A 103323-nucleotide genomic window follows, 5' to 3' on the forward strand; every position below is an offset into this window, starting at 1 on the left:
GGGGCCCGACCGTGGGAATATAGTGCTCAACCCCATGCTTCGTTACCGTGCTAGAGAAATTAGGGACAGACAGCGATGGAAACTCTAAAAGCAAACGCTGAAAAGCATCCCCGGAGGACTCTACATTAGCCCGAATCAGGGGCTCGGTGGCCCGAGTAAAACAGGGTAGCGAAGAAAACGAGAGAGCATCAATTAAATGTCTGTTAGCAACATCGAAAAGCAGTCCATGAGCACACAGAAAATCAAAACCTAAAATAGGTACAGAGCTAGCGGCAACAACAACCCGCTGGCGGGTCCGTTTCCCTGGACCGTGAAAGCGCAAGGTGGCAGGCAGCGCCAAAGCGCTGATGGTAGAAACAGATGCTCTTTCTGCGGTGCCAGCGTGTAGCAATCCCTGCCATCAGCAAGCAGGCGGATGCTCCGGGGGAGGCAGGGGGAGGCGTGGAAGGTGCTGCCGGCGGGTCCATAGCCAGGGCGTGAACGTCGAAAGTGCGGCTAGCCAGGAGAATGCGATCCGCTTCTTTAGCCAGGGAGCGATAATCCTTCGGAGGCAGAAGCGGGGAGTTTGCGAGGTGGGCGAAGAGGAATCCCCCGTCATCCAGCCCGAGCAACGATAGCATGTTCTCCATGAGCTCAAGAGCAGTACCGCCACCCAAGCCTGACAGGTTGAGGAGCTTTTCGGCTCCTTCAGCGTCGGAGAGGGCATAGCGCCAAAGAAGCAGCTCTTTAAGGGCAGCGTATTTCCCTTTGGCAGGTGGGTCCCGGAGGAGCGTCATCGCGTGACGGGTGGCCAGCGGGTCAAGCGAGGTCACCACATGGTGATACTTCGTATCGTCTGCCGAGATTCCGCGAAGGGCGAACTGAGCCTCCACGTGTACGAACCATGACGGGGGGTCATGGAGCCAAAAGTCTGGCAGTTTCAGTGCCAAAGCAAACGTAGCTGCAACAGGAGGCGGAGGTCCGGCGGCCGCTGATGCATCCATAGCGGAGTCTGCGTTATCTTCGACCCGTAGCATGCTCGAGTCAGGGTCACCAATGTGGAGGTAAGCATCAACGACACAGAGCTCTCAGTTCTCACTCCTTCTTTATTCCTCTCCAACATCAACTGCACATATCGCGCCACAAAACACAGGAACACACTTCGTTAACACTGGGTGTGAGTGGAGCCCTCTAGTGGTCCACCACAATGTTATGCTTTGTATGTTGTTCAGTATTTTTCTATGCAAAACAAGAGGAATTTCAATAAACAGCAGTATATTCACAGTTGAAACCAGATATTTACATACACTTTAGGGAAAAAACATAAAAACTTTTTTTCTGTTAAACATCAATTTAGAGTAAACCTGTTTGTTTTAGATAAATAAATATTGAAAGATCTTTTGAATTAGTTAAATGTCAGAATAAAGAGAGAGAGAGCTGTCTCTTTTTTATCACTTTCATCAAATTTAGGAGTACATATACACTAAGTTTATTGTTAATTAATAAGATAACTCCAGACGATTCCATTCTGAGCTTCTGATAGGTTAGTAGAGTCCATGGGAGTAAATTGGTGACACACCTGTGGATGCATATAAGGCACACCCAAAACACAGAGCCTGTTTCTTTGTCATGGGAAAATGAAGAGATATCAACCAAAACACCAGGAAAAGAATTGTGGACCTCCATAAGTGTGGCTCAATTTTGAATACAATTTGGGTGCCATTTGCAATTAAGAAATACATACAATTTCTCTCTTTACTTTTAAATTTAACAAATATGTTTTTTTATATTTATCAATCTAAAAAAATAAACATTTAGTCCGATTTGATGTTTTACAATTAAAAAAGTGTTTGTGTTTTTATCTGAAGAGTATGTAAATATTAGGGGTGCAACAATACACAAAATTCACGGTTCGGTTCGGTTCGATAATTTGGTCACATGGTTCGATATTTTTTCAATACAAAAAAAATGTTCATGTCTTTTTAATTTATCATTTATTAAAATTATAAATATATATTTTAACTCAAAAGTACAGTTTTTAAATTTAATGTTGCTGAAACAACAAAATAAAAATCTTTCTGATCTTTGGAAAATCACTCATCTTTGGAAAAGAGAGTTTATTTCAGAGAAATAGCTCTTTCCAAAATAAAAGCTATACTATACGCTTCTTCTGGGCTATATTCTCAGCAGCATATTAAACATATCAGGTCCCCATAAGCAGACTAATGTGCTAACGGCTGTCTAAATGACTCGGGTAAAGTTTGTAGCATGCTTGCTTGTTGTTTTTGTCTGCTTCCACTTGTCTTTGCGCTAGGATGATGTCGGCGTAAATGTGCTGTCATATTCGTTGTGTTCCCACTAGTGCTGTCAGCGTTAATCTCATTAAAATGACAAATCTCCGTTAACAAGTTACCGAGGATCGCCCCGTGCATGGGGCTGGACGGCGCCAATGCGTTAACAAGCTAACTGCGCTAACGCACTAGTTCCCACAAATTGACCGTTGCGTGGCACATCCGACATACTGTTTTACTTTTGTCCATGACAAACTTTTTTTTTTTTTTGTGTCCATGACGCACTTACTATCGGGGTCATGCTTCACATGAAAACCAAGATAGTTCCAAATGCCTGACCTGAATGAGGGTGGGGGAGATTCAGTTTCGGGTAGCGTTGAGGGAGTTGCCATGTTGCAATGAGCTTAGCTTCTGTCTTGCTAGCTTGCGCTGCACTCAGTGGATCTACACTCGACAGTGCAGCCTAGGCGGAGTACTCGAACGCAGATCCACTGAGCGATCAACACAGACAGCATCGTCAGAAGAAAAGTTGACAAAACAAATAAAAAATGTTGTATTGTTCAATACATATGCGTACCAAACCGAAAGCACTGTATCGAACGGTTCAATATCGATACGAGTATCGTTGCACCCCTAGTAAATATCCGGTTTCAACTGTATATTTGATGATGTTGGTGTTTGGCTTGATTGTCAGCACAAAGAGGGAGAGAGAGGAACAGAGAGGGAGATGGAGAGGAGAATGAGGACAGAACAGAGATGGAACAAGAGCCAGGTGAAACAGACCTTTTACTCAAAAGGTTGTTTGCCAAAACTCATCAGAACATGTATTTAGTACCTTTCTGAATCTAAATAGTGTACTTTGGTAGAATTAAAAAATAAGTGTAGTGCAGGTCTATAATGATTTTTAGTGCTACTATCATCTAGTTTTGATTCTGGTTCTGTCTTGGTTAAGTCCTAAGTAGTCCTGATTTTGAACTGTTGTAGTCCTGTTTTACTTCCAGATCAGTTCTGGGTTCTGGTTGAATTGGGGTTTAGTCCTCGTGTTTTGATACAGCCCTGATTTTGTTCTGTCTTGCTGCTTAATTAAAAAAACTAGTTTAAGGTGTCCTGCATATGTGATATATATATTTTTCCTATATGAGGTCATTCTTTTTTGAACAAAACTCAAAACACAGCCTAATAAATCTTTCAGTCAGCCCCAACCCCCACATGCATACTACCCTTTAGGGCTAAGCCCCTGGTGTATAAAATGTCTGGCTCTGCCTCTGGAGTCAACAGTATCCATGACACACAACGTAACGTTCTATAATGTGTCATGCGCAAAAGCGTCAGCTCTAAGAGCCGTGCTTAGAGAGTGCTTTGTAGTGAATCAGAGTCGACTCCCATTGAGCGAGAGCCGGCTCCTCACTTAATTTCCTTTCGCTGTTCAGCTCTCACACAGTGGCTCAGCTATGCTCCAATCCCTCCATATTGTGGCTAATCACATGCGAGGATATAGGATAATATCATTATGTGAAAAACAGAGAGGGTGAGAGATGCGACAGTCGAGTGGAGCGTGCGTCTGTCCTCTCAGTAAGTGAGTGAGACAGTAGACAGCAGTGAGGAGGGCTGTGCGAGTGCTTCGCAAAAACACATATATATGGCTGACACCCGTAAACGAAGCAGCATCTGACTGCAGTTTAAAGACTTTTTTTGTCTCAGTCTTGGTGTTGGTTTTGGTCTCGCCTGGACTTGGTCTTGGTCTTGTCTTGGTCTCGATACCCTCTGGTCTTGGTATTGTCTTGGTCTCAGTTTAGGCAGTCTTGACTACAAGTCTAGTAAATATGCTTCCTGTTTCTGTGACTGCTGCTGTTCAGCTTGGCGGGTTTAGAGTAGGAAGTATGACGTGAGTGTCTCAAGTTTCTCAGGAAGCAAGCTGGCACAGCTGTAAGCAGGTGTTTTTATGACACTCCAATCAGCAGCAGGTGACTGACTCGTCATCAGCGTGGTTCCAGCAGATCTAACCAGGTGTGCCCAACCTCTGACTTTATCCCAGCTGTGACAGGCTCCATGTTGCTCAGAGAAATTGGTTTGTGGGGCAACAATCATGTCAAAGGGTATGTCTGGAAGTAGTCAGGGTGTGGCATTGAGACTGAACTCAGCTTTTCACAATATGTGTTTAATTCATGATTTACCAGCTCTGCATGGGAGGACCAAGGAGAGCTGTCTCCCTCTCTCTGCTGTCCGAATGTAGCCTAACGTAGCTCAGTGTTTCATCTCTGCCCAGAATCTGCATTTCCTTCTGTTCCTCATCGTGATCTCCCTCGTCCCTCTGTGCGTTCGTCTTTTTAGTGTTTCCCTACTTTCGCTGCTCATCCTGTGAATCCAGGATTAAAGCTATTTGTGTTTAGTTCTGCCTGAGAGTCCTGCATTTGGGTCCCACCCTAACTTGCTTCACGCAGCGTTTTATGACAATATATGAAAATTAGTAACAAAACAGAACTTTTTCATGATATTGAGATTTATTGAGATTATCTAGTGTATGTGAGTTCTGTTTGTACTCTTTGCATGATAACTGTGAGGTCTTTGTACTGCAGACTGAACCTGGGCCAGGAGACTAAGAATCAGGCCAAAAGCTTCTCAGCTGAAGGACGCAGAGAGGACACTTTTGTATAGGAATTTCTTTTATTTATGTATTAATCACATTATTTTATTGTATGATGCCTTGGTGCTACTGGATTTAAACATGTTTCACACTCATACTGTAAGACAAATGGTGGGGCTATAGTAAGGAAGTTGGGGGAAGCAGACAGCTCCACAGGTAGAGTCTTTTGTCTCTTCAAGGACTCTGGGAGGTAGCAAGGGAGTGTAAACCTTAAGGTGTGAAACAGCTGTGTACTGCCTTTTGTTCCTGGAGAAGGTATTTAACTGAGAGCCATGTTAGGCTCGGGTGAGACTCTGCTGACCGTTTGCCCCGCGATCATGCAGGCTCTCCACCAAGCTTCGGTTTTCTGTTCTTTGTTTGTGATTAAAGAATGTTAGCTATCGCTCACCGCTCGTCAGCAGGCTTTATTTAATGGAAAACTTCCACAGCACTTTCCATCATAATAAATCAGGATCAAAGTTCACAGTCACATGACAGTTATTCAGAGCTCTGACTTGGATCACAAAGACCTCAAGATGATCTACCTGCCACATACCAAACCAGAGTTGTTGTTACAGAGCACCAAGCAGGAAAATACATTATTTCAAGAAAAAACAGAAATGGTATTAAATGAAGACATTTTCCTCCTGGGAGACTGTACCATTGACTGAATCAAAGAAAAAAAAAGGACAGGACAAATTTTGTCTCTGATTTTTTGTTTTTGTGGTCTGACCCAGATCAGAGAGGAAAATAAAGTGTGATAATCCACATCAATGTACATCGATCACATCTGCACAAATAATCCAGAGCTCTGCTCCAAAACAAGCCCGGTCAATCAGTCAGTGATCACAAGCTCATCACTGCCACTGTACGAACAAGATTCCTCAGAGGCAGGAACACACAAACAGATCCCCGATGTGAATGCTTCCTGTTCACTCATCATCACAGTCTTGGGCTACGTTCACACTGCAGGTCTTAATGCTCAATTCCGATTTTTTGATCAAATCCGATTTTTTTGTCTGCTTGTTCACACTACAGATAAAATGCGACAGCAAACGCGCTCTAGTGTGCACCCTCAAAGCGGCCCGCATGCGCAAAAGAAGATGTCACACACAACGCGCTCTGTTTAGACCCAGACCAAACAGTATTGTTTGACTGATGGCCCTTAATATAAAGACTTCGGACTTTACGTTTCCCAATTTTTGCTTTAAGTTATTTTGTTATTTACATAATAATGTAAATAACCTAATAATTATCCTTATTGCTGTTTTAGAGAGGAGCGGCGCTTCAAAGGATAGTTGCAGATTTCTGTCAGAATCTGCAGATTATACAGTACACATAAAATGTTCAAGTTGTCTTCCCAACAGTTTCACTAACATCTACACGGGATGTCTTCTCGGGTGCTTCTCCGGCGCTGATAATTGGCGTCTGTCTTGTGTCAGTGACGTAAAAGACAGATTTAATGCGACATGACCATTCAAACAGCAGTCGCTTTCTAAAACATCGGATATATATTGGATACTGTATATACCACATACGAAAGTGACCCAGATTGGATTTGAAAATATCAGATTTGTGCCGTTCACACTGTCATACCATGATCGGATATGGGTTGCATGGGGTAAAAAAAAAATCGGATTTGATGCACTTTCGCCTGCAGTGTGAACGTAGCCTTAGTGACATGACCAATCAGTGCTGAGAGATGAATCACACAATAACCTCAACAAGGATCAGATCCAAGATGCAGGAAATACAAGAGTACCTCAGACCCACGCTGAAGAGCTACAAATGCAGTTTTCTGTTTTGGTAAAATATTCATCAAGGCTTATTTTTATTGTTATTAGTATTATTATTATTGTTGCACGAAGAGAGGATGCCCCGTGTTTATGACCCCTGTCAAATGATTTATGACAGATGAAGTAACAAAAGTTTATGAATGTCATAAAATCACGAAATTCATAACTCTGTAATAATGAATAATCATATCCCCCAAAAATTATGATAATGAAAACATAGCAATGGAACAGCATGATGAATAAGATGTTTGAGATATAAATGAAAACTATGGAATAATAATTCAGAACGGGGTGCAGCTGTCATTTAAAAAAAAAAAGAGGTCTTATGAAACTTTATTCTTATCCTTTCAAACTATGTCAAATTTCCATGTTATGCTTTTTTTTTTTTTGTTGTGTGTGTGTTATTTTCTATAGAAACTCTGTGTGTATAATCATGTATATTTGATACATAAAATATTTAATCTTGTATTTGTCTATTTTGTGGTTATTGAATATAAATTCGTCACGTCTTCCTGATAGACAGATGGCTGAAACAAAAGCCACCAACGTTTAAATAAGAAAACTCCAAGAGGAGACAAGCAGCACTGAGTCTGCATGCAAAACAAGAAAACCCAACAGCATTCATATTTGCTCTTTCACAGGTGGATTTCTAAAGCCAAGGTCAGTGCTGCTGTATACACTCTCAGATGGAAACACAGATGAATCTACAGATTCACAGATTTCATTAGACCATCTAAGTCTTTAGATTTTGTTGTTTTTTTGTTTTACATAAAAAATGTCAACATTTTATATTTTCCAGTGAAAGCATAGTGCAGGAACTCCAGCAACACTTAAGGGAAGATGAACAACTTTAATAATTGACCAATGCGTTTCAGCTTGTGGCCTTCATCAGGGTCATCACATTCGGCCACAAGCCGAAATGCGTTGGTCAGTTATTAAAGTTGTTCATCTTCCCCTAAGTGTTGCTGGAGTTCCTGCATTGTGAATTATTTCATCCTCTCCGTGCACCTTGGAACTAGGTGAAGTTGTGCCAGAAATTTTTGCAGTGAAAGCACAGTGACATGGGAAGATATTTTTCTTTAGTGATGTTACTGCAACAATCTCAAATACTTCTGAGATTTTATGGTCAAACTATTTGATTTTGTGGCCTTTCTCTGATGATGCAAATGTCAGGACCAAGAATCATTCAGGGTTAACAACACAGGAGAAAACAGTTGATGTAACTGTCCCTGAGACAGTTAAATAAAGGTGTTTGTTTTATATGTTTCTGTGATAAATTCATGTTTAATTTAGTTCATTTATTTGTTGGAAAGTGTTAAACATGTCTTAGATAAGATAATAAAAAGGATAACATTAATTAAAAACTTAAAATGAACTTAAAACTTAAAATACGTGATTACAAAATAAGCACTTTGTTAAAGCTGTAAAGTTTGTTTGAGGTAGAGTTTGTAATTGTCTCATGACCAGAGTTTAGCTGAGAGCACAACCATGGCATTGTAGGTCAGAACTAACATGGGTACAGAGCTACAGATGCAATGATATGCTGAAAGCGTTGCTGCTGAGTGTAGTTCACACCTTCTTACACATACTGATGTCGCAGAGTTTTGCTCAAATGGTCTGATCACATCATTACAAACGTGTGTGTTCAGTATTGAGTTGCTGTGTGTGAAAGGTGACAGCTGTGTTGGAGTTGTGTTCACATTTTTCCAGTGCAAGTGTGAAATGTATTTAGTGACTGAGTTTCAATTCAATTTTATTTATATAGCGCCAAATCACAACAACAGTCGCCTCAATGCGCTTTATATTGTACCGTAGATCGTACAATAATAGATACAGAGAAAAACCCAACAATCACATGACCCCCTATGAGCAAGCACTTTGGCGAGAGTGGGGAGGAAAAACTCCCTTTTAACAGGAAGAAACCTCCGGTAGAACCAGGCTCAAGGAGGGGCGGCCATCTGCTGCGACCAGTTGGGGTGAGAGAAGGAAGACAGGATAGAAGACATGCTGTGGAAGAGAGACAGAGATTAATAACAGGTATGATTCAATGCAGAGAGGTCTATTAACACATAGTGAGTAAGAAAGGTGACTGGAAAGGAAAAACCCAGTGCATCATGGGAATCCCCGGCAGCCTACGTCTATTGCAGCATAACTAAGGGAGGATTCAGGGTCACCTGGTCCAGCCCTAACTATATGCTTTAGCAAAAAGGAAAGTTTTAAGCCTAATCTTGAAAGTAGAGATAGTGTTTGTCTCCCAAATCCAAACTGGAAGCTGGTTCCACAGAAGAGGGGCCTGAAAAATGAAGGCTCTCCCTCCCATTCTAATTTTAAATACTCTCGGAACAACAAGTAAGTCTGCAGTGCGAGAGCAAAGTGCTCTAATAGGGTGATATGGTACTACAAGGTCATTAAGATAAGATGTGATCTGATTATTTAAGACCTTGTATGTGAGGAGCAGGATTTTGAATTCAATTCTGGATTTAACAGGAAGCCAATGAAGGGAAGCCAATACAGGAGAAATATGCTCTCTCTTTCTAGTCCTTGTCAGTACTCTTGCTGCAGCATTTTGGATTAGTTGAAGGCTTTTCAGCGAGTTTTTTGGACATCCTGATAATAATGAATTACACTAGTCCAGCCTGGAAGTAATAAATGCATGAACTAGTTTTTCAGCATCACACTGAGACAGGATATTTCTGATTTTACAGATGTTGCGCAAATGGAAGAAAGCAGTCTTACATGTTTGTATAATATGTGCATTGAAGGACATTGAACGGTTCAGAAATACTAATGCGGACCTCCGGCCCTTCACCGCTGAAGGCCTCCGTAAACACTCCAGCAACAACAAACGCCGCCGCTCGGCTAACCAATCCTTTCGCACGCTGTCTGTAACGTCACATCCCGTCAGCGCGCTGGGCTGGGTTAGTCCTCCATCTTGGCTAGCGTAGCGGCTAACGGTGAGGCTGCCGTAGAGGATGAGTAGACCCTGACTGAACCGAACCGGTACCGTGTCCCCGAGCCAGAAGCCACCACACGCCACCGGACAGGCTCCGCGTACGCGCACACCCGGTAGTGCCGGGCTGCTAGCAGCTAGCCGCCAGCAAAGAGGAACTGGTGCTCCGGTTCCGTTCGGGTCGATGCCGGTTACAGAAAGCCGGACAAGAAGCCGAGACGAGCCAAGCCGGGACAGATAACCCGCCCGGCGTGCAGCCAGGACCGGGGCCGGTGATGCTGCGTGGGAACCTGCTTAGGTAAACTCAGGCTGACGTCACGCAGGTGTTCCGGAGCGGAGCGGGGGCTTCATGACCGAAACTAACGACCCTGGCTCACTGTGACCCTGGAACATGTCCGCCAGGACCCCGCTGCCCACCGTGAACGAGCGGGACCCCGAGCACGTGAGTGCGCGTATGTTTTTCGTTTGGAAAAGTTAGACAACAACAAACAAACAGATCAGTGAGTTACTTAGTTTCTAGTTCAGTTTCTATTTAATAAAACTGTTTGTTTACTGATAAATGTAAATAACATACTCGTGACTGCAGAAATCTGACCGCTGACCTTTGACCACTGCTAATATTACCTATATATGGTTTGCATCACGGGGTTACCTGAAGCTCAGACTTCATCATTAAATAGGTGAACATCCTCCTGAGTGAGCAGCTCCAGTGTTTCTAATGCCAAGAGACATAATAAAAACATCCCAATAAAGCGCAGATGTAGGTGCTGCGATGCGATATGGCAACCTTGCTTCTGTCAGTCTGCCCCAGGGCAGCTGTGGCTACAACTGTGGTTTGCCTGCACCAGTGAGTGAATGTGAGAGTGAACGAATAGTGGAATTGTAAAGCGTTTTGGGTGCCTAGAAAAGCGCTATAGAAATGCAATCCATTGTTATTATTGTTATTATTATTATTATCATCATCATCATGATCACTGATGTCATGTCAGTGAGCATGACGTTATGTCACTGGGCGCTGCGATGTCATGTTAGTGAGCGTTGATGTTATATCAGTGAGTACTGTGATGTTCTTTATTCTTCATCATTTTGACCTATGATTTTGGGATATGTCCACAATCCACTGCTACCAGGTGCTTGCTGGATAAAAGGGTTGGAACATGAACAGATACTTTGAGCTGGGACCATGCTCCATGCTGACTGTGTGTTTATTTCCCAGCATGCCTCGGTGGACGACGGGCGCAGCGAGGTGCCATCCCGCTCTGTCCGTTCCGCCCGCTGTAAAAACTCGTCGGCGTCTGGCACAGACGAGTCACCGCATGTGGGAAACTACCGGCTGCTGAAAACCATCGGGAAGGGAAACTTTGCCAAAGTGAAGCTGGCTCGACATATCCCAACAGGATGGGAGGTGAGATGAGTCCCGGGGACTGCTGGGAAATATCCCAGACCCCCTACAGAGCACTGATCACCTGTGTGTGTCTGACAGGTCGCCATCAAGATCATCGATAAGACCCAGCTGAACCCCAGCAGCCTGCAGAAGGTGAGCACTGTCACCTGACAGGAAGTAATGTGCTCACAAGTGTCGCAGCAGAAATTACACTGAAATGGTTCAAATTATTATTATTTAGAAAGAGTCAGGCTGAAGCAGAGAACGGTGTTTTTAGGTTTACCTGAGCAGGAAACATGAAAACACTCATCTGGAGCTGGTTTACTGACTCGCTGCTGAAGTTCAAGGAAAAACGTGTTTTTAATATGTGATTCTGCCATCAAATCTCAGCCTGTGCTTTGTGCAGACTACCAAACCTGTGGTCACAGATCATACATGCGTCCTTAGTCTGAGCTCACCGCTCAGAATTCACCCTAAAAAAATAAAGCTAGACTAACGTCTGACAGTAGCCCGACTCTGTGTTCTTAATGGCGCAGGGAGCTGACGTTCATCATAATTCACATCAAGATGATGACCTTTCACCTGGATGTTTTCAGGCTGGTCTGAAACAGTCAGGTGTTATAGGTGAGTTGACCTGATGTACCTTCAGTTGCAAGTGTCTGCGTGCTGCTGGGATGATTTTAATCAGGAATGGTTTTTACAGGAGCCGTGCTGAGGCATTGATGTGATTTTTAACGTTATAATTATTGATCATTGTTCCGTAATCACACAGCTCACTTTGAAAGAAATGGTTAGAGCGCTGCGTCATCTCTCACACGCAGCTGACCTCTGAAAGACAGGAACTTTGTTTCGTACCAAACTGTTCCCATCGTTCTTGATGACGTCTGTGATTCATCCTGGCGTTCCTGACGCTGTCTGTTTCCTGTCTGTGTCTCAGCTCTACAGGGAGGTCCGAATAATGAAGATCTTAAATCACCCGAATATCGGTGAGTACCTCCTCACGTCATCACTGCACCTGTGTGACCGACCAGAGTTGCTCAGATGCCATATTTGTAATTTTCCTGGGGTTAAACAGGTGAGGGGCAGAACCTCGTCACACGGCTGTTTCATATCACCTCGCTGCTTCTATCAGGTGGTTCATGACTTTGTTTTTCTTTGCTGCGATCAGTTTGGTTTCTGTTTCTGCTCTAAGAGCCTCAGTACAAGGGAAGTTCTCTGCACTGAGCCTGAGTTCAGTGCAGAGAACTCCCCTTGTACTTCATGGAAGTACAGCCTAATGGCTTCACGCAGGGTTCAGATAATGTAAGAGAGCGAGCTGAGCTCTCTTACATTATCTGAACCCTGTCTGTCTGTGTGTGTATACACATGTACGTGTTTGCAGTGAAGCTGTTCGAGGTGATTGAGACGGAGAAGACTCTGTACCTAGTGATGGAGTACGCCAGCGGAGGTTAGTTCTTCATATATTTTAAACCAATCGGAGGCTGGGACAGGTGTGACCTTTGAACCCTGTGTGTGTGTGTGTGTGTGCGTGTGTGCGCGCAGGTGAAGTATTCGACTACCTCGTAGCTCATGGTAGGATGAAGGAGAAGGAGGCCAGAGCTAAATTTAGACAGGTAACATGTACACATGCACACACTGCCGTTACCATGGTAACACATTGGCAGTACTATCCATCGCATAATACCCAAGTGTTTCAGGTCCGTGTGTGTCTCCACAGATTGTGTCTGCAGTCCAGTACTGCCATCAGAAGCACATCGTTCACCGAGACCTCAAGGTAACGCCCCGGGCGGTTATTCTGAAGCCCCACCTAAACTTTATATGAGAGGTCTGCAGGTGTGGAATCACCTTCACATCTGAAATTTAACGTTTTCAGGTGTTTTCGATTTCCTCTTCTGAAGTTATCAAACTGTATGTAAAAATGGAAGCAGCTCCCTAAAAGCTGCATTCTCTCTGATGTCTAGCATCGGGGGTGATTCTTCTGGTTGTGGAAAAGTGAGAAATTGAGCGTCCTGCTTGGTGATCCGTTTCCTGTCAGGTCCTGTTAAAGACGGATAAGAGCAGGAAGGAGGGAGGGTTCAGAGCGGGGCTAACATCGGACGCCCCTACAGTCATCGCATAAATTTAAAAACAGCAGGAGGATGAAAACGCTCGAGGCGTCAGACTAACTGCAGTATTTTTATTTTCTCTCTGGTTTTATTTTTCGTTTATTAGTGTAGGAATAGGTTAGCACTTAGCATTAGCTGCTCACCTATTTCCATGTTTTGATATACAGGCTACAGTCATGTACAGTGAGCCAACCACTCTGACTCTCCATGTTAGCTCCTACAACTGTATTACTACAGAGTGTAGTTACACACACACAAACACACACAGGCTGACTTTGAAGCATTGAGGTTTTCCTCTGTTTTAGAGAGCTGAATCCAGCTTATGTCTGCATTGTGCTTACTGTCACAATGCAGACTTCACTCCAGCTATAAACAGGCTTCCATGTGTTCCTAACAAATGGTCTCTGCTACTCTGCAGGCGGAGAACCTCCTCTTGGACGCCGACATGAACATAAAGATCGCAGACTTTGGATTCAGCAACGAGTTCACCGTTGGAGGAAAACTGGACACCTTCTGTGGGTCTCCTCCATATGCTGCACCTGAGCTCTTCCAGGTACGCACAAAGGTGTCTGTGGTGTGTGTGGTTTTCTGTGAAGCTGCAGAGTATAGAGTGTGTGTGTATTTGTGACGTATGCTTGTGCGTGTTTGTTTCAGGGTAAGAAGTATGACGGTCCAGAGGTGGATGTGTGGAGTCTCGGGGTGATCCTTTACACGCTGGTCAGTGGCTCTCTGCCGTTTGACGGGCAGAACCTGAAGGTGAGGAGCAGGGAGGTCTGAGGATGTCCTGCAGCATCAGGACATGACAGTGATTGGTGTGTGTGCAGGAGCTGAGGGAGCGCGTGCTGCGAGGGAAATATCGAATCCCCTTCTACATGTCGACGGACTGTGAGAACCTGCTGAAACGCTTCCTGGTGCTGAACCCGGGCAAGAGAGGAACACTGGAGGTGAACCACTACATCAGCAATATAATCAATACATCATCTGTACATAATCAATACATCATATATGCATAATTCAGTTCAATTCAGAGTGAAGGATAAACAGATGAAAACAAAAACATGAACTAAAAACCTATCGACTTGGACGAGGGTGCAGGAAGTAGGGCTGTGCGATATGACCAAAATCTCATATCCCGATATAAGAATTCTATCGTCCCAATAACGATATAAATCACAAAAATGTAACGTTTTCTGTAAATTCTGTGAATCTCGGGCAGCTCAATTTGCGTGAAGTGTTTCCAGCTGCGTGTCATGTAGCTGGAGTCGAGTGTTTTAACCGATGCATGAAACGATACATTTTTAGACACAAGTTGTAACGGCCACCGTTTTCTTTGTGAGTATTTATTACACGGCGTGCTGCGGGGAAAAGCCTGTTCTAACGTTTGAGTCTAAGGTCTATTTTTTAGCACCTGGCGGCTCTTTTTTACTTCTCATCCGTAAATAATCTGCTCTTTCACGTGATTCAGTTTATTTTGAAAAGTCTCAACAGGATCTTGAGCTTTATTGTGAAAGGTTTATGTGGAACATAAACAAGCGGACACGCGATGGTGTTACCGTCGTTGTTGCTAACCATAACGCATAAAAACAGGCGCTTGTCCGTCCGTAGTGTGGTTATATTAAATATAAGAGAAATAGCGAACTTTAAGAAATTAATATAGCCAAAACAGTGACCATCAAAACGATGAAAAAATATTGCCGTAAACAATTTATTTTGCGACACCACGAAACAAACGATTGTGTAAAATGAAACGATAGACATTTTTATATCGTCATCCGATATATATCGTTATATCGAACAGCCCTAGCAGGAAGTGCACAACGCTGACTCGTTTCAGGTTTTTACTTTAAGTCTCTGAAGCCACCTGTGCATCTTTCATGTTTCAGTTCAATTAAATTTTATTTATACAGCGCCAAATCACAACAACAGTCGCCTCAAGGTGCTTGTAGACCCTACAATAATACATACAGAGAAAACCCAACAATCATATGACCCACAATGTGCAAGCACTTTGGTAACAGTGAGAAGGAAAACCCCCTTTTAACAGGAAGAAACCTCCAACAGAACCAGGCTCAGGGAGGGATGGGTGGAGGAAGACAGGACAAAGACATGCTGTGGAAAAGAGCCAGAGATTAATAACAAGTATGATTCCGTGCAGAGGGGTCTATTAGCACATAGTGAGTGAAGAAGAAACACCCAGTGCATCATGGGATTCCCCCAGCAGCCTACACCTATTGCGGCATAACTAAACAAAGATTCAGGGTCACCTGATCCACCCCTAACTATATGCTTTAGCAAAAAGGAAAGTTTGAAACCTAATTTTAAAAGTAGAGATAGTGTCTGTGTCCTGAATCCCAACAGAAAGCTGGTTCCACTGAATAAGGGCCTGAAAACTGAAGGCTCTGCCTTCCATTCTACTTTTAAATACTCTAAGAGTAAGTGTGAGAGCAAAGTGCTCTAATGGGGTGACATGGTACTACAAGGTCATTAAGATAAGATGGGGCTTGATTATTCAAGACCTATGTGAGGAGCAGGATTTTAAATTCTGGATTTAACAGGGAGCCAATGAAGGGAAGCCATTATAGGAGAAATATGCTCTCTCTTTCTAGTCCCTGTCAGTACTCTTGCTGCAGCATTTTAAATCAACTGGAGGCTTTTCAAGGAGTCTTTAGGATATCCTGATAGTCTATACATCTCTGTCCTCTGTCATGTGCTGCTTAATGTTGAAGAATCTGTCTTGAGGTGCGACTCGGTATAGATAGAACGGCACCTTCCTGTGGTTCGTGTGCTTGTCAGAAACCTGATTACCTAATTATGCATTGGTGTCATGAGCTGCTGGTTACTGTGGCAGCTTGGTCTGTTTTCATGTTTCCACTCAGTTTGAACTGAACAACGCGCACAGCTGACTGAACTTTAGCCTGATTACAGGAATCAGCTAATCGTGTGTGTGTGTGTGTGTGTGTGTGTGTGTGTGTGTGTGTGTGTGTGTGTGTGTGTGTGTGTGTGTGTGTGTGTGTGTGTGTGTTTCCCATTCTTACATATGATGAATGGTGTGTGTGTGATCACGGTTCCGTGAGCCTCCTTGAATGCTGGTTTGACACAGTTTGATCTTTAGCATCAGAAACATGATATCTGTAAAAATATTGGCTCCTTTGTTGCCATGAAATGTTTACTCTGTTGGTCCTGTGACATTAGCACAGAGTGAGATGACATCATTACACCACAGCTCAGGTCCCTCACACAGGACAACAATTACTGGGTCCTAGTCAATATAGCCATGATAAATAATCAGTACAGCAGTGATAGTGAGGGTACTAATTATGTAATTATCTGTTTATAATGACTAACCCTCACCGGGTAACACGTTACCTGAACGTTACGTTGTTTCTTTTATCAGCAAATCATGAAGGATCGGTGGATCAACAGCAGCTCTGATGAAGACGAGATGAAACCCTTCATCGAACCAGAGCTGAACATCAGAGACGAGCAGAGGATCGGTACACACACAGACACAGACGCACACACATAGACGCAGACAGACACACACTGACTGTCAGTATTGATCTGTCAGACCTGATGGTGGGGATGGGCTACTCCAGAGATGCAATCACTGATTCGCTCTCCAAGATGAAGTACGATGACATTACGGCCACCTACCTGCTGCTGGGACGCAAGACTGTGGAGGTAAGTGGTTACAGTGTTGACAGCAGGTAACGTTGGCAGGTGTAACAGGTGTAGCTGTGTCTGTGTTTCAGGTGGAGGCCAGCGACTCCTCCCTGCTCAAACCGCGGCCGTCTAGCAGCAGCCAGTCTCCGGCGCACGTCGCTGCCCCACGTAGCTCCTCCTCCAAACAAAGGCGATACAGCGACCAAGGTAAACGCCCACTCCTACACTGGGACCTGGCTCCAACCCATGGCACACTAACACCTCCTTCTTCCTCTCCTCCTCAGTGTGTTCTGTCATGGCTCCTCCCACCAGGAGTCAGGCCACCACGTCAGCAGAGTGTGAGGTGAAGCTGGAGGGCAGAAGTCAGAACACGAAGTCCAGTCCTGTGGAAACAGGAAGTCCTCTGCTGGGGAGCGCCAACAACCCCAATGTGGCCGATATCCCAGAGAGGAAGAAGAGCTTAGCTACACCCCCTGTAAGTGACACTGCAGCTTGCAGATGAGCTTGTGTTGTGCTTTTCAAAGCTCATTTCCACCTACTGCGTCTCAGTTATTGGTTGATTATTGTCTATGGTCTTCACACTTTTCATTGGCTGTGTGTCACAGGGCGGGTCCTCCAGCATGACGAGAAGGAACACGTACGTGTGCAGCTCTGCGGAACGCCATGCTGCGGTCCATAACGGCAGAGACGGCAGGTACAGTTGCCAGGTGAGTCATGCCTGCTGATCCATACGCTTTGTATCTAACTTTTGCCATCCTCCACGCAGCGCAGTGACCACGCCCCCCCAGCGATCAGGGGGTGGAGCTTCCACTCACAGCGTCAGCAGCGGAACAACTCCTCCCGACAGGCTTCATTTCCCTCGGGGGACAGCAAGTCGCAGCACATTTCACGGTGGTCAGCTCCGAGAGAGACGCACTGCCACCTACAATGGCCCCCCTGCTTCCCCCACCTTGTCACATGACGCTGCACCACTTGCCCAATCACGGGCCAGAGGCTCCACCAACCTCTTCTCCAAGCTCACCTCCAAATTCACACGCAGGTATGTAACAGCGAGGCATCATGGGAGGTTTACCGGGCAGCTGACAGGGGGCGCTGTAACGACCAGCACCAGACCCTCCAGTGTTTTCTTCTTCTGCTACAACCAACTCTGCTTTCTTCCTCCCTTGCTTCCTTCTGCCTTTCCTTCTTCCTTTCCTGCTGCATCCATGTCACCCTTTTGCTCTTGCTTCCTGTGTCCTTGCTGTCAGAGGGATCTCAGAGCTTGAGAGGAATGGCAGAGCTGAGGGCTCCAGGTGAGTCAGATGATGTCATCATCTCTTTATTGTGATTGGTTTGGAGTGTTGACGGTAAACACAGAGACTTTCCAATCAGAGAGCAGCATGTTTGTCAGCTGATACTCTTCTGTCCATCTGCAGCCGTAACATGTCGTCGGAGCAGAAAGAGGAGCCTGCGTCCCCCGCTGCTCCTCTGCTGAAGGATGCCAAGCCTCGCTCGCTGAGGTTCACGTGGAGCATGAAGACCACATCCTCTATGGAGCCACTAGACATGATGCGCGAGATCAGGAAAGTCCTTGATGCCAACAACTGCGACTACGAGCAGCCCGAGCACTTTCTGTTGCTCTGTGTCCATGGAGATGGCCACGCCGACAGTCTTGTCCAATGGGAGATGGAGGTGTGCAAGCTGCCCCGCCTCTCACTCAACGGCGTCCGCTTCAAACGGATTTCAGGAACGTCCATCGCCTTCAAGAACGTTGCTTCCAAGATCGCCAACGAGCTCAAACTGTAGCCGCGCAGGTACGTGCGACCTCATTGGCTACTCAGGGCTTGCAAAATCGCTAGCCCGCGTGTTTGCATACATAAGATTTTCTGGAGGAGGACAGACATTTGTTTAGAACTCTTAAAGATGTCGAAGAAGCTCCCTTAAGCAATTACTTTGGTGTTCCTCCACCTCCAAACAAATGTCAGAAGGAGTCCGAACAACAAAAGAAGCGCGTATTCTCAGAAAAGTGGTTGCAGGAGGTGAGCTGGCTTCAAACAAATGATGAACGCACAGAGATGTGGTGCGGAATGTGCCGTGAAAATCCCACTCTAGCGGACAAAAACAGTGCTTTTTATATGGACGCAAACGCGCGTTTCAACTTCTTATCTGGTGCGCATCTTTTATTTTGACAGTGAATGCGCACATGCGGACCACTTATGTGCACCCGTGTAAATAACATAATGTTCTGCCGGGTGTGTTGTTGGTTTTCTCTCGATTTCTGAGTCGACAAGTGCCTTTGTTACTGGGACCAGTCATTTTAAGAAAGGCCCCCATTAGAACCCATGAGAAATGCAAGAAATGCATTGCTCAGTCTGCAATATCTTTCCCAGAACAAACACCAATTGCAAATAACATACTAAAAATAAACCTGAAAAATCTGTTTAGAACAGCGTACTAAGAGGGAACTACCACTGGCAAAATTTAGCAGTCTTTGCAAACTTCAAAAAGCAAATGGCCTAGATCTTGGTTCCACTTGTCTCTTACCCGTGACTTCAGTGGAAATTTCAAATTCAGGATCTGACACAGACGGATTCATGTCCTACACAGTTCTTACAAGTTCATAGAAATTTCTGTTCAATTAGAACCAAGTATTTGAGTTGATGATTGTAATTTTTATACAATGTTGTAATTTGTTTTTCAACAATTTTTTGATTAATGTTTTGTTTCCTTTACAATATTATACATTAAAGTATAATATTGTAAAGGAAACAAAACATCAATCAAAAAATTGCTCTCTTTTTTATTCGGGCTACTTAAATTTATTTTGGGCTACCAAAAACTGAAGAGTCCCTGCCTGAAGGGCTACCAGGGATTTTGAAATTTTGAGAGCCCTGCTACTGATTACTGGATGCTGATGTCACAGGTTGCTCTGATGATGATGACCTCTTTCTATGCACAGGGTTTCCTGACATCCTGTCAACAGCAGGGTCAGCAGTTTGTCACTGCTCCGGATCAACAGACTTGACAGCTGCAAAGCATCCTGGGAAGACATAGGAACTGTACTGCTGTTTTATTTTTGAAAGAGCCTAGCCTGACCCCTGGAGCCTGGCAGAGAGGGCGGGGCTTGTGGACAGTTCAGTGTTTGTGAATGTAGATATTTTCATTAGTTTTGTACGTGTGAGCGGTCAGCTGGTTCACCTGTGTCTCATTAAACACCTTGAACGCAGCTCAACTTCCTGTGTGGCGTCTCTGTGGAGCTAGAGGAACCTAGAGGGGCCACACCCCTGTCTCACTGTAAGCTGAGATCACATGACAGGCCTGTGTTTCGATTTAAAGGAGCCTTTGTTTCCTGCTGGTTTCCAAAATAAAAGCTGCTGAAAACCCTAAGAGTAAGTCCAGTCCTGTGGAAACAGGAAACCCTGGGAGTGTTTCAAACGGGTGTTGGCGCTGATGGAGGCTGGTGGGCGGGTCAGGATTCATAGCCAGTTCATGGTCAGAGTGAACATTTTTCTTTAACTGAGATGGAAAGGTTCACATCCTGGTTAGAGCAACGCATGTCATGCACATCTATGTGACAGCGCAGCCACAGCTCTGACCTGTACGTCCAGGTGTGTCATGACATCTAGGTCACAGCTCACTTCCTGTAACCACAGGAAGCCCGCCTTGTGGTTTTTAGCCCACGTGATGTTCAGGGGGGCATAAGGGGCGGGCGGAGCCAGATGAAGTCCAGATGTGCCTGCAGACTGAGCTCAGTCGTGTTTTCAGGTCGTTTTCGAGCACCTGGAGTTCACTGTTGGTCTCCATAGAAATGTGAATATAATCTCACCTGGATAACCTCAGCAGGAGTCGAAGATAACGGTACGTGCACGCTTTGTACGCACGACTGAGTTAAATAAAGATCCAGCTGTTGGGTGGTGCTGGGCGAGTGGGGGTGTTGTTATGCCGTACCACAGCGTACCTGTTACATCATCTCAAAGGTGGAATGTTACAGGTTAAAATCTCGGTTTGTGTTTGAAGTGCGTCTGAAACGAACTGCCACCGCTGCTTGATTAGCTGCATTAATCCTACCGACTGGGGCAGGAACACACATGCATTTCCTGCTTCAGTACCACTGGTCGGCTTGCGGTGAGGGGGTGGAGTCCTGTGACTCTGTGGAGGGTCAGCTGGATGTATTTGGTGACCGTCAGAGAGATGGAGGTGCTGCTCAGGACTTAAAAGCAGATGCCAATCAGGGAGCAGATTAGGCATAAAGTGTGCGTGCAGGGTGAAAACTGTGAACTCAGACATGCACAGCAGATTCTTGCTTCACAAACACTGGAAGGGTTACAATGACAACAGGGTTACCCACACCCTGCTTACTGGGGGAAAAATACTGTGTGTATCTGACACGGGGGAGGGGATGTTATGGCGTGGGCTTTGGCGTCTCAGCAGTATGAAGTATAGAATAGAATAATCCTTTAATTGTCCCACAAGAGGAAATTTGTTTGTAACAGCAGCCAGAAAGACACATATACAACAAACAGTACACAGAACAGAAACATACACAATTTTTCTTTCATATTTACATCAAGGACAATGGTTACTATAAACAGAGTACTGTAAATTAAATCAAATTAACTACAGATAAGAGGCAAACCAGGTTGTAGTGCGAATCGGTTGATTAAATTATTGCAGTTACAGTGCAGATGTAAACATCTATGATTGTTGGGAGCAGTTTTGATTGTACAGTCTGGCAGCTGCAGGGAGAAAGGACCTGCGGAAACGCTCCTTCATGCATCTAGGACAGGGGTGTCGAACTCCAGGCCTCGAGGGCCGGTGTCCTGCAGGTTTTAGATATTATCCTGTTTCAACACACCTGAATCAAATGATCCAGCAGTGAGCCTGTGCTGTCCTGTAATTTAGCCATTTGAATCAGCTGTGTTGGATTAAGGACACATCTAAAACGTGCAGGACAACGGCCTTCGAAGCCTGGAGTTCGACACCTGTAATCTAGGATGCAGCAGTCTGTCACCGAAGGAGCTCTGCAGTTCAGCAACATTTACATGCATGGGGTGGGAGACTCTGTCCATCAGAGATGTTATTTTGGCCAGAGTCCTTCTGTCTCCAACCACCTGCACTGGGTCCAGGGTGCATCCCAGAACAGAGCTGGCCGGTACAGAGCGGGGTACAGAGCGGGGTACAGAGCTGTACTCTCTCACACTGAGCTCCACAGAGCAGATGATGGTGAGCAAAGCAAACTGTAGCAGCAGCCCAAGAAATGAGATTTTCATAAAGTCAGTGAGCTGATCTCAGGCCAGCGGAGCAGCTTTTCACTGATTAAATCCAAACAGGAGCAAAGAGCCTCAAACCAGCAGCAGCTGAAACACAGCATGTGGTCCTCAGGAACTCACTGAGTGCAGAGGATTTTCATCCAAGTATTGAAAACTTTACATTAAAGTGTTTATATTTAAAACGTGTTGTCTGTCCAGTTACTTTAGAGCCTGTAAAAGTAGAGAACTGAGTGTAAAAAATAAAAAATTCTGAACAGTTGGTGCAAAACTTTATTAAAGCTGAGAGTCTGAAGTTCACTTACAGACGAGACGGCAGAGTGAAGGCCTTACCTTTACTCCAGGGAGAAAACGGTTCCTTCATCAAGTCCAAAATTCCTCCATCCGCACAGTCACACACCTCCTGACACCATCAGGAATGCCCAGCTGATTAGTGGGTGTAACAAAGGTCCCCACGACTCCAAGGGTGGTGTCAATGTGGCGAGTCTTATTTTTTTTCACAATGTGCAACTCTGCTGTCCATCTCTTTGGGCCCCGAAGGCAAATATCACACTTTTCTACTCCCGGAGCTCCCGGAGCTCTCAAAGCACTTTATACAGCATGTGAGGGCAAAGGCAGGAAGTGAACTGACAACACAGTAGAGCCCTCCACATTCCCAACCCACGACATCATCTCAGGTTGGATCTCTCGCTGTGTCACCATCACTACGGACCCATACAGGTGGGGCAAAAAGGCCACTTTAAAGTCTTGAAGAAATGCTGGAAATATGAACATTTTAAGGTACACTACCTGTCAGTCAAAGAGGCCATGCCCCTGATAATAGAAACAGTGGATGTGTAAAAACATTCTCCCCTCGTGCAGCTGTTATGGGGCAAATTATTTTGGTATCAGGCTGTAAATATGTTTAGCACGGGAGTCTCTGAGGTCTGATTCAATGCTGCCTCTGCTGAATGCTAGAGGAACTGCAGGTTTAGAACTTCAGCTTCATGCTTAAGCAGAGGTTAGCTTGGCCTAAACTTGAACCATTGTTGTATTTAATGTTGAATAAAAGCCACGGGAGGTCAGGGGATCTGAGGAGAAGCTGCCCAGGTGTACGTACTGCAGCGTCAGCCACACGTTGCACAACCCGAGGTTACACTTTGGGTTTCTTGTAGAACATTCAGCTGGACTCTAACCAGGATTCAGCTCTCAAGGTTAGGAGCACATTTGGAGATTAAAACCTCTCCACTCTGTTTAAATAAGGGCACAGGAAGTCAGAGGAGGCTCACCAAGAACAAGAAGCTGCCTTCAGTCGTTCTAGGTCTGTTACTGTTTCCTGATCACAGATACTCCTCCTGTGGTACACAGCGATGTTAAACGAGGGGAATTCATGACACAGACTTTACATATAGCTTCAGGTTATTTTAAAGAATGAATCCATCCAGAATAGTCAGAACAGACAATGTTTCTTTAATGAGCTATAAAGTGGTTTAATGTGATGCCCTGAGTCTCGTCCTTCAGCTGAAAATGCCCTCTGACTTTTTACAGAGATGGAAAAACCTGTAGAGGAGCAGCTGCTGCACATGTTGCGGGAATTGGATGAGGAGGATCTACGATATTTCCAGTGGATCCTGCAGAATGTGCCTGTAGCTAGTTTCCAGGCCAGAAAAAAGATCCGTCTGGAGAAAGCAGACATAATGGGAACAGTGGAATTGATGTTCCACACGTATGCTTCCAAAGATGCTGTGAGGGTGACAAGAATAATAATGAAGAAGATCAAGAAGAATAAAGGTCAGTGAGAGGAAGGAGAAACGTATCTGGACCACTGATCATTGATCAATGGCCATGAGTACCATTAACAGAGTTGGGGAATGGCTGCAATCACAGCATTGTAACATGGTGTCTTACACCTACCAGGCCAGTCATTTTCCAATGATGTGAGAATGTACACATTCTCTGCTGGTTTGAGCAGGGAATCAAGGAGGCCATTTACATGAAAAGGGAAAGACTATCTCTGAATCGAGGAGGGGGCCTAAGGGTACTGAACTGAAATGAATTAGGTGATACCTGAACCCTACAGAGGTTGCACAGGTAGTCCAACTCCTCCAATGGTGTGAATCTTTCTGGCCAAAAGATTCATGAGGGCGTCCTGAGGGCCAGGCTTCCTCTAGTGGGTTTGTGGGGCCTTATTGGGATTTTCCATAGAATACCAGATTTGGTAGATCCACCACTGGCACCCTGTGTTTCTCATGGATTAGGGCAAGTTCACCCTTAGCACATGTGACAGACTTGAAAGGGTCTGTAGAAAAAGGAGAGTATTATGCGCCATCATTAAGACACATACAATGGCACATACAATTCAAGACACATATACAAACCTCCATCTGAAGTGATAATTCCAATTATTGGACTTTCACTACACACACACAGCCAGTTGCTGTTTACAAGCAGCTGAACATCTGCTTTCATTAAAACCAGAAAGGAAGTGACGAGGTCAGAGTGCATGTTTGTGAAGTCTCCGTTAATAAGAGTCTGGTATTTGGCCTCTTTTCTTTAATTACAGCTTGTGCACTACGTCATTAATAACACTGTGTAGATATACGGAGGTATCACTTATATTACCTTTCAGGCTTTCAGCATAGAAACTGGAGCATCAGGCTAAAAACACCTCTTTAATATCTAAACATAAACAGATCTTTATTATGTGCATAGCCCTAAATCACTACAACTGTCAATCCAGAGTGTCAACAAATGTTGTTGACACTTTTTTAAACATGGGTAACACCGTTTGAATAATCAGCGCTGTTAAAGATTTACAATGAGCAGGCTACAATAAACATGCTTACAATTTGAAAGGATCACAGGATGTTGTGGGGCAAAAAACAGTCACAACGCTGAGCATTGACGAAATCTTTCTGCAGGGTATCTGATACACATTTACCTGCAAAGACATGGGCATGCTCCGTTTCACAAACTAACATGGCAACAGTAAATAAAGTGGCCTCCACGTTCAGACCTCCATCTTGCCCACATCAGTCTATGTTCACATAATAGAACCAAATACTTGTCATATACTTGGAGTAACAAACATCAGAGAATTAGAACTGAATAATAAACATCAGGACACCAGTGTGGGACACACATGAACAAGCTCACCCACCCGGTCATGGAACATTTGCATCTAACCTAATTTAAAGAACTGATTTCTGCTAGCTAGCTTCATAGATAAAAATAAAACGGGTCTCTTTTACATAACAATGAAAATGCACCAGCATACACTGAGAAGCTCATACTTCCCTTGTTACGGTGACTTCCTTAAGTTTATCTAGTGGAACAACAGCCAGCCACCTCTCCCATGTGTCCTCACTCTCCTCCAGATTCTCCTCTCTGTGGCCCAAAACACCTCACCTAGGGGGAAGTCCAGGAGGCATCCTAGTTAGAGGCCTGAACCACCCCAACCAAGGACCAGTAGTGGCTCTACTCTGAGTTCCTCCCAAAGGACCATCAAACACCCTCAGAGGAAACCAATTTCGGCCGCTTGTATCCATAATCTTATTCTCATGCTCAGAAAACTGGTTCATGCATTTATTACTACGAGGCTGGAGTATTGTAATTCATTATTATCAGGCTGTCTAAAAGTTTCTGAAAAGCCTTAAGTTGATCCCAAAGACAGCTGGCTTACTTGTTGTTCCTAGAGTATTAAACCCATTAAAACTAATGGGAGTGTGGACGCTCGTGTCGGTTTTAGGTCATACTATCTCTTCAAACTTTAGAGTAACTCTTATACCAACTAAGAGTCCAACGGTTCCTGAAAGCATCCGCTCTGTGCTTTTTCAGTAATATTATGATTGTTACGGTAATCCCAGGCATGACGCCACATTCAAATCTTGGTAAATAACACAGAAAAAAGAAGCCAAATGAAATGTCTGTTTTCCATAGAGCTCCATTAAACAATCACGGTCTTCTCTTAACCAAATTTCATCTTTGTGGGGCTGCTGCAACCTAGGATTACCGTAATGACCCTAATGTCACTGAAATGCTGCACCTGACAGCAGTGACAGGTTACGCTTTAGAGGGTTAAAAGAAAATGGGAGGCAGAGCCTTCGGGTTTGTTGTCTAAGGTGATTGTTGTGATTTGGCAATATAAAAATAAAACTGAATTCTCTCGATCACTAGCCACAGGTCGTTACCATAGGTGAGGTTACGTACGTAGATAAACCAGAAAATCAACAGTTTCACTTTTACGCTTAGCTCTTTCTATACTACCATAGACTGGAGCAGCATCTGCAATGATGCAGATACTGCAATCCATCTCTTAATCTTGTGCTCCTGTCACATTAACAAAACCCCAAGATACTTAAACTCCTCCTCTTAAGGTAGCAACTTGTCCCTGACCTGGAGTGGGCGTTCCAAGTGTTAATCCTTTATATTCATCAATCAACAAAATGCAGTGAATGAACAAAAGAGAAATCTAAATAAAAACAATATTTGGTATGACCACCTTTGCCTTCTTCTAGGTATACTTGCACACAGTTTTTGAAACATCTTGGAGAACTAGCCACAGATCTTCTGTGGATGTAGGTTTCCTCACATCCTTCTGTGTCTTCATGAATCCCAGATACACTCGATGATGTTGAGATTGATTGATCCCTCGGGATAATTTATTTATCTGAGGGAAATTGTTTTAAAGACTGCCAGACGATCTGGCACCATCATGAGCACCAATGTTCCCCCTAAGCTGCGCGTGTGCACAATCGCACAGAAAATCTGCGTTGTGCACAAAAAAAAATCTAACCTGAGTTGAAATTAAAATAAATACGTTAAAAATCATTCTGTTTTGCAGTGTGAGTCAGTAAGTGACCGGTGACTGGCTACTCCAACCAATGATGCGATTCACATTTATATATACGCAGCTAATCAACGTCAATGACAGGCTATGACAGCGTCCTTATGGGCAGACACCGGTGTTTTAGCTAGCAAAGCGGCGTGGCTGATGTGGAGTGAAGCCACATCAGCACTCGAAAGCACTCTCTACCTGTGAGCAAAAACAAAACCAAAAAACCCCCCACCCTTTCCTATTGGTGGAAAAATGTACCATGTCAACCAATCAAAAAATGATATGGCAACATGGCATTTAGTTTTTTAGCAAGGAGGGAAGTTTTAGGAGTGACAGCGGCGTTTTAAGATGTGTGAGATTCGCGACATTTAGCGTGTTTGGAGTCTAAAATGAGTGTGTTGTCTTGTGTAGTTAGTGTGTAGTGTAGTTAATAGTTTTGTTGTGTGTGTCAAAACAATGAGGCGACTGCTGAATGTTACAGGTGTTAACAGGAGTGATATATCTCCTGTTGTCAGACCTACAGGTATCAGGCTTGTGATGTTCTCTTTTATCTCATAGTCGACAGAAATTACTTTTTGGAGAGGCACAAATAATTTGTGTGGCATTAAATTTGATGCAGAAAACCTGATTGTTCTGTAAATAGTTTGAAATGTTTATTTAGAAAAACCGCCTTGGCTGCATTTTTAGGTAAATAGCTGCAAAAAACTTTGTTGTTTGCAAAACTCAGTTACTTTGTTTGAAGTAGTAACTATGTAATTAATTGCCCAACATTGGTCATTATATACTGTATTTTGCAGACAGAGAGTTACAGGACTCTCTCCCAGAACACGGACTCATACTCATAATGCAAGTCAGAGCTTTATTTTTTTTATTTTTTAAAAAAGAACAGCAAGTTGTGTTTTCAAAATTCGAGTTCAAGTTATTTTTACTTCCAATAGTGTTTACATACACAGGTCATGAACAAGTTGTTTTTTTTTAAATTTTCATTGTAAGTGGGCTAAAGCAGTCAATTAAAAGTAGTGTAACATAAATGTAAATGCTGTAATTTGATTTTTTTTTTTTTTTTTTTTTTTGTGTGTGTCCCATTTGGAGCTTTAGCCATCAGAATTGTTGTCTTAAGGCCAAGAAAGATGCCAAGCGGATTTATTTTACCAAGTGGATCATCATGGCCTTGCCATATTTGATTGACCTTTATTATAATTATGTATTTATTTTATTTTCGGTTGCTACAAACGGGACAGACATGACTTGGGGATAGGACAGGGAGAAAGAATGAAAGAAAGAGAGGGAGAGAAAGAAAAACAGAGGGGAGAAGAGACGGTGAGAAAGGGGAGAAGAAAGAAAGAAAAACAAACAAAACACCTGGATCACCTGTATGGAGAAAAAAAAACAGAAGAGAAAGCAAACAAAAAAAGAGCAACATAATAAATACAGCACCATCACAATAAACTAGCTAGCAGTAGATAACAGAAGATACTAAATATTAAACGCTATTGTGCAGCACTCAAGATAGACAGCGCACAATGTGCTTTGAGGCAGCAGCCAAGAAAGGTGTAGTCCGCGTCTGTGAACACCCGTGTGTACACCTGTGTGGATCAGCATGCTTGTATTCCAAAGGTTTCTCCATGTAACGATCTGCTAGGGAGTGTGGGGAGCCATAGCCCCGTCCCCCAGGGCATGAAGCAGGTATGGAGGAGATCCAGGCCCCAGACATCCAGAGGCCCCAGAGTACGAGGACCCGAGGAGGACCACCAAAAAGGGGTGGAACCGTGCCACCCTCCTGGGAAGAGCTGAGTAGCGCCCCAAACGAGAGGTCACCCAGCAGCTACGGAGCAGAGGCCAGAGGGGGTTGCAGTGGCGTGCCCGCGGGCTCTGCCGGCAGCCAGCTGTGCCAGAGAGGACCGAGCTTCAGGCCCAGAGGCCTGAGGGCACCCCACCCCCCGGAAGGGGCCCAGCCGGGCCACAGGCGCCAGGCCCCGCCAATCGGCCACTAGGAGTGAGCCGGTACATACATGAGTGCCCAGCCCCAGTCGACAAGAACCACCAACACACCAACGTCTGAGGGCATCAGCCACCGGCAGGGAGTGTGGTGAGGGGAGATAGGCCTCCATACTTTGGAGGGCCTGAGATGTACCCAGAGAGGTTGAGTCTAAGACCCCACCTGACATATAGACACAGACGAACAGGCGCACGCGGACACAAACGTGCATTCCCACCCCCATATACACAACCAAATACTCGGCACTCACCCAACGTGTAGACAGACACAAATAGACACTGCACAGACAGTCACACTCCCCAAACATACTCTATATCCCAGGTCCGGGTAACCCCGCCCCCAGAGGGGCAAGCCGCACCTAGACCCAGGAGATGTAACCCTTATCTCTGGGGTGGAGGCAAGCGGACCACCTCCTTATCTGCAGTAGCAGGGAGGCCCCGCATCCCAGACCCCAATCTGACGGCCAGCACCTCCTCCCAGCCCCCCAGCCCTGACGGCTAACAGAACCGGGGTGAGTGAAGACCCCAAACCTCCCTACGCCCGCTCATATGTAGTGTTGCTGTGTGCTGTTCTAAAGTACATTTAAAACACAGGAGAGCACGGCTCCTCCTGAAAACCCTTAGTGTCTATATGCATTTAAAATTGAGGGTAGGGCACCAGCGCCAGAGGTGGGTTGGAAAACACCGACCATCCTCTGGATGTTGTAAAACGTGCCCACCCCCAAGGCCCTATATGTATGTGTTATGTGAGAGTGTGAGTAATGTGGATGTCTAGGTTGCAGAATAAAATTGAGGCACAGGCGGCCAGAAGGGGACAGAGGGGACAGTGCCTTCCCTGCACCCTGGTGACATACCTGCACCCCAAGTCCTGTGTGTGTGGGTGGGTGTGGTAGAGCGGGAATAGGGAGGCAGCTGAGGATGGGGAGGGAAGAAAGGGAGGGGCAAGTGTGCCCCTCCCTGGGGCCAGCTCCCCCGCTGACCCCAGTAGGAACCCCCACACTCTGGAACCCACCAGGGCAAGGGGGCCCAGGCCCATCCAGACCGGGGCCCGCAGCAGCAGTACCGCCCAGCCCCACAGAGTCCGGGGCAGCCCACCCGACTCCACCCCAGAGAAAACTGCACCCACCCCATCATCCAATCATCTCCCAAACTACACAAGACAATAGACACCCAGGTTGAGTTCGTTCTCTACCTCTCCTATATCTCTCCCCCACCTGCAGAGTGAGCTCCTGTAGAGAGGAGACCACCTGCAATGATATATCAACCTCCCCACCAGTTAGAGAGCCCCCTAGTTGGGCCGATGCACCAGAGGTCCCCTGCACTGGGGCTGAGCCCCCCTGCACCCACCTACCCACAGCTCTGGCAACACAACAGCCAGGATCCAAGCCCCCAAGGCCCAGCCAGCACCCCAGACTGGGGGCAGAGCACCCCCAGACCCCCAAGCCTCCACGCCCATCCCGGACCCACCCATGGGCAGCCAGACTACCAGGCCAGTAACCAACATCCGCCAGCACAAACCCTCCCCCATCTCCGCTGTACGTAGCCACAAGGAAAACACCATCTAAGAGCCACCAGAGCCCCTAACCAGGTCATGGCCACATCCCCCGGGTTAGGCCCTCCAGGGAAAACATTCCTAGGGACTCCCCAGATGCCCTGAGGCCTTCCCTACCCCCATATCAACCACAATAGCGAAGGCAGGACCAAACCATGACCCCCCACCCCCACTAGGTGATGAAGCCGATCAAAGGAGCCTAAAGGGATTGATCAAATGTGATGGCAGAGGCTGTATCAAGACTAATGTGATCTATTAGATGGTTTTTATATTGGTTAGAATTAAGATTATTTTTTATTTTTCCAGTTAATGAGGACCATTTTCTTGGCAATGCATAGGGCCGTAAAAACAATGTGGGCTGTGTTTATTTCTGCAGTGACCTCATCCAAGTTGCCCAGCAAGCATACTAAAGGGGAGGCTGGAATCTTACATTTCAGACACTTTGATAAGTCTTCACATATCTCACGCCAAAACTTCTGAACTGGTGGACAGAACCAAAGAGCTTGGATGTAATTGTCCGGTGTATTTGGTCGTGTTTGTAATTCAGCTTCACTGGGATTAAATTTCTTTTTTACTAAGGATTTAATTTGTTGATATTCCAAAAATCGTTTCTTGTTGATCCCATATTGTGTAACTAGTCTGTCAAGTGAAATAAAGTCTGTTCCTTCCAATATATGTTCCAAGTATTTAATTCATTTGCAACTCCAATCTGGAAAGTTTATCATATTATTGTTTTGTAATATGTCCGGATTGTTCCAGATAGGTGTACGTTTGCATGGGATTAATGAAGACTCTGTCATTTTTAGAAACTCCCACCATGCTGTCAGAGAAGAGCTGATGTTGATGCTTTTAAAGCATTCATGTCGTTTAATGTTTGAGCTGATAAATGGTAGGTCTGAAATTTCTAGGTTATTACATAGTGCCTGTTCTACATCTATCCAAGGTTTGTCTAAGAGGGTGTGTTTAAACCATCTAGAGATGAACTGAAGCCTGTTGGCTAAAAAATAGTGATTAAAGTTAGGCAGATCTAATCCTCCTTTATCCTTGGTCTTTTGTAGTGTTTTTAAGCTGATACACAAAATTCACGGTTCGGTTCGGTTCGATACTTTGGTGTCACTGTTCGATATTTTTTCGATACAAAAAAAAATGTTCATGCCTTTTTAATTTGTCATTTATTAAAATTATAAATATATATTTTAACTCAAAAGTACAGTTTTTAAATTTAACCCTAACCCTTGTGCGTGTTTTTTATTTTGACAGCGAATGCGCACCTGCGGACCACTTATGTGCAGCCCTGGTTATTTAGCTCGTCATATTGCAGCCACAGAAATTCTTTTGTCCATGAAACCATAAAGCTGCACTTTCTTTTTGCCTTATAGTCTGATTTGTCATAACTTCTCCGTTTTGCGGTAAGCTTTTCTTTGGCTGTCACTTCTTCACCCTGACCTGTCTTATTTGGCTCAGCAGAACTGAAATATATATCCTGCTGCTTTTACACATGCACTCACATAAGCTCAGCGATTCTCTGCGCGATGTTAAAGTTCATTCGATTTGGGTAAGAGAAGAAAGCAGGCTGAGTCCGGGGTAGGTGTCAAAAATAGTGATCTTTATTTTACACACTTTGCGCAGTCAGTGTGGGAAGACAATTTGCAATACAATCCTTCCGCGAATGGACCGTCCCGCATCCTTATATTGCCATGATGACATCACAGTTAGATCTTTACTGGAAATGATAACAATTCCCCACCTCTCAAAAAGTTCTCCTTATATGGACATCAACTGCTACTTTTAGAGAAAAACAAGTGTGTATTATATTGTGCATTTTGTGAAAGTATATCTATCAGAAAAACTGTCCTCAGACAACCCTCCTATTTTACTCAGTGTGTGTGTGAACGTGCGTGTCTTACATAAGGGTGTGCATGTTGTTACAGGCCTGAGTACGTGCCGTACTGCCTGTACACAGGCCTGGGTCCAACAGGACCCACCGGTCCGAGCGGTTAACTGCTTAAGCAAATAGAAAGAATAATACAGAACAGCAATGGACTGACTAGAGTACTGATAATCTGTGTGCATTAATATTTGCTCAGAGTAACATAGATGTGATTCAAAGATTATTCTGTCAACTGATTCAACAATGGTAAATGATTAATCAATGATAATTCTGATTATAACTGTGGTCATAAGAATACAAAATAAAATATCTCCTGGGCACAGCGATCAACCTCTCACATGTTTAAGCTTGCTGCGGGAGATTTCACTTGTCATGTTTGCATAGTAAGCTAACGATTAATAAGACGATGTCAGAGGAATTGGTGCACAAATTATCATCACTCACAGATCAGTGCTGTCGCTCTCTATACACAGTTCGCACGATTGCAAAGTGAAAGCAAAAAAACAAGCGCAAATTCAAACGCGATTTCAATATGTCACATATTGACAGTGGCTCACCGATGCCAATGACATAATTACCCAGCTACATTTCTGAAAGAATGCAAAAGCATTGACATATATTTTTCCTTCCTACAATAGCCCGACGGGCAGGGAAGAGATAGATTTTGGTAGCCCGACTGAAAAAATCGCTAGCCCCAGGACGTCGGGCTAGCGATATTGCAAGCCCTGTATCTGATTGAGGAATCACTCATCTTTGGAAAAGAGAGTTTATTACAGAGAAATGTCTCTTTCCAAAATAAAAGCTATACTATCCGCTTCTTCTGGGCTATATTCTCAGCAGCATAAGGAGAATCATGTGCTAACAGCTGTCTAAATGACTCGGCTAAAGTTAGTAGCATGCTTGTTGTTTTTGTGTAATGGGTAAAGATTTCCATCTAGCCAGATCGCCTTCTACTGTCTTTAAAAGTGGGATGTGGTTTAATGTAGTTAATTCTGAAAGCTTAGGAGAGACATTAATACCTAAATATTTTATATTTCCAGATTGCAGTGGGGAAGGAGAAGAATTATGGAAGGAGCAATTAATCAGAAGAACTGTAGATTTTGACCAGTTAATTGAATAATCTGAGACACTTGAGAAAGAATTTATCAATGCAATTACCCCAGAGAGATTGGTTTGTGAATTTTGGAGAAAAAGTAACACATCATCCACATAAAGGCTGATTTTATGTTCTACATTCTTACATTTTATGCCCTTAATTGTTGTAGCCTGTCTAATTGCTGCTGCTAGTGGCTCAATAAAAATTGCAAACAGTGAAGGGGAGAGTGGGCATCCCTGTCTGGTGCCCCTCAGGAGAGAGAAGCTGGAGGATGTTTGGTCATTTGTTCTGACACAAGCTGTTGGGGAGTTATATAATATTTTTAACCAGTTTATGAAAGAGGATCCAAAACCAAATTTGTGTAAAGTTGCAAATAGAAATTTCCAGTTAACTCTGTCAAATGCTTTTTCCGCATCTAAAGAAAATATTATGGTTTCAATGTTTTTACTGCATGAGTAGTCTATTAAATTAAGTAATCTACGTGTATTTGTTGATGAGTGCCTACCTTTTATGAAACCAGTTTGGTCAGGATGAATTAAAAGGGGGTTATTTTCTCTAATCTTTTTGAGAGAGCTTTGCAGATTATTTTAAGGTCTAGATTAATAAGGGATATTGGACGATAGCTTGAGGGAAATACAGGGTCTTTCCCTGGTTTTAGTAAGAGACTGATATTTGCAGAGTTCATATTTGGTGGTAGTCTACCATTTTCTTTGATTTCCTGCAACATCCTGTGAAAAACTGGTGCCAGAATCGTCCAGAATTCTTTATAAAAATCTGTTGGAAAACCGTCTGCACCTGGAGCCTTATTATTGGGCATACTTATCAGAGCTTCCTGGAGTTCACCTGGCGTTAGTGGCGAATCCAGTGCCATTCCTTGGGTGTCTAATAATTTTGGAAGAGTTATGTTGTCGAGAAATTGATCAATTTCATTTTTAGATGGGTTTATTTGTTGTGTATATAAAGTTTCATAGAAATCACTAAAAAATTTGTTTATTTTCTTAAGATCATATATTATATTCCCAGATAAATCTTTAACAGCACATATAGTTGTTTTTTCTTTATTGATTTTTAACTGGTTAGCAAGAAATTTTCCGGATTTGTTACCATGTTCATAATTTTGCACGCAAAGTCTTTGTACTAAGAATTTAGTTTTTTTATTAATAATTTCATTTAATTCTAGTTTTGTCTTACGTATTTTGTTTAATATTTCTTGATCTTGGTGTGACACATAGGCTTTTTCTAAGAATTTGATGTTTTTTTCTATTTCCTGAATATTTTTGTTTTCTTCTTTCTTCTTATGTGATGAGAAAGAGAATATTTTACCTCTAATCACGGCTTTCCGTGCTGATGCTGTTCCAGGAATGTCATTAAAGCCTAAATATAAAGTCCATTCTTTTTTAAAGTATTTGATAAACTCTTCATCTTTAAGTAGTGATGTATTAAATCTCCAGTTTTTACTTGGTGTAGTATTATTCTTCTGTATTAGTGTTAAAGATACAGGAGCATGATTGCTGACAGCTATAGGATGAATCTCAGTGTCTGAAATGTTACTCAGCAGTGAGCTGCTGACCAGACAATAATCCAGACGAGAGTAAGAGTGATGAACATGTGAGAAGAAAGAATATTCCTTACTGTTGGGGTGAAGGGAGCGCCATGCATCACAAAGACCAAAGTCGCTCATATACTGTTTGATTATATTTGTGGACTGCCAATTACGCTGAGTTCCTGCTGTATTGAGCCTATCCATTTCTTCATTTAGTCCCAGGTTGAGGTCTCCCCCAAGAACAATTGTGCAATCTAGGTGTTCGGAGAGTGTACTAAAAAAACCGTGAAAGAATGAGGGGTCATCAACATTTGGACCATATATACTTACGATACATAGCTTTTGGTTAAGTATAGATAGTTTGACAATTAGGAATCTGCTCTCTGGATCTACAGTGGGGCAAAAAAGTATTTAGTCAGCCACCGATTGTGCAAGTTCCCCCACTTAAAATGATGACAGAGGTCAGTAATTTGCACCAGAGGTACACTTCAACTGTGAGAGACAGAATGTGAAAAAAAAATCCATGAATTCACATGGTAGGATTTGTAAAGAATTTATTCGTAAATCAGGGTGGAAAATAAGTATTTGGTCACCTCAAACAAGGAAAATCTCTGGTTCTCACAGACCTGTAACGTCTTCTGTAAGAAGCTTTTCTGTCCCCCACTCGTTACCTGTATGAATGGCACCTGTTTGAACTCATCATCTGTATAAAAGACACCTGTCCACAGCCTCAAACAGTCAGACTCCAAACTCCGCCATGGCCAAGACCAAAGAGCTTTCGAAGGACACCAGGAAAAGTATTGTAGACATGCACCAGACTGGGAAGAGTGAATCTACAATAGGCAAGCAGCTTGGTGTGAAAAAATCAACTGTGGGAGCAATCATCAGAAAATGGAAGACATAAAAGACCACTGATAATCTCCCTCGATGTGGGGCTCCACGCAAGATCTCATCCCGTGGGGTCAAAATGATCATGAGAACGGTGAGCAAAGATCCCAGAACCACACGGGGGGACCTGGTGAATGACCTGCAGAGAGCTGGGACCAAAGTAACAAAGGTCACCATCAGTAACACACTACAACGGCAGGGAATCAAATCCCGCAGTGCCAGACGTGTTCCGCTGCTGAAGCCAGTGCATGTCCAGGCCCGTCTGAAGTTTGCCAGAGAGCACATGGATGATACAGCAGAGGATTGGGAGAATGTCATGTGGTCAGATGAAACCAAAGTAGAACTTTTTGGTATAAACTCAACTCGTCGTGTTTGGAGGAAGAAGAATACTGAGTTGCATCCCAAGAACACCATACCTACTGTGAAGCATGGGGGTGGAAACATCATGCTATGGGGCTGTTTTTCTGCCAAGGGGACAGGACGACTGATCCGTGTTAAGGACAGAATGAATGGGGCCATGTATCGTGAGATTTTGAGCCAAAACCTCCTTCCATCAGTGAGAACTTTGAAGATGAAACGAGGCTGGGTCTTCCAACATGACAATGATCCAAAACACACCGCCCGGGCAACAAAGGAGTGGCTCCGTAAGAAGCAAGCGTCAGGGTGGGCATGACCAAGATAACAAAAAAAGGCTCTAGAATCTGAAATGGAACTAACTTACCTTACCTTCAACTAATGGTCAGTGTCTACCTGGAACTTACATAAGCACAAACAGCAAAGAAAACGAACAACGCCACCCTCAGGTGTGACCAGTGTTGGGAAGAAATGGAATACATGTACTGCCGTTACGTATTTAAAATACAAAATATGACTAACTGTATTCCGTCACAGTTAACACCATTACACCTTTAAAAAGGTGGTATTCAGAATACAGCTACTTTGTTAAAATAAATGGATTACACAGCGGTCTTTTGCTGTTTCATATATTAGTCTACGCCCTCTCTATTTTTGGTAATTCCACGCCAGTGGAAGCCCAAACAAATTATGATTATGACACCTGTTTATTTTACGTGTAGTTGTTTTTTTCCCTGTGTAATAATATTCAACATTGCTATCAATACATTTTTCAAAAAATGCCTCTCAGTGCAAAATGGGTTCAAAGACATAAACAACTGTAGGATACTGTTTGTCCGTGATTTAGACAGGGGGAACAAATCGTGGCAGGATCAGCCTGATATTATTTGTATCCCACTATAACTTTACTGTATAAAGAACTAACATCTCCAAAATGTCAGCAGTAGTTTGTCATTACAACAAGTGTTTGGGAACTAAAAATCAAGAAGGTGGGATACTGTTTGTCCCTGATTTAAACAGCCCAGCGCTGCTCCAGATGAAGGGAAAACCAATTATGCAGGGGAGACCTACCCTGGCACTTGTGCAGGTGAAGCCAAAGGGAACGACATGCTTCACCATATTTTCTAGTCTTTGACTTAGAATGAAGTTGGTTTGGAAACATATTCAGCTATGCTTCATCTCCTGCTTTGCGTTTGTGTGGGCGCCCCGTGCTAGCAGTGTCCAAGCGTTGTTGTTTTTTTTTCCTTTTCATACCGTGTTCCCCCTTCAATGGCTCTGTGCCCCCCCTAGGGGGCGGACCCCACACTTTGGGAAGCTCTGCTTTACTCTCATTGAGTAACGTAACGGAATACGTTACAAAATACACTTTGGAGCATGTATTCTGTAATCTGTACTGGAATACATTTTAAAAGTAACCTTCCCAACACTGGGTGTGACGACCAAAGACAACACACAAAATCATGACCTGGGACATAACACTTAATGAACTTACACATAAGCTTCATATTATCTAAATATGTGTTGTTATTTTACTCAGAGTTTCTTCTAAAGTGTCAGCCTAACCTGAAGAAGAAGATCCAGTTTGTGTTTGGAGGAATCGCTAAAGCAGGAAACCCAACCCTTCTGAATCAGATCTACATAGAGCCCTACATCACAGAGGGAGGGACTGCAGGGGTCAGTGATGAACATGAGGTCAGACAGATTGAAACAGCATCCAGGAAACCAGACAGACCAGAAACAACAATCAGACAAGAAGATATCTTTAAAGCCTCATCTGTTAAAGATAAACCAATCAGAACAGTGCTGACAAAGGGAGTGGCTGGCATTGGGAAAACAGTCCTAACACAGAAGTTCACTCTGGACTGGGCTGAAGACAAAGCCAACCAGGACATCCAGTTCATGTTTCCATTCACTTTCAGAGAGCTGAATGTGCTGAAAGAGAAAAAGTTCAGCTTGGTAGAACTTATTCATCACTTGTTTCCTGAAACCAAACAAGCAGGAATCTGCAGCTTTGAAGACTTCCAGGTTGTATTCATCTTTGATGGTCTGGATGAGTGTCGACTTACTCTTGACTTCCACAAAACTACAATTCTGACTGATGTTACAGAGTCCACCTCAGTGGATGTGCTGCTGATAAACCTCATCAGGGGGAAATTGCTTCCTTCTGCTCGCCTCTGGATAACCACACGACCTGCAGCAGTCAATCAGATCCCTCCTGAGTATGTTGGCATGGTGACAGAGCTCAATGGATTCACTGACCCACAAAAGGAGGAGTACTTCAAGAAGAGATTCAGTGATAAGAACCAGGTAACCAAGATCTTCTCCCACATCAAGACATCACGAAGCCTCCACATCATGTGCCACATTCCAGTCTTCTGCTGGATCACTGCTACAGTGCTTGAGGATGTACTGAAAACCAGAGAGGGGGGAGAGCTGCCCAAAACCCTGACTGAGATGTGCATCCACTTCCTGGTGGTTCAGGCCAAAGTGAAGAAAGTCAAGTATGATGGAGGAGCTGAGACAGATCCACATTGGAGTCCAGAGAGTAGGAAAATGATCGAGTCTCTGGGAAAACTGGCTTTTGATCAGCTGCAGAAAGGAAACCTGATCTTCTATGAATCAGACCTGACAGAGTGTGGCATCGATGTCAGAGCAGCCTTGGTGTACTCAGGAGTGTTCACACAGATCTTTAAAGAGGAGAGAGGGCTATACCAGGACAAGATGTTCTGCTTCATCCATTTGAGTGTTCAGGAGTTTCTAGCTGCTCTATATGTCCATCTGACCTTCATCAACTCTGGAGTCAACCTGCTAGAAAAACAGCAAACATCCTGGTGGTCTAAACTTTTGCAAAATAAACCTAAAAGGAAAAATCTCCACCAGAGTGCTGTGGATAAGGCCTTACAGAGTCCACATGCACACCTGGATTTGTTCCTTCGCTTCCTCTTGGGTCTTTCACTTCATACCAATCAGATTCTTCTACAGGATCTACTGACACAGACAGGAAATAGCTCACTGAACAGTCAGGAAACAGTCCAGTACATCAAGAAGAAGCTCAGTGAGAATCTGTCTGCAGAAAGAAGCATTAATCTGTTCCACTGTCTGAATGAAATTAATGATTGTTCTCTATGGAAGGAGATCCAAACGTCTTTGAGTTCAGGAAGTCTTTCAAAACAAAAACTGTCTCCTGCTCAGTGGTCAGCTCTGGTCTTCATCTTACTGTCATCAGAAGGTCTGGATGTTTTTGACCTAAGGAAATACTCTGCTTCAGAGGAGGCTCTTCTGAGGCTGCTGCCAGTGGTCAAAGTAACTAGGAAAGCACTGTAAGTGTTTAGAGATCCTGTTTAGTCCTGGTGATTCAAATGTGCTGGTACTGACTGAAACTTAATTTCTTCTTTCTTTTTCTTTTTCTTGTCATTTTCTATTCAGTCTGAGCTTTTGTAAGTTTACAGAGAGAAGCTGTAAAACTCTGTCCTTAGTTCTCAGCTCCCAGTCTTCTAGCTTGAGAGAGCTGGACCTGAGTAACAATGACCTGCAGGACCCTGGCGTGAAGCTTCTGTCCGCAGGACTCAAGAATCCACAATGCAAACTGGAAACTCTGAGGTCAAGTAACATTAAAAAGATAACTGAAAGCTAATTTTCATAATTTAAAAAACTTCTACCTTGGTTAGGATTGTCTTTTCTAATGTCAATTGTCAAATGACGGTTTACTAAACTTCATCACTAATTTCTGGATTTATTTCCATTATTTTTATTTTGTAATTAATCTATCCATCCATTTTCTTCATTACCTGTTTAACTTAAGTGATTAAAATAAAAGATGGAGGGATTATCTTGTGAGGTACAAGTACCAAGCACTCCCACTTATTGTTTTTTTTTTTTTCCAATTTAATGCTTAATTCTTTATTGAGGAAGTGGTATATGTTTGGCCAAACAAATCTGCCAAGCTTAGTGTCGGGACTTAAAAAATATTTTTATATAACTGAGTCACCTTGTTTTTTTATTTTATTTTTATTTTTTATTTAAGAAGTATTCAGAAAGGACTCTGAAGTTTTTCTCTGCTTAGTATTTATTTTGATGGAATCAACCTGTTTGATCGAATGAGAAGAAAAGTGAATTAAAGTATTTTCTTTTGCTTGTGTTCGAGGAGTGAACAAGAGTCTTGTGTTGTTTTGTTTGCCTCCAGTCTTTCAGGTTGTCTTATCACAAAGGACAGCTGTGCTTCTCTGGCCTCAGCTCTGAGATCTAACCCTTCCCATCTGAGAGACCTTGACCTGAGTTATAATCATCCAGGAGACTCAGGAGTGGCTCTGCTGTCAGCTAGACTAGAGGACCAACAATCGAAACTGAAAAACCTTAGGTATGGGAGGTCTGGTACAGCCACAGACAGTGTGTGATAGTCAATCCCTTTCCTTTACTCAGCCTGTCCATCATGCTGAACAAACGTGTTACATGAACAATCACACAAGTAGCAAACGTTTTTCTTTTCATGACAGTAAAAGTACTAATTGGATATGAATGTATGTGTGTAGCATGTCTTCAAGCAACTCCAAGAACAAAAATTGGCTTACTCAGTTTGGGGTGATCCATATATGCTAAAAGAAGACTGCAGGCTGAAGAATACCTCTTTTGTATTTTCACTTCCTGCAACTTTTATTAGTGTTATTGATTAGGATATAATTATTTCAAAAGGTCATTTAATTTGTCATTATTTGTTAGATTTATTTTTATAACGTTGCCTAATGGTTTGCCAGAACCTCTTCAAGGCAGATCAAAAGTCTTTTTCCTCTGCGTCACCAAAATCGTCTTGCTACTTTGCTTCAGCTACTGCCGAATCTGCATTCCATTTGGCCTCCTTGTACCTGTTACCTGCCTCTGAAGTCCCACAGCAGAATATGGTCCATTCCCTGCCAGCTGTTCCCATCACACCCTCACTATACATTTAGGAGGGCGAGGTCTGTCCAGCATCCTCCCTTGCCACCTAATCCAACTCACTACCAAGTGGTGATCAATTGACAGCTTGGCACCTCTCTTCACCAGAATCTGATAATACGATTATTTTTGTTGTTGACGGTCAGCGTTTGTTATGGATAAAGTGTAATTTGCACAGAAGTCCAATAACAGAACACCACTCGAGGTCGGATTGGATTAGGCAGGCCTTTCCCAACAGTGACTGTTGGGAAAGGCCTGTATCGGGCATCCCTGCCGACTGAGGGCTACTCCAGACTGGAGCAGAGTTCAACCCCTTCCCAGGAGATTAATTCCAGAGCCCAAGCCATGCACTGCAGTGAGCCTGACTATATCTAACTAGTATCTCTCAACCTCATGCAGCAGCTCAAGTTCCATTCAAGTCAGCCTTAGTAGCTGGGTACAAAACCACAGGGCCCCGCCACTGACTGTCACCCTACACACATTTCACCTGACCCCTCAAGTATATAGTCCAGAGTAGAAGTAATAAATGCACAAACTAGTTTTTTAGCTTCACTCTGAGTGAAGATGGTTCTAATGTTAGAGATACTGATCAAATGTAAGACTAGCACAGTCTTACATTTGCATGATCGTGGCTCAAGAGTTGGGAGTTCGCCTTGTAATCTGAAGGTTGCCGGTTCGAGCCCTGGCTCCGACGGTCTCAGTCGTTGTGTCCTTGGGCAAGACACTTCACCCATTGCCTACTGGTGGTGGTCAGAGTGCCCGGTGGTGCCAGTGTCCGGCAGCCTCACCTCTGTCAGTGCGCCCCAGGGTGGCTGTAGGCTACAATGTAGCTTGCCATCACCAGTGTGTGAATGGGTGGATGACTGGATATGTAAAGCGCTTTGGGGTCCTTAGGGACTAGTAAAGCGCTATATAAATACAGGCCATTTACCATTTTAGCACAGTCCTAGCATGGAACCCTGAACTCCATAATTACCTTAGTGTAATTTCCCTCTGATTGTGAAAAAGAATCCCCATTTACATGAACACAATAGAGTCTATTAGACAACCATTATTGCATTGTATTACAAATACATGTAATGTTGATGTGTGAAATACACTGAGGTGGTCTGACCCCCCTCCTACCTTTAGGTTGAGGCCTGCTGGAGTCCGATGGTTGAGACCAGGTCTGAGGAAGTGTAAGCGTGTTTTTGATGTGATTCATGAATACAAAGCAGCACACATTCAACCATCTTTAAACTGTCACATCACTCATTCACATCTGTGATGTCAGTAGTCATTATCAAAGAGTCAATCAATGAACAGATGATGGATGAGTAACTGCAGCTGTATTGTGTTTGTTCTCCTTAGATATCTGTGAACCCACACCCAGCGCAAACACAATACATACAAAGATCAAGCTGTCTGACAACAACAGGAAAATGACATTGGTGAAGGAGGATCAGTCATATCCTGACCATCATGACAGATTTGAGCTTCCTCAGCTGCTCTGTAGAAATGGTCTGACTGGTCGATGTTACTGGGAGGTGGAGTGGAGAGGGAAGGTTGATTTATCAGTGAGTTACCGAGGAATAAAAAAGAAAGGAAACAGTAATGGATGCAGGTTTGGAAGCAATGATCAGTCCTGGAGTCTGAGGTGCTCTGATGACGCCTGTTACCATGTCTGGCACAATGATGAAACAGCATTCATCTCCTCCACCTCCTCCTCGGTCTCTCACAGAGTAGGGGTGTATGTGGACTGTCCTGGTGGCACTCTGTCCTTCTACAGAGTCTCCTCCGACACTCTGATCCACCTCCACACCTTCAGCACCACATTCACTGAGCTTCTGTACCCTGGATTTGGGTTCTGGTCACCTGGTTCTTCAGTGTCTCTGTGTGCAGTTGAGTATGAGTAGCCTCATCCATTAGAAAGGCCGTAGAGCAGATAATTCTGTCTGCACATGGGTCTCTTTCACTCAGAAACACGTTTTCTAATTCACAAATACATAGACTATCCACATCATTAAAGTCCCTTTATTTTATCTTCCTCTTTATTTAGAAATTAAAAATGCATTAATTAAAAATCTCTGTTAAAATATAACTACTCTCAATGCAGTCACAGAAAGGAATTTGAAGGGCAAACTGTTTTGGTGTGCAGTCTAATAGGTTAGAGGAAAGGAGCAAGACCACAAGTTTATGCACGGAGAGAGAGGATATGCAGATGACTGGAGTGGCAGGGAAGGATGCTAGGGATAGTGTGAGATGGAGGCAGATGATCCACTGTGTCAACCATAAAGGGAGCAGCCAAGATTAGAAGAAAAGAAAAAAACAGCTTTGGTGTGCAGTCATCCTGCTAGCACCTTTGGCAGCCATACCCTGGGAGGGTTGATGGGCAGTATTAGTAGTATCCTATGGGCACCGTATTGTTAATATTTGATCTAATGCTTAATATTTTTGCTACAGACAAAGAGTATTTACATTATGTACTAAATCATTCTGTCTGCCTCTGTGTCTATGAGAACAAAGTTGAGTAATTCTTCTTCCCATCTTATATCCTGATACTAATGTTGTGCCTTTATCCTTTTCAGGATGCAAGAGGTAAACTGACTTGGGATAGAAAACTTTCAGACAGGTAATCAAATAAATAAAAATTCAACTGGGTTATGCTTGTTAAACTGAAGCATAGCTTATCCATACACTTTCATTCAGACTTCATTGAACAGAGGAGCAGTTTGCTCAACACCTGTTGATCTAACTCATACTTTGTGGGTATATTGCTGGAGACCTGATAGAGGGCAGTAAAGACAGTGAAGTTATTTTGATGACCAGTTGGCACACTCTACATCAACAGTCCATTCAGGTTTTACTTTGAGTGGGCATTGTGGATTCTTGTTTGTGTGTTGTTTCTATATTTTCTGTGTATTGTACCTTGTTCTACATCGGTGGGCAAAGTGGTGATGCTCCATTGGCTGATGGAGGGAGAGGAACTGGCTGAAGGAGGGAGAGGACCCCAGGCCTTCCTGGAAGTTTTTCAGGCCACTGTAGAGGTTTGCTTCCAAACTGGAAGCTGGTTCCACAGAAGAGGGGCCTGAAAACTGAAGGCTCTCCCTCCCATTCTACTTTTAAATACTCAAGGAACAACAAGTAGGCCTGCAGAGCGGGAGCGAAGTGCTCTAATAGGGTGATATGGTACTACAAGGTCATTAAGATATGATGGGGCCTGATTATTTAAGACCTTGTATGTGAGGAGCAGGATTTTGAATTCAATTCTGGATTTAACAGGAAGCCAATGAAGGGAAGCCAAAACAGGAGAAATATGCTCTCTCTTTCTAGTCCCTGTCAGCACTCTTGCTGCAGCATTTTGGATTAGCTGAAGGCTTTTCATATAGTAAAGACTGCAGTCAGCTTGTGCCTGAGGCATCCCTTAATTCTGGGGACAGATTTAATAACCTGTTGGGGCAGTGTGTGGGGATGCGTTCACGACCTTTGGTGGTGTGTAGTGTTTGTGCTGTGCTCAGTGGTGACATGTGGTCGCCCGACACTGACTCTAGGGAGGAGGAGACAGCAGGGCATTCTTGTGAGGCCCGCTGCCACCGGTGATTCACTCCATGGAAGAGTTTCCACTAGAGCACTCTCATGATGACACCCAAACAAATCCTATGACCAAGTGATAAAACCAGTTGTCATGCTACATCAATAGTCCATTCAGATTTTACCTCCTGGACCAGTTAGGCACTGCTTGCCACAAAAGTGCAATAGAAAAGGGCAACAAATCATTTGGAGTTACGCTCCACAGAAAACTCCATGTATAGGCGAATCCATAAATACTGAACCACGAATAGGCGGTGGTTGACTGCACTGGTTATTTGAGATCCTCATTGGAAGATTTAATAAAGTTAATTCAAACGAAATTGTAAACATACACGGCAGACCCAGTGGCATTTTGATGCTTTTTATTAAAGCTTTGACGGTTGCTGTCCACAATACACACAGAGCTGCAGCTCTTCCGCTGCCTGCTCAACACTATCACAACAACAACGCCAACCACAGGACCCAGTACAATATTTAATTCGGCGGGGCGTGATTGCAGATGCCGTGCAGGTGCGTCCGCCTCCTCTGCACGGCACCGCAGGCCACACCCCACCACAAAAATGTAGTCAGTTTTCACTTGAGCCTTTACCTGTTAGTGTGCTTGTGTCTGCAGTGTCCCAGAGAGGTCGAGTACAACTTCCAGAGACACACGTGAGTACTGAAACTAGTACTGAGTTCTGTCATCAATAAATCTAGTTAAAAAGTGTGTTTTTGTATTTAGTTTAAAGCTCTGGAAAACACATTCTCCTCACATGTTTAAGATCGAAAACCATGAGAATACAGTCACGTTAAGAACAGTCAAGGTTAGTCCGATAATCTGAATGTGTGTATTTCATGTGTTCTTTTTTACGATGATCGTGGCTCAAGAGTTGGGAGTTTGCCTTGTGATTGGAAGGTTGCCGGTTCGAGCCCCAACTTGGACAGTCTCGGTCGTTGTGTCTTTGGGCAAGACACTTCACCCATTGCCTACTGGTGGTGGTCAGAGGGCCCGGTGGCGCCAATGTCCGGCAGCCTCGCCTCTGTCAGTGCGCCCCAGGGTGGCTGTGGCTACAATGTAGCTTGCCATCACCAGTGTGTGAATGTGTATGGGTGGATGACTGAATGTGTAAAGCGCTTTGTGGTCCTTAGGGACTAGTAAGGCGCTATACAAATACAGGCCATTTACCATGATTTACTTGATGGTTCAGCTTTGATCTTAATGAGTGAAATGTATTTTCAAGTAGAAGGAAATGATGCATAAAAAGCTGCAAAACCTTTGTGATGCCAGCTTTTTGTCTTCTAACCTCAGTGGACTCGGGATTCGAGCTGGATCATACCACAGCAGAAACAGATCAAGAGGACGTGATGGAGGTGTGAGAACAATGACCAGGTCCTGACGTTCCTGATCATAGATTTGTAAAATACCTGCTGCAGCTTGGTGACAAAGAGGCCATCAGCAATGAAAATTCACTCACAGTAGAAGTTGGTTTTATTCCATCACTGCGCAGATGTTTGTGTTACCAAGCTGCTTTTAGCTCTGCACCTGTTCCAACTTGAATGTGTAATTCCAGTCCTGTATCCTTGTGAACAGCATGCTAGAGTTAAGTTTGTTTCTTCACTCAACACTCAGTCAGGTTATTGGTCCTAAAAGTCCTGATCATGTTCCTTTCTGAATTCTAGTCTCCAACAAGCTTCCAACATGCAGTTCAAACTGAGTCTGCACGAATCTTCTACAGGTAATGACAAGAAATCCACACCTCCACCTTTTTACAGCCCATCAGGTAATGTTTTCTTTAAATTAGACTAACTTCAGCACCCTGATGTGCCATTATGTTCCTGTTAGACGATCATGCAAACAAAAAGTTGAGTGGACAGTTCCTGCCATAACACGATTGCATTGTATAAACGTGGTCATTTTTCTCCCCACAGAATGAACACAAACAACACCTGAGTGTGTCAGGACCTTAATCTCAGCACTGACTCTTCAGTGTTGCTGTGACGTAATGCATGTTGCTAGAGTTATTTGAATTTTCAGCTACACAGTTGCTCACAGTTTTTCTGATGTTTGGCAGCTTGTTACAAGCTCAAAGAAGTCCTGCCATTAATTAATTATTAATTAATTATTAATTCTTAAATATGATCAAATCATCTCTAATAATTGGCTATGTACCACAGGCCTTCAAGCTGGCTGTAGTTAAACCTTTACTCAAAAAGCCATCTCTAGACCCAGCAGTCTTAGCTAATTATAGCCCAATCTCCAACCTTCCTTTCATATCAAAAATCCTTGAAAGAGTAGTTGTCAAACAGCTAACAGATCATCTGCAGAGGAATGGCTTATTTGAAGAGTTTCAGTCAGGTTTCAGAGCTCATCACAGCACAGAAACAGCTTTAGTGAAGGTTACAAATGATCTTCTTGTGGCCTCTGACAGTGGACTCATCTCTGTGCTTGTCCTGCTAGACCTTAGTGCAGCATTCGATGCTGTTGACCATAATATCCTATTAGAGCGATTAGAACATGCTCCAGGTATTACAGGTACTGTGCTGCAGTGGTTTGTATCATATCTATCTAATAGACTCCAATTTGTACATGTACATGGAGAGTCCTCTTCACACACTGAGGTTAATTATAGAGTTCCACAGGTTTCGGTGCTAGGACCAAATTCTGTTTACACTATACATGCTTCCCTTAGGCAGCATCATTAGAAGACATAGCATAAATTTTCACTGCTATGCAGGCTGTAGTTAAACCTTCATGGACAGCTCTATCTGTCCATGAAGCCAGATAACACACACCAATTAGTTAAACTGCAGGAATGTCTTAAAGACATAAAGACCTGGATGGCCGCTAACTTTCTGCTTCTTAATTCAGATAAAACTGAGGTTATTGTACTCGGCCCTGAAATTCTTAGAAATATGGTATCTAACCAGATTCTTACTCTGGATGGCATTACCTTGGCCTCCAGCAACACTGTGAGGAACCTTGGAGTCATTTTTGACCAGGATATGTAAATATGTAAGACAAATTGTTTATGTTTCTGTTCTGTGTCCTGTGTACTGTTTGTTTGTATATGTGTCTTTCTGGCTGCTGTTACAACCAAATTTCCCCTTGTGGGACACTTAAAGGATTATTCTATTCTATTCTATTCTATTCTTCCATTCGATATGTCCTTCAACGCACATATTAAACAAACATGTAAGACTGCGTTCTTCCATTTGCACAACATCTCTAAAGTTAGAAATATCCTGTCTCAGGGTGACGCTGAAAAACTAGTTCATGCATTTATTACTTCCAGGCTGGACTACTGTAATCTTATTATCAGGAAGTCCTAACAACTCCCTGAAAAGCCTTCAGCTAATCCAAAATGCTGCAGCAAGAGTACTGACAAGGAGAAAGAGAGAGCATATTTCTCCTGTTTTGGCTTCCCTTCATTGGCTTCCTGTTAAATCCAGAATTGAATTCAAAATCCTGCTCCTCACATACAAGGTCTTAAATAATCAGGCCCCATCTTATCTTAATGACCTTGTAGTACCATATCACCCCATTAGAGCACTTTGCTCTCACACTGCAGGCTTATTTGTTGTTCCTAGAGTATTTAAAAATAGAATGGGAAGGAGAGCCTTCAGTTTTCAGGCCCCTCTTCTGTGGAACCAGCTTCCAGTTTGGATTTGGGAGACAGACACTATCTCTACTTATAAGATTAGGCTTAAAACTTTCCTTTTTGCTAAAGCATATAGTTAGGGCTGGACCAGGTGACCCTGAATCCTCCCTTAGTTATGCTGCAATAGACGTAGGCTGCTGGGGGATTCCCATGATGCATTGAGTTTTTTATTTCCAGTCACCTTTCTCACTCACTATGTGTTAATAGACCTCTCTGCAGTGAATCATACCTGTTATTAATCTCTGTCTCTCTTCCACAGCATGTCTTTATCCTGTCTTCTTTCTCTCAACCCAACCGGTCGCAGCAGATGGCCGCCCCTCCCTGAGCCTGGTTCTGCTGGAGGTTTCTTCCTGTTAAAAGGGAGTTTTTCCTTGCCGCTGTCGTCAAAGTGCTTGCTCATAGGGGGTCATATGATTGTTGGGTTTTTCTCTGTATCTATGAAGCGCCTTGAGGCGACTTTTGGTGTGATTTGGCGTTATATAAATAAAATTTAATATATAAATAAATTGAATTGACAGCAGTGGTTTCCACACATTTGGAGGTCGGTTGTTTATACATTTTGAAATGAGCCTTTATAATTAAAGCCACCACCATCCATGTGCTGACTGACATCTGCATAATATGCAAATACTATTTAAAAAAACAAGTCATAAAAATCATTATTTCATCTCTCCAGTTCCCTCTCTAGTTATTATATCTATCAAACCTAAAAGACGGCACCTTGGAAGAAACGAGAAACGAGCTTTAGTGGTCACATACATATTCATAAAGAGTACAACATGCAGTGAAATGTGTTGTGTCCGAGCTGCAGACAGGCTGCAGATGTAGCCGTGCCATTCCAGGCCATGGTGTTTGGCGTGGGGGGCCTAGTCAGGACCCTTACTGGATACTGGGAGGGAATCAAACTTGCAACTTCCGCTCCAAAGGTGTGTGGTCTTACCACTACACTATCCAGCTGCCCTTGTAGTAAAGTGTGCAGTCAGTTTGATCAGTATTTTGGAAATGTTTTGTGATTCCGTACACCAAATACCAATATTCCTGGTTAAAGACCAGGAAGAGAGGCTGTATCCCAATTCAGGGTCTGCAGCCTTAAAGTACGTAGCCTCAACGATCCTCAAGGGCCACGTACTCAAAGACCGCTAAGGCCAGAAGTGCGAGGCTTGTGAAATGGGACGCTCTAGCCTCCGTTGCGCTGCCCAGTGCCCAGGTTGCCTAGCAACCATGATACTAACAGCTGGAAACGTGTCATACAGCTTTGTTTGACAGAAATGAAGGAGAAATCTTTTGTTCATTTGTTTGTTTCTTTCTACATGAGCTTTGATCATTCTCTGTAGGATTAAGCTCAGCTATTGAACGGCGTATATTTTAAAGTAAAGGCTTTAAAACCAAGTTAGTACAAACGTCACTAATGTCACATAACTTTGCCGACATGTGGCCAACAGTAATGTTTTAATGTTCTTCATCATTAAACATTTGCACATAAATAAGTGACATAATATTCAGTACTTACTTAAAGTTTACTCTTCGGGCGCCCCTCATCCGCCGTTTTTTTTTTCCGGCAAAATTATCCACACCCACCGCCGCGCTATGCATTCTGGGATATGTTGGGCCACGAAGTCTACACTGCCACAGCCTTAAAATTCAGGGAAATGAAGGACGCATTTCAGGGCCGCATTTCGAGCAGCCTTTGAATTGGGACAGCCTTCGGCGCGCCGCTGTGACGTAATCGGCCTTGAAATGCGTACTTTAAGGCTGCAGACCCTGAATTGGGATACAGCCAGAGACAAGTCCCTGGATGGGAGGAGTTAGAAAGTTCATCCAACAAAAATATCTGTTGCAAATTAGACATGTGGATTGTCCACTATCGAATAAGGGAGCAACTGAAAGAAGAAGATTCGTTTTATGTGAGTCATGCACAGTTTAAAATGTGAAGGGGGTAAAACTGACCCCTTTGCAGTTTAGTTCCAGTTTGGTTACTGTGGCGCTGCAATCCAGGGCAGAGATAAGAGACAATAGTTATTTGGGATTCTCATGGGTAGCATTAATAAAGTTAGTTCAAACTTAATCGTTCTCTTAACCTGGCTGTAGCTCAGGTGGCAGAGCAGGTCAGCCACTAATTAGAAGGTCGGTGGTTCGATCCCAGGCTGCCCCCTGGGTGCATGCCAAATATCCTTGGGCAAGATATTAACCCCATGATTACCTGCTGGTGGTGGTCAGAGGGCCCGGTGGCGCCAGTGTCAGCCAGCCTCGCCTCTGTCAGTGCGCCCCAGGGCAGCTGTGGCTACAGTGTAGCTTGCCATTGCCAGTGTGTGAATGGGTGAATGACTGAATGTAGTGTAAAGTGCTTTGGGGTCCTTAGGGACTAAGTAAAGCGCTATACAAATGCAGGCCATTTACCATTTAACTCTTTAACTGTGGGTGTTGTGCTTGTGTCTGCAGTTTGCAGGAGAAAACAATGAGATCCACAGACACCTGTGAGTACTGAAACTCAGTTATCAAGAACGTATTAAATGATTATAAATGTTTGTGTCCTAAACTCACCACAGAAATATTTATAAGAGATTTAGTTTAAAGCTCTGGAAAAGACATTCTACTCACATGTTTAAGATCTAAAACCATGAGAAGACAGTCACGTTCAGAACAGTCGAGGTTAATCTGATAATTTGATAATCTAAATGTGTGTATTTCATGTTTTACGATGATTTACTTGGAAGGTCACGGTTCAGCTTTGATCTTAATGAATGAAATGTATTTTCAAGTAGAAGGAAATGATGCATAAAAAGCTGCAAAACCTTTGTGATGTCAGCTTTTTGTCTTCTAACCTTAGTGGACTCTGGTTTCGAACTGGATCATACCACAGCAGAAACAGATCAGGAGGACGTGATGGAGGTGAGAGAACAATGACCAGGTCCTGACGTTCCTGATATACAGGTTGGGCCATTTATATGGATACGCCGTAATAAAATGGGAATGGTTGGTGATATTAAAGTCCTGTTTGTGGAACATTAGTATATGTGAGGGGGCAAACTCCTCAAGATGGGTGGTGACCATGGTGGCCATTTAGAAGTCGGCCATCTTGGATACAACTTTTGTTTTTTCAATAGGAAGAGGGCCATGTGACACATCAAACTTATTGGTAATGTCACAAGAAAAACAATGGTGTGCTTGGTTTCAACGTAACTTTATTCTTTCATGAGTTATTTACAAGTTTCTGATATGTGTTCAGTGTAGAGATGGACCGATCCGATATTACGTATCGGTATCGGTCCGATACTGACCTAAATTACTGGATCGGATATCGGAGAAAAATAAAAAATGTAATCCGATCCATTAAATATCACGAAAGCACTTCACAAAACTTGCAACACGCCGTAACTCACCTCAGAACGTTAGCACGTCGGAGCAGTATGCATCACGTGATAGAGCGGCTGTGGCATGCGGGACCTGTCGGTGGATAGCATGTGGAGCTTCGCTAGCAACCCGGCATTTCATCTCCGACAAAGTTATCCCCGAGAGAAGTAAAGCAAGTGTGTAAGTCCATCTCTGAATGTTTGTAAAGCATTCCTGCGTTAAGCTTACCAAACGATATATGGAGCGACTGCCTCTTCTGGCTGCTACTTCAATCATGAAACTGCTTAATGATCAGCTGATCGGCTTTTCTGTCGCGAGTCCGTCTCTCTGGTTTGTTTTTGGCCCACTTTGCACCAGAAAGAGGAAACCAGCGGCTGAACAACAGCAGCACGTTTAAGCTTGATCAGCTGTTGTTAGAATTTATTTATTATTACTTTCTACTCGAGGATCTTTTTCTACGTAGCTGACGGCTGGTAACTGCAGGGGCGGATCTAGCAAAGTTTAGCCAGGGGGGCCGATAGGGCATTAACAGGGAAAAGGGGGCACAAAGACATATTTTTCTTTCTTATTCTCATTTAAAATGTCTAGCTTTTAATAAATAATTATCCGAATCTTACACCCAAAGTTTTAATTTGATGTAAAATGAATAGAAGTCAATTACTGTATATAGTGACTATTAAGTCTAATATATATACCCTAGTAAGCTATAGTACTTTTTCCTTTGGGAAGGTACCATCTGTGCAGTCTGCAATTTTGTTGAAGAAAGATGTTGAATCTATTTAATATTTCTTGAAAAATAATTGATTTCTGTGCATTTATTTTTTCACACTGCATCAAATTAAGGTTGATTACGTCGATTAAGCATCATGAGGTGGAGCGTGAGGGGTGGTTCCCTATTTTTTATTTATTTATTTTTGTTGTTGCTGGGAGTTGGAACCCTATTAGTTAGGTTGCTTAATATTTACGCTAAGTACTCTTTAAAATACCAGAATAGGGAGGATGGTGTAGGTTTAAGTTTGTTAGATTGATCAGTATTGCTGAACTATGAAATGTATTTTTTTTTTGCATACAGGTATAACAGAATAGCTTTAGTGTAGTTGTTGTTTTAAACTTGAGTATGAACTTATACAAAATGCAGCAAGATATTTAAAAAAAACAGTTTTGTTGATTAAAAAACACTATATCGGATTCATATCGGTATCGGCAGATATCCAAATTTATGATATCGGTATCGGTATCGGACATAAAAAAGTGGTATCGTGCCATCTCTAGTTCAGTGTGCTGCCCATTGTGTTGGACTGTCAATGCAACCCTCTTCTCCCACTCTTCACACACTGATAGCAACACCGCAGGAGAAATGCCAGCACAGGCATCCAGTATCTGTAGTTTCAGGTGCTGCACATCTCGTATCTTCACACCATAGACAATTGCCTTCAGATCGGGAGACCTTGGGGGCCATTCAACTGGCTCACGATGACCAATCCACTTTCCAGAAAACTGTTCATCTAGGAATGCTCGGACCTGGCACCCATATTGTGGTGGTGCACCATCTTGCTGGAAAAACTCAGGGAACGTGCCAGCTTCAGTGCATAAAGAGGGAAACACATCATCATGTAGCAATTTCAAATATCCAGTGGCCTTGAGGTTTCTATTGATGAAGAATGGACCCACTAGCGTTGTACCCCATATACCACACCAAACCATCACTTTTGTTGTTCCAACAGTCTTGGAGGGATCCATCCAATGTGAGTTAGTGTCAGACCAATAGCGGTGGTTTTGTTAACTTCACCATTCACATAAAAGTTTGCCTCATCACTGAACAAAATCTTCTGTGTGAACCGAGGGTCCTGTTCCAATATTTGTTTTGCCCATTCTGCAAATTCTGTGCGCCGATCTGGGTCATCCTTACTGCAGTAGCTGGAGTTTGTAAGGGTGCCATTTGTGAGTAGCTAATATCTGCCGAAGGGATGTTCGACTAATGCCACTCTCCAGTGACATGCGGCGAGTGCTACGCTGTGGGCTCTTGCTGAATGAAGCTAGGACAGCCACTGATGTTTCTTCATTAGTGACAGTTTTCTTGCAAATCCAACACTGAACCAGTTTCACGAAACTTAGCAAGCAGCTTGCTAACTGTAGCATGGGAGATGGGTGGTCTCGTAGGGTGTCTTACATTGAAATCTGCTACAATGACCTGGTTACTGCGTTCACCAGATATCAACACAATTTCGGTCTGCTCCTCACATGTTAACCTCTTCGACATGTCAATGGCTGTGAACAAAGAGAAACTTGTAAATAACTCATGAAAGAATAAAGTTACGTTGAAACCAAGCACACCATTGTTTTTCTTGTGACATTACCAATAAGTTTGATGTGTCACATGGCCCTCTTCCTATTGAAAAAACAAAAGTTGTATCCAAGATGGCCGACTTCTAAATGGCCACCATGGTCACCACCCATCTTGAGGAGTTTGCCCCCTCACATATACTAATGTGCCACAAACAGCACAGACAACCATTCCCATTTTATTACGGTGTATCCATATAAATGGCCCACCTGCAAAGTTCCTGACTTGGTTAGATGTTGTGAAATTGTTTTTCTAACTGTGGTAATAAAGCAGTCATCATGACCTTTAGCTGTCTTCTGTGGTCATTCAGGTGTTTTGTGTGAGTTGCTTAGCTGCTCAGTGCAGTCCTTCCTTTAATAATAAATGAGATAGTAGGTTTGAGGTTCTTGCTCTCTCTGACTGGTTTATTTGGGTTTTTTCTATTACGATTTTCATGCAGTTTTCCTATAATTCACAGCGTGTACATCAGCTAAATTTGTTTCTTCACTGAACACTCAGTCAGGTTATTGGTCTAGCTAGCTGATGATGTTGCTTTCTGAATTCTAGTCTCCAACAAGCTTCATGCCTGCAGTTCAAACAGAGTCTGCACGAATCTGTTACAGGTAATGAAAAGAAATCCACATCTCCCCTGTTTACAGCCTCTCTGGTAACGTCTTCTTTTCATTAGACTAACAACCACATGACTAGTATCACAATAAAGTAATCTCTGCTTGTAGCAGTTGTTGTATGTTTAATATAAAGCCAACCAGTTATAGAACGTACGCATGTGATATGACGCGAGGTAACAGCTCTAATTTACAGATCCATTTTCAGATATTTGGGTTTAACAGGTTTGCAGTGGTCATTCAGATCCTCTGTGTCACATAGTTTCAGGTGTCCTAGTCCAGGTGTGTTCCTGTGTACTCTGACTGGAGTCATGTTTAATATAAGTCAGGAAGCAGAGCTGCTGTACAGGATTGTCCAATGGGATGAGGACCTCCTCCATCCAGCCAATAAAAAGGCTGCAAGCCCGCTTTTCAATATTGAGAGTTCAAAGGATGCAATCCGTCAGCTTCACCTCCCACACTGTGAACCACAGGAAGGTGAGCAAAGCACTGCTCATGACATGACACAACTGTTAATCCATAGTTCTGATGGCGTCCCCTACTGGCTATAGAATTTGGTATTTTTCTGCTGACTGACCATTGCTGATGTTTGCCTGACAAACATTTTAATCCAGACATCCTGCAGATCTCACTAATATTTTTATTTCACATCCACTCAGCCACCACTGTTAAGCAGAATGTAGAGAAGCAGGACCTCTACTAAGAGCAGCCATAAATGATCCTCCAACTTTCCCATTGTGGACAGTTAAAATGTCTGCCTAATTATGAACCACACTGTACAATTACAGTAACAATTAGGTGGTAGCACAGACCTTAGGATGGGAGGGATGTAAGGAGAAACATCTGTGCCATTGCAAGAAACAAACTTAATTTTTCAGAATAACTGAAGAAGATTTATTCATTTTTAATAAGAAGTTTCGGCTGCTCACTTATTTCCTGAGCAGTCGGTGCTGTTGATGAATCCACGCTTGATACAAACCTGATTGGAAACCTTTGAGTGGTCTTTTTAAGACCTCTGTAATAAACAATGTGCAGAAGCCAAGGAAACCCAACGACTGATTTCTAAGCAGTGTTTGATTCTTTATCTGACCGTGGACACCATATCAAGGCTTTATATCTAAAATCAGATTCACTGTCACTGTAAGGAGGTTTTGGGAGTCAAACAGATGTCTGATGGCTTTGTGTTTTCACAGCTCTGCTTTCCGACTGTCTGTCTGTAGTCCACATCTCTGCTGGTAAAATGAAGGTCCTCAAGCCTCGAAAGATCACAGACACTCACGTGATCGTGGAAGTTACTCACCTCTCTTCCTTTGGCCTCGTCTGGAACATAAAGAGGTTTTGGAACAAGGAGAAACCAGTTTCGGGTCAGGTTTTGCTGTTCCTTGAACCAATAAACTTTAGAACACAGAGACAAAACCTCAATGTGCTTCTCCTGACAAGCAACATCCCAATGGAAGAGGTAAAGATCTATGAAAAGCTTCTCACTCAGTCCTAACGTTTGACAGAGCTGCTGAGATATGTAGTAAACGGTTTTGTACTGATGATGAATAGGTAACACTGATCTATTTTGGATAAGCCTTCTAATTAAAATGGTCTTTTAAAGGTCAGGGTGAAATACAGAGATGCTAACTTCATCCAAGCGCCTTCCAAATGTAAACTCATCAAAGATCACAGATACACTGTTCTCTGTCCAGTTGCCTATAAAGTCCAGCCTCCAGTAAGTACTTCTGTTAATTAAACTACTCCTTGTGGTTATGAAACTCATGCTGTGGTCCTGCTTTGTAGGAAGAAGATTTTGACCTGGACTTTGGAACAAACTACCCTCCAACATTTCAGATCCGCCTTCCTGCAGACACTGAAGAAGTCACAATAACAATCCAAGGCCAAACAAACACAGATGTCTGGAAATGCACTATTGATCTACCAGGTAAAACCTATATCTACATCACTCCACCTGACATTCAATTAGAAATTATGAGTGATATATGAGTGTGCCTTTTTAGTATGCCTTATTTCCTTCATTCGTGATTTACTCCCATTTAAAACATGCTGTGATGTTCTTTTATCAACTCTCATTCTGGCATCATTTGCACTGTCCAGGCCCAAAGGCTCCTTTAGATTCTAAATGCCAAGAGTAAGGCACAGCTGAGGGTCCAGAACAGTCCAAATTCCAGAAATTGATCAGTATGGCTGTTAAACCAGAGTGTCTAGGCTCACCAAATAGGGAGTCAGCAGATGACATGCCAAGTTCTGACTGCGATGGTTTTGCAAAAATACAATGAAGAGCACTGCTTTAACTGTAGACGTAAATTAAATATCAGTTAGGTTTTGGAGGGAGGGTGAAGTTTGCAAATGTAACTCTAAGATTATTGTCTAAAATTGTACACTCAAGCTAGTAAAACAGAACAGGACTGGCAGCAGGTTTAAAGTGAAAAGCTAAACTTCATGCACTGGTGGGAATCCTGGACACAAGCGCAGTAAAGTACAGCCTCCATTCTAAATAGGACACCGATAATGAGGCCATCAGCGGTCAGGTGAGTAATCAGCAATATCTCACAGGTGTGCAGCAAAAGAGCAGGAAGTCGGGTGAGCTCTGCCCCTGAAACAAACAGACCACCCACACACACACACACACACACACACACACACACACACACACAGATAGAGGAAACAAGAGAAATAGGTGAGGCAAAGTACATAAACAGTGTCAGTCAGTGAGATGTCCACCCGGGTGCCTGATCAACAACTGACTGTCAGAAGGCACCGAAAACAAGAAAACCTAAAGCGCAGAAAACATCTGTTAGTTATCGATGTGTTCCTGTTCACCTGAATCATTTTACTACCAAAAATGAACGCTGTCAGGGCAAACTCCATTATATTGTCCTCTGGAAGTTTTTAGAAGACTAGTCTAATAGTGTGCTGGACATACACAAAAAACCCCAAACATCAAATGTGTTTTTAATACACAAGACACAAGCCGCACAACAGTGTCAGTATGTCACCACTTAACAGCACCAGATGTTTAGCAGGTGTGTATCTGCAGGTTACTCTGTGCACAAAGCAGTATCACATACTCACAAGCTCTGTCACACCTTCACTTCAAGTTACTGAACATAGTTTTCCTGCTTCCTGCCCCCAGAAAGAACACGCAGTCAGTCAACTCCCCAGATCCTCCCACCAGACAAGCATCTGTTTGCAGTTCGGAAGCAGTTTGTGGATCAAGTGTCAGATTCGACTGTGAACCAGCTGCTGGACAGCCTGCTCCAACAGGGAATTATAAATAAGGAAGAAATGGATTCAGCCAGAATCAAACCCAGAGCTGACCGAGCTCGAGATGTGATAGATGTGGTGCGAAACAAAGGAGAAGAAGCCAGCTCATCCCTGATTGATGGCCTCCGTGAGTTGGATCCATACCTTTCTGAAACCCTGCACCTGAGCTAAGATGAGCTGCGACTGTTCTTTAATGAAGTTATTGTAAAGCTGTACTGCTGTCTGCGTTTGGTAAATTTAAAATGAAGGCCTAATTTTTGTTGTTTGTTTCTTGGTTTTGTATATTTTTGTCATCTGTTTTCCTTGTGAGCGTGCTCAGAGAGATAATAAATCAGAGCTCTAATTATTCAGTTGTCTGTCTCTGATATATTTTTATGGTTTCTTTTTGTTGTTTTTTCCTGAACCTGAAATAAAACCACTACCATCATCAGTGTGTGACCTCAAACCATCAGGCACCTCAGAATGAGATGCCATTGAGGCTAACGGATGTGATTGGTCGGTGACCGTCACATAGGTGTGGACTGTGAGAAGGTGTGTGCGTGAATGAAGACAGGTGAGCAGCAGCTGTGATAGTTTGGGCCACAGAGACTTTATTAGAGATTTCAGGTGTTAGGTGAGTCCAACAGGTGAGACAGGAAGTAGAAAACCCTTCACATGTTGGAAGACTGAGGTCTAACTGAACGGCTCTAAACGTCCCACAGCATCAGGACGGTTTCTGATTGGTTATAGTGAATGGAAGGGGTGGTAGGTGAGGATGAGGGGGTGGGGCTAGAGGTTACAGTGAAACAGGTCACTTCTGTTCAGGCATCATGTCATCGATGCTCTCTCCGGCCTCCAGCCGCTTCTCCATCTCCACCAGCAGGTTAATGCCATCCACCACCATTTGCACCAGCTCCACCTCTGAGAAACCCAGGCGGTCCGCGTTGGAGATGTCAAAGACTCCACCCACTGCTGCAGTGTCCACACCACCTTAGACACAGACAGGAAGTGATGAATGAGACAGCGAGGACAGGTGTTCCTTCCCGTCTGCTGTGCGTGCTCCTACCTGTTCCTCGCTTCTGCAGCCGCAGCCTCTTCAAGATCTCGCCGAACTTCTCGTGCTTGCTCACGTTTGGCAGCTTGACGTGGACGCCAGCTCGCAGGCCGGTGCCCAGGTTGGACGGGCAGGTGAGGATGTAGCCCAGGTGCTCATTCCACATGAATTCATGACCTCGCTCCTTAAACAGTTCCTCGATCTGCCAGAGAGAGAGGTGAGACAGGTTAGACGGCTTCAGGTGTGACACTATGGGGTGAGGGAAATAGGAAGTGGCGTGCTGACCTTGGTGAGGCCAGTGCAGAAGCGGGTGAACACCTCCCTCATGTTTCCTCCTTTCTGCATGCTGATGACACGCAGATGATCCTCCTCGTTCACCCAAACCAGGAATGTCTTATTGTCATTGTGCCTGCAGGTGAGTAAGGGGTTATTCTTCCATCCTTGAAAACTGCTTCTTTCACTCCAATTCTCAAAAAGCCTGGTGCAGATCCCAATAATTTTGATAATCTCTGCCCTGTATCAAACCTCGCCTTTATTTTGAAAATCCTTGAGAAAGTTGTTGCCTTCCAGCTTCACTCATACCTCAATGACCATAATCTCTATGAAAAATTTCAGTCTGGTTTCTGCCCAAATCATGATACAGAAACGGCTTTGTTAAGGATTACTAATGACCTTCTGATGGCAGCTGACTCTGGTCTTTTAACCATCCTCATCCTTCTCGATCTTAGTCCGGCATTTGACACCGTTTCTCATAATATCCTCCTGAGCATAATTAGCATCCATTGGCATTAGTCACACCTCACTTGCCTGGTGCATCATATCTCTCAGTTTATCCAATTTAAATCACACTCTTCAAGTTTCTTTCCTGTTTCTGCTGGTGTGCCCCAGGATTCAGTATTAGGGCCCTTTTTCATTATCTACATGCTCTCTCTTGGCCAAATATTCCGAAAATATAATATCAATTTTCATTGTTATGCTGATGACACCCAGCTCTACATTTCCTCCAAACCTAATTCATCCCTTCCACCTAACTCGCTCTCGAACTGGAGATCAGATCATGGTTCTCCTTCAATTATCTCAAACTTAACAGTAATAAAACAGAAGTTTTACTTGTTGGTAAAGCATCTATCTTAACCAAATCTCACACAGTTTCTCCATTAATATTGAAAATTCCCCCATCCTTCCTTCCCCACAGGTAAAAAGTTTGGGTTTCATACTCGACAGTACTCTCTCATTTCAGTCTCACATTAATGACATAACCTGGTCTGCATACTTTCACTTACATAACATTAATTGACTTCATCCCTTACTCCCCATGCAGATGCCATCCTTGTCCGTAGTCTTATTACTTCCCAGGTCAATTATTCCAACTCCCTTTTATTTGGTCTCCCCAACAAGTCCCTCCATAAACTTCAACTTTTTCAGAATACTCCAGCTCCAGGTCATAACTCATACTCCCATATTACCCCAATTCTTTAACAGCTTCACTGGTTGCCCAGGATAAATTTCAAAATCTTAGTTCTCACGTTTAAGTTTATTTATAACCTTGCCCCTCCTTATTTCTGTGATCTGCTTCATATCACCACTGTGCTGGTGTAGTTCTTCTTCCCACCAGCAAGAGTCGCTACAGTTCTTTCATGCCAAGATTTGTTTGTTATTAGCTGTAGAGTTAGTAATGCAGCACACTTTGAGAAAAGACTGACTCAGCATGTTGTTCAGATAAACATCTGCATCCATCCTCTTCGTTGTTTTACAGAAAGCATCGCTTGTGAGTATTTAAGTTGAACAAGAGTTAATGCAACTATATTTGCTATTATTTATGCACTTTTATGGTTAAAGGTGTACTGTATTCAGATTTACTTTCTTTCCAATGTTAGCTAGTTTAGCCAACTGATTTGCATTATCGTGTGAATATATAGACTGAATATTGCTTATTCCTTCTGTTTGTAGTTTCACTCTGTTGATAATTGAAGGCAGCGTCAATAAAAGGGACGATACACCTGTCAGTTGTCGAGGAGTTTATCTATCTGCATAACTGTATCCAGTGTAGCAGTGAGGGCAGAATAGTGAAAAAGCGTCCTTCTACAAGACAACCTTTGGATGTTACGTCAACTCAGCTACATCAACCATGTCTGAAGCAAGACAAGATAAAGCATCATCTGTCCGTTCAGAGAAATCATATGGGTCAAAAGGTACAAGTAGGTCATCTGCCAGTATGGCCGCCCTAAACGCTCGAGCCAAAGCTGAAGCAGCACGCAAAAGAGCTGAATATGCTAAAAAGGAAATCGAAATGCAAGTTAAGAAAGCAGAGCTTAAAGTAGAGGAAACACGTCTACAGGCCACATTACAAGCCCTCCAACAAGAACGTGACGCGGAAGCGGCACACGCCGAAGCAATAGTTTTTGAAACAGCAGTCAATGATCTTGAAGAAGAACACGTGCATGTACCTCAAAGGGTTGACACTTTGGAACGCACCTTTAACTATGTGAAAGACCAGCTCATCATCAAAGACAGCACAAGCCCAATTGGCCATACCGAGTATAATTCAATGCCTGCACCAAATGTCACATTCCTCACGCCAAAACAAGAGCCAACCAGGTCGGACACCTTAAAGGAATATGTCCTTCAACCTCTGAGTACTGACAAAGGAGAAAATGTTTCCCAGTATCCGAAATTAATGCAGAAAACGTCACCAGGTACTTCACCGAGATTTGAACATAAGGTGAGCATGCAACAAGGAAACATTTCTGACATAGCCAGGTTTCTTGCAAGACGCGACTTACTCACCGGTGGCCTCCGAAGGTTCAGTGACAAGGCAGGAGATTACTGGGGATGGAAATCTTCGTTTGAGAATGCAATTTGTGACTTAAACCTAACGGCCAGTGAGGAACTGGATTTGCTGATTAAATGGCTCGGCACAGAATCAGTGCAATATGCATATCGTTTAAGAGCTGTGCATATTAACAATCCCTCTGAAGGACTTGCTAAGGTGTGGGAAAGATTAAATGAGTGCTACGGCTCCCCCGAAGCTATAGAGAACGCACTGCTCGACAGATTGGACCGTTTCCCAAAAATCTCATACAAAGATCCACAACTGTTGAGAGAACTACAGGACCTGCTCCTAGAAATAGGGGGACATTGGAAGGGACGTTATTCAAGCACACAAAGTTCTCGACCAGCGCAATGGACCTCCAAATGCGCCATTTGCACAGAAGCTAGCTCTTGGATGGGTGATCATTGGCAACGTTTGCCTGGGTGGAGCTCACAAACCCGTGCGTGCTAACATTTTCAAAACGAACATCTTAGACAATGGTCGTCCAAGTCACTTCCTTCCATGCAAAAATGCCATTCAGGTAAAGGAAAGTTTCAACTCGCAAGGCTACAACAAGGTCAACACCCCAATGCGAAGAAAGCACTCTTCGATTGGAGAAACAGTTTTCAAACAAACAAGTTTGGACGAGAGCCTCGGCTACTCACAGGAGGAAAGGGCCTTTTTACAGATAATGGATAAGGAAGTCTACCAGGACAGTGCTAACAGTTGGGTCGCGCCACTACCTTTTCGTTCACCCAGGCCACGGCTGCCGAACAATAAGCGGCAGGCTATGCAACGCCTTACATCGGTACGCCACATGCTGAACAAACGCCCTCAGGTAAAAGGTCAGTTTACAGACTTTATGCAAACTTTGTTTGACAATGGCCACGCTGAGATAGCGCCACCACTCACTAAAGAAGAAGAGTGCTGGTACCTCCCCTTCTTCGGCGTGTACCACCCGCGCAAACCGGAACAAATACGCATTGTCTTCGACTCAAGTGCACAACACAATGGAGTATCCCTCAACGATGTTCTTCTTACTGGGCCCAACCTCAACAATAGCTTGTTGGGTGTGTTGATGCAACTCCGTGAAGAAAAGGTGGCAGTCACAGCCGATATCAAACAAATGTTCCATTGCTTCGTGGTCAGGGAGGACCACCGGAACTTTTTGAGATTCCTCTGGCACCAAAACAATGACATGGATCAACCGATCGTGGAATACAGAATGACTGTACATGTCTTTGGCAACAGCCCGTCGCCCGTGGTTGCAACTTACGGACTCAGAAGGGCATCAGAGGACCGAGACAAGCAAGACATCACTACACAACATCTGGTGGAACGACATTTTTACGTAGATGATTGTCTTGCCTCCTTCCAATCAAGTACTGATGCCATTGTTGTTATGCAAAACGCTCAAGACACTATGGCTTCATCTAATCTGAGGCTACACAAGATTGCATCCAATGACGTGGACGTAATGAAGGCATTCCACAAAAACGATCTAGCCAAAGGTCTAAAAGACCTCGACCTAGGAGCTGACATTCCACCTATGCAAAGAAGCCTTGGAATAAGCTGGGACATTGCAACAGACAAATTCACGTTTCAAGTGTCCACTGCTGAGAAGCCCTATACCCGCAGAGGGGTACTTTCAGTTGTCAACAGTCTGTTTGACCCTCTCGGGTTTGCAGCTCCGGTCAGCATCAAAGGCAGAGCTCTCCTTAGAGAACTTTCCACAGACATATGTCAATGGGATGATCCACTCCCAGAAAAGTTGCTCCAAGAGTGGAGTGCATGGAAAGAGTCCCTGAAACTTCTCGAAGAAGTCAGAATACCGAGAATGTACACCTCTATATCCTTCAATGGTGCAGAAAAAAGGGAGCTCTGTATATTCTGTGACGCGTCTACAAAAGCTATCGCTGCAGTAGCCTATGTCAAGCTAACAGACTCAGAAGGCAACAATGAACTGGGATTCATGTTTGGCAAAGCAAAACTCGCATCGCAGCAAGAAATAACAATCCCCAGGCTCGAGCTATGTGCAGCTGTTCTTGCTGTCGAGATTGCTGACATTATCACAGAGGAAATTGATGTTCCCTTCCATTCTACAAGATTTTTCACAGACAGCAGAGTGGTACTTGGATACATACAGAATGAACCCAGACGATTCTACGTCTATGTATGCAATCGCGTACAGAGGATTCGAAAATCGTCCAACCCAGAGCAGTGGAACTACGTTCCAACAGAGCTTAACCCGGCCGACATAGCTTCAAGATCAATCCCAGCTAGTGCACTCTCATCAAGCACATGGCTCAAAGGACCAGATTACCTACTGAGATCAACTCCTGAAGTGACTAAACATACCTTTGAACTAGTCAATCCTGAATCAGATCCTGAGATCCGTCCAACAGTGACATCACTTTCAACCAATGTCGTGGCTTCTTTCCTCGAAACGAGACGATTTGCGTCTTTCTCTACTTGGGGGTCACTGTTGAGAGCAATAGCAAGGCTCATTCATATTGCAAGGTGTTACAGGAACAGCACTCCCCCAAAAAGGTGTCATGGCTGGCATATCTGCAAAAGTCTTAGTCCAGAAGATTACAGTAAGGCAAAGAGCGTTGTTCTGAGTGGTCTTCAACACGAGGTTTACCCTGACATCTTCACATGTCTTCAAGCCCAAAAAGACATTCCAAAACAGAGCCTTCTCAGAAAACTCTCTCCTTTCAAAGACAATGCAGACTGTCTCAGGGTTGGTGGTCGCCTTTCACAAGCCAGCATGGAAAGCGACGAAGCACACCCCATTATCATCCCAGGCAACCACCATTTAACTACTTTACTAATCCGACACTACCACCAACAGGTGCAGCACCAGGGGCGCCATTTCACAGAGGGAGCCATGAGATCCGCTGGATTCTGGATTGTTGGTGGGAAACGGAGCATCAGTTCAGTCATCCACCACTGTGTAATTTGCCGCAAGCTCAGGTGGAACACAGAAACGCAAAAAATGTCAGACTTACCCATCGATCGTGTGACAGTCTGCCCCCCGTTCACTTACGTCGGAGTTGACGTCTTCGGACCGTGGACAATAAGCTCTCGGAGAACAAGAGGAGGCCTTGCTAGCAGCAAACGCTGGGCCGTCATCTTCACCTGCTTGGGCATCAGGGCCATTCATGTTGAGGTCATCGAGACGATGGAGTCGTCTAGTTTTCTCAATGCTCTGAGACGATTCATCTCTATCCGAGGACCAGTAAAGCAGCTGAGGTCCGACTGTGGGACCAACTTTCTGGGAGCGTGCAAGGAGCTCGGAATAACTTCAAAACACTGCGACAATCAGGAAATTCAAGACTTTTTATCCAAGAATGAATGCACATGGATCTTCAACCCTCCTCATAGTTCTCATATGGGAGGAAGTTGGGAGCGCATGATTGGCATCGTGAAGCGCATACTGGACTCTATGCTAACTGTCAACTCAGTTCGCCTGTTGACCCATGAGGTTCTCGTTACCCTTCTAGCAGAGGTAACCGCTATTGTAAACTCTCGACCGCTACTACCAGTCTCATCAGATCCAGATTGCCCCTTTCTTCTTACGCCTGCTACCCTCCTTACGCAGAAAACTGGATTACCACCTACACCACCCGGACACTTTGACAATAAAGATATGTTCGGACGCCAATGGAGACAAGTGCAACATCTTTCAAATGTCTTCTGGCACCGTTGGAAAACACAGTACCTGCCGACACTCCAAGAGCGAAGAAAATGGCAATCTGTGAGTCAAAACCTTCAAAAGGGAGATCTACTTCTTCTAAAGGACAGTCGAGCTAAAAGAAACCACTGGCCCATGGGGGTGGTTGTTGAGACCTTTCCTAGCCAAGACGGACATGTCAGAAAGACTGAGGTAAAGGTCACTTCTGGAGGAATATCTAAAACCTTCTTAAGACCAGTGACAGAGACTGTACTCCTGCTGCGAAATACTAATAGAGACATTGATCCTTAAAGATGGTGATGACATCCAATAGATGTCAGACGGGGAGTGTGCTGGTGTAGTTCTTCTTCCCACCAGCAAGAGTTGCTACAGTTCTTTCATGCCAAGATTTGTTTGTTATTAGCTGTAGAGTTAGTAATGCAGCACACTTTGAGAAAAGACTGACTCAGCATGTTGTTCAGATAAACATCTGCATCCATCCTCTTCGTTGTTTTACAGAAAGCATCGCTTGTGAGTATTTAAGTTGAACAAGAGTTAATGCAACTATATTTGCTATTATTTATGCACTTTTATGGTTAAAGGTGTACTGTATTCAGATTTACTTTCTTTCCAATGTTAGCTAGTTTAGCCAACTGATTTGCATTATCGTGTGAATATATAGACTGAATATTGCTTATTCCTTCTGTTTGTAGTTTCACTCTGTTGATAATTGAAGGCAGCGTCAATAAAAGGGACGATACACCTGTCAGTTGTCGAGGAGTTTATCTACCTGCATAACTGTATCCAGTGTAGCAGTGAGGGCAGAATAACCACTGTTTCCCGCTCTCTGACATCTTCATCTGCCACTCATCTTGTTGTTCCTTCTGCTCGCCTTATCACTATGGGGCACAGAGCTTTCAGTCACTCTGCTCCTCGGCTCTGGAACTCACTTCCTTCAGCCTTCAGAAATATAGATTCCCTTCCCTTATTTAAGTCACAACTCAAAACCTACTTGTTTAAACTGGCTTACTCGCTTTAATACAGATTTTACTTGCTGTCAAATATTGTTGTTTTTTTTTGTTTGTTTTTATTTGTTGTTTTTTGTAATTTAATTTATTAGAATCTATTTGAATCTACTGTTTTATTGGTAACTTTTTCTCTTTGACCTTGGGTTTTAGAAAGGCGCCCTCAAATAAAATGTATTATTTTTTTTTTTTTTAAATTTTATTATTATAATGACAGGAAGTCCAAAGGCCAATGGGAAGTTGGCTTCAAGTTTTCTACACGTCTTGCCAAAACAAAAGCTTTTCTCTTGGAAACATCATGATTTAATTTCATTTTAACTCAGAGTCTCATCTTGGAATGATTTGGAATGTAACTCACAGAACCTGTCGACTTGGATGAGATTGCAGGAAGTGCACAATGCTGACTCGTTTTACGACTTTAAGTCTCTGAAGCCACTTTGGCATCGTTTAAAACCAGAGTTGGCAAAAGTACATTCTGTACTTAAGTAGAAGTATAGATACTTGTTCAATTCAATTCAATTCAGTTTTATTTATACAGCACCAAATCACAACAGTTGCCTCAAGGTGCTTTATATTGTAAGGTAGACCCTACAAAAATACATACAGAGACAAACCCAACAATCTTATGACCCCCTATGAGCAAGCACTTTGGCGGCAGTGGGAAGGAAAAACTTCCTTTTAGCATGAAGAAACCTCTGGCAGAACCAGGCTGAGGGAGGGGCAGCTATCTGCCGTGACCGGTTGGGGTGAGAGAAGGAAAGCAGGATAAAAGACATGCTGTGAAAGAGAGCCAGAGATTAATAATGACTAATAATTAATTGCAGAGTGTGAACTGAAGAAGACTGAAGAAGAAATACTCAATGCATCATGGGAATCCCCCAGCAGCCTACGTCTATTGCAACATAACTAAGGGAGGATTCAGGGTCACCTGATCCAGCCCTAACTATATGCTTTAGCAAAAAGGAAAGTTTTAAGCCTAATCTTAAAAGTAGAGATAGTCTATGTCTCTTGAATCTAATCTGGAAGCTGGTTCCACAGAAGAGGGGCCTGAAAACTGGAGGCTATGCCTCCCGGTCTACTTTTAAATACTCTAGGAACAACAAATAAGCCTGCAGTGTGAGAGCAAAGTGCTCTAATGGGGTGATATGGTACTATAAGGTCATTAAGATAAGATGGGGCCTGATTATTCAAGACCTTTTATGCAAGGAGCATGATTTTAAATCCAATTCTGGATTTAAGAGGGAGCCAATGAAGGGAAGCCAAAACAGGAGAAATATGCTCTCTCTTTCTAGTCCTTGTCAGTACTCTTGCTGCAGCATTTTGGATTAACTGAAGGCTTTTCAGGGTTTTTAGGACATCCTGATAATAATGAATTACAGTAGTCCAGCCTGGAAGTAATAAATGCATGAACTAGTTTTTCAGCGTCACTCTGAGACAGGATATTTCTAATTTTAGAGATATTTCGCAAATGGAAGAAAGCAGTCTTACATATTTGTTTAATATGTGCATTGAAGGACATGTCCTGGTCAAAGATTACTACAATGACAAGGTAATGAATACAGAGTAAGAATCTGGTTAGATACCATATTTCTAAGATTTTCAAGGCCATATATAATAACCTCAGTTTTATCTGAATTTAGAAGTAGAAAGTTAGAGGCCATCAAGGTCTTAACATTCCTGTAGTTTAACTAATTGGTGTGTGTTATCTGGCTTCATAGATAGATAAAGTTGGGTGTCATCTGCATAGCAGTGAAAATGTATGCTATGCTTTCTGATGATACAGCCTAGCACTGAACCCTGTGGAACTCCATAATTGACCATTTACACGAACAAATTGAAGTTTATTAGATAGATATAATACAAACCACTGCAAACCAGCGCAGTACCTGTAATACCTACAGCATGGTCGACAGTATCGAATGCTGCACTAAGGTCTAGCAGGACAAGCACAGAGATGAGTCCACTGTCAGAGGCCACAAGAAGATCATTTGTAAACTTCACTAAAGCTGTTTCTGTGCTGTGATGAGCTCTGAAACCTGACTGAAACTCTTCGAATAAGCCATTCCTCTGCAGATGATCAAGTAGCTGTTTGACAACTACTCTTTCAAGAATTTTTTATATGAAAGGAAGGTTGGAGATTGGCCTATAATTAGCTAAGACAGCTGGGTCTAGAGATGGTGTTTTAAGTAAAAGGTTTAACTACTGCCAGCTTGAAGGCCTGTGGTACATAGCCGATTATTAGGGATAGCTTGATCATATTTAATATTGAAGCATTAATTAATGGCAGGACTTCTTTGAGCAGGCTTGGGGTCTAAAAGGACACATTGATGGTTTTGAGGAAGTAATTACTGAAGTTAACTCGGAAAGAACAATTAGAGAAAAAGGCTCTAAATGAATATCAATGGTACTGTACGGTAGCTGTAGATAATGTTACATCTGTGAGATGATTATGAGTAATTTTTTCTCTAATGGCTAAAATTTTATTTGTGAAGAAGTTCATGAAGTCATTACTAGTTAACGTTAAAGGAATGGTTGTCACAAACAAGGATGCGGTGGACTCAAAAGCAGACTCAATTACTCGAACTATGTATAATTTATTAGAAGGAACAAAAACGTGAACAGAACTGGGTTTAACAGAAACCATTCGCAGAAACTAAGGGAAATCCGTGGGCGGGGAAACAGGCGTAGAGCACAGGGAGAACTCGAACGGGAACTTTCTGTAAACACAGGAGAAGGGTGTTACTGAGTGACAAACGAGTAAGGGACAGAGGTATGGAGTGCCAGTGGATAGTCTTGGGCTTACTTGGAGACCCTGGTTATTAAGCGGGGGAAAAGGCTGCCATGGGAGCATTCCAGAGAGGATCGAGAGTGTGGAGAGTCCGGTCCAGATTCCAAGGAGGTGGAGAGTATGGACTGAAGGGCAGGCTGAGGAGAAGTTGTGTATGTGGTCCTTGGGTTCCGAGGAGACGGAAAAACAGGATGGAGACGGAACCAGCACTACTGGTGAGTGCGACGGGTGATGAATCACAGATGGTAGCAGGACGAACTGGCGAGGAGTGGCAGGCAGTGCTGGCTTAAAAACCTTCTAGGTGGAGCCCCGGAGATTGAAAACAGGTGATGAGCTGGCCAACTCCACCCCAAAGGACGGATGACAGGAACCTGGACCATGCCCGACCAGACACTCCCACAGCATATGACAGTACCTCCCCCTCAAGGGTCACCACCCGGCGACCCCCTGGACCGGGCCCTGCGAGGGGAGGAGCGAAACGCAGCAATCAGGGACGGGTCCAGAATGAGCGACCGAGGAACCCAAGAACGCTCCTCAGGCCCATACCCCTCCCAGTCCACCAGGTACTGGACACCACGACCGCGGCGAAGACGTGAGAGAATTATGGGCGTATTCCACCCAAGGCAACTGAGACGACCAGGCAGCCGGGTTCTGAGATGAGACGCAGCGAAGAGCGGATTCCAACTCCTGGTTCAAACGTTCAGTCTGGCCATTGGTCTGCGGATGGAAACCAGAACTCAAGTTGGCTTTGGCACCCAGGGCCGTACAGAAGGCCCTCCACACTCCGGAGACAAACTGAGGCCCCCTGTCAGACACAATTTCCGAGGGTATGCCATGAAGTCGGAATACATGGTCCGTAAGGATCTGGGTGGTCTCAGCAGCGGTCGGCAGCTTGTCTAGGGCTACGAAATGAGCCGCTTTGGAAAACCGATCGACTATGGACAGAACCACCGTCTTCCCCGAAGAAGCCGGGAGGCCGGTAACAAAATCCAAGGCGATATGAGACCAAGGCCTATGCGGAGTACTAAGCGGTCGGAGTAAGCCAGACGGGGGCCGATTGGAGGACTTATTACGGGCACAAAAAGAACAGGCAGCCACATAAGCCTTCACATCCTTGTCCATGGAACGCCACCAGAAATACCTCTTCAACAGAGCCGTGGTCCTACTCACTCCCGGGTGGCAAGTAAACCGGGCTGTATGGACCCAATGGATCACAGCCGACCGGGCGGCAGAGGGTACAAAACGCCGACCGGGTGGGCCAGTTCCTGGATCGGTGTCTTCTCGTAGTCCTTGGCGTATGGCCTCCTCCATATCCCAGGTGAGGGAGCCAATTCTGCAGGTGGAAGGGAGAATGAGCTCAGGGTCCCGGGAGTCCAAGTCCGAGGAGTACTGGCGAGACAGGGCATCGGGTTTAAGATTTCTGGAACCCGGGCGATAGGAAATGTCAAAATTAAATCGGGCAAAGAAAAGGGACAACCGAGCCTGGCGGGAGTTCAGTCTTTTAGCCGATCTGAGATAAGTCAGATTCTTGTGATCTGTCCAGATGATAAACGGATGTTCCGTCCCCTCCAGCCAGTGGCGCCACTCCTCCAAAGCCAAATTAATGGCCAGGAGCTCCCTATCCCCAACGTCATAATTCCGTTCGGCAGGAGAAAGGCGCCGAGAAAAGTAGGCGCAGGGTTGGAGCTTGCCACGAGGACCAGAACGCTGAGACAGCACAGCCCCCACCCCCACGCTCGAAGCATCAACCTCCACCACGAACTGCTTACTTGTGTCAGGATGGACCAAAACAGGAGCCGAAGAAAAAAGCCGTTTGAGCGTGGCGAAGGCCGAGTGAGCCTCGGGAGACCAAACGAAGGGGACCCGGGAGAAAGTAAGGCGGGTGAGAGACGCAGCCACCCGTCTGTAGTCCCTGACAAAGCGCCTGTAGAAATTCGCAAAGCCAAGGAACTGCTGCAGCTGTCTGCGTGAATCAGGAACGAGCCACTCCACCACTGCCTTAACCTTTACAGGGTCCGTCTTCACCTGCCCTTCCGCCAGTAGGTAGCCCAGAAATGAGATAGACGAGACGTGAAAGTCACACTTCTCGGCCTTCACATAAAGGAGTCTGCGCTGCGGGACTGTTTTGATCACGCGGACTGAGAAATGTTTCACGTGGCCGCCAGAGACATTGATGAATACACAGACTCAGTCTGTGGATTTATCAGGAAATGCGTGGAAGATGTCGTCCCATCCAGAACAGTCAAATCCTTCCCAAATCAAAAACCCTGGATTAACGGAGATGTTCGCGCGGCACGGAACACCGCCTTTGCCTCCGCGAACACATCGGACTACAAACACGCACATTACCAACTCCGGAAGACGATCAAAGCAGCCAAACGTGAGTACAGGGACAGGGTGGAGCAACAGTTTGACAACCCTCGGAGTATGTGGCAGGGACTAAACACGATCACAGACTTTAGAGGGAAAACCAGCACACCGCAGACCACGGCCTCTCTGTGTGAGGATCTAAACGTATTCTACGCTAGATTCGACACAGCGAACACCATGAGACCGGACAGTGTGCGCACCGCGGATGACGTCAGTGCGCACACTGTGTCTGAGGAGGATGTGCGGAAGTGCTTCAGTCAAGTCAAGTCAAGTCAAGTCAACTTTATTTGTCAATTCTGCCACATGTACAGGACATACACAGAATAGAAATTGCATTACTCTCAAACCCTAGTGATTAGAAAAATGCAAATAAAATAATTAAAAAGTAAAAATTTAAATAAATACAATACAATTTTACATATAACAAAAAAAAAAAAAAAAGCTATGCAATATACAATATACAATATTCAAGTAAGAAGGCATAGTGGTGCAAAATAGGCAAATAGTGCAAATGGAGATTTAGTAGTGTACGGTAAGAGATAGTGTAACAGCAAAGTCTTATGAGGTAATGGCAGTCCAATGCTCCACAAAGTGACTGGAGCAGGCCAGTGAGTGCGTCAGAGAGTGAGTGTGTGTGTGTGTGTGTGTGTGTGTGTGTGTGTGTGTGTGTGTGTGTGTGTGTGACAGAGTTCAGTGAGACCGTGGTGGAGAAGAGGGGAGAGGGGGGCAGAATCGGGAGGGAGTTTAGCTTCCTGACAGCCTGATGGATGAAGCTGTCCTTCAGTCTGCTGGTCCTGGCCTGGAGACTCCGCAGTCTCCTCCCTGACGGCAGCAGCTTGAAGAAGCTTTGCATTGGGTGCGTGGGATCAGCCGCTATGCAAAGGGCTTTTTTAGTGAGACGGGTGCTGTAAATGTCCTGGAGGGAGGGGAGAGAGACACCAATGATCCTCTCTGCAGCTCTCACTATGCGTTGGAGGGTTCTATGGCAGGACGCATTGCAGGCTCCAAACCACACAGTGATGCAGCTCGACAGGATGCTCTCGATGGTGCCTCTGTAGAAAGTGTACATGATGGGGGCTGGTGCTCCTGCTCTTCTTAGTTTGCAGAGAAAGAAGAGACGCTGCTGTGATTTCTTGGCCAGTGCTGTGGTGTTGTACGTCCAGGAGAGATCCTCTGTGATGTGCACACCCAAGAACTTGGTGCTGCTCACTCTCTCCACAGACGCTCCGTCAATGGTCAGAGGAGCATGTTGGGTGTGCATTCTCCTGAAGTCCACAACAATCTCCTTCGTCTTCTCCACATTCAGAGAGAGATTGTTGTCAGCACACCACGTGGCCAGGCGTCTCACCTCACTTCTGTAGTCGGTCTCATCCCTGTTGCTAATGAGACCCACCACCGTTGTGTCGTCCGCAAACTTGATGAAGAGGTTGGAGCTGTGTGATGGAGTGCAGTCATGGGTCAGCAGAGTGAAGAGGAGGGGGCTCAGCACACATCCCTGCGGGGCCCCCGTGTTTAAAATGATGGTGCTGGATGTATTACTGCCGACCCGTACTGCTTGAGGTCTTCCGGTGAGGAAATCCAACAGCCAGTTGCACAGTGAGGTGTTGAGCCCCAGCTGGACCAGTTTTTGAGTGAGCTGTTGGGGGATTATAGTGTTGAATGCTGAACTGAAGTCTATGAACAGCATTCGAACATATGAATCTTTTTTGTCCAGGTGTGTGAGTGCTGAGTGGAGTGCAGTGGAGATGGCATCATCGGTTGAGCGATTGGGCCGATACGCAAACTGGAAGGGGTCCAGGGAGGGGGGCAGGACAGTCTTGATGTGCTGCATGACTAGTCGTTCGAAGCACTTCATCAGGATGGGAGTAAGTGCAACAGGACGGTAGTCATTAAAGCAGGAGGGAGATGACTTTTTTGGGACCGGAATGATTGTGGTGGCTTTAAAACATGTGGGGACGACAGCCTGGATGAGTGATATGTTGAAGATGTCTGTGAAGACATCAGTGAGTTCCACTGCACAGTCTCTCAGTGCACGACCAGGAATGTTGTCAGGACCCGGAGCTTTACGTGCATTGATCCTGCTGAGGGATCTCCTCACGCTGTCCGGGGATCAGGAAGGTGAACGCACGCAAAGCTACTGGTCCGGACGGGATTCCCGGCCGCGTCCTCAGGTCATGCGCGGCTCAGCTGGCTGGAGTGTTCACGCACATCTTCAACCTTTCCCTCTCTCTGTCTGTAGTCCCAGCCTGCTTCAAAATGGCCACCATCGTCCCTGTACCCAAATCCTCCACCATCTCCTCATTGAACGACTGGCGACCTGTAGCCCTGACCCCCATCGTAAGCAAATGCTTCGAGAAGCTGGTCAGGGACTTCATCTGCTCTGCACTACCCGACTCACTGGACCCTCTACAGTTTGCATACCGCCACAACAGGTCCACTGATGATGCCATAGTCCTGACACTACACACTGCCCTGTCACACCTGGAGAAGAGAGACACGTATGTGAGGATGCTGTTTGTAGATTACAGTTCAGCATTCAATACCATCGTTCCCTCGAAGCTGGACAGGAAACTGCAGGATCTAGGACTGAGCAGCTCCCTCTGCAGCTGGATCCTTAACTTCCTGTCTGACAGACGCCAGGTGGTCAGACTGGGCAGCATCACCTCATCCCCCATCACACTGAACACTGGTGCTCCACAGGGGTGTGTACTGAGCCCTCTCCTGTACTCACTCTACACCTACGACTGCACAGCCACTAACAGCTCCAACATCATTGTGAAGTTTGCGGACGACACTACAGTGGTGGGTCTTATCACCAACGGTGATGAGACGGCTTACAGGGAGGAGGTCAGCGCCCTGACCCACTGGTGTCAAGACAACCATCTCACCCTCAACGTCGCAAAGACAAAGGAGTTGATAGTGGACTTCCGGAGGTGCAGAGAAGTACACACCCCCATCACCATCAACGGCGCTGCTGTGGAGAGAGTGAGCAGCTTCCGGTTCCTTGGAGTACGTCTGGCTGAGGATCTTACGTGGTCAGTACACACAAACAAAACAGTGAAGAAGGCGCAGCAGCGCCTCTTCTTTCTCAGGAGACTGAAAAGATTCGGCATGAGCCCCCGCATCCTCAGGACCTTCTATCACTGTGCCATTGAGAGCATCCTCACTGGATGCATCACCACCTGGTATGGCAACAGCACCGCCTACAACTGCAAAGCTCTCCAGCGAGTAGTGCGGTGCTCTGAACGGATAATTGGAGGTGAACTTCCCTCCCTCCAAGACATCTACAGGAAGCGCTGCCTGAGGAAAGCGGGGAGGATCATCAAGGACTCCAGTCACCCCAGCCATAAACTGTTCAGACTGCTTCCATCAGGAAGGAGGTTCTGCAGCATCCGGTCCCGTACCAGCAGACTGAGAGACAGCTTTTTCCATCAGGCCATCAGACTGCTGAACACGTCATAGACACCTCAGCTTCACTACTGGAACTTCAACATTATGCACTCCACACTGTATATAAATGCCACTTGCTTTGCACATATTCAACTCTGTATATTTTATATATTTTATTATTATTATTTTTTTTTTTTTTTTACTATTTAATTTGTAAAAATGTGTGTATACACACACACACACACACACACACACACACACACACACACACACACACACACACACACACACACACACAGGAAAATATTTAGTATACACATCCAGAAATGCATACACTATTATATATTGTACATATATTTATTAGTTTCAGATTGGCCATTCTTGTATTTTGCTCGTTTGTGTTGTTGTGTTTGCACATCTCTGTTGCTTGTGGGGCTCGCACACAAGAATTTCACTCGCATGTGCTGTGCCAGTGTGCCTGCACATGTGATGTGACAATAAAAGTGATTTGATTTGATTTGATTGATTTGATTAAAGGCGGTTCTCCAACAGTCGCTGCAGCACACTCCGGACATGCACCTGATGCTCCTCGAGGGATCGAGAAAAGATCAAAATATCATCCAGGTAAACAAACACGAAAACATTCAGGAAATCCCGGAGCACGTCATTCACTAGTGCCTGGAAGACTGCAGGGGCATTGGTGAGGCCAAACGGCATTACCAGGTATTCAAAATGCCCCAGAGGAGTGTTAAAAGCAGTCTTCCACTCGTCACCCTCCCTTATGCGGACAAGGTGGTATGCGTTCCTCAAGTCCAGCTTGGAGAAGACAGTGGCACCGCGGAGGGGTTCGAAAGCAGAGTTGATCAAAGGTAGGGGATACTTGTTCTTAATTGTGATCGCATTAAGTCCCCTGTAATCGATGCACGGCCGGAGCGATGAATCCTTCTTAGACACAAAAAAGAAACCGGCGGCCACCGGTGAGGAAGAAGGACGAATGAGACCGGCTGCTAGCGAGTCCTGGATGTACTTCTCCATAGCCCCCCTCTCCGGACGGGACAGGTTATAAAGACGGCTGGAGGGCAAAAGAGCACCAGGGAGAAGATCAATGGCACAATCATAAGGTCGATGAGGAGGCAGCGACTGAGCCCTGTCCTTACTGAACACCTCTCGTAGATCATGATATTCAGGAGGGACAGAGGTAAGGTCAGGGGGGGAGACAACCAATGGAGGAGAAACAGAAGCCCCCGAGGGCAAGGCTGACTTTAAACAGTTGGCGAGACAAAACAGACTCCAACTCGCCACTCTCTTCCCTGTCCAGTCAATGTGTGGATTGTGCTTCTGCAACCACGGAAAACCAAGGATCACTGGCACGTCAAGGGAAGAGGTGGTAAAAAAGAGTTATGTCCTCCTGATGGTTACCTGACGTGACTAACTTGACAGGTGATCATCGCGAATACCTCATTATTCAAAGCGGCGGCCGGGATCGGAGGCTCGAGCTGAATGAGGGGCAAATTCAATGATTTAGCAACCGCAGCGTCTATCAAATTTTGCTCTGACCCGGAGTCAACGAGAGCACGAAAAGAATGAGCCTTAGTACCGGACATCAACGAAACCGAAAGCAAAAAACGGGGTTTATCACTCTTAAAAACATTGCCCACCCGTAACCCCGGACTTACCGGCGGGCCACGCCTTTTGGCCGGACCGGGCAAACAGTGAGGCGATGGCCGCTTCCTCCGCAGTAGAAGCACTCTCCGGCTCGGAAACGCCGCTCCCGCTCCTCAGGAGTGAGCCGAGCGCGGCCGATCTGCATAGGCTCAGGGGAAGGAGAGCGAGGACGGACGGATGATGTCACCGGAAGCGACGGGGGTAACGCCGAAACGGCCACGGGTCGAAACAGAGACGGAGAGGGCTTGGACCGCCTCTCAGCGTCTCTTTCCCTCAGTCGACTATCGATCCTGAGAGCGAGAGAGGCGAGCGCTTCGAACGTGGCCAGCTCGTCGTGCACAGCCAGCTGATCCTTCATCTGTTCGGAAAGGGACGCTAGGAAAATACCCCGCAGCGTGGCGTCTGGCCAACCCGCTTCCACAGCAGCAGTGCGGAACTCAATCGCGTATTCTGCAACGCTGCGTTTTCCCTGACGGAGTCCCAACAGCCTCTTAGCCGCAGTACCCTCAGAGATCGGGTGAGCGAACGTAGCCTTGAATTCCTTGAGGAAGTCCTCATAGGAACACGAGGCAATCGGAGGGGAGGGGAAGAGATGCCCCGATAAGCCGATTCTATCGCAGGATGCGCAACGGCGGGCGCAGGCAACGGTCCCGGCTGGCTGGGGAGAACGGGTGGATTAGACTCCCTGAGTTCCGAAAACCGGGTAAGTAACTCTTCCTGTTTTTCACTGATAGCATTACATTGGTCCATTAAGGACGTCAAGGTCTGTTCATGCCGTCCTAACATGTTTATTTATGGCGGCGCGAATTGGGTCCGCTGAGTCCATTAGTGGCCAGTTCGTTCTGTCACAAACAAGGATGCGGTGGACTCAAAAGCAGACTCAATTACTCGAACTATGTATAATTTATTAGAAGGAACAAAAACGTGAACAGAACTGGGTTTAACAGAAACCATTCGCAGAAACTAAGGGAAATCCGTGGGCGGGGAAACAGGCGTAGAGCACAGGGAGAACTCGAACGGGAACTTTCTGTAAACACAGGAGAAGGGTGTTACTGAGTGACAAACGAGTAAGGGACAGAGGTATGGAGTGCCAGTGGATAGTCTTGGGCTTACTTGGAGACCCTGGTTATTAAGCGGGGGAAAAGGCTGCCATGGGAGCATTCCAGAGAGGATCGAGAGTGTGGAGAGTCCGGTCCAGATTCCAAGGAGGTGGAGAGTATGGACTGAAGGGCAGGCTGAGGAGAAGTTGTGTATGTGGTCCTTGGGTTCCGAGGAGACGGAAAAACAGGATGGAGACGGAACCAGCACTACTGGTGAGTGCGACGGGTGATGAATCACAGATGGTAGCAGGACGAACTGGCGAGGAGTGGCAGGCAGTGCTGGCTTAAAAACCTTCTAGGTGGAGCCCCGGAGATTGAAAACAGGTGATGAGCTGGCCAACTCCACCCCAAAGGACGGATGACAGGAACCTGGACCATGCCCGACCAGACACTCCCACAGCATATGACAATGGTTGGCTTAACAGTGCTCTGACTTTTTTTCAGCCTGGCTACAGTGCTGAAGAGAAACCTAAGGTTGTTCTTATTTTCTTCAATCAGTGATGACCAGATGTTCTAGCTTTACGGAGGGCTTTCTTATAAAGCAATAAACTATTTCTCCAGGCTAAATGATGATCTTGTAAATTTGTGACATGCCATTTCCTCTCCATCTTACAAGTTATCTGCTTTAGGCTATGTGTTTGAGAATTACACCAGGGAGTCAAGTATTTCTAATTTGAGACCATATTTTTCACAGGAGCAACAGTATCTATTGTCATACGTTGTGAGAAGGTAAAATTATTAACAAGATAATCAACCTCTATTTGAGCAGCGTTCAGGTAGCTGCTCTGCTCTGTGTTGGTACAGGTCATTGAAGATGATAACAGTGGGTGGATTATATTCTCAAACTTAGTTACAGCACTTTCAGAAAGACATCTACTGTGATGAAGTCTACTCTCCACTGCTGTGTAATCAATTATTGTAAATTTAAATGTTATCAGGAAATGATAAGAGGAGAGAGGATTTTCAGGAAACACTGCTCAATGTTCAGTTTATATGCCATATGTTAAAACAAGATCTAGGGTGTGACTAAAGTGGTGGTTGGATTCTTTGAAATGAAATGAAGCCGTCTACAGGGGTGGATGTGGTGGTTGGGTGGATGTTCAGTGAGCTTGACACTACGACCAAGGACTGCTGCGATTCTTTATTCCATGAGCAAACTGATGTTTATTCCTTATTTCTAGTCACTTTTTTTTTTTATTAATCTTTCCAACTTTTACCTCTATTCAATCAGACTCACCTTTTTTTATTACACCTACATCTGTTTTTATGAATGTATGAATCTTCCATTCTGAGTCAGTATTTTTTGTTCTGAACTTTGACCTCAACTCGGTTTTTTTTTTTTATTCTGTCTCTCATTACAGTTATTTTTATACTGGTGTTTGTTCAGAAAAAGGACATATTTGAGACGCTCTAGCTCAAAGTTTATTCTCTCTCAGCATTTCTTCATTCTGTTAGAATCAGGTTAATTTAAATCAATTTCTGGCTTTGGAGTCATATTTTTCCAAACCAATACTTCATTATACCCCCCCACCCCTGCACCTCCACTTGTAGGGTTACATACTGACCAGATGCCACGGCCATCGGGCCAATCGCGGGCCATGCCGGACGCCAGCAGCAGCGGGGACACAGGCTTATCAAACAGGAAGTGGTCATCAATGAGTTGCTGCTGCTCCTCCTCGGTCATGTTCTTCAGAGCATAGTACTTCCCCTTCAGGTCTCCTTCCAAGGAGGCCAGAGCTGCAGCCACCACACAGTAGGTCAAAGGTCAGAGGTACACATAAACCCTACTTCAGGATGACAGGTGAGCAAACAGGAAGTGGTGTCAACTGAACTAGATGGAGCTGTTTCACAGAATCACTTTTAATGGGACAGGTATTGACTTTCAAAATAAAAGCAAATTAAAGGTTTAATTGTTTCACTAAAGGTGACCAGGAAGTTTCACCCCCCTTTAGATTTCACCCCCTTTTAGATATCAAATCATATGAAGTTTCCTGCCAGCATCTCTCATTAATTACATTTTATTTTTACCCATCATACCTGAACGTTACCTATAAAAAAGTCACCTTTACTCTGATGAGTGTCTTGACTTTCTACAGGAAAACAGAGTACCAGTTCCTCACACTTTGATGCAGAGATACCTGAGCAGCCTGAACTGTTTAGGTGGTCAGGAGTCGGCCTGACAGCTGAGGAAATCATACAGAGATCACATGATCATTCTGAGACCCGCATTTCTGTGGGTCTTAGAATGGCTCAGTTAAATGTCTCCTGGTTCCTGAGGTCTTTAAAAGCAGGTGTGGAACTGGCTCAGACAGCAGGGTGCAGCAGAATCTCAGGTCTGCCGGCTTTAACCGGTAGTCGCATTTGAATATGAAAGACAGGCTTTAAATGGCGAGCTGTCGGTCTCATTAGCAGTCTCAGCAGGACGGCTCTCAGCTCAGGGTTATGTAAGAGTTTGATCTGCTGCTGCGTTCACTGACACACTCGATGAGGCATCATGGGAAGTATCTAAATAAAGACTTATCCTCTTCAGCTGCAGACCCAGCTGAATGAAGCCCGACTGACGAGAGTTTGTACCTCACCTACCTCAGCAGGACCACAAGAAACTGCTGCATCAGACGGTCCCTAAATGCACCACCACAGTTTAAACTCAAAGTGAATTTAACAAACAATAAAAACCTGATTTAGAATCCGTTTGTTCTCATTTTACTCTAAAACTGACATCAGCATCAGTGTTCATAGCCTGTACATAGCTTGTACTCACTACAGCCTGTACATCTATAGTTATAGAATATTCACAACATACTTCATACCGTGTACATTATAACATACCATAATAGACCCATTTCTGTAATATACTTACATATCTATATTATTGTTAATATATATTGTAATATATCTATATCACTAAAGCACTTCTGGATGGATGCAAACTGCATTTCGTTGCCTTGTACTTGATTAAGCCATGCAGGTCTAAGTACACGCGGCCGGTACAGTGAAACTGCGAATGTGATGAATTCTTAAAGTTGAATAAAGTTGAATTCTTCATGTGATGAAGTATTCAACTTTATTGTCATTGCACATGACAATAAAGTTGAATTCTATTCTAGTGTGATGGACGCTGCTCTGAAATGCTCAGACAGACGCTCCCTCTCTGAGTCTGACCTTTTTTTTACGTCCTTCCCAAAGCTGAACAAACAAAACAGGAAGTGTTGAGTTTCAGTCAGATGCTCGAGTCTGTAAATGCTGCATTTTAAATGAGTTAAAGGTCTGTTTCCGTTCATTCTCCAGCTTTTTCCTCAGGTCAGTTACATAATGGCGCTAAACGCTGCAATATCTCCCGATGAATATGAAGCAGCATTTTTTTTTTTTTTTTTTTTTAATATAAAAACCTCGATCCTGAGCTCAAGTTTGTTAAAACAAAAAAAAAAAAAAAAAAAATCTATGTGCATATATTTTGTTTGTTTTGTTAAGTTCAGGTTTACACATGTAGTTCCCAATTTTAGATTAGTGTTAATTAAAACTTTGTTATTTGGAGCAGATCAGATCTCTAAAAAACACACTACAGTATGCTTCAGCATTTTTCTTTACATGAAGGTTTTAGTGACATTTTGGTTTAAGAAGGAGGGACAAACCTGAATTTTCAGGTCAGAAGGTCAGGCTCTGCTAGGAACATAACTTTGACTGAAGGACATACTTTAGCTTCAATGAGCGAAGAATGACAGTGATCTACAGTAGAAGTGCTGACAGTGAGGTATAATACAGCAGTCTGCAGGCAGGGGGCAGAGTGATGATGCTACAGTGGGGCAAAAAAGTATTTAGTCAGCCACCGATTGTGCAAGTTCCCCCACTTAAAATGATGACAGAGGTCAGTAATTTGCACCAGAGGTACACTTCAACTGTGAGAGACAGAATGTGAAAAAGAAAAAAAAAAAAAAAAAAAAAAAAAAAAAAAATCCATGAATTCACATGGTAGGATTTGTAAAGAATTTATTCGTAAATCAGGGTGGAAAATAAGTATTTGGTCACCTCAAACAAGGAAAATCTCTGGCTCTCACAGACCTGTAACGTCTTCTGTAAGAAGCTTTTCTGTCCCCCACTCGTTACCTGTATGAATGGCACCTGTTTGAACTCATCATCTGTATAAAAGACACCTGTCCACAGCCTCAAACAGTCAGACTCCAAAATCCGCCATGGCCAAGACCAAAGAGCTTTCGAAGGACACCAGGAAAAGTATTGTAGACCTGCACCAGACTGGGAAGAGTGAATCTACAATAGGCAAGCAGCTTGGTGTGAAAAAATCAACTGTGGGAGCAATCATCAGAAAATGGAAGACATACAAGACCACTGATAATCTCCCACGATCTGGGGCTCCACGCAAGATCTCATCCCGTGAGGTCAAAATGATCATGAGAACGGTGAGCAAAGATCCCAGAACCACACGGGGGGACCTGGTGAATGACCTGCAGAGAGCTGGGACCAAAGTAACAAAGGTCACCATCAGTAACACACTACAACGGCAGGGAATCAAATCCCGCAGTGCCAGACGTGTTCCGCTGCTGAAGCCAGTGCATGTCCAGGCCCGTCTGAAGTTTGCCAGAGAGCACATGGATGATACAGCAGAGGATTGGGAGAATGTCATGTGGTCAGATGAAACCAAAGTAGAACTTTTTGGTATAAACTCAACTCGTCGTGTTTGGAGGAAGAAGAATACTGAGTTGCATCCCAAGAACACCATACCTACTGTGAAGCATGGGGGTGGAAACATCATGCTATGGGGCTGTTTTTCTGCCAAGGGGACAGGACGACTGATCCGTGTTAAGGACAGAGTGAATGGGGCCATGTATCGTGAGATTTTGAGCCAAAACCTCCTTCCATCAGTGAGAACTTTGAAGATGAAACGAGGCTGGGTCTTCCAACATGACAATGATCCAAAACACACCGCCCGGGCAACAAAGGAGTGGCTCCGTAAGAAGCATTTGAAAGTCCTGGAGTGGCCTAGCCAGTCTCCAGACCTCAACCCCATAGAAAATCTGTGGCGGGAGTTGAAAGTCCGTGTTGCTCGGCGACAGCCCCAAAACATCACTGCTCTCGAGAAGATCTGCATGGAGGAATGGGCCAAAATACCAGCTACTGTGTGTGCAAACCTGGTAAAGACCTATAGTAAACGTTTGACCTCTGTTATTGCCAACAAAGGTTATGTTACAAAGTATTGAGTTGTATTTTTGTTATTGACCAAATACTTATTTTCCACCCTGATTTACGAATAAATTCTTTACAAATCCTACCATGTGGATTCATGGATTTTTTTTTTTCACATTCTGTCTCTCACAGTTGAAGTGTACCTCTGGTGCAAATTACTGACCTCTGTCATCATTTTAAGTGGGGGAACTTGCACAGTCGGTGGCTGACTAAATACTTTTTTGCCCCACTGTACATGCGGCAGAAGATACAGGAAGTGACCTCGTACTTTCAATGGAGAGGTTCTCAATAGTGCGTCGCTCTCCACGGCTGCAGTGTGGCGGCAGACAGAAGCCACGAATGCTGCGTCCTGTGCGAACCCGAGAGCTGAGCACATAGTTTGGATCCAGATCATCTCCACCCTGAAACACAAAGGAGACACAAGAACAGGAGGGTCAGAGTCCATCACTGCCCACCCTTCAGAGGTCACCACCACCCTCAGCTGACACACCAAAACCAAATCATTGAGCCTTGCAGCCAATAAAGAGTTTAAGAGTCACTTGTTGTTGGGTAGGACTTCATGTCTGGGCTAAACACATCACATGCAAGAATTCAGTACCCTAGTGAATAATCAGTTCTGTGGAAAATAGCATCACCAATGCTCAAAGATCTCAGACTCCTGTGTGCTGATGGCCCAGGTTGGTAGTTTTACCTGTGATGAGCTCAGGGAGCAGCTGCCTCATCTGCATGCTGAAACAGACTGATTCCAGACCTGATGTTAAACCTTTCAGCAACTCACAGGTTTGAATTTAGGTTATTACTGCCTGACAGTTTAATGCCAATAAAGCTGCAGCTGAAAGAATAAAACTGTCTCCAGAGCTCTGTCCTGCTGATGGGCAGTGATGCTGAGGCTGTGATTTTCAGTCTGAATTGGATTTTAAATTCCTCAGAATTATGCAGCCCTACACCTGTCCATGTTAGTGATTATGAATCTGCTGCGAACTCCGACAATTTCATGTGGACACAAAGTTTTGACAATGCTGTGATTGGTTTTTGGCGTGAATCCTTTCGTGTTTGGTTTGTCTGTTTGAAATAGCTCCAGGACAGCTCTGAGATTAGAGCATTACATCTGAATGAGCATGTCTTCTGTAACAGGTGTGTTCACCTGTCCTTGACATTAAGTGTATGTACCGTAATGATTGTATTTAAATCGGTTTGTCCTGAATGTTTTTTCCGCTTGAGGCTCTGGTCATGAATTCCATAAATAATGAGATGTGTTTGAACTGGCTTCAGGTGAGTTGATCGTTTACCTGGAGGTTGTCAGGGTTCAGGTCCGTCTTGTGTTTGTCTGTTGGTTTGTATCCTCCATGGCGGTCTTCGATCACTGGATCCATCAGGTCTTTAAACACTTCATACGTCTCCTCGTCTCCAGCCACACAGCCCACAGTCATGATAAACGGATGACCTGTAAGGGGAAAGGATGGACAGTCACTTCCCCTTGTCACAGCCAACATCTATGGGCCTTAAAATGACTTTTTTTGACTTCAGAGAGAAAACCTAAACATGACGGAGTGTGCCAATGGGTTTGTTTGGTCTGTTTCACAATTTCCTTGTAGGATAGTGTGTTATGGTCTTTAACGCACTAAGAGGAGCTAAATGAACTAAGGAGGATTAGAAGAGGAGGATCAGGTGGTTGGACTGAAGGTCAATACTATGTCCTGCCCTTGGGTGGGAATTATAGACCAAAAATTACCTTGATCTAATGAGTCTATCCAATTAAAGAGTTTATTATTAACAGAATCTCTCAATGTGAAGGTGACAAACACGCAAAGTTACATGTCTGGTGAAGGCTTAACTGGCTTATGTAAGAGCCAGACCAGCATCGGATAGAGGCTTGGTTCCTATTCTGAAGGTTATTGGACTAGGCTGAAGTTGTCTTACTTTGAGGAAGAGTTACTTGGACAAGGAGGTGGATCAAGGGTCTTAAGGATGTTTTGGAGAAATGGAACATGGTACAAGTGTCCAAGGGTGGAGTTGTTTAGTTGTTTATTTGGTCAGGTTTTTAGGGAGGTGTTAACATATATGCCAAATCAGTCGCCTTGGCACAATTAGCTGGTCTGGAGGAGATTTGTCTTATTTTGAGAGGAATTACCAGCACCTTGGTAAGGGGCTGTTTAAGGAGGAGGATGGTGCTTTGGGAATGGGGTACCTGGTTATTCTGAAGGTTGAATTGTGTTGGAAGAGAGGTACACAGTTTTTAGGGAGCCATTTATGTGTGACCGTTTGATGAAGGAGTGTCTACCTGGCACTGATGATAAAGTTATCTGGTTTAGGACTTGTTACCTTTGTTTGAGTTCAAGAATAGAGTTTGAGCTCTTAATGCTGACTGTGGGAGGGGTTACCTGGGTTGTCAACGCCAGTCTGGATGACATCGTCCAGGGTGAATCCGCTGGGCGTCTCCTTGTCCCTCAGGTTGGCGTACATTTCGGACGTGAGCACCTTGGCCATGTGGTTGTTGTGCTGGCTGAGGTCGGGGTACTCCTGCTCCGCCGTGTACTTCAGCTTCAACTTGTTGTGGGTGTTTCCAAAAGGCATGATGACGTCCGGGCTGCTCGCCTGCCGCAAAGCCATCGGTTACAGTCAAAGTGTTCAATAACACAGCATTACAGCATCAAACAGTTTATGTATTTGCACGTTAATCTATCTCAGACACAGAAACCAATCGCTTACAGCACTTTCCTAAACAAGTTATTGCTAAATTTGTACTGACAATAAAACTTTTACACTAAAGTTCAGTCAGTAAAAGGAGGCTGGTCACAAAGATGAAGAAACTCAGGCATGCATTTGATAACTTCTGGAAGATTTCTGGATGTGATTTGAATTTTGAATATTCATGTACATGTTGCTGCTAGTAAAACATTGACTCAATGAAATACACTTGATTGTTTTTGATAGGAAAGGCCAATAAAGAGGCCCATTTTCTCCACAAACCTGGTCTGAGGGTGCTGGGTCAGACTCTTCCCACTGAGGCCACTTTTTGTGGGTTTTATGGTCATGTGATCACATTTATATTGATTCTTATGAAAACATCACAATTAAAATGGAAATGTGATGAACAAAAACATGCCTTTAATGCCTTTAAATGTGACACAGTTTACTGATCAATTAAAATGATTGCTCAAACTGCCTGAGCTCTGGTCAGTCGCTGATGAAGCAAAGTCAAATGGTGAAAAACTCAGATGCTGACTCTGCAAAAATCTTTGCGACATCAGATTTTTTTTCTGCAAACTTTTAGAAACGCCTCAAACCCTCCAATCAGGTTATAAATTATCAACAACCTGATTGGATTAAGGAGCTTCTGATCTTTACTGTAACTCTCACAATTGCAGTAAAAGTACTCTGTTACTTTCCATTGGCTGTATTTATGCAGAGTGCAGACAGGATCCTGGCTCGGTATGGTTCGCTCCGGTTCGCTCCAGATCATTAAGGCCGCGGTCACCTTCAGCTCCTCACTGCGCGCACAGAATCGACTAAATCGGACCGGTTCTGACTGGCTAGAACTCTGCAGGGCTGAGTGACGTCATCAGCTCCAAAAAGCCGTGAAAATGAGGCGGAGCATGCGCGCACTGTTTGAAGGTTAGACTGCTTAATGTGCACAGGCAGAGCTGCAGTCTCCGGCTGCACCGGTTCAGGAGGAATTGTATGATATTTGGAGGCTGTTGTTGAAGCTGCGCGCGCACAGTAGCAGTCCTGCAGATGAATCAGCTGACCGTAAATACCACCACGGTAAAGAAGCTTTGTGCGCGCGGGCGATGCTGACTGCGCAACACCTGCACGCAGGACGGAGCGCAAGGTCGTTAGCGCGCGCTCACACACACAAAGACACACACACACAGTCTGCAGCAGCCTCCCCGTGCGTGTGTTTGTTTCTTTGTTCTTTGACCCTCCATCTCCTTCTGACCGCGCGCCCCTTCCGACTCGTTCCTCCTGCCCTGATGCACGGCTGTATGAATGTGCTCTGCTGTAATTAGTCGGCTCGGATGCTCATACCTGTGGTTCGGTGTGCGGGATGCGGCTCTGGAGCGGGTCCGTGCTGCTGCTGCGGATTAAAGCGGCTCGCAGCCTTTTATACTCGCCCCCAGATCCTCATTGGCTCCTATTTACAGTCCATTCATTCCATTGGGCACAGACCCGCCGAGGGTCACGTGGTTGTCTCTCACCCCCCCCCCCCCCCCCCTCTCTCTCTCTCTCTTTCTCTTTGTCCCCATCCTGCTACAGTTCCTTTGAGCCAGGCCTGTCAGGACTCAGCAGGTGTGAGTTTAGCTCACCATCTTTCATGTGTATATGTGCGTCCCCCAAACGCACGTTCTCTTTTTGGTCTCCTTGTTTTTCACTCAGTGATCTGTCACTAGTTAGCTAACATAAACCAATGAAAGTCTCTTAGCAGAAAACGGCCAACAAACCCAGTGACGTCACGTTCTGTACTGTCACAAGATGGCGCTAAACCATTGTACATGTACAATGACAATAAAGAGCTATTCTATATTATTCTATTCTATCATCGTCATCATCATCACAACAGCATCATCATCTTCATCACATCATCATCACAATCATCACATTGACATCAACATCACCACCATAATCACATCATCATCATCACAATAATCACATCAACATCATCATCACCACCATCATCGCATCATCATCATCAAATCGACATCATCAACACAACCATCATCACATCATCATCATCAAATCGACATCATCAACACCACTATCATCACATTATCATCATCACCATCAATTTAGACAGTACGACTTTGTTGCTGTTTGGTCAGGCTAAGGAAACATCACTTAGTGTAATTGTGAGTGGTCTCTACAGGGTCAGAGGTGTTCTTCATCACAAAGATGATAGTTCTCTGTGTTCTGATTCTTTAGTTTAAGTTCTGGTTATTTGTTTAAAGTTCTGCTTGTGATTCTTTGTTTAAAGTTCTGCTTGTGATTCTTTGTTTGAAGTTCTGGTTCTTTGTGTTCTGGTTTTGGTTCTTTATTTAGGTTCTAGTTCTTTGTTTAAAGTTCTGGTTCTCTGTGTTCTGGTTCTTTGTTTAATGTTCTGGTTCTTTGTTTAAAGTTATGGTTCTCTGTGTTGTGCTTCTTTATTTAGGTTCTGGTTCTTTGTTTGAAATTATTGCTCTCTGTGTTCTGGTTCTGGTTCTTTATTTAAATTCAGGTTCTTTGTTTGAGGTTCTGGTTCTATATTTAGGTTATGTTTATGGTTCTTTGTTATGGTTCTTTGTTTAATGTTCTGGTTCTTTGCTTAAAGTTATGTCTCTCTGTGTTCTAGTTCTTTATTTAGGTTCTGGTTCTTTGTTTGAAGTTCTGGTTCTATGTCAAAGGTTCTTCCTGGGCAGTATGGGTTGAGGCTGAAGGCAGAGTCGGGTTCTCAGTGTTGTCCTGTATAAATAATGACTTGAACTTGCTGCAGGAGAGGAGGCACTGCACACCATGATGCCCGTCTCCATGGTAACAGGGATGGGGTGAAAGGGTTCACACCGGTTGGTAAACTCTGTGGGGGTGCTGAGGTCTGTCAGACTTAAATCATGTGATCTTACACAGGAAGTAGAGAGAAGGCATCGTAGAAGGCAGCATACCTGAGTCCAGGACCATGAACCTGCAGAACCACAACATTGTGTGTGTTTGTGAGTGTGTGTGGTGTTCCATGCTGACAGCATCAGCAGGATCAGGTGGTGAGAGCTGAATACAAACCAGATCTTCTGCTCCTCCCCCACCTGTCCTCATCCATTTTCAGAGCTTGATGCCCCTCCCCCATCCTCCATCAGCATGTCGAGAGGCTGCAGTATGCCCAACCACCATACACCACAAGACACACACACACACATAGACACACACAGACCATTGTCATTTATTCATGACCAAACAGAAAGAGACGACAAGGGCAAATGAAGGAGGAGGAGGAGTGTGTAAGTGAGTGTGTGTGTGGTGGTTATGGTGGTGGTGTTGGGGGGGGGGGGGGCTTCTTTGTGGTCAGGAAACCTCGTATCTCCCTGCTGTCTCTTTTTGCTTCGCCATCGTTCACTCGGAGGAAATCCTAGTATCTCCGTACTTACAGGGTTGTCAGCTGACAGTAGCCTTGACGCGAGCTCACCCTACTCCTCCTGGCAGCCAATCACAGCCCTCCACAGCCTCCACTTCCTGCCATTGGCTGAAGATGTTAAAAAAGAACAGGGTACTTCATGCGCATCAACGGGTCAGTGAACACCTCACAAAGAAAGGGAACATGGCTGACTGATTTACTGTGGTGAGCTTTAAAGGGCCGATCACCCCAGCAGCTGATCAACTATCAGCCTGATCGATAACACGTGAACATCCTCCCAGACAGAAAACTGTTTGATCCCCACTCCTTCTTTTGGTGGTGATGACATCACTGCCTCCATTCAGCTGCTGCACAGTGTGAGGAGTTGCATGTTAAATAAAGTTTTGTGTCTGAACAAAAGGCCGCTGGCAGCTTTTAAACAGCAGTGTTCATGGTCTCCTCGTTCCTCTGAGTAATGGCTCCACCAGGACCGTTACCCGGCAACCGCCATCCCACCACCATGTATGCTTTATTCAAGACAAAGAGGAAAGGAAGGAATTAAGTGCAGGATGGAAGGACAGAACACGTGTTGGGGGAACAATTTTTTGCAGCAATCGCATCCTAAGGACATCAGCTGACTGTGCCGCTCGCTCGGTGCACCGACCTGATAAGGAGTGTCAGACTGCATCGGTCACAGGACCGAAACAGCTCTCCTCCCCACAGCCCTCATTCAGAAAGCTTTATAAAACTGAACATAACAGCTATTAGCTGAAGCTAACCAGCAATGAAGAACCTGACTGACTGCTAATCATAGATAGAGAGAGTGAGGGTGGACCCTATATTGATGTTTTTAACATGAAGTTACTGCTGCAGCCAACAGCTGGGCAAAGGTGACCCCTAAAACACACACTCTCTTTTTGGACTCCTTGTTTTCCACTCAGTGATCTGTCACTAGTTAAACCAATGAAAGTCTCTTAGCAGAAAACAGCCAACAAACCCAGTGACATCACGATCTATACTGCCACAAGATGGCACTAAACATGCTCTAAAAAACATACTCGTTTGTTAGAGGAGGGCTCCAGGGTGGAAACAAGCTGAGTATACGTTTCGTGTCCTCTTTGGTGCTGTAGAGGTGCTGACGTGACCAAACAACATCCTGCTGGAAAAACCAATATGGCAGCTGCCAAATCGCTGAGGTAACGCTGATTCAGCTTCCAACCTCTGCCATTTAACGTTGAAGCCTCTCAGCTGTCAGGTTGGTAGTTTGAGTCCCGTCTGCCTGAACCACAGAACACACAACAATCTGCTGATGTGAACCAGATGACATGATGTCATGTGACATTAGGATGGGAAAATGTGACCAGTAAACACGACCAGTTTGTCGTCTCTCACAGTCACAGGTGCATTATGGGTGATTGCAAGGTGACTGCAATCACCACAGCAACCAGGCAGCTCACTCTCGCTCTCTCTCACACACATGGTTCATTAATTAAGGCCCTTCCTCGGAGCTGTGATGTCACTCAGAGTTGAGGAACTTGATTGGTTGTTCAGCAGGAGGTTGTGGAGGAGAAGAGGCGGTGTTACATAATTGGAGGTGTCTGAGGTGGGGGGAGGAGAGTGAGAAGGGAAGGAAGGTTGGTGGGGGCAGGAGAGCAGAACAATCCTGAGTATAAAGGACCACGTGGCCATCACTGTGACAACCGTCTCCTGCACAGATGACAGTGGAGGAGGGTTGTAACTGGCTGTCAGTGTGAAAAGAAACAGCACAGAGTAGTAGTTCTTTCTCCAGTAGTATGGATAATGTAGTACTTTAGCAGTTGTGTCACAGTAATAGGGGAAAGTGATCTCTGATCCTCATGAAGCCTCTCTCCTGGCCTCAGCTTCCATCTTGTGGATGATCCCCTCAGTCACTCCTTCTCGTCATGGCACCTCACGACATCTGCAAATTAGAAAAATGACACTCCTCTTGTGCCACACGCTCTTGCCATGTGTCAACTCCCCAATGAGACATACAAGAATGTTGCACATTCTCCCTAAAACAATCTCCAGGGTTTGTCCCTTGGAGCAGCATTACTCCAAACCTGTAACCCTGTTTAAAACATTAGTCAGTGGTTAAATGTTTAGTTTGTTTAACTCCCAGCTCCAGCCTGTGTCATAGAAGATAAGATAAGATAAGATAAAACTTTATTAATCCCTCGGGTGGGTTCCTCTGGGAAATTCGGTTTCCAAAAGCACAGCACCGACAGAAGTTACAGAGTTACAGAATATTATATACACACACACACACACACACACACACACACACACACACACACACACATATAAATACAGAGACATATATAAATAAAATCTACGAAGGGGATAAATAGAATAAATAGGAATAAAAATAAAAATACAAGTGAATTGCACATTTCAAGTATTGAGGTCTATTGCACCATTGCCTATTAACAAAAGTATTGCACAAAAGGTATTGCACAGTGAAGTGAAGAGGCACTACAGCTTAGTTGTTCCCCCCTCCTTTGTCCTCCTGTTTCCCCTCCCTCTCCCCTCCAGAGAGGAGTTAAACAGTCTGATGGCGTGTGGGACAAAGGAGTTTTTAAGTCTGTTAGTTCTTGTCTTGGGGAGAAGCAACCTGTCACTGAACAGACTCTTCTGGTTGTTAATGGCCGTGTGCAGAGGATGCCCAGCATTGTTCATAATGTCCAGCAGTTTTTTTAGTGTCCTTTTCTCTGCCACTGTCACCAGAGTGTCCAGCTTCATGCCGACCACAGAGCTAGCATTCCTGATCAGTTTCTCCAGCCTGGATGAGTCCTTCTTTGCTGTGCTGCTCCCCCAGCACACCACAGCATAGAAAAGTACTCCAGCAACCACTGACTGGTAAAACATCCTCAGGAACTTCCTGCAGATGTTAAAAGACCTCAGCCTCCTGAGGAAGTACAGTCGGCTTTGGGCTTTTTTATACAGGTGCTCTGTGTTGCATGACCAGTCCAGTTTATTGTCCACCCACAGCCCGAGGTACTTGTACTTGTTGACCACCTCCACCTCCTTCCCCTCTATCTGAACCGGCAGTGGACCTTCTCTGGACCTCCCGAAGTCCACAACCAGTTCCTTAGTCTTTGAGGTGTTGAGTTGCAGGTGGTTTGTGTGACTCCATGCGACAAAGTTCCTCACCAGACTTCTGTACTCCTCTTCCTGATCATCCCAGATACACCCCATGATGGCTGTGTCATCTGCAAACTTCTGAATGTGGCATAATTCAGAGTTGTAGCAGAAGTCAGAGGTGTACAGGGTGAAGAGAAGAGGGGACAGCACAGTTCCCTGTGGTGCTCCTGTCTTTAAGTTAAAACAACTTCACATTTTCAACCAACTGCAACTCATAAGTGTAATAAAGTATTCAGCATCACAGAGACAAGTATCACGGCAGGTTTATTCTAAACTCATTAAACTCCTACTTTTTCCATAATTTGCTCCAAATCATTGAACCTCTCAATGTCCTTCCACATTGTAATCAGTGACTTTTCCTTAAGTTTGTCACTCACCATGAGCCCAATAATGGTCAGATAATGAGCCTCATTTAACTATTTTGTAACCACTGCACATCTGTTCAATTATCACTTGTCTGTCTGTGCTGAATCCTTTACAAACACTCTTAAAGAAAACAAACATTAGCCAAACACACGGATCATCCTGGTGGTCAGGCGTCGGCCATCCAGATTCCAGAGGAGCTGTAAAAGGTCATAAAGCTAACACTCTGCTGTAAAAAGAAGCAACACTGGTTTCAAACACAGTATCACACTGTATTCACTTTTTCCCCTATAATGTTCACATTTTCTCCAACATTTTCTCAACAAAACAGTGTAATTTCATCATCAACATATAGCCTGTAACCACAGTTTTCTTCACACAAAAACTCAATAATACTGTGGTAGAAAAACATCATTAAGTTGTGTCCTGCTGTAAATCACATGATCAAATCACATGATTAACCATCAACCACCACTCTTTCTCACAGTGATATCTGTGAGCAACACAAGGTAGTGAATAACACCCCCATGGTAAATTCACAGACACAGAAAAATTAAAACTAAAAAGGTTAAATTTGCAGAGTTCACATAGTCATGTGACCCAAGTTTCCTCCTGTGGTCATCCTGTTCCTGCAACAGAGACACACACAGAGATAAATCCACGCTTTTGTCAGGTGGGGTTAACTTCACACAATGGTATTAAGTCAGTCAGTCTTGTCAGCTTTTGTCAGCTTTAACCAGTCAGTCAGTTCCCCATTTTTTTAAATTCTCACTCATTCATTCACTCAGTGATTCTTTCTTTTGCTGATAGTGGAAATTATCGTCGCATTTTGTTTCCACCCTCAGCAAAACGACGTCATTTCAAAAAGAAAACGAATTTAGACTGGATTTCCTTCTTGAATCCTTCTGGACAGGGACTCATTTTCTAATTGTCACAAATAAGTGACTTTCTCCCAAGCCCATTTTAATTCTGGAGAAACTCACTTGCAACCGTTCGCAACAACATGTTGTGTAGTTCTTCCTATTCAACGTTCAGATCTCCTTAGGTGACAGAAAAATTATTAAACAAAGCTTTTAGTGCACCATGAAAGTAACAAAATAAAAATAAAATAAAGGAAAGAATGAAAGGAAAGGCCTTGTTAAGTCATGGCACGTGTTCTTCATTTCAGGGGGATAAATCATACCAAACCTAATTGGCAGGCTCAACTTAATAACAAAAGACAAATCAACAGCCAGTTTAATCTCAAACATTCATCCAGCCACACACAACATACAGCATAACCCTGTTATCTCAGCACATAATTAGTTTCTTCTCATGTAACCAAATGTGTGCCATGTTAAAACTTCTTCACACACCAGAAACTCACAATCAGCTCACTCAGCTCACTCATGCAAAACCCCTCATCAGCATTCTGTTTTCTCCTCTATGATGCAACCATCTGTCCTCCTATAATATTCAGTCCACTAGTCTTTGTATTACTTTCATCTTACTAGTGACTTGGAAAAGATGACAAACAGAATCTCATGCTTAAGATGCTGTCTGATCCTCATGAGTATCATTGTATGTGTATATGCATGTAGGGTTAGTATGGTTAATGTCACGGGAATGGAACGGACTCAGGCGCAGACTGAGGAAGCACAGTTCAACGACACTTTATTAATCACACTGGTGCACTATATACACGTGAAGGGGGGGACACCAGGGTCCCGGGGATCAACAGGCTGGGGAGACACACTTCTTCGCACTCGCTCTGCTCCTCGTCCAAACAGTCTCCACACAAGCAGCTCACTCTCCTACTCATGGGGTCCAGGGGTCACAAAAAAGAAGTGGATTATCCCCTCAGGAGCACTGATGACTCCCCCAGCACACCACAGCATAGAAAAGTACTCCAGCAACCACTGACTGGTAAAACATCCTCAGGAACCTGTGCCTCCCCGGCCATGACAGGGACCTCCCCTCCAGGGACCATGACAGGGACCAGGGACCAGGGACCATGACAGTTAATGCAATGTTTGTGTGTGTTTTTGTGTACCTCTCTCATCACATTTTCAATATTCTCATCACTGCTTAAAACAACATACATTTCTGTCACGTTCCTGGGTCGGTGACCCAGTGTTTTGAGTTTCTTGTGTCTCTTGAGTTTTTGTATTATGATCTTAGTTCTCTTTGTTGCCCCAGTTTATTCTTTAGTCTAGTGTCTTAGTTTGGCTTTCTTGTATTCTCTTTAGTTTTCTGAGTATTTAGTAGCTTCCCTCTGTCTCTCTGTTATTGTTCTGCGTTTCTTAGTTGCTCTGTCTCCCTTAGTCAAGTCTGCGTCTATGTTACATTTCCTGTTTTACTTTGAAGGTCTGTGTCCTACGTGAATGTACTGAGTTTCGCTTCCCTTGGGTCTCGTTATGTCCGATTTCTCCCAGCTGTGCTTCCCTTCTGTGTCTCATTCCCCTCGTTATTTCCCAGTGTATTTAAGCCCTGTGTTTCTCTATGTCAGTGTCGTGATCTCCCTCATGCTGTGTGTGATTCTCCCTGTGTACATTATAATTAGCTTTTCTCAGTTTAGTTTTGTATTGTTTGTTATCTGTTTTCTGGCAGTAAAGCTGCTTTTGAGTTCAAGTTCTGTCCCCGTGAGTTTGCGTTTGGGTCCAATTCCTGCCTGCCACACAGCCGAAACATGACTCTCTCTGGGTTTTTTTTGTGTGTTTTTTTTAACCCTCCTTTCTTAAAAACAGAAAGTAGCATTACAGTTGTTTCAGGCTGAGAAACACCAAACACTCTTCATGTTATCATTCATCAACACAACTACTTTATTTCTTTTGTCCACTGGGCAGGTGACCTGCAGAATCATGTCTGCCCCAGCTGGATACCTTTTCACTCACATACTTTCACACCTCTCAGTAACTCACACGCACCATGACATCAGACACAATCACCTGCTTTTCGCCAAAACAAAAACATGATGCTGATGTTACAAAAGTCTTACACACATGAATCAGGATGCAGAAAAGCTGTTGCCCATATGAGGTGCGAGGAAGAAACTGAACTCACGGATAGCTGCATGCTCGAGATATCATAGCTCTGTTTCCCTCCCCACTGATACGGTCAACCAGCTCCTGCTCTGAACATGTGTAGCTTGCTCATCAGCTTAAAAGCAACTGCATACAAAACGACAATCAAATTCACTCATGCAGACCACGTCTGGCCCGCACACGCACACAAAATAGACACATACAAGAGCTCTGACCTCCCTTCGGTGGAGAAACGAACACTCAACGCCCTCAGTGACGGAGAAAAAAATGTTTTTAACCCTCCTATTCGGTGGAGAAACCTGCTTAGACCTCTTTAAAACTGGTGGAGAAACCATATTAAACCTCCTTAAAAAAATTAAAAACACTGGCGTAAACATCTGTATGCATGTGCAAGAATGTGTGTGTGTGTCATGTAAGAATGTGTGTCTCTCTGTGTGCGTGACTTCCTGATCACAACTGTTTCTAACAACATCCTGGTCATAAAGGGGGTAATCTCCCCCACACCCAATGTATGGTTCAATTCCTGTATTGGTTCACCATGCACAACGCAGTGAAGCCATAAAAAGGGCAGGAAGCTTACCAAACATCAAACAACCCTTCACAAGGATGTGCTTGTGATAAAACACTACAGCCCCCCCCCCCAAAACCTCGAGAGGCTGGGGGGGGGACAAAGGAATTCCTTTGATAACAGAGTTGAAACAATGTAGAGATGGTAAGCATAAAAATGACAACATTTAACAAGTCACTTTAACACACCACATTTTTGAAGGGTCAGCAATTTTACTCATCCTGCAAAGAAGAGAGCATCGTTGCATGAGAGTAAATCATATTTAAGTTCAAAAACTTTTTTTTGCTTTTCAAAGTAAAATTTCTGTAATGAAGATTTTTTGATTGCTTTGTCTGAACAGTTTTAGACAAGTCTAAAAACATTTCACAGATGTTTTAGTGCTTTGGTAAGCTACACCGTAAGTCTACACACCTAACACACACCTATGTTAACTCAAAACTGCTGCATGATGGGGTTTTTTGTTTTTGTTTTTTCAAAATGGTGGGGTTGGAGTGATTTGTGCCAGTGGCACAACTTATGAATATTTTAAATATATTATTTTATTGTAATTGTAGAATGTATTTTTACAGTTTTTCTTTCACGGCTGCGGCAAAAAGGACCCAAAATGCAGGCAACGGCTGAGATGCGAGTGAGCGTTTATTTACAACATGTGAGACTACAAACAGAAGTGAGGATGGCCAGAATGGAAACTAAGAAACAAACTGAACTGGGAAAGCTAGCTAAACAAACCTGAAATAATAATTCGCTGGGTGAAACACGGGATGACATTCAGGGAGAATCACAGGGATGAGACGCAGAGAAACGCGGAATGGCAAAACAGGAGGGAGGCACAGTTTAGCTGCCGTAATCACCATGATATATTAAATATGACCAGTTATGCTAATGGACTAATTCATTAAGCTAATTAATGCACTAATTTGTGTACGTTTCATGTTAGTGTTATTGTCATTTTATAATTTGTAGGTGGTAATATCAGCTCTGTAGGCAGTGAAGAATTGAACAAATTTGACAAAAATGCAGTTTTCTATATTAATATGCAAATGTATGCAGTTATGCACTCAAAAATTAATCACATCATTCACTGATCTGCAGTTTGAGTATTAGGTATGACAAACAGAAACCGTGCGCATGATTACGCACCATGTGTTGGCAGCAGGTCAAAATACCCTGACAGTGAAGAAATGCAGGATGGAGTAGAGAAACTCCTTGAAGTGAGATGGGTCAGCTCACTCAACAATTAATTAACAACACCTAGAGGATCTTTACAAAAAGCTTTCATCTTCACATATTTGGCTCAGTTGTGTGCGTCAGCCTGTTATAACCTTTTTTTTGCAAGAAAGGAAAATCTTTTATAACAGGACATACAAGCTCATTTCAAACAACTGTAACATTTAAATATGAAGCAGAAGACAGATATTTATTCGTTAAATCTCCAAATACAATATACATATACTTGATAGACTAATTATCAAACAGGCAAACAATGTTTACGTTTTGAGCACTTAACTGCATATAATTCCAGATAGCATGACTTGTGAATGGAACGCGGGGTTGAAAAAGCACTCAGCAGAACTTCAATCTGAATGTAATTGTGATTATCATTGTGAAGTTTGCAGGCAAAACCGAATCCTACAACTACGTTAGATTGGTTGGTGGTGCCGACACTGGTGCAAAATTTTTAAGGCTAAGTAGTAATAGGTCTGTGAATGGAACGTCTATCTTAACTTTCAAAGAAAGTGATGATGGAATCATCCTTAGAGAAGATGTGGATATAAAAAAAAAAAAACGAACTACCCACACCACAACAACTTAGTGGTACAGCCAGAAGGGAGCAGTGGGTAGCATCAACAAGTTCATGTGGTGCTAGGCTTTGTGTAAGAAAACTGACTTTTGATGTGCTCATGTGGCACAATTAGCTTGTATAAAATGTGCCACTGGTGTTGTAAAATAACTAAATAAACCTTAGATAAGTAATTTTGTGTTGATTTTGTCTAGCTTTTATGTAGCATTACAGTCTCTGAGATCGAAATATAATATTTTACTTTCATAACCAGTGGCACAATTTACCCCCAAGATATTCTTTCCAGAGGCATAACTTACCGTGCATCAGGGGCACTGCGCCTACTGTAGCAGTGCTGTAGTAGCTGTATCTCTGCTGCCTTCTGGTGGACAAACATGTGTATTAAAGGAGGCTGTTGCGTTAGGGTCAGTTTCTTCTTCGCTGGTGTCTCTTGCAGTCTCTCATTTAATATCTCTGACTCTCTGGCACTGCCAAACGGTCAAAGGTGGAGACTAACCACATTGAGCTGAACACAAAGCAGCCTGCAGGGGCAGTTCTAAGATCCAACCTATAGGGGGCTCGGCCCCAGTCATAATGCCATAGTTATTATTAATGAAATATGCTGCCTGCAAATGTAGTTCACTGTTTTCACCTTTGCTAACCTCGTTTCAATATCTATACGTCACAGTGTTCCACAAAAAGCAACTTAATTAATTGGATTCAGAGTCAAAAATCTCAGATTTAAGATGAACCTTGTAGTTATCAAACCCGAGGAAAAGCTCAGTCATGTTGACCAGAACTTTCCAAAGAAAGTTAAAGACGAAATTGCAGCAAAGCAGATCAGAGGTAGAAACGTGCATGGCATGGTTTCACGACCACATCGTCATCAATGACAGCAGTATTATTACTATTTATTATTCAGTATAGGACTGCTCGATTATAGCAAAAATGATAATCACGATTATTTTCACTGAAATTGAGATCTCGATTATTTGACGATATTTATTTAACAATAACAATGTATTGAATAACGGCTTTAAAGGTTGTCAAAAAATAATATAAAATAGTAGACACTATGTCTACTTGATCCATGTCTGACTCCACGAACCCATAATGTTTCCACACAACTGAAGTTGTTTTATCTCTCTTTTCAACCAACGGCATTCTTTCTTCGGTAGCCATTATCCTCTCCTCTCCAAATAACTTCTGCTTAGCTTTCCGAGCTTCCCTCGGGTCCTCTTAATTGTTGTGACGCGTGTTCGAAACGCAGAGACGTGTGCTCGATTTGCCACATGGAGCAGCGCGAGAGTAAAGCACAAGGGAGGTGCTAATAATCGGCTCAGTCATTTTTTATTTTTTTTGAAAGCCCAGATCGTAATTTAGATTAAAATTCGATTAATTGAGCAGCCCTACTTCAGTACAGACAGTAGAAAATCACCCCACCACTCCACAAACCTGGACAAGAAGCAAAGAGGTAAGAGAGCTGCTTTACATACAAACCATTGCTTCACTGAGCCCTGAGCAGCATGGACTGCAGTATCCCCAGTGCCCCCAGTACTAGTCTGTACATCAGTGTGGATCCAGCAGTCCGGCTCAAGCTTGATTAAAATATTACCATTCATATCAATGAACATGTTTTTTATTGGAGCACCTACAGAGCATCCATGAAACTGTGATTTTACCTCTTCTTGCTCTTTAAAATCGCTCCCTTCTCCTTGTGCCATTGCTCTGACAGTCAAAAACACGCTGACTTCAACCAGAAATGAGCAAAAACAGATCGTGACTATGATTATTATCAGAGCAGGTTAGGAATGCATGTTAATGCCAGAATCATCATCGGTGAATGTGATCAAACTGAAGTTTCCTTGGCTTTATCGTTTCACCTGTTTCTGTCTTGAGCCTGCTCCTCCTCTTTCTGCCCTCCTCTCTCAGTCTTTGTGTTCTCACCTAAAGTTAATTAAGTAAAACATGATTTACAACCCTATAAAAAACTGAGCCATATTAATTTTCAGCAATATTCAAACTGAATACAGGCTACTGTTCATTGACAGGTAACGTACTGTCACGGCTATCGAGGCAAGCTGTGTGGAGTGAGATAAGGACCAAAAGATGCAGGCGCTGACTTAGATGAGAAGAGTGAGCTTTATTGATTGATTGATTTTATTGGCTCTCTTTACAGGCTCTTTAACAGACTAAACTAACTGAGTCTGGCCTACCGTGGCAAACTCTCTTGCTAGTACATAACTAGACATTTAAATTGGTAGGTTAGATCGCTTAGCATTCAAGCTAGGGTTTCTGTGTTTGCCTAATACTGAGTTTTAACTTTGATTACAAAGATTCGTTATAGTCTTAGTCACTGTTCTCTAAAAAAGTGTTTGGCTTAAAAAGAAGTTTGAGAGCAATAATTAATAACAAACACAGAAGCAGTGCTCGTTGTGTATCACGTAAGATGAGATGCCAGATGAGCCACAATCTGACCCAGTGTCAAAAGGCCACAGTCTTTTTTATTGCTGTGGAAAAGTGAAGTTGTCATAGGGAACGTCATAGTGAATGTGCTTACTCCATGTATTTTCTGCCTCAAGTGTTCAGGGTCACAGCATCGTTAGCCCTCATCATAGTTAACTCATTCCCACAGTTAAAAATGTCACAGTGTCTAGTCTCCTGTATATATTCCTTGCCCGTGCACCAGTGTTATAGTTATTCACCTGTTTTCACTGTCACATGTATATACAGTAGCTTGTATCACCTCCCCCAACATTGTATCTAGAGCTCACATGTGTAAATAAACTCTTCTCACGCGTCATCAGAACCTGTGTTCTGGTTGAATCTGACCTTTGGGTCCATCTTGTGTCTGACAGCGTTCGCCTTAACACTCACGGGGCCTTTGCAGAACAAAGTTAGAATGAGGGGGCGGAGCTCTGAGTATGGCTCGACAGGTCTGTCATAGACAGACGCGGTGTCATTGGAGCTTCTGTAGTTGGTCACGCTGAGGCGATTCCCATAGTGAAACAAGTCACTTTGTTATCAAAGAACCAGGGATTACGTTAAGTAACCCAACGTTATTTGATGATGACGACCACTGCTCTGCAGCATAATTTTTACAAGTATAACCAAAATGACAGATTAGACAATGAACTAGGAGTCTAAATATATCTACATCTAATTATATGTGAACTAAACATCCTAAATGTTTATTATTTGTTGAACTTATGCATGAAAAATTCTATAAAAATAAAAATTATATTTTTTATTGGCAGAAAAAACTGACAAATAATGTAAAAATTTCAGCAAAGAAGAGCCACCGGTAGATCCTTCATCCAAGATGGATGAAAGTTCATGGCAGTACAGGAGGTGAATTCCTTCTTTATTGTCCACGGAGCTCCTCAAAGATCTCATGTTCTCTGACCTTATAAAGTAAGGTTCTTCATTAAGCTATGATGAAGCTGACTCAGAGGAGAGCACTCTCTATTTTTTAACCCTTCAAGGTTGATGCTGATCAGCCTCTGCAATCAGAATTTGTCAATTCCTGACATATAACAGGCAGAGGATAATGAAATTATCATCCTAACTGAAACACATCAGGAACTATTTGTTTTTCCAGAAAACTAATTTAGCTTTTAACACAGGGTTAGGGAGCTGGAGTAGGGGTGGGGTCATTACTGATGACTTACAGGGTAACAAGCTGTGCTTCAGGATTCGATAGGAAGGTGCGGGACACTAGAGATGCCAGTAGGGGGCGTGGTTTGACCAGTTAACTGAGGCAGGTGAAGCTGAAGGTGTGGATAGGAGCATGCTGACCTCAGGGAGCATTCAGACAGGTTTTTGATATGATCACATATAAAAAAAAGTTTTTAAAGGAATCAGAGGCAAAGGGATAAAAGGTGTCCCAGTTGATCTTGTACACATCAGACTGAATTTTACAGTTAAAACGATTCAAGGGCTTCGGCTGAGGGAGGTGACTCTGAAGCTCTGCACCAGGGTCGCCTCCTTTAGAAGAGGACACAAGGATACAAGAGGACTTCCTGTTCTTTTTTAATGAAATGACAGGAAGTTAATTACATCCCATAGTGCATAGCAACCACTGTTAAACTGTTTATCGGAACCAGGTATGTTCGAATTGATTTAATTTTGAAACCAGTCAAACTTGTCTTTTATTCATAAAGCCTTCAAATTTCTGAACATGACCAATACACAGGTTCCCAAATTAGTGTCCAAAACCTGCGTAATATGTAACAGAGAGTGACAGCATCTGCATATTGTGTGCCAATGTCTTCTGTTTTTTATGTGGCGTATACAAAAGGCAGGTCCTCATCTTTGGCCTTTAGAGGTCTCCACAGCAGAACATCTGCCTCCATCACCCAGTTCCTAACATCCTCCTCTATCACACCAGTCCTTTCGTGACCTCTTTCAGGGCTTTTACATTCTCCTCATAAATGATCCTGATTGTTTTTTTGTTTTGTTTTTTTTAATTAAAATAATCAAACTTTTAAAACAAACAAACAGAAGGAAATAAACTCAATGAAGGCTCAGGACTGCAGAGCTCCTCAAACATTATTCGATGAACAGAAAGCAGAGACAGAAAAATGTCTTCTTTGGTTCATTTTTATTTCTTTAGGGCAACAATAACAACAGCAGATTTCCCACCATGGATGAAATGCACTGTAACTAATGGCTGTGACTTTACTGTCATAAACCCAATTGCATGAATCATATGAAGACCAAATTGACACATCTGTGAAAACGTCTCAGAAAAGGTCAAAGTTAATTCTGATTATCTACCGGATATAAAAATAACATTAAAACTTTGTTATTCAACAACAAAGGTCATAAATTTTGACTTGGAATTGTAAATATATTGTTGCTGTAAGTATTTTTGCTTACAGCAAACCTTCAAATGTGTTTTCAGACAAGTGTTCAGCGACACCTCAGACTTTTGAATACATCTAAAACTGAAAACCCACAACGTTTTGCGTGAAAACAAACATCATCTGTTCCAGTTTTTAAGGAGGCTGCGAGTGTCATGTGTTTCAGTACGTCTCACAGGTACTTGAGACTTGAATGTAAAATTCTGGAAAAATGACCAACAGCAACATGAGCAGTTTACTTTCACAGGAAATTCAAATTTTACCTTTCAGAGTTAGTGCTGCTGACTTCCTCTGATTCAGCCTCATCTTTTATGACCTGGCTGTGAATAAAACATTTAAAAAAAGGCCCTAAAGGTTAAGGCGCGGCACATAATGGCCACGATTTGACTCCTGGTAGCAGGAAACTCTTTGGGGGTCTGCCTCTCTGTGACAATTTGGTATTAGTTTACTCATTTCATGTTTGACGTGCATGAACCTATACATGAAACCACCATGTATGATTAAGGGCAGTGGCAGCATCCTTTGTCACTCATTTGTACAACACAT

General features: G+C 43.9%; 3 protein-coding genes across 4 annotated transcripts; 2 read left to right on the forward strand and 1 right to left on the reverse strand.

The window, feature by feature from the left end:
- Positions 1 to 9625: 9625 nt before the first annotated feature.
- On the forward strand, positions 9626 to 26185 carry LOC308397512 (MAP/microtubule affinity-regulating kinase 3-like). Of its 2 annotated transcripts, XR_013971795.1 has the most exons (20): positions 9626 to 10081; positions 10856 to 11044; positions 11123 to 11176; positions 11961 to 12009; positions 12405 to 12470; positions 12566 to 12636; positions 12741 to 12797; positions 13547 to 13681; positions 13783 to 13884; positions 13953 to 14072; positions 16523 to 16622; positions 16697 to 16809; positions 16881 to 16998; positions 17076 to 17266; positions 17397 to 17485; positions 17558 to 17830; positions 18039 to 18083; positions 18207 to 18584; positions 19730 to 23807; positions 25394 to 26185. XR_013971795.1 is itself a non-coding variant. In XM_080883441.1 (19 exons), exons 1-18 carry the CDS (start codon positions 10031 to 10033, stop codon positions 18574 to 18576), a joined length of 2193 nt encoding a protein of 730 aa, XP_080739567.1. In that variant the 5' UTR covers positions 9626 to 10030; the 3' UTR covers positions 18577 to 18584; positions 19730 to 26185. The 2 variants fall into 2 exon arrangements, 1 of the variants encoding a protein (XP_080739567.1); XM_080883441.1 differs by having other exon boundaries at positions 19730 to 26185.
- Positions 26186 to 35407: 9222 nt separating this feature from the next.
- On the forward strand, positions 35408 to 58317 carry LOC308397593 (NACHT, LRR and PYD domains-containing protein 3-like). The gene is made up of 17 exons (XM_080883566.1): positions 35408 to 39495; positions 39602 to 39804; positions 40292 to 40532; positions 42236 to 42282; positions 42455 to 42984; positions 43672 to 43715; positions 45288 to 45325; positions 45963 to 46024; positions 46334 to 46389; positions 50752 to 50786; positions 51140 to 51201; positions 54554 to 54609; positions 54875 to 55089; positions 55806 to 56071; positions 56216 to 56329; positions 56398 to 56539; positions 57752 to 58317. The coding sequence occupies exons 1-17, from the start codon at positions 37658 to 37660 to the stop codon at positions 58051 to 58053; spliced, it is 4251 nt and encodes a 1416-aa protein (XP_080739692.1). The 5' UTR covers positions 35408 to 37657; the 3' UTR covers positions 58054 to 58317.
- A 132-nt stretch (positions 58318 to 58449) lies between these two features.
- On the reverse strand, positions 58450 to 87109 carry LOC308397514 (creatine kinase B-type-like). The gene is made up of 8 exons (XM_080883443.1): positions 86970 to 87109; positions 85322 to 85535; positions 84230 to 84384; positions 83209 to 83341; positions 79307 to 79478; positions 59201 to 59324; positions 58928 to 59117; positions 58450 to 58851 (listed from the first exon to the last, which is right to left on the reverse strand). Exons 2-8 carry the CDS (start codon positions 85512 to 85514, stop codon positions 58673 to 58675), a joined length of 1146 nt encoding a protein of 381 aa, XP_080739569.1. The 5' UTR covers positions 85515 to 85535; positions 86970 to 87109; the 3' UTR covers positions 58450 to 58672.
- Positions 87110 to 103323: the final 16214 nt, after the last annotated feature.

This window comes from Rhamphochromis sp. 'chilingali', assembly GCF_963969265.1.
Source record: "Rhamphochromis sp. 'chilingali' genome assembly, chromosome: 5".
NCBI classification, from domain to species: Eukaryota; Metazoa; Chordata; class Actinopteri; order Cichliformes; family Cichlidae; genus Rhamphochromis; species Rhamphochromis sp. 'chilingali'.

Bases quoted from the DNA above. Each gene is read 5' to 3' on its own strand.
- LOC308397512 (XM_080883441.1), top strand. From the start codon at position 10,031: ATGTCCGCCAGGACCCCGCTGCCCACCGTGAACGAGCGGGACCCCGAG. The intron at 12,637-12,740 runs GTAACATGTACA...GTGTCTCCACAG, and splicing joins CCAGAGCTAAATTTAGACAG to ATTGTGTCTGCAGTCCAGTA. The intron at 13,885-13,952 runs GTGAGGAGCAGG...GTGTGTGTGCAG, and splicing joins TTGACGGGCAGAACCTGAAG to GAGCTGAGGGAGCGCGTGCT.
- LOC308397593 (XM_080883566.1), top strand. From the start codon at position 37,658: ATGAACTTACACATAAGCTTCATATTATCTAAATATGTGTTGTTATTT. The intron at 42,985-43,671 runs GTTGAGTATGAG...TATCCTTTTCAG, and splicing joins CTTCAGTGTCTCTGTGTGCA to GATGCAAGAGGTAAACTGAC. The intron at 56,330-56,397 runs GTAAGTACTTCT...CCTGCTTTGTAG, and splicing joins CCTATAAAGTCCAGCCTCCA to GAAGAAGATTTTGACCTGGA.
- LOC308397514 (XM_080883443.1), bottom strand. From the start codon at position 85,514: ATGCCTTTTGGAAACACCCACAACAAGTTGAAGCTGAAGTACACGGCG. The intron at 84,385-85,321 runs GTAACCCCTCCC...TTCCCCTTACAG, and splicing joins GACTGGCGTTGACAACCCAG to GTCATCCGTTTATCATGACT. The intron at 83,342-84,229 runs GTAAACGATCAA...TTTGTGTTTCAG, and splicing joins TGAACCCTGACAACCTCCAG to GGTGGAGATGATCTGGATCC.